This window comes from Rhinopithecus roxellana, chromosome 5, assembly GCF_007565055.1.
Source record: "Rhinopithecus roxellana isolate Shanxi Qingling chromosome 5, ASM756505v1, whole genome shotgun sequence".
Lineage (NCBI taxonomy): Eukaryota > Metazoa > Chordata > Mammalia > Primates > Cercopithecidae > Rhinopithecus > Rhinopithecus roxellana.
In genome coordinates this window covers 173,508,051-173,651,678 of record NC_044553.1, presented here as the reverse complement: position 1 = coordinate 173,651,678, position 143,628 = coordinate 173,508,051, and the positions used below count along the sequence as shown (strand labels likewise).

At 45.4% G+C, this 143,628-nt stretch overlaps 2 protein-coding genes across 11 annotated transcripts in view; both read right to left on the bottom strand.

Moving 5' to 3' along the window:
* The window catches only part of IGDCC4 (immunoglobulin superfamily DCC subclass member 4), a 42,613-nt gene extending 1,650 nt beyond the window's left edge, over window positions 1–40,963 (bottom strand). The window contains exons 1-20 of the mRNA XM_010355522.2: window positions 40,693–40,963; window positions 28,848–29,198; window positions 28,010–28,151; window positions 19,844–19,980; window positions 17,969–18,109; window positions 13,381–13,536; window positions 12,283–12,696; window positions 11,613–11,777; window positions 10,928–11,065; window positions 9,879–10,049; window positions 8,666–8,902; window positions 8,413–8,514; window positions 6,666–6,849; window positions 5,801–5,928; window positions 5,328–5,498; window positions 4,967–5,104; window positions 3,386–3,491; window positions 2,685–2,913; window positions 1,806–1,967; window positions 1–1,282 (exon numbers count right to left, since the gene is read on the bottom strand). The exon at window positions 1–1,282 is cut by the window's left edge and continues 1,650 nt beyond it. Of these exons, the coding sequence (XP_010353824.2) occupies window positions 866–1,282; window positions 1,806–1,967; window positions 2,685–2,913; window positions 3,386–3,491; window positions 4,967–5,104; window positions 5,328–5,498; window positions 5,801–5,928; window positions 6,666–6,849; window positions 8,413–8,514; window positions 8,666–8,902; window positions 9,879–10,049; window positions 10,928–11,065; window positions 11,613–11,777; window positions 12,283–12,696; window positions 13,381–13,536; window positions 17,969–18,109; window positions 19,844–19,980; window positions 28,010–28,151; window positions 28,848–29,198; window positions 40,693–40,762 (3,759 nt within the window). The 5' untranslated portion in view covers window positions 40,763–40,963 and the 3' untranslated portion in view covers window positions 1–865. The remainder of the gene's footprint in view (window positions 1,283–1,805; window positions 1,968–2,684; window positions 2,914–3,385; window positions 3,492–4,966; window positions 5,105–5,327; window positions 5,499–5,800; window positions 5,929–6,665; window positions 6,850–8,412; window positions 8,515–8,665; window positions 8,903–9,878; window positions 10,050–10,927; window positions 11,066–11,612; window positions 11,778–12,282; window positions 12,697–13,380; window positions 13,537–17,968; window positions 18,110–19,843; window positions 19,981–28,009; window positions 28,152–28,847; window positions 29,199–40,692) is intronic.
* Window positions 40,964–63,884: 22,921 nt separating this feature from the next.
* Window positions 63,885–143,212, bottom strand: DPP8 (dipeptidyl peptidase 8). Of its 10 annotated transcripts, none has more exons than XR_004057309.1 (21): window positions 142,984–143,212; window positions 137,714–137,983; window positions 132,621–132,733; window positions 126,747–126,920; window positions 124,012–124,180; window positions 116,281–116,391; window positions 113,174–113,302; window positions 110,184–110,245; window positions 106,038–106,138; window positions 104,428–104,605; window positions 103,415–103,574; window positions 98,493–98,572; window positions 88,553–88,705; window positions 88,160–88,295; window positions 85,574–85,719; window positions 78,867–79,013; window positions 78,278–78,465; window positions 76,880–77,032; window positions 74,269–74,411; window positions 73,305–73,416; window positions 63,885–68,417 (listed from the first exon to the last, which is right to left on the bottom strand). XR_004057309.1 is itself a non-coding variant. In XM_010355506.2 (21 exons), the coding sequence occupies exons 2-21, from the start codon at window positions 141,151–141,153 to the stop codon at window positions 68,295–68,297; spliced, it is 2,676 nt and encodes an 891-aa protein (XP_010353808.1). In that variant the 5' UTR covers window positions 141,154–141,273; window positions 142,984–143,201; the 3' UTR covers window positions 63,885–68,294. The 10 variants fall into 10 exon arrangements, 8 of the variants coding, with proteins under 8 accessions (XP_010353808.1, XP_030786424.1, XP_010353809.1 ...); XM_010355506.2 differs by lacking the exon at window positions 78,278–78,465 and adding an exon at window positions 141,138–141,273 and having other exon boundaries at window positions 142,984–143,201; XM_030930564.1 differs by lacking the exons at window positions 78,278–78,465; window positions 142,984–143,212 and adding exons at window positions 141,138–141,273; window positions 142,713–142,958.
* Between the last annotated feature and the right edge of the window lie 416 nt (window positions 143,213–143,628).

Sequence of the window (143,628 nt, the reverse complement as noted above, 5' to 3'; positions counted from 1 at the left end):
CCTTGAAGCACACATGAGGTAGTCACGTTGTTAGAGAAGGGTGCAGAGTTTGAACCCAGGCAGGAGAACCAGATGACACAGTCTGGGAGAGGTGCGAGAGATAGCAGAGGAAGGAAAACAGGAGGGAGGAAAGGAAAGAGTATCTGGGAGCAAGAGAAGGGCACTGGTGCTGGGAGAGCGAGGTGACTGGGAGACAGACCACTAGAGCAGCCAGGGGCAAGGAAGGAGGGGAAGAGTGAGAGAAAGCGGATTTTCAAAACCAGGCACTTCCCAAATTACAAAATTAAATGTAGAGTTGCTCAGAGGGGAGCCAGGGTCACCCTCTCTATTTGGGCAATAAGAAGCTGGGAGGTAATGCAGCTGAAATGCTAGGCATTCAGAGTCTGCTTGCACTCAACCCAGCCAGACAGGAAAATGGGCTGGGACTGTCTTTGTCAGACAGGCATTGGAGACACTCTCAGAGTGTGTAATAAAAGGCTGGGTGATGGAGGTGGGGGTCCACAGGGCTGGGGACTGACCACTCTGGGGCACCGTCCTGACCTGGAGGACCAATCTGGCTGTAGTGACCACTGCCTGGGCCAAGGTTTCCCAGCTCACCAACCAGTACACATACATGCACTTCACACATGTGCACATCACATGTAGCTGTGTCTCGTATGTCTTTCACATGTCACATGTGTATCACAAAGAGTATGGGGGGAGTGAATAATCCATGTTTTCCTCTCTCCCCAGCCAAAGCACCTTAGGAAGCTCCAAAGGGCTTGATGATGTATCTACAGGCACACATGTGGACATGCATGGCCACAGGTGTTGCATCCTGTGTGACCCATACCTGCCTACCCCAAACCACACCCTCTGGGAGGAGCTAGGCAGAGGAGGAGACCGGGGATCTGGGCAGGCCTGGGCTGGCTCCTAGAGGGCAGGGGGCTTTGAGCTGGCAGCTGTCTCCAGGGTCAGGGGTCTCCTCCAGCACCTTGCCTGGCTGGAGGTCTGGGTAGGAACAGGAAGCACTGGCTGCCTCTGGCAAGCAGGTAAGTCTGTCTGGCCCAGGGGCTGCCAGCTCACACCCTCCCAGCTCCCTGTCCAGCCAGGCTGACCCCTGCCCTGGATCCCCAACACCCGAGATGAGATCAGGAGCCTCCGGAGGCAGGGGGTCCTCAGGCTCCAGGTCTTGGAGATGGAGGTCAGGGTTCCCGTTAGATGCACTGAAGTCAGAGTGGACAATGACTTCAGCCTCCACCTGGTTCCTGCAGGCTGGGGGTGACTTCTTCCTCCCATTGCCCTGATCAGAGCAGAGAACACAAAGTGACCATTTCTGAGAGTAATCATCAGAATGACCAGCGTACATGGGGCAGAGAGACTGACCCTTCATCAGTGTAGGTATCACATGGGAGCTGGTAAAGGATACACAGGAACTGTTCGAACCTATGCGAATGCAGGGAATGATGGAATCTTCCTATTTGCCCTCATCCAGGAGTTTCAGGAGTACCAGACTCAGGGCCTCTGGTGAGAGGAGGAAGGGCTGAGCATACTCAGGCCAGCCACACCCTCAGATCCACAAAACTGCTGTGGCCCACTTAGGTCTGGGTAGAGGAGGGACTGTTTTCAACCCAGGTTGAAACAGGTTCCTGCAAACTGGCCTGCCTTCCCCCTACTCAACCTTTGGAGGTTCCAGGGGTCTTTTGGCTAGACTTCTATCCCCGGGGAAGTTACCACCCAGGGGTCTCCAGAGAACTCATTACTGCCTCTTCACTAGCACAGAGACCCTTTCCTCCTTTCCTGCCCCTTCCTTCCAGGATGCTGACCTTTATGGCGTCGTACACCAGAGCCTGCAGCAACAGCGTCTGCCCAGTTCCAGCAGGGGGCAGCAGGGCCCGGGTCAGAGCCGGCCGGGGGCCTGCCTGGGGCAGCTCACAGCCTGCCCAGGAACCAGCCCAGCTTGGCCCGCTTGGTTGAGCCCAAGAGATCTGCATAGGGGAAAGAAGGGGACACTAAGGGGCGCGACCAGGATTGGCTGGGAGATGGAAGCCCAGGGGAGGGAATTGGGACGGGCCCTGGGAGAGCAGGGTCCAGCCTGTCACCTGCTGCTCTCTCCCACCCCAAGGCTCAGGGGAGGAGCACCGAAAGGGCTGAGAGTCAGCGGGGTAATCTGAGGATGAGTCCTCCTACAGAGGAGCAGAACACCAGACGCTCTGCAAAGCCCACGGTGTCTGAGCCAGGCGGTGAGGGGGTAAGGGAGGACGGGTCGGAGTCGGTTGGGATGTGCCACCCCTGCCAGCATGAAGGGGACCAGCCCTGCGAAGGCCTCACCTTATCCTGGTCCTAGCCCCACTTGGCCACAGTCAAGCTGACTGGCCTCTTCTCCCCACACGGGGATGGCTGGGTCATAGAGGTCTCCCCAGCTCCAGGGATGAGGAGGGAGCTGGGTGTTCTGGCTACCCTGGGTCACCTGCTGGGAGGCCCTCTCCTTTGTGAGAACCAGGCTGACCTATTCTGCCAGCATGTGGAGGCCCATGTGCTTCCCTGACCAGTCAACCATTCCGTGGAAGAGGGAGAGAGGCCCTAGCGTCCGCAGCCGGCTCCCAAGGGGAAGGTAGGGCCCTGCTCACACAGCCACACGTTGTGCTCTGGCGCCCCTTGGTGTCCTACTTAGAAATGAGCCCCAATATGGGGCTCTGACCTACCTTTCTTTTGGAGTGACCCCGGCCTTCAGAAATACCGCCACCCATAAGGCTGTGCACTTCAGCCCTGTCCTCCACGTCTGAGGGTGGCGGGGACCAGTCCTGGGGATGGGGGTGCACAAGGGACTCCAGTTCATGGGCAGCAGGGGGACTCGGGGGGCCAAGCTGAGCTCTGGAGTACAGCGCGGGATTCCCAGGGGTGGCCGTGGAGGACAGGCCTGGGAGGGATTCCCTGGAAGGGAAGACAGAAAACAAGGCACAGTGGTCAGAGTAAGGGGTCGGGTGGGACTGGGATCTGGTCCAGCCTATGTCTCTGGGCAGGTTCCTGCCCATCTCTGGGACTTGCTTTCCTGGTCTGTGCAGTGAGTAAGAAAAACTGCTATTGTTCAAAACAGCCTCCTGCTATAAACAGGGCGGCATCTGGAGATTTGGGCCCCCTCTTTCCAAGATGCTGGCAGCTACAGAGGAAGTGGGAGCGAGGCAGTTCTGTTGGCTTTGCTGAGGGGGGTAGCCAGGGGCTCCCCTAAGTCCACTCCCCCTTCTCATGAAGACATCATCCCTGATTCCTTCATCCCAGAGTCCTAACTTTAACGGGGCTCCTGGGAGTGCCAAGGGCAAGTCATGGCCACTTTCCCTGATGGCCTGTTCTGCAGCCCTTCCTGGCAGTTTCCCTTTCCTGAAGTCAGACTGGCTCCCCTGCTCACCTGTGGGGGCTGCGGCGCAGGCCAGCACACATGCAGGCCAGGAGGCAGAGGAGGCCCAGGCAGACACCCACGATGATGCCCGTGACTGAGTGCATGTCCAGCGAGTCTGGTGGGGGAGAGAGAGGCACAGAGCAGGTCAGGACAGAAGAAGGGCACAGGGCATGGATCAGGACTATCCATGGCTTTCTCAGGAGACACCAGCCGGACCCTCACCCTTCAGATGCTCACAATCTTCTGATACAAGGACAGGAGGTCCCTGTGGCCTCACAGAAACTACTACTACCACTCCCTGTGACTGTCCTCCCCAGAACACACCCAGAAGTTATGGTCTCTCCTCCTCAAACTGGCCTTTGGTGAAACACGTGTTGCCTATCCCCAGGGCTGTTGCATGGGTGTGCAACATGTGCAGGTGTGCAGACCCCATGCTTGGGTGGGCCCCATGCTTGAGTTAATGCTCTGCTGTCACCACCTTACAATTCTAATTTTTTTTTTTTTTTTTTTTTTTTGAGATAGGGTCTTGCTCTGTCACCCAGGCCAGACTGCAGTGGCATGAACACGGCTCGCTGTAGCCTCAACTTCCTGGGCACAAGTGATCCTCCCACCTCAGCCTCCCAAGCAGCTGTGACCACAGGCATAAGCTACCACACCCAGATAATTTTTAAATTTTTTGTGGAGACGGGGTCTCACCATGTTGTCCAGGCCGGTCTTCAACTCCTGGCCTCAAGTGATCCTCCCACCTCAGCCTTCCAAAGTGCATGAGCACTTTGGATTACAATCACGAGCCACCATGCCTGACTTCTAATTTTTAAAATAAGGGATAGCACTTTTTCATTTTGCACTGGGCCCTGGAAATTATGTAGCCAGTCCTGCTGTCCACTTCCACCCCGTAAAGCTCATCGCCTCACCAAGTTAATCCTCCAATAAAGCAATTTCCCAAAGAAACTGGTCTTTAAAGCCAGTCCCAGCTGGGTGCAGTGGCTCATGCCTGTAATCCCAGCACTTTGGGAGGCCAAGGTGGGTGGATCACTTGAGGTAAGGAGTTTGAGATGAGCCTGGCCAATGTGGTGAAAGCCCATCTCTACTAAAAATACAAAAATTGGCCAGGCATGGTGGCTCACGCCTGTAATCCCAGCACTTTAGGGGGCCAAGGTGGGTGGATCATGAGGTCAGGAGTTTGAGACCAGCCTGGTCAACATGGTGAAACCCCGTCTCTACTAAAAATACAAAAATGAGCCAGGCATGGTGGTATGTGCCTATAATCCCAGCTATTTGGGAGGCTGAGGCAGAAGAATCACTTGCACCTGGGAGGCAGAGGTTGCAGGGAGCCGAGATCACGCCATTGCACTCTAGCCTGGGCAACAAGAGTGAAACTCCGTCTTAAAAAAAATAAAAAAGCCAGTTGCCTGTGAACCTGACATCTGAACCAAGTCATCACTGAACCACACCTATTTCCCCTTTACATTTGCTCTGCTCAGGAGGACAGCTGTGCAAAATAATGAAATTATAGTTGTGTCCACAGCCAGGGGGTTGGAAGTCAACTCCAGGGGCCTCTGGGAACCCTGGGCTGCCCTGCAGTCATACCTGACAGCTTCTCCTGGAGCGTGATCACATCCTGCAGGCGGGAGAATGGCCCAGGCCCCACCTCTGTGCGCGCCCCCATCTTGAAGAAGTACCGAGTGTCACTCTCCAGGCCATGGACCTCAGCACTGAAGATGTTTCCTGGGGGTGAGGGAGGCAGGGAGAGCAGGGATGGTGGGACGGAGTGGGTGGATGCAGAGGTGGGCAGGGAGGTGGGACTGGGAAAGTCTGCTCTCTGTGTAGGCAGCAGCTTCTACTGCTTCTCCCAGAAGCACCTGGAACAAACCCCAGCACTGTTCTCACTGCTGGAAGCGGGAGAGGCTGGGAAGCTCTTAGGCAGATGCCCTGGAGCAGGAGCCCTCACCCTCCGTGGTGAGCAAGGTCCACTGGTGCTCAGGCTGCGTGTGGTTGTTGCTGTACAGGATCAGATACTCCACGATCTCCCCGTTGGGCTCTGTGGGGGGGCACCAGTGCAGCCGAACCGTGGACGGTGTCAGGGGGCTGAGTCGCAGGTCGGATGGGGGTGTTGAGGGCCCTGGGGTGCAGGAGAAGAGATGGGGAGAGACATCAGAGCTGGGGACAGAGAGCTTGAGGACATGACCTCCCTTCTTCCTTCTTCATGGAACAAGCCACAAAGCAAAGATGAGGTCTGGTTTCTAGTGGAATTCTAGAAAACAGTGTGTGTGGGTGGAGGGACTTAACATTCCTCCCCTCCCAGAAACCCTTCTGCCCTCAGCTCTGCCCAACCTTGGGGTTCTGAGGGATGTTTCTTGCTGCTGGGGCAAGAAGGAGTTGGGTAAAAGATGGGTTGGTGGCAAGGGGCTGGGAGCCACTCACGGTCAGGCAGGGTGGAGCGCTCCACCACAGAGCCGAAAGGCCCATCCACGTCCACGCCGTGAGACTGCACCGCAAACTCGTATTTGGTGAATGGCTTTAAGCCGCCAATGAGGATGTCTTCTCCAGAACTGCTAAGGCAAGAAACATGACTAGTGCTCTCAGGCACACTCTCCCAGCAGGGCAGACCCCTCCAAATCTACTCCCCTGCTGTCAGTCCCAGCCCCAGGCTCTACCATGGGAAGGGAAGCTGCTCCCTGACCTGGAGGCCACTGCCACCACCCAGGGACCTACAGAGAGGTCTGGATGTATGCTGCTCCAAGTCCAACCTCGAAACCAGGCCCCCTCCTTCAGGAAACCTTCCTGGATTAATCCAAGTTATTCTCCACCTGTGGAATCATCTCTGATGCATCTTTTCTTTGGCTTAATTTTGCCTTCATGGCAATTGTATATATCAGTTGCTTTTTATGCGACTTTCCTCCGCCAAACCTCAGGCTCCTCAGGCTCTGTCTCCCCATCTGACAGGGTGGAGGGAGCAGCTCTGAGACAGGGGCAGGGCTCTCTTCACCATCAGATTGGGAGCCCTCTGAGGCTGGAGAAACAGGTCTGTCCTGTGTCACATTCTCCAGAGTTTGAGAACAAGGCTGTGTTGTGAGGGGATGGGATTGGATGGCCTCCTCGCTACCATCTGGTCAGCAGGCAAGGACGTGGACCCTGTGCAGCTCCTCTGTGTGGCCTCAGTGTAACGGGTGAGCCATGACATGTTCCTGAATCCCAGGGGCCCGTCCCTGATCACTACCTGCTGCCTTCCCACCACCACCCCCACCTGCTCTTCCTTCTTTACATTAGTAAAGGCAGTAGTCCCCACCTGGTGTAATAGGTGACCAGGGAGGCATTCCTGAGCCCCCAGGGGCTGAAGCGCACAGTGTAGTTGACAATCTTGACTGTGGTGAAGTCTGGCTTTTTCCACCGAAGCCAGATGGATGTGGAGCTGTTTGATTCTGCATGGACGTGGGCTGGGGGCAGGGGTGGTCCCCTCTGGATGGGCATGTCTGAAAGGTGAAAACTAGAGCGTGAGGAAGGGAGGGAGGATACTCATCCTTAAATATGTATAGTGGTTTACAGTTCCAAAGGCTGTTTCTTTGACCCTCTCCTTTGATCCTGTGAGTTGAGTAGCATCATTCCTACTTCACATATAAGGCAACTGAGGCTTCCAAGAATTTGATTTTTGACTGTGGAACACTAGTCTGTAAGAACGTAATAAAGAGAGAGGCAGCAAACCACAGCAATGAATAACCATGGAACCAGACTCTGGAACCAGGCTGCCTTGGTTCAAATTCCAGCTCTGACACTTACTAGCTGTGTGACCTTGGAGAAATTACTTACCCTCTCTGGGTCTCCATTCACTATTCTAATGATAGCACCTACCTCATGGGGTTGTTATGAGGATTTAATATTTTAAAAATAGATAGGAAATGTCTGAAATATAATAAACACTATATTTATAAGTGTTTATTATAGAAACATAAAATAAACCCCATGAGAGCAGGAACCTTATTTGTGTTGTCCACCACTAAATTCCCAAAGCAGAGCTGGCACTTAGTAGACACTTAGTGAAATATCTGCTGAATGAAGAAATGAACAAACTGGAATTAGAACTCAGCTGGGTGTGGTGGCTCATACCTGTAATCCCAGCAGGCTGGGAGGCTAAGGTGGGTGGATCACCTGAGGTCGGGAGTTCGAGACTAGCCTGGCCAACAGGTGAAACCCCGTCTCTACTAAAAATACAAAAATTAGCCGGGTGTGGTGGCGCACACCTGTAATCCCAGCTGCTCAGGAGGCTGAGGCACAAGAATTGCTTGAACCAAGAGGTAGAGGTTGCAGTGAACTGAGATCATGCCATTGCACTCCAGCCTGGGCAACAGAATGAGACTCCTCTGTCTCAAAAAAAAAAAAAAAAAAAAAAAAGCCAAAAACCCAGGCTTCACGGCTTCTGGTTGGTTACTCCCTCTGCTAAACCATGTGCCATGTGGCTGGGAAGTTAGGGGTGAGGGAGTGTCATGATGGGTAACTGAGGTGTTCAATACAGGGCCACAAGGCAGTGTAGTGCAGTGGAAAGAGTTTTGCCTGGAAACCAGGAGTCCCGGTTCTAGTCGAGGCTCTGTGCGACCTTGGACAAGTTCCTTTTCCTCTCTGAGCCTCAGTTTCCCGTTAGGTCACATAGGGATACTCACTCTTCTTAGACTTGAGAGATAGTCTGATAGTGTGATGTACACAAATGTGTTTTAAAAAAACTTGTTTTAAGGTCAAACTTGGGGTCAGTAGTTACTGATCAACCATAGGGTTTCCCTCTGTTCGAACTTTGGACATCAGCACTATTCATGGCTAATGAAAATAAGGTGGCAGGCCTAAGACAGTGAACAGACGAGCTTCTCTCCATGACAGAGGCTCTCTGGAGCTAGAAGAGGACCCCTAATCCTAGGAGAATGGGTTTGAGCATGAGCTGAGGCTACTAAAGTGCCTGTTCACTAGGCTGGCCCAAAGGAAAAGAAGAGGAAGCGGCTAGTAGAGCCCTCACCTGAGCCCTCCCTGCCTTCTTCCCCCATGGCCCTCACCTGGTGCGGGCGCCTTCTCCGTCTTGCCCTTCCACACTGCTGCATAGCCGTCCTCATGTTTGTTGAATGCCACGAGCTTCACCTCATACAGCCGGCCAGGGACTGGGGAAGGTTACAGGGCTTAATAGCTAGGGGGACATCTGGGGTCACTCTCCCATCCACAGAAAGCATCCCGTCTCTAACTCCTTCACACAGCTTGCCCGGTCCCCCTTGAAGCTACATCCCTCTCTCCCGCTCCCCCAGCCCTCCTCACCTAGCTGGGTCAGCTCGTACTGCTTCACTTTCTTCTTGAGCCAGACAGGCCCCACATCCCAAGCCTGGTCTCCAAGGCCCCCTGGCGGGCGATCGCCATTGGCCTCCTCCTCAGCCCCCACCTCCCGCCAATATAGTTTGTAGCCAGAGATCTGGGTGGGGTGAGGGGGTGGCTGCCATGACACGACCAGGGACTCCATCCTTGCCTGCACCTTCAACTCTGCAGGGGCAAAAGGGACTGGGGGCAGAGGAGCAGGATGGGAAAATGAAGGAACAGAATGGGGAATGAGGAGAAGGAGGCCAGGGATAGGAGACAGGGAAGAGGCATGAGGAAGAGGCAGTAAGATGGCATTCAGTGAGAGCCTTGCCAGCATTCTCCCAACACATCACCACTCAGCCACCACTCTTAGTGCCAGGCCTGGGCTTGGTCCAGAGGTGAACTCACTATTCTGCAAGCACAGAGTACAGGAAATGCAGGGGTGTCTGCTGGGCATTTGCAAAGGAGTCAGCAAGGAGCACCTCTGGGGCAGGCTGATAGCACCTGGCACAGAATCGGCCTCTGTGAAGTCTTCTGAAGGATCAAATGTTGGGGGCAGTAGGAGTGGTGGTTGCTGAGGCCAGGAAGGAGGGATGCCACCATTACAGTAGGGACACCCACTTGAGAGTGAGGAGCTTACAATGTGTCAAACACACTGTGTATATGCACTTTGTATATGTATTATAACTTTATTCTTACAGCCCTCTAAAATAGTGAAAATATACTACAACCTTCACTTTACAGATAAGAAAACTGAAGCTCAGAGAGTTACGTAATTTACCCAGTATCGCACAGAGAGCACGTAGCCCGGTTTGGTCAGCATTTAATCACTCTTCTATTGGGCCTTTCAACAAAACCATCATCATCATCCTCGAAGCAGCTACAGTTCAATGAGTTTAACTAAGCACTTTACTTACAATACATTATTCAACCTCATGCCACTCCTGGGCAGTAAATGAAGCCTCAGAATGGTTTGTCCAAGGTCACATGGCAAATCAAAGGGACACCAGATCCCAGCCCTTCACCTCTGCACCTGGGCCTCGCTCACCCATCAAGCAGAGGGAGCCATGGAAGGTCTCTGATGGAGGGTGGGGCGGGGGGTGGGGCACTGGGTCCCAAGGACACACGCACACCCACACAGTCACACACACACTCTCCTGTCTCTCTAACCCCATACCGTGGCTCTGGTTGTGCATACTGGGCGTCCTGTGCTGCATCCACTGGGAGGGGGCCCCGAAGCCGGCTGCTGTACCAGCCGAAATCCGTACTCGATACACCTTGTTTGGCTGAAGCAAGTTCAGCGTAAGCTGTGTCTCATTTCCTTGCACTTCAGTAGAGAAAATCTGATCTGCAGGGACAGAAAAGGTGGGCTGTTGGGTAGCCACCTGAGGATCAGGATCCTAAATTCTCCTACACGGCTCTTCCACCTCACATCCTGGTTCCTCCGTGCCCATGGGAGCCTGAGGCATTCTCAGCACTGACCCCTCAGTGCCTGGGCAGACTCTATGGCTCCAGGGTGGACGCTTGAGCCTCCACCTCTGGCTGATGGAGGCCATCAGCCTGGGCTCAGCTGCAGAGAGAATGATGGCAGGCTTTCCCCACTTCCCCAGGAGCTGTCAATGACCATCCCCCGCCAACACATACACGGGATGCAGACACAAGGGGCTGACCATGAAGGCCAGCAAGCACTGCCTGGCTTCCAGAGCCCTGAGGGCCACCATGGCCACTTCCTCACCCTTCCCTCCTTCCTCACCTTTCCCTCCTTCCTCACCCTTCCCTTGGTCCCTCAGCCACCTTCCTTCTCCTTTTATCCTTTTATTTTTTTCTGAGACAGAGCTTTGCTCTGTCACCCAGATGGGAGTACAATGGCATGATCACAGTTCCCTGCAGCCTTGACATCCTGGGGTCAAGTGATCCTCCCATCTCAGCCCCCCATTTCCCAGATAAGGAAACTGAGGCAGGGACTCAGTAGGATTACATACTGCAGCTGTAGAGGGGTTGGGGTGAGAGCCCAGGCCTCCCTCTGCCTTAAGCTAGGCCCCTCTATCTTCCCTTTTCATTCCTGCCCAGACCCCTGTTTTTCAGGTTCACCCTTCCCCAACCCCTCCCTACTCTGTCTGCTTCCTTTCCTCCGACTCCACTACCCTGCTCAGGTCTCCAGCAACCCTGACCACTCTTCACATTGATCATTCCCAGACCTGCCTGCAGCCCACCCGCCCCACTCACCTTCCTTTCCCAAACTGTATTCTATCTTGTACTTCACCACCTGCCCATTGCTCAGGCTGGGGGGCAGGGGCAGCCACGCCACCCTGATGTCCGAGGGGTTGGGGCTGGACAGGGAGAGCTGGGGTGCTGCACTGGGGACTGAGACAGAAGAACATCAGCGTGAGCTCTGCTCCACCGACGTGGAAGGTGAGGCTCAGGAGCGGTCAGAGACTTGCCTGGGTCACACAGCAAGTCAGAAGTAGGCCAGGACCAGGATCTGAGGGAGGAAAGGGAGCTTCTCAGGGGAGCCCCAGGCTGAAGGATGAGGGGACATCTTTCCCACCCTGAAGCTGGAAAAAGTCTTGGAGCACAATCTTCCACATCTAATGGGTTAATGTCACTGACCCCTACCCTAGCTGGATGGCACACAGGTGTCAGGGAGAACTGCATGACACAGGGAATCATCACAAGACCTGGGCTCAAGTCCCAGCTGAACTACTGACCTGGGCAAATCATTCTCATTTTCTGGGTCTCAGTTTCCCCAACTGTAAACTGAGGAGGAGAACCCCTGTCCACTCTCTTATAGGGTACAAAAGATGATAGGAGCAGGTAAAAATGCCTTTACATTAGTAAAGAGAGGGCGAGCTCCCCTCCCCAGGGAATTCTTTTTATCCCAAGCTGCCCATTGCAGGTTCAGAGGCCCTACCGTCATCCAGTGTGTGCACCAGTGCTGGGGTGGAGGTGCGGCTGGCCCCCAGCTGGGAGTAGGCCACCACGTAGAACTCATAATCTGTGTTGGGTTCCAGGTCCCGAACCTGTAGCTCCGTGGTGTCGTTGTTCACTGCAAACTGGTATTCCACATTATCCATGCCTGGTGACACAGGGGACAAAGGGACTGTCATAGTGCCACTCCAGTGCTGGCTAGCTGGAGTTTGTCTAGGAATCCTTCATATTGTCCTGGTGTCTATTTATAGCTAAATCATCCCAGATAATCTGAGCAGGAGTGTATAAACTCCCTCGGCTTCCTGTCTCACTGTATTAATTCCTCCACTGGTTAGGGAGTGCTTCCTGGAAATGACCCACCTCTCCAGTTAGTTTACTGGGGTGGGAGGTGGCTCCAGGAACGTCCTCTCCCTCCTCCCTCAACAAATATGACTGAGGGAAGCAGTGGCCCTTCTAGCGCCAACTGCCTAATCCATACCTACCATACCTATGCGGGTCTCTAATATGGACTCCTACCCCAGTCCATCCTCGCTGCAGAGGTACCCATCAGCAACCCTTCAGTCATCCGACCTGAAACCCTCCCCGCTGCGCCCCGCCGGGGCCTGCGCTGGTGCATCCCGCCCCCTGGTGCATCCCGCCCCTGGCCGACGTACCCCGTGCCTTCTGGTAGTGGAGAGAGAAGCCGATGATCTGCTCGCTGTGCAGCTCGGGCCGCTCCCAGGCCACCAGCACAGCGGAGCTGCTCAGTGGCGTAGCAGTGACCCTCGTGGGGGCGCTGGGCAGCCCCTCACGCACCACCACCGCCAGCGACGCGGCAGCACACGCCATTCCCGCGATGTTCTCAGCCACGCACTGGTAGTAGCCCGCGTCCTGCAGGCCGATCTGTGTGATGACCAGGCTGCCACCGCCGCCCTGGACCTTGACGCGCCCGTTGGGCCGCAGCGGCGCCCCGTTGTGCAGCCAGCGCAGCGCTGGCTGCGGCTCCCCCGACGCGCGGCACACGAAGCGCGCTGTGCTCGCCCGCGTCCGCGACAGCGCCTCGGGCGCCTGAGTGATGGCAGGAGCCGCTGGGGGCGCGAGGGGCGACGCTGAGCGCGGGGGTCCCGCCACTAAGGTCTCTGCCCCTCCCCCCAGGACCCCAACCCTGCGCCCCACCGCCCTCCCCCGCTGCCCTTCCAATCACTCTAACCTCTCCCTGATTCACCCTTTCCAAACTACTTCCGCTCAGCGCAGACTTACCCCTTCTTCTCCCCACTTACCCCAGCCCCACAACGACCATTCTCTTTCTCTTCCAAAACTGTCCCCAGGCCGCCTCAGCCTCCCCTAAATATCGCTCCTCCGGGATTTAACCCCACCTCTAATTTACCTATCTCCTTCCTCCCTGACCTCCGATGTCTCCCACACCTATCAGATCTGTTCTGCCCCCCAGTTTTCTTAGTACCACCCAGATCACTCCACTATCCCCCCAACAACCCCAGTCCCACCTCCCCGCTAATCACCCGCGCCAGGCCCTAATCACCCCTCTCCCTCCATCCCAGCACTCCATCCCAGCACTCCGCCCCGCACTCTGTCCTCCAGTTACCTAGTCCCCATCCCTCGCCCCACCTCCGCCTTACTAAGGACTCCTCCCCTGAGTTCGTTCTCCAGGAGCGCGCCTGAGTCTCCCCAGCACACCCACCTGTCCACCTCCTCCTGCGCTGTTCACCCCAGCCCCAGACAACCCTCTCCCTCCGCCCTTCCGGCCGCCTCACCCAGCACGCGGAGCTCTGCGGCGGCAGTGGCGAAGTCGCGCGTGCGGGGCTTGTTGGCGCGGCAGACGTAGACGCCGGAGTGCCCGGGCTGCGCGCTGGCAATTAGTAGGTTAGTGCGGCCCAGGACGATGACATCTGTGGAAATGGGCTTCCCGTCTGGGGAAGGAGAGGGAGACGCGCTGGAGGGGACGCTAGGGACTGCCCTTCCATTCACTCTCCGGACCTCAGGAACACTCTGCACCCGGGTAAAGTGAACACAACCGTCCCTGGTCCGAATCTCATTTCCTCCTCTTGCCGGGACTCTCTTGAGCCCTTCTGTCTCCATCTGTAAGGGGGAACTAGCCCTTAACTGGCAGGGTTTCCATGAGGGTTGAAAGAATGTGAGAACCCCTGGCACAGTACAGGCATATATTAATAATAGGTGCTCATACACTCGTCAGTTTTCATTACTAAATTCATTTCTCTCAAGAAGGACATGCTCCTTCCCTGGGGTCCCAGCCCAGTACTATGATGAAGCTAGGGCTGGTAAGGTCGTACCAAGACAACGATTTGAATGTGCACAGATTTTTATCTCAATGTGAAATGAAAACCATTTAAAAAGCCCTTGCCTTGGCCGGGCGCGGTGGCTCAAGCCTGTAATCCCAGCACTTTGGGAGGCCGAGACGGGCGGATCATGAGGTCAGGAGATCGAGACCATCCTGGCTAATACGGTGAAACCCCGTCTCTACTAAAAAATACAAAAAACTAGCCGGGCGATGAGGCGGGCGCCTGTAGTCCCAGCTACTCGGGAGGCTGAGACAGGAGAATGGCGTGAACCCGGGAGGCGGAGCTTGCAGTGAGCTGAGATCCGGCCACTGCACTCCAGCCTGGGTGGCAGAGCAAGACTCCGTCTCAAAAAAAAAAAAAAAAAAAAAAAAAAAAAAAAAAAAAAGCCCTTGCCTTGTAGACATGAACAGAAAATCTAGAGAAGCAATGCAAATAGCCAAGAAACACAAACATATTCAACTTCATGTCATCAAAGAAAGGCACTTCATGTCATCAAAGAAAGGCACTGGGCATGGTGGCTCACGTCTGTACTCTCACCACTTTGGGAGACTGAGGTGGGAGGATCACTTGAGACCAGGAGTTCAAGATCAGCCTGGGCAACATAGTGAGACTCCGTCTCTATGAAAAAAAAAAAAAAAAAAGATACTAAAACACAGATGTTAATTTTCACCCATCAACTTGAGAACATTTTTTAAAATAGTAAATTGCAATGCTGGAGAAAGGGCTGTAAAGGAACTTCACCTAGGCCTTGAAGCCAAGGATTCCATTTATGCGTACCTGTCCTAGGAAGATGATCAGAATTACAGGCAAATATTTGTGAACAGAGCAGATCACTGCAGTGTTAACTGTAACAGTGGACAACTGGAAAGGACTTAAAAAATCCAACAGCAGGAACTGGTGAATTATATTATAGCTATATTCAAAGTATGGAATATTAGATAGTCATTACAATTATTTTGAAAATGTTTTAAAGATGGAGAAATGCTTATGATATACTGTTGGATGAAAATAGGACTTGGAACTATAAATGCAGCACATGTTCTCAATTTCAGGGAGAAAACTGTACATATGCATAGAAAAAAACTGAAAGAAGGTATACTGGTACATAAACAATTTTTATCTCTGAGTGGTGGAGTGTTTTCTGCATCTATTTTTTTTCCTAGTTTTCTATGGTGAACATTTACAACATTTGCAGTCAGAAAACAAAACAGCCGGGCGCGGTGGCTCACACCTGTAATCCCAGCACTTTGGGAGGCCGAGGCAGGTGGATCACTTGAGATCAGGAGTTTGAAACCAGCCTGGTTGGCCGGGCGCGGTGGCTCAAGCCTGTAATCCCAGCACTTTGGGAGGCCGAGACGGGCGGATCACGAGGTCAGGAGATCGAGACCATCCTGGCTAACATGGTGAAACCCCGTCTCTACTAAAAAAATACAAAAAACTAGCCGGGCGAGGTGGCGGGCGCCTGTAGTCCCAGCTACTTGGGAGGCTGAGGCAGGAGAATGGCGTAAACCCGGGAGGCGGAGCTTGCAGTGAGCTGAGATCCGGCCACTGCACTCCAGCCCGGGCGACAGAGCGAGACTCCGTCTCAAAAAAAAAAAAGAAACCAGCCTGGCTAATATGGCAAAATCCCATCTCTACTAAAAACACAAATGTGTTTTTAGCCGAATGTGGTGGTGTATGCCTGTAATCCCAGCTACTCGGGACTCTGAGGCAGGAGAATCACTTGAACCCAGGAGGCGGAGGTTGCAGTAAGCCAAGATCATGCCACTGCACTCCAGCCTGGGAAACAGAGCAAAACTCCATCAAAAAAGAAAGAAAGAAAGAAAAGAAAAGAAAAGAAAAGAAAAGAAAAGAGAAAGAAAACGAAATAGCCCGGGTGTTTCACGCCTGGATCACGAGGTCGGATCACGAGGTCAGGAGATCGAGACCATCCTGGCTAACACGGTGAAGCCCAGTCTCTGCTAAAAATACAAAAAATTAGCCAGGTGTGGTGGCAGGCTCCTATAGTCCCAGCTACTTGGGAAGCTGAGGCAGGAGAATCGCTTGAACGGGGAGGCAGAGGTTGCAGTGAGCTGAGGTTGCGCCACTGCACTCCAGCCTGGACAACAGAGCGAGACTCCATCTCAAAAAGCAAAACAAAACAAAACAAAATCAAAAACAAAAACCCATGCTTCCTCCCTGACTTAGTGGAGCAAGTTCCTGGAAAGAAAGCAGTGCTTGGGGTAGGAGTGAAGCTCCTTTCCAGCCCTTCTCTTCCTAGGTGTCAGGATCCTCTGGGACAGCAATTCTCAAATCCGTATAGTGCACACAAATCACAGATGAGCAGGGGACCATGTTAAGATGTAGAGGCCTGAGGCAGGGCCCCAGATTTTGCATTTCTAACTAGTCCTAGGTAGTAGAGCTGAAGAGCACACTTTCAGGTGCAGAACCGGGCGCAGTGACTCACACCTGTAATCCCATCACTTAGGGAGGCCAAAATGGGCGGGTCGCTTGAGCCCAGGAGTTTGAGACCAGCCTGCGCAACATCTAGAAACCCTGTCTCTCCAAAAAGAAAAAAAAAAAAAAAGCATAGTGGCACATGCCTGTAGTCCCAGCTACTCAGGAGGCTGAGGTAGATCACCTGAACCAGCAAAAGGTGGAGGCGACAGTGAACTATGATTGTACCATTGCACTCCAGCCTGGGTGACAGGCAAAGAAAAAAAAAAAAGATTCCTGGATCACGACTCTGGGGTGAAGAGAAAGGAGTCTGCAGTTTTAACAAGTCCCCTGGGTGACCCTGATGCATAATCAGGAATTAAGAAATATTGACATTAGAACTTCTAGGTGATACCACAAGTTTGTCCCAGTAGTACGAGGGTCCTGCTGGCCCCCTAAGTAGGCAAGTGTCACAGGTCCAACGAGGCAGTGCAGGCCAGACAGTTGCAAAAATCCCAGCACTGTTCTATTTTATCAGCTCAGTAGTGAGTACATATTAATAATTGTTCAATTTATTTTCTTTAAACTGTATATATTCATGATATACAATTTTGAGTATGAGATATAAACTTATTTTTTTTTAGAAAAGTATATAGAGTAATAGAATGAGTTGGGGAACGGGGTAAAGAGGACTGAATTTAAAACTTCTGCCATCAATTTGGGACAAGTCACTTTTTAACAACAAATGGAAACAAAAATAACCCTTGCTTTCTTTCTATAGGACTGTAGGAAGTAACATACCAGAAAGAGAACAGACTCAAAAGCTTGGGTCCCGGCTCTTCCACCTGCCTCTCTGAGCCTCAGTTTCCTCATCTGCCCACTGGGAATAATAGTTCTGGCCTCTACTCTCTCCAAAGGGCTCTTGGAGGCTGCCAGGAAAACAGGTGTGAAAGTGCTCAGGAGACTGCATAGTGACATTTGGCCCAGCACTGGCATTACCCTGATGGCATCTCCAGTCACTCAGTGGCACTTCTCAGTTGTAGCCTGATACTGTCAGACCTCTCTTCATAGATGTGTGTTTCCTCTTCCTCACTAGACGATGAGTTCAGAGGGCAGGGTCCCTGCCTCTCTGTATTTTGTTCACTGTGCCCAGCATGATGCCAGTCACACAAAGGCAGCAGTATGCTGGGGTGGTCCCACAGCTGGCCTTATAGTTACACAGACCAGCAGAGGGGTCTGGTTCCACCTGACTCACTGGCTGTGTGGCACCTTCCCAGTTCTCAAGTACTCACTTGTAACACTGTTGTGAGGAACAGAAATACGTAATTACAGTGGAGAACGTAGCTTAGCACCTGGCCTCAGGAGGGCTGCAATAACTGTTCTGTAAGTGGCAGACTGGAAGTGCATTTGTAAAGCACATGCTACACAGAGTGACGAATAAGTCTGTCCAGTTCCCCTCGAAGCTCCGACCTTGTCCACCACACCCAGCCCTGGGAGAGGAGTTCCTGCCACACCAGAAGGTTGGTGACCCCTGGGTCGTCACCCATACATCCCCCTGACTTAGAGGCATGTGAGATGCCACATCCCTCCCTTCCCATGCCCTCCTTCTCCCACCCCCTCCACTCACCTTGTCGGACCCAGGACACAAAAGGGGTGGGGTCAGCTGAGGCCACACATTCCATCACCACACTCTGGCCAGACACCACCGTGGTGTTCTCTGGGGCTGCCACAATGACCACGTCCTGCCCCCTGGTGGACGCCAGGGACCCTGGCAAGAAGACAGACAGAAGGCAGCCTTACCACTAGGGATTTGCCATTCAATACTTCACCTGAGTCGCACAGTAACCTGGTGAGGTGGTACTGGGAGCAGCAGCAATGATTCCATCTGTCAGATGGGGGATGTAGCAATAAAAGTCAGCAGGGCTAGGACTGGACCTCTGAGCTGTTTCTTTTAGAGTCAGAAGAATTGCCTGGGCTTCAACTCAGCACCAGAGAAATGATTAGACAGACCCACATCTACCTCCATTCTTCCCTCCCAAATGCAACCCACCATCTAGGCAGAGAACTGTCAGGGTCATGGGCAAAGCACCAGACTTGGAGTCAACAGTTAATAGTTTCTAGTTCCAGCACTGCCATTAACGCACTGGGTGACCTTAGGCAAATCCCTTCTCCAAAGGGCCTTGGATTCCCCAGTGGAAAAGGCAGACAGTGGAATTGAGTTTCTGCCTGCGCGGCAGCTCCCTAAACCCTGATTTCCTGCCAAGTTCTCTGTGTGACCCTGGCCCCCTGGGTGGAGTGGTGAATATCTGGATTTTCCAGCAGGTGGAGGCAGAGACCCTCAGAACAGAACGGAGAAGACACCAGACTGGGAACAGCCCACCAGCACCAGCTAAGCCCAGAAGGAATAGGATGGGGACAGGGTGGGGGTGTGGAGAGTGGGTGGGAGGTGGGAGCTGGGAGGCATGCATGGCAAAGGGCAGCAGGGGAGGGGCCCCTGGGGGAGGCTTGAAGTGAGATCTGTTGAGCACCTGCCAGGTGCCAGGCACTTTCCATTCTTTTTCATTTTTTATTTTTTGAGACGGAGTCTCGCTCTGTAGCCCAGGCTGGAGTGCAGTGGCTTGATCTTGGCTCACTGCAAGCTCCGCCTCCCGGGTTCACGCCATTCTCCTGCCTCAGCCTCCCAAGTAGCTGGGACTACAGGTGCCCGCCACCACGCCCGGCTAATTTTTTTATATTTTTAGTAGAGACAGGGTTTCACCGTGTTAGCCAGGATGGTCTCGATCTCCTGGCCTTGTGATCCGCCCATCTCGGCCTCCCAAAGTGCTGGGATTACAGGCGTGAGCCACCATGCCCAGCCTGCACTTTCCATTCTTATCTCAAGGACTCTTCGAGCCTCTCTGAGCTGGACATTTGATAAGGAGCCCAGGGTCACACAGATGGTGAGCAGAGAAACCAGGATTCAACCCAGGTCTTTCCAACCCTAAAGCCTGTGCCCTTCCTACTCCATCACACTGGGGCAAGAGCTTTTCAAAGAAACGAGTAAAGGACAAGAGCACTAGGCCACAGGGAGCCAGATTCGCAAGGCACAGAAAGCAGAGAGGGACGAATCCCCCAGTGCCTGAACCCCTCAGTGACTCTAGAAGGGGAGGAGAGAAAGGAGCAGGGACCAGGGCTTCCAGGTGCTGACACGGCCTCAGATGCCTTGCCTCCCCACCTCTGTCCCCAGCCTTCGACACTCCATCCAACCCGAGGGCACAGAGGCTTTGCATGAAGAGAGGAGTCCTGCCCTGGGAGTCTGGGGTCTTGTGTTCCATCCCAGTTCTTTCTTCCCTGGTTTGCTGGGTGGCAGTACCCTCTCTGGACTTCATCGCCTCACCTGTCAATGGGACTAACATTTATCACCTACTTGAAGGCAAGGCCTGGACCTCTTCAGGTCCCTCCCAGCTCTGAGATGGCTGGCTTCAGAAACCCCCAGGTTTCCCCACCCAGCCAGCCCCCTTACCTCTGTGGGCCACACTGAGTAGGGCCTCCTGGCTGAAGCGCTGGCTAGCCAAGTTGGTGGCCACACAGCGGTAGGGGCCTGCATCACTCTCCTGAACATCTAGGATATGAAGGACGCCGTTGGGAAGCGTGATGAGCCTTGGGAAGAGAGGAGCGGGCAACTGTGAGGTGGGCAGGGGGGCCACAGGGAGGGTGGCTCATGGTAAGATAAACACAAATTAAAACTCTGAGATACCAGGCCAGGTGCAGTGGCTCACGCCTGTAATCCCAGCACTTTGGGAGGCTGAGGCGGGCGGATTACCTGAGGTCGGGAGTTCGAGACCAGCCTGACCAACATGGAGAAACCCCGTCTCTACTAAAAATACAAAAGTAGCCAGGCGTGGTGGCGCATGCCTGTAATCCTAGCTACTCGGGAGGCTGAGGCAGGAGAATCGCTTGAACCTGGGAGGTGGGGGTTGCGGTGAGCCAAGATTGCGCCATTGCACTCCAGTCTGGGCAACAAGAGCGAAACTCTGTCTCAAAAAATACTCTAAGACACCATTTTCACCTATTAGATTGGTGAAAATCAGAAGGCTTAATAACACTCCATGTGGATGAGGGAATGGGGGATGGCACTCCTGCCTCGACGGTGGATGAGGGAATGGGGGACGGCACTCCTGCCTCAACAGTGGCCCTGCCCATACACCATCTGTCCAGGGCAAGTTGGTGATATCTCAACATCAAAACTTCTAGGGCTCTATCCCACAGATACTCTCAGACGTGTGCACAAGAGCACATGTTAAACGAGATTCACTCCAGCACCGTCTGTGATAGCAAAAGACTGGAAACAACCCAAGTGTCCATCCGCAGGGTGGGAACTGGCTAAATTGGTTTGGGTACATTCGCACAATGGAATGCTAGGCAGCTGCTAAAAAGGAGGCAGCTCTGTGTCTGCTGACAGAGGGCCATCTCCAAATGTGTTCTGGTACAAAACAGTATGTGTGGGGACATGTAGGCTTCTATGCTTGTGTATACATTGAATGTTCCTGGTAATGGTGGTTGTCTCTGGAGAGGGGACCTGGGATCCAGGGGACTGAGGGTGGAAGGGATTGACTTTTTATTATATATCCTTCTATACAGTTTGAATTTTTTTACCCCTTTCCCGTATTACCTTCTCCCTCCCTTGATAAAATATTCTTTATTCACACTATCTCATGTGACCCTCAAAACAAGCCCAAGACATAGAGGGTCACGACCTCCATTTTACCAGTGAAAAATAGGCTTGGAGGGAAGAGGGTATTTTCCTGAGGTCTCATAGGTTGAGCAGCGTGAAAGCTCGAACCCAAGTCTTCTGGTGCCAAATGTCATATTCATCCTACCTGCGTGTCTCGGCAGTCATTGGATGGCTGAGAATGCCCTTGGAGAGGACGTGGTCTCCAAGCAGACCCAGCCAACACGTATGTTACTTAGACGGGGCATGATGGATGAGGGTGTTCCCTGCCCTCTCGGCTAGAGAAATAGAAAGGTCAGAGACCTTGCTTGAGAAACGATGTAATCTGGGATAGGGAGGTCTCCATGGGGGTTGGGATGTTGGGGACCAGAGTGGGCTCTGAACTAAGGAGGGGGTGAATGGGTCCCTCAGAATCCTCCAACTGGGATCCCTACAGGGTCAGCTCCAGGTTGAGAGTCCTAGTTTATCAACAGAGCAAACGGTACTGGCCTCTGGGATGTAGGCTGGGCCAAGGTCAGAGAGGGAAGAGGGCAGTTGTGCGCTTGGTGGAGATCCCTTAGCTCCTGGGGAAGTGGGGTCTAAAAAAATCTAAGCATGGGACAGGAGAAGTAGCTCAAAGGCTGGGGAGGAAGAATGTTCTAAATAGGGGCCCTACAAACATGCCGTGGTCCAAAGACTTAGAGGACTTAGAAAAAAAAAAAAAACCAGCCAGGCGCGGTGGCTCACGCCTGTAATCCCAGCACTTTGGGAGGCCGAGACGGGTGGATCACGAGGTCAGGAGATCGAGACCACCCTGGCTAACACGGTGAAACTCTGTCTCTACTAAAAATACAAAAAAATACAAAAAACTAGCCGGGCGAGGTGGCGGGCACCTGTAGTCCCAGCTACTCGGGAGGCTGAGGCAGGAGAATGGTGTAAACCCGGGAGGCGGAGCTTGCAGTGAGCTGAGATCCGGCCACTGCACTCCAGCCCAGGGGACAGAGCGAGACTCCGTCTCAAAAAAAAAAGAAAAAAAAAAACCATAAATATGCCCTGCTCTTTCCTGCATGGCACAGGTAAACCCACCTCTGTCCCCAGCCTCTTACCCTCAGTTCCAACAGCTGTCTACATAAGTGCTGGGGCAGAGCGAGAGAAAGGGAGAGAGAGGCAAGTGTGGCTGGAGGAAAATCCTGGGCCAGCACCCAGTCTGCTGCCAGAGAAGAACTGACAGGAAAGGACGAATTGGGGAAGGACAAGAAGGACCCACCTAGAAAACAGGCCCCACCCCCATCCAGCTAATGTGCTCTTCCTCCAGGATTTTTCTTTCTCCTCTTTTCCCCTCGGTCTAGCGAGCTGACTACGCTGCTGGGAACTGCCTACATTTCCTAACCCCAGTGTTTCTAGGTCTTTCCAGGGAAAAGTGTGCTTCAAGTACTCAAGAGCTAGTCTCTCCTTTGGAAAAATAACATTCCCTTAATTATGTGTGTTGAGTGAATGAATGAATGAACAAATGAATGAATGAATGAATTCCTTTCCCCAGATATGGTGCTATTGCTGCAGGTGATAGAGGCAAGGGGGAACCACTTTTAGTGTTCATCTAAAATCTTTTCTGGCCGGGCTTTTTGGGAGACAGAGGCAGGAGGATTACTTGAGGCCAGGAGTTGGAGACCAACCTGAACAACATGGTGAAACCCAGTGTCTACGAAAAAATACAAAAATTAGCCAAGGCATGGTGGAGCACACCTGTAGTTCCAGCTATTCAGGAGGCTGAAGTGGGAAGATTGCTTGAGCCAGGGCGGTAGAGGCTGCAGTGAACCACCGCACTCCAACCTGGGTGGCAGAGTGAGTCCCTGACTCAAAAAAATCTTTTGCTTTGCTAAAATGTGTTTTTAGAAGCTCTGTCCTTGGAAAGATGTTCAAGATATATTAGTTAGTAGGGGGAAAAAGTAAAAAAACAGTGTTTATGAAGAAATTCTACTTTTAGAAAATAGAGAAAAGTTATGTTAGGATATACATAGAAAAAGTCAAAGGTGGCAAAGCTTGTGTGGTTTATGGGGGTTTTCTGTAGGAGTGGGATCGGGGGATTCTTATTTATTGTGCCTGTTAAGAGGGTTTTTTTTTTTTTTTTTTTGCGATTAATATGTATCCATTAGGAAATATAAATTTTTAAAATGTAAATTGCTAATAGTCTGTGCCCTTGTACACTTTGTTTATAACTTGGGCTCTAACACAGAAGCACTGTGACATGGTGGAGAGAACTGGTTTCAATGTATGTGATTTTAGCAAGTGACATTCCATATCTGGGCCACAGTTTTCCCATTTGAAAAATGAGTTAAATAATTCCTGTCCTGCCTGCTTCACAACTCTGACCCTCTTAATGTGTCTTGAGCTCACATTAGATAATGGAAATAAACATATTTATGAATTGCAAGCTCTAAACACATGTTTACAATGGTGTAACCCATATACATATTTCAAAAGACTGCAAGGAAACTCTCAAATTGGTGAAAGCTGTGTTCAGTCAGGAGGTGACTTTTTTCCCCTTTCTGTAAAGTTGGTATACTTTACCATTTTAAAAGAAATTCAAATTTCATATAAAATAAAAGCTACTTATAGAATGAAAAACAATCTCAAATCAAAAGGAAGGGATTATTCTTTTTCCAACCTCAAACCTGAGTCTGCTGCCCCTACCCACAAAAGGCCACTTGGGTCCCAAGGATTAAAGAACACGGAAGAAATGACACAGCTGCTCTGAATTTCCCAAGGGCCAAGGAGCCCCCATCCTAAGCCCTTGAGATCCACCCAGGGCAAGGGGATACTGGCTGGGAGTCACATGAGATTGACAGAAATGGCAACCACTGGGAGAGGGTAGAGTAAGAGCCCATGTTATTTAAGTCCCTTCGTTACATGTTTCTTATGAGTGAATGGCGATAACAAAATTATTTCAAGTGGATCCAGATACATGGCTTTTTATCCTAGAAGTTATATTATTTATTTTTATAGCTATCTTCTATTTATGGCAAGTGTTGCTGGTTTTCCATTTTATTGCAGTGAGATAATGTTCCCTTTTAAAATGTGTTCAAGTTACAAAAGAGCGAGTTGATGTAAAGAAAATTATTAAGTGATTGTGTAAATGGTATAAGTATGGTCACAATTATGAAGGTGGTTTGTGAATGCCTGGGATTTGGGAAACATTGCTCTCATTGATTACTGGTTCCCATGGAAGAAAAATTATCCCCTAGATTATCCCCTATTATTAGAAAATAGTATAAGTCCCAGGGATTTGCCTTGGGCTCTAGTCTTTACCATCAGTTCCAAACGAAGCACATACACCCTGACGCAGTGTGTTTATTAACTGCACATGTGCACACACTACACCAAGGCATATGGTCTCCTTCAAACCACTGGGCTGAGTTTATGAATAGCATATTTGTGCATGCACTATATCTGGGCATGTGTAAAAATACATACCTTGGGCATAATCAAGTTGCTGTTTTAGACATTTCTTTATTCCCCCTACACAATGTGCCGGGACATGCGAGCCCAGCTTATTTATAGATGAGGATCACTTTTCAGAGGACTCGGGGGCAAACACTCCCAGAGTCCAGAAACTGGCAGCTCTGGCCTCCTGGGTTAGGTTTGTGGCTTCACGGGATGACGCCTGAGCTAGATGTTGGGGATGGTGGGGGAGTCTGAAACCCACTGGTTTGCTGAGAAGCTTTGGAGAAGTAACTTATCTGCTCCCAGCCACAGTTGGACTACAGATTTCTAAACCCACCTTTAATTTTTTTAAAAAATTATAGTCGTAATGTGATACAAACTTCTTCAGACCTCACAGGTTCTGCACCCAACCACCAAATGACACCTACCAGAAGCCTGTGTATCCTCCACACAGGGTGCTGGAATCTGACACTCTTGAGTACTAAGCTGTGTGACCTGGGGCAAGTTATTTCTGTCTCTGATCCTCCAATCCCTCATTTAACAATCCAGATAAAAATACCTACCATATTCATATGTACAGACCTGAATGTCCATCAAGTGGTAAGAGAAAAAAAAAATTAAAGTTGCAATATAATCCCATTTTTGTTTTTGAAAAGAAAAGATGATTCAACAAAAACTTAGTATGTACAATAAAATTGATTATTATTATTATTATTTTGAGATGGAGGCTTCCTCTGTCACCCAGGCTGGAGTGCAATGGCGCCATCTTGGCTCACTGCAACCTCTACCTCCTGGGTTTAAGTGATTTTCCTGCCTCAGCCTCCTGAGTAGCTGGGTTTATAGGTGCTGGCCACCATGCCCAGCTAATTTTTGTAATTTTAGTAGAGACAGGGTTTCACCATGTTGACCAGGCTGGTCTTGAACTCCTGACCTCAGATGATCCACCTGCCTCAGCCTCCCAAAGTGCTGGGATTACAGGCGTGAGCCACTGCACCAGGCCTATGTTTTTTTTTTTTTTTTTTAGACAGAGTCTTGCTCTGTCACCCAGGCTGGAGTGAAGTGGTGCTATCTTGGCTCACTGCGACCTCCGCCTCCTGGGTTCAAGTGATTCTCCTGCCTCAGCCTCCTGAGTAGCTGGGATTACAGGCATGTGCCACCACGCCTGGCTAAATTTTGTATTTTTTTTTTTTTTTTGGTAGAGATAGGGTTTCACCAAGTTGGTCAGGCTGGTCTCGAACTCCTGACCTTGTGATCTGCCCACCTCAGCTTCTCAAAGTGCTGGGATTACAGGTGTGAGCCACTGCACCCGGCCTAAGTTTTGTATTTTTTGAGAGATGACGTTTCACCATATTGCCCAGGTTGGTCTCTAACTCCTGAGCTCAAGCGATCCACCCGTCTTGGGTCCCAAAGTGTTGGGAGTACAGGCGTGAGCCACTGCGCCCAGCCATATTGATATGAATTTTAAAAATGCATCTGCTAGGAATATAAATTAAAAGTAAATAGAGGAAAATGTGAAAATGAGAAATACCTACTTTAAAGGATGATTGGAAGGGTTAAGTGAGAAACCATGTAAAAGGCGCAGCACAGTGCCTGGCCCAAGGTACACTCCCATTAAGTGGTTCATGCTGTGACTTTCAACATGGGGAGATTTTGCTGCCCTCTGCTACCTTCTCTGGGGGGCATCAGGAGTAGGCTCTCTCTTGGTTCTCACTTGCCCAGATCATCTGCTCTGGGTTCACAGAACTCCCAGGAGGCAGCCGTCATCACACAGTGGTGAGAGCCTCCACATTTAGAAAGGCACAGAACTGAAAATGTCAGCGTTAGAGAGGCTGAGTCAGCATTTCCCAGGGTTCACCCTGTAGAATGCTCATTCATGGGATGTTAAGGGGCTCCTGGGCAAACGAGCCTGGGAAGTGCTCAATTAAACAAGGTCCACAGATTCTCATTACAGCACTTCTCAGGGTCTTGCCAACTCCAGGAGGGAGATTTACAGGCAGTTTCCTGTTCTTATTTGATCATAGAATACTTCATTCAAGAAACATTTAAAGGGACTAACATTCTATAAAAGCTACACTTTGGGAAAACACAATCTAAATCAACTTTCATTTGTTTTTCCTTTCATGATATAGGTGGGAAGGAGAATAGGCTGGGTGAGAAGTAACTCTCTGAGGACCAGTGGGGCTAACCCATCACCAAAGTCAACAGGATCTCTCTCATTTTTTTTGAGACAGGGTCTCGGTGTGTCACCCGGGCTGGCTGGAATGCAGTGGCATTATCACAGCTCACTGTAGCCTCGATCTCCAAGTGATCTCTCTCAGCCTCCCAAGTAGCAGGGACCACAGGCACCACACTGCCACGTTGGGTTAATTTTTGTATTTTTTATACAGACAGGGTTTCGATATTTTGCATAGGCTGGTCTTGAACTCCTGGGCTCAAGTGATCCTCCTGCTTTGTCCTCCCAAAATGTTGGGATGACAGGTGTGAGTCACCATACCCAACCAGGATCTCTTATGTATGGACCGCTCATCCTCTTCCTCCCTCACAACTGTCTTGTGGCTTTTCTACCTCAAAGTTTCTCCTACAACCCCCAATTTTTTCTACACATGGGCAAAAGTCAGAGGAGCTGGGACAATGCGACACAGGCAAGAGAAGGTTGGTTCCAGAGGAGAAAGGGCAGTGTTTCAGAGCCTGAGGAACCCCACTTCCACCGGGATGGGAGAAGGATCTAGCTGGTAACTACAGCTACGGAGATATAGGGGGAGGACTGCAGGGTGGCTGGGAAAGGCCTTGGAGCCACATTTCCAAAGATATGTAAGAATTTAGCGGGTGATGACTGAGTCATGAGACCAACTCAGAGACCACAGATGGAAATGAGCTTTGTGGTTTCTGGTCACGCTGTATACACATCTGGACCTACCCAGGAAGCCACAAGAGGGACCAAGTCCAGGGCCTAGCCTCTGCTTCCCTTCCGCCCTGGAAACTCTTCCCTGGGATTGCTCTACCCATCCATTGCCTTTACAGAGAGAGGAGAGGGAAAGAGGAAAGACCTCTACAATTCACTTCTCAGAGGGCTGCGCCCCACTGGCTGGAACTGAGAGAGAAGTGATGCATCTAGAGTGGAAACTCCGGAGGAACCCTGAAAAGAGAAAACCTTCCCAGCAGCCTCCAGGAGCCCTCAACAGACAACCAGCTTTCTGCCAATGGCTCACGGCATGGCTTAGGATAAACCACAGCTCCTCTCTGGCCCTCAGTCTCCACAATAAAGCAAGTGGTTGGACTAGATGTGCTGGGAAGGGCTCTACTACGACACCCACCCAGGCTCCACAGCTCAATGGGTGGCTTTCCTCCCAGGGAGCAAAAACTTCTTGTCCAACTTCTCTCTGGGACCAGACATGAGCCAGGAGTCAGGCGGTGGTTGACACTCAAGTCAGCTTAGGTAAATGCAGCTACCTTGACTCTAAGAATCTCAGTTCTGAGCACACCCCAGAGCCCTCTCTACCCCGCCTACCAGGACCCGCTCCTCTACAGGGCACTCACCGAGGCTCCTCAGGCAATGTCACCTGGTCCTTCTCCCAAGTAATGATGGGAGCTGGCAGCCCTTCAATGTGGCACTCAAAGCGAGCTGTCCCGTTCTCCTCCACCGTCTGAGACTCCGGGTGCAGAGAGAAGTCTGCAAGTGCTGGGGACAATGAGACACAGGCAGGGACGGGAGAGGAGTAGGAGAGAGAGGCCACAGCAAGCACAAACAGTGAAACACATCCGCATGGAGACACAGAAACAGAGTCGTAGAAACACAAGCAGAGCCAATTCAGACCGAGGGAGACACAACAAGAAGTGGTGATTAGTGGTCAGATGCTGCCAGCAGAATGAATTCCAAAGCTCCCCTGCCCAACATCATCGTGATGGTCAAACTATACAGTAAGATGCACATTTCTTCTGGCCTGAAAGTTATTTCATGGTGATCTGTGCCTCCTGAGAGCCCCCTAAGGGGTAAGGCTGGAGCGTGGGGTTTGACTCCACATGTTCCACCTGCCTTGCAGGCAGGAGTTCCCTTAGGAGGCAGCTTTGTGCCTCTGACACAAAGGGGGCACTCTGGCAGGCTCCCTGGAGGAAAGCACAAGCCCAGACTCTAGGACTCAAAGGGAAAGAAAGGCAGAAGAAACAGGGGAATGAAGAAGAAGAAGTGGGAAGGTTATGGAATACCCAAGAATGAGGATAGACAATACCAGGAAGAGACCTATTGAGCAGGATGGGAGGCAGGGAAAGGGGGAGTGGGCTCAAGAGAGAGGCATTTGTGTAAGTAACTAACTGCAGATCCCACTTCACACACCCCAAGTCTAGGTTTCAGCCTCAGTCCCCCGATGCAAGCACTTACTGGCAAGCTTGACGACAGCAGCCTGGCTGGCCAGCACTCCGAGGGGGCCGTGGGCCAGGCACGAATAGCTGCCTTCAATGACCCCCACAGCCTCAGGGACTGCCTCGTCACTGCCATTGGGTGCTAGTGGCTGGGACAGCCACAGGGAACCATTAGGCAGCAGTTGTAGGTGGTCGTGCTCCAGCAGGGTGTCCCCATCCTTGCTCCAGGTCACCCTGGTGGGGGGTCCAGTGGCAGCATCCCCCAGGCTACAGTTCAGCACTGCAGCCTGCTCTGGGCCCAGGATCATGTGCAGCGGCCCCACTCCACAGCTCAGCTCCATAGTCGTCTCCTGGGGCAACAGCAGCCTCCCTGCATAGAGGAGGAGCATGGGGCCATCAGTGTGTGTCCCCCCACCTCCCACAGCCTCTGCTCCTGAGTCACCTGAGCAGGGGGGCAAATCAAGGAGAAAGACCTGCATCTGGATCCCGGTTCTCCCCTTACTAACTGACTTTGGGCAAATTGCTGCACTCCTCTGTGCCTGTCTTCCCCTGCTGCTCAATTTCCTCATAGCAGCATTATTCATAATAGCCAAAGAGCGGAAACAACCCAAAAGCCCATCACCTGATAAATGGATAACTGGATTACTCAGCCATCAAAAGGAATGAAGGACTGATGCATGCTACAAGGTAGCATGAAGACTTGACGCTAAGTGAAGGAAGTCAGTCATAAGATGCCACATTTTGCATGATCTCATTTCTATGAAATGCCCAGAGGAGGCAAATCCATAAAGACAGAAAGTGGATTAATGATTGTCAGCGACTAGGGGGAGGAAGGACAGGGATTGACTGCTAATGAGTACAGGGTTTCTTTTGGGGGTGATGAAAATGTTCTAGAATTAGATAGTGGCTGTGGTTGCACAATGTTGTGAATATGAATATACCAAAAACCACTGAGTCGAACACTAAAGGGTGAATTTTGTAGTATGTGAACTGTGTCTCAATGAAAAAAGCATACCAGCCTGGGTAACACAGAGAGACCCCATCTCTACAGATAATGTAAAAAGTTAGCTGTACGTGGAGGCATGCGCCTGTCGTCCCAGCTACTCAGGAGGCTGAAGCAAGGAGGATCGCCTGAGCCTGGAAGTTCAAGGCTACAGTGAGCCACGATCATGCCACTGCACTCCAGCCTGGGTGGCAGAATGAGACCCTGCCTAAAAAAATAAAAAATAAAAATAAAAAAAATAAAAATAAAAAAAGCATAGCAATTCCTTTCTCATAGGGCTGTTGTAAGCATTAAACGAGATGATGTGTGAGAAAAGAATGTAGTGGATGGGCACGGTGGCTCATGCCTGTAATCCTAGCACTTTGGGAGGCTGAGGCAGGTGGATCACGATGTCAGGAGTTCGAGACCAGCCTGACCAACGTGGTGAAACCCCATCTCTACTAAAAATACAAAAACTAGCCAGGTGTGGTGGCACGCACCTATATTCTCAGCTACTCAGGAGGCTGAGGCAGGAGAATCGCTTGAACCCAGGAGGTGGAGGTTGCAGTGAGCCAAGATGGTGCCATTGCACTCCAGCCTGGGTGACAGAATGAGATTCTATCCCCCCCCCCCAAAAAAAAAAGCACAGTTCCTGACACAGAATGGGGGCTCAGTAATGTCATTCCCTACCTTGGAACCTAACAGATCATATTAGTCATTATTACCCAATCAAAAATATGCCACTGGAAGCCAGGCATGGAGGCTCACTCCTGTAACCCCAACACTTTGTGAGGTTGAGGGCCGAGGCAGGAGGATTGCTTAAACCCAGGAGTTACCAGCCTGGGTAACATAGGGAGACTTCATCATTACAAAAAAATTTTTTTTTATTAGCCAATCATGGTGGGAGGATCCCTTGAGCCCAGAAGGTCGAGGCTGAAGTGAGCTGTGATTGTGCCACTGCACTCTAGCCTGGGTAACAGAGTGAGATCCTGTCTAAAATATATACATATGCATATGTAGATCTCTCTCTCGCTCTGTCTCTCTTTATACACAGACACACAGAGGCTAGAAAAATACTGTATCCAAGAAACATTTAAAATGTATTATAAGTGTGAGAAAGTGTGTATGTGTGTGTGTGTGTGTGTGTGTGTGTGTGTGTGTGTGAATGCTATATATTTTGAATGAACAAAACAAAAATAAATCCCAGCTGGTTGGGGGTGCCACCTGGATGAAGGGAAGTCAGACATTTCCCCTTCCCCGACAATGAACTAAGTGAGCAGATCCTGCTGGGAATTAAGTGCCCCAGGTAGGGACTAGACTCAAGCTGGATTCAGAGCCAGCATGAGAGGAGGCTCCCCCATGGCTCATTCCAGGCCCTGGCAGCCTGCAGCCTGGTCTGTCCTGGTGACTGGAGAAGCTTGACACTCCCTGCAGCTAATTTACCCAAGGCCATGCAGGAGGCCAGAGCCAGGATTCAGGTCTCCTGACTCAATCCAGGGTTCTTTTTTCTCCCAAGGCCCCAGAAGAGCCTACAGACCCCAACACTGCCCTTGCCACAAAGAGGAGAGTAGGGAAACAGTAGAGGAAGGGAATGCCATCCCAGGGTCAAGGCAAAAACACACAAAGGCCAATGTTTATTATTGGAACCAATATTCAGCAGGACCCAGCCACCATTATTCACAGAGAAATGGTTGGTTGGTTCTCCCTGTTGTGTCTCCCAACAGTTTGACCTGCTGCCTCCTTGTCTTATAAAAGCTCAGTGGCCCAAGATCCCTTCTTAGGCTCTGATCTGACTCCTTACTTCAAGGCAGAATGGCATGTCTGAGAGGAACCAGGGACAGAGGTTAGGACAATGGCCCATACTCATTACAAGGCAAGTCTGGACTGACAGAGCCACACGGGGACGTGCACAAAACAATGGTGAGGGAACCAGGAGACCCTGGGTTCTAGGTCCAGTTCCATCACAGTCTAGCCATGTGGTTTTGGCCCAGTCTTTTCCCCTTCTGGACCCCAGCTCACTGGAATGTAGCAGGTGACCTCTGAGATTCTATGATTCTATGAATATTCACTGACATGGACACACCTATTTCTGAACAAACATAAAACACCATTGAGACCACACACGAATTGGTAAACATAGCTCTGCACTCCTGAACACATGCACCTTAGTCTCTGCCACACTCTCCAACACCGGGACACACAGGCCAACACTTAGAACCCCTGTGAGTCTCCAGACTCCCTTCCCACCACCTCCAAAGAGGAACGAGAGTGAGGGGAGAAGAGCAGTGATGGCTGCGTGAAATAAGGAGGCCAGGGCCAGGCGCGGTGGCTCAAGCCTGTAATCCCAGCACTTCGGGAGGCCGAGACGGGCGGATCACGAGGTCAGGAGATCGAGACCATCCTGGCGAACACGGTGAAACCCCGTCTCTACTAAAAAATACAAAAAGCTAGCCGGGTGAGGTGGTGGGCGCCTGTAGTCTCAGTTACTCGGGAGGCTGAGGCAGGAGAATGGCGTAAACCCGGGAGGCGGAGCTTGCAGTGAGCTGAGATCCGGCCACTGCACTCCAGCCCGGGCAACAGAGCGAGACTCCGTCTCAAAAAAAAAAAAAGAAAAAAAAAAAGGAGGCCAGGGCAGAAGCCAGGGCTCTGGGATTGCAGTGTGAAGGGCAGACAGAGAGACAGGACCTGACCTGGGCTGCTGCCTTTCTTAATTCATCAGATGGGTTCTGCTGGACACCTCTGGCTACACAACTGGCCTCAGCAGTACTCGTGGGTTCAGCAGGGAGAAGCAGCCCCTGCCCTCACCAAGTTTCCATTCTAATTGGGGAAACCAATGTGGCATTCATGCTACTATGGGCCATGTGCTGTGGTGGAAACAGCTTTTGACCTTGGGGAAGAAGATCAAGGTTTCAACCTTGCTGCTCCACCTACCAGCTCTGTGACAAGCCACTTAACGTTTCTGGGACTCAGTCTCCACATGCATAAAATGAAGATGACACCACTAAGCGTGAAGGAATTAAACAAGACAATGTATGTCAGGGCTACAGCTCAGAGCCTAATAGACATGACTCAAGGAATGGGAGCTTATTCTTTGTTTGTTTGTTCTTTCGACAGTTGTGCTCTGTTGCCCAGGCTGGAGTGCAGTGGCACGATCTGAGCTCACTGCAACCTCCACCTGCTGGGTTCAAGTGATTCTCCTGCCTCAGCCTCCTATGTAGCTGGGATTATAGGCATGCGCCATCACACCTGACTAATATTTGTATTCTTAGTAGGGACAGGGTTTCACCATGTTGGCCAGGCTGGTCTCGAACTGCTGACCTCAAGTGATCTGGCTGCCTTGGCCTCCCAAAGTGCTGGAATTACAGGCATGAGCCACCATGCCCGGTGGGGAGCTTATTCTTTAAAGGCACTTTGTAACTGTAAAGGGCTGTACAAGTGCTATTTGCTGTTCTTATCATCCAGTCCCTTCTATCTCGAAGGCCCTGGATGCCATGATTCAAGTACAGGGTAGGGGGAAGGCAAGCCCGACTCTCAGCCCAGCGGCTTCCAAATACCCATTCCAGCCACTAAGCAGTAGGTTTGGATTTCAGGGGAGAAAACCCCCACAGGACATGAATCCCTGAGCCCTCCGGCAGCCTCCCTGCCCCCTAAAGCATGTCCCGGGCTTGGAAAATCCCCTGCTGCGCTGAACAAACAATGTGAACAGTTGGGGCCCGAGCAGCTGCTGGGTATGTCAGCAGCCTGGGCTCTGGCAAGCAGGACGGCCGCCAGAGGGGCTGGCGGCTGGCTGGGGAGCCCAGAGGAGGCTCCGATTCCCTTCCTGAATATTCATGGATCAGCAGATGTCTGGCTTCCCCACCTCTGAGGAACTCAGCAAGGCAGGAACAGGGAAAGCAACAGGGACGTAGACACAGAGAGAAGAGGGGGTCCTCCTCAGACAGCAGCAGTGCTGTGCCAGCAGCCCAAGACAGCCCATTTTAGTGGAAACGTCTGTGAAGCCTGAGAATCCTCATTCCACAGATGGGGAAACTGAGGCTTGGGGAGGGGTCTCATCTCTCTGGGAGACAGTCTGGGAAAACTGCCCTCTTTGACTTTTTGGGGATGAACCCAGCATTGAGGAGACAACTGCTCCTGAATAAGAGGGTTCTCTCTGCCTCTGTGCCAACCTGATTTCTGTGCCCAGGAAGCGTATCCTTAGGGACTCAGGTGCCAGCCCTTCTATGAGGCTGCTCCTGCCTTCCCAGGTAAAGTTTTTCCTAAGTCTCAAACCGAAAGCCACTTGGAGGTCCCTTCTCTTGCCTAGACAGACAAGGGGGTGTGGTGGGGCAAGCCTGGCCTCAGAGTCCTGGGTTCTAGGTCCAGTCATTTGTTGCATGACCTGGTGTGAGCTACTTTTGTCCTTTCGGCCTCAGTTTCCCCAATCTTAAAATGAGGAGTCTCCAAACTTCTCACACATTTTCATCCAAATCCTCCCAGCAGCAGAGGAACACATATTTACAAGGCTCACCGCCTGCTTAAAATGTTTTGCCTTTTAAACCTCTAGCACATTTTGCAGTCTGCTCCGTAACTCAGCAATATTTGTTTTAATATAATTGTGCTTTCCATACCACCAAATCTTTTCACAAAAGATGCTCTGGGGAGGGGACCCTATTTGTCCAGGAGCTTCATGGCCAGCACTTTCTTGCCACCCCAACCCACTGTCATGGCTGACCCCCAACGTTTTTAGCCCTCCCTCTCAGGGCGGGGGTGGACACATTGCAGGTGCCCAGAGGACACTTGCTGCCCGCCAGCTGTCTTGAGGGGGCCGCCCCTCCCATAATCCCTTCTCCTCAATCTCCTCAGTGAGACCCTGCCACAGACACAGAGCTGCTGCATTTGGAAACCCTAGGGCCACCTCTCAGTCTCCTTTTTCTGACAGATTATTTTACCCACTTACAGGATAAATTGGATTTTATGAGGCCAATTAGAACCCAGACAGAAAGGAGATTCGCTGCTGAGCTCCAGGGCCAGCTCAATGCTGTTTCGTGGGATTAGTGGAGGCCTGGCGTGAGTTCCATTTTTCAGTGAATTCTTAGGGAAGGGGTGTATAGCTGGGGGAGGGGAACAACGAGGCCAAGATGGCTCCTTCATTAAGCCAGGAACTTGCCACAAACATCACATCAGTGCCTCCTCACTTCTGAATTTCAGGGCCCAACAGATTTACTACTTGTTTTCAGCCCAGGAGAAATTCCCCACGACACCATCACCATTCTCCTTTCCCAGGGAACACAAGTCGGTTCCTTCCAGAAACCTCCCTTCCCGCCCCCCACCTTGGCTACCTCCCTTACCACATGCTGAGCCCCTCCCCCCAACAGCTGGAAGGAGAGTTGGGACAGTTGCCTGGGACACAAGGAAGGCCTCAGCTCTCCCTTAATCTGCAATCCTGAGGGGAGAGGCTTAGCCTCAGCCTATCCGACAGCAAAGCCAGGCTCAGCTTGACCTGCCTACCTCCCGCTCCCCTGAGACCCTTTGCCCCTCCACACACAGCGAACCATGGCCAGTTCTCTGAAAACACATCCTGTTCCATGCATTGCTGGTGCTGCTCTCACTCCCTAGAACAGCTGTGATATCTCTGGTTGCATCAGACACCTCTCCTTTTTCTGCCCCGTAGAACGCTGGCACCCCCATCATCGTAGTTGTCACTCCAGATTTTTTTTTGATGGGGGAGATGGAGTCTCACTCTGTCACCCAGGTTGGAGTGCAGTGGCATGATCTCAGCTCACTGCAACCTCTGCCACCCAGGTTCAAGTGATTCTCTTACTTCAGCCTCTTAAGTAGCTGGGACTACAGGTGTGTGCCACCACGCCCACCTAGTTTTTGTATTTTTTGGTAGGAAGGGATTTCACCATGTTGGCCAGGCTGGTCTCAAACTCCTGACCTCAAGGGATCCGCCCACCTCGGCCTCCCAAAGTGCTGAGATTACAGGTGTGAGCCATCACGCCCAGCCTTCACTCTAGGTTTTTGACTTGCCTTTCTCCTCAACTAGGCACCAAAGTCTTGGGGTTATGTCTTAGTCAGCTTTCTAAATCCTCAGTACCCGGAACAGTGCCTAACACACAGCAGGTGCTCAATAAATATTTCTTGAATGGATGAGTGAACCCATGAAAACATCCTCAAAAAGATAAGACACAGAAGACACAGAACCCCCTGTGCTTTTCCAAGCATCAGTTTCCTTATCTGTAAAAACAATAGTAACTCCCTTCAGGGCGGGAGATGTCAGGAAGACATGTGGAAACTGCCTAGCACGCTGTGTGGCATCCAGTCGACACGATACGCTTGAAAAGCAGAGACAGAACAGCAAGTCCACACTGAAAGAAACCCTGTATTTAAACATGACCAGGCTGGGGAGATCACTACCTTGCCTGTCCTCTTGCTGTATGGCTCATATGGTTAAAAAATATATTTCCCTTGTGCCCACCTGTCTCTCCCGGTATGTTCTGCTCACTGGCCAGAACTCTGTCCTGGAAACTATCTAACAAGGTAATGAGCCCCTTATAGAACCATCCAGGAGCCTTGGGTCTGCACCTGAAGGACAGCTTACTGGTCCTTGCTTCCCTGATCCCAAGGACCCCATGGGCCCCCAAATCCAGAGGATACCTCCTCAGCCTCAGCAGTGAGGCAGTAGTAGCTGGCAGCCCAGTTGGCACAGGTAACAGGGTTTGATTTCTCTGCATGTCGGGCCCCAAAACATACTCTCTGGTTTTCCTTCCCTGGCCCCCTAGCTCCTGTCACCCACCTCTGACCAGGCTGGGGTCCTCTCCCTCAGAGCCATGCATACTCCTCCCCCTGCCCCCAAGCCTGCCTGGTAGACATCTGTTCTGCATCTGGAATTCTGTATCAAGTCTGGTTGCTGTACCATGGGAGAGAATAGAAAGAGGTGGGTGGGGGGTAAGTGGAGGAGGGTGGATTCCAGCGCCCAGATAGACCTACTTGAGGGGAGAGCCTAAAGCTGATAATGTCTCATATGGTACAGAGGAGTGCAGAGAGTGGACTTGGGTATCCCTAGAAAGGGTGGTTCCATTTCAGTCCCTCATCATGTAACTTTGGGAAGTCACTCAGTTTTCTCATCTGTAAAACAGGCTCATGCTAAAATTATTTCTTCTTTTTTTTCTCTTTTTTCTTTTGAGACAGAGTCTCACTCTGTTGCACAGGGAGGAGAACAGTGGTACAGTGGTGCGAGCTATCACAGCTTACCACAGTCTTGAACTCCTGGGCTCAAGCAATCCTCCCACTTCGGCCTCCTGAGCAGCAAGGATAACAGTGCACACCAACATGCCTGCCACGCTTTTTTTTTTTTCTTTTTTTTTCGTAGAAATGAGGTTTCAATATGTCTCCCAGTCTGGTCTCAAACTCAGCTCAAGCGATCCTCCTGCCTCAGCCACACAAAGTGCTGGGATTACAGGTATGAGCCACGCATGGCACCTGGACTGAAATTATTTCTAAGTTCCTTTCAGTGCTGACATTCAACGATGCACTAATTGTGAAATTGCTTAACTTGAAAGAGAGAACTTTAGGAGAAAAGAAATGCTAATTTACATGTAAACGTGTGTTTGAGTCATGAAAGCAAACAGAGGATCAATGGAGGTTGAGATACCTTCTGGATAAGATTCATTATTAAAAGAAACTCCCACTGTTTGACCTGGTTCCTAACCTCCAAGATGGGGAGAGAGACCCACCCCAAATGACTGAGATTGGCCTCTGAGCCTCTGGGCTGAGAAAGGGATAGAGGAGGGGGAGAGTTCCCAGGAGAGGAGAAAGCTCTCAAGTTCTTAGAGGCCTCCTATGACTGACCTCTAGGCTCCCCACCCTCCGAATTCTGACTTGAGAAGAAGGGAGAGCCGAGAGCACCACCTTTGTGCATGTGATAAGAACAGAGCTCGGCTTCTTGCCACTCGCTCACACAGGAGTCCCAGTCCCTGACGCAAGAACAGTGTTGGGAGGAGATGGGCAGGCACAGGCATCATCCTAACCCCAATATCAGTCCTTCATTCTGCTTCATGTTTTTGTTTTGTTTTGTTTTTTGAGACGGAGTCTCACTTTGTCGCCCAGGCTAGAGTGCAGTGGCACGATCTCAGCTCACTGCAATCTCCACCTCCCAGGTTCAAACGATTCTCGTGTCTCAGACTCCCAAGTAGCTGGGATTACAGGCATGCACACCACACCTGGTTAATTTGTGTATTTTTAGTAGATATGGGGTTTCACCATGTTGGCCAGGCTGGTGTTGAACTTCTGACTTCATGTGATCTGCCTGCCTCAGCCTCCCAAAGTGCTGGGATTACAGGCGTGAACCACCGCGCCTGGCCTATTTCTTACTTTCCTCTGTCTCACCCCCTACAAATTCAATCTATCCTCAAGTTCTACTGATTCTATTTCCTGAAAACCTCTGGAATGCAGCCACTCCAGCTCAACCCCAACTGCCACTATGCTAGTTGCCAGCATCCTCTCTTCTGGATTGCCACAACAGCTTCTGAGGAGCCCAGGTGTTGGAGCTTCCTGCCTCCAGCCCCACCCAATCCATCCTCCACAATGGCTGGAATGAGATGATGCAAAGCTGATCTTAAATCCTGTCAAGGGCTCACGGCACTCTCAGGCCAGAAACCTTGGTGGGCCCTGGAAAGCCCTTTGTGAGCTGGATCTAGCTCCCCTCTTCGGCCTCCTGTCTTGATACTGCCTGACCTCTTTCCATGCTTCCCCTACCTGCCCCACACCCACCCCTTGTCCCTAAACTCCAGCTAGCTAGGTTTAGTTTAATCCAATGATCTAAACTAAATCACCTCTGAACGTTTGCACATGCTGTTCTCTGGAAAACTGTCCCCATCATCATTCTCCTTCTACAGGGCTAACTCCATGTTGGGCTCTACTACTCATCACTTTCTTCAGAAAGCCTTTGCTGACCTTCCCAGACCGGTGTAAGAGCCCCTCCTCCTTGCCTCTTCCCCGGCACTGTAGGGGACTTGTCAGTTTCCCCCTCCACCGGACTGAAAGCTTTGCACCAGGGACTAGGTCTGCCTCCTTATTGACTATATTCTAGGCACTAGGCACAAGCTAGCTTACAAAAGGTGCTCCATAAATATTTGTTGAATGAATGAATGACCTCGGTACAGATCAGGGTGGCTAGTCATAACTCGACTGGAGTGTCCCCAGGCCTGCTGAGATTTGGAGGACTAGGGCAAGCTGTTGTAGCCGCTCACACTGCAACCAAGAGACGTCGCAACTCGGTCCCTCGCCTACTTTGTGCACTGGGGAGCAGGGAGAGGCCAGGGAAGCTGGGTCCCTCGCAGGAGGTCCTAAAGGCACTGGATAATGCGCCGGTGCGGTTCCCAGCCCCGATGCGGTTTTGCTGGGTGACCCTGAGCTCGTTCCACGAGCCCTAGGAATAGCGGAAGGTGGGGCAGGGGAACTATTCCTTAATCCCCTGAGCTCCGGGAGGACAAACGCCTCTCTGACACTTCTCCGCCCCTTTCACCTGACAAGCCAGGTCCCCCAGCTCCCCTGGCCCAGCAGCCGAAACCCAGCCCCGCAGCGGCCTCCAGCTTAATCCGCGGTTGGGACTGGAAAGGGGCGTGTCTTTGTAGGGACAGAAGGGGTCCGAGCAGTTCCAGGCACTTTCCCACCCGCTGTTTGGTTTTCCTGGAGATGGGCCTGGGGCTGGCCAGGCGAAGGCTCCTTCCCCCGCCTCCCTCCCACGTGGCCTGGCTGAGTCTCTCTGGAAAGCTGCAGCAGCTGGAGAGAAATCCCCCTCCCCACCCCCACCTCCAAGTCCCTCCCCGACTCTCCCCGGACACATCCTCAGCTCCCCCCTCCGCGGGGAAGGCGAGAACTAGACGAACAAAGCGGCCAGCCCATCCCCCTCCCAGTCCTGCCACCTACACTCTCCATGGGCCGCCCCCAAACGCACACGGGACAGGAAGCAACAGAGCTGTGGGTGGAAGCGGGAACCCTAGATACACACCCTGGGGACTCCGCTATCCCCTCCCCAGCCCTTTCTCCAGCTTGGACAACTCTTGACTTACCCCGCACCCACTCCGCACTGGGCTGCGGACTGGATGAGGCCCTGATGACCTCGTCCACGCTTCCCGGGTCGGCCCCTGGAGGGTGGGGCCGGGGTGACACGCGTCCCATCCTGAGAACGAGCGCTGGACATGCCCACGAAAGCAAATGGTTTCCTGCCCCCTCCCCCAGTCCACTGCGGGCCACAGGTTTTGGGGAGCAACACCTCCCCCTACCCCTCCTTAACCGGCCCCAGGAACCACACCCACTGGGCAAAGTTGAGTGTTGTTTTATCACCACCACCCCCAGTCAATCGGCATCCATCGCTCTGTCCCCCACTACGGGCAAGGACACTTCCCAAATGCCAAGGCCAAATATTAGCTCAGCCCCATAAACACAGTTGCACACGCACCCGACCCAAATGGAGGTGCAGACACAACCCCAGTCCCCTCCTCTTTCACACACACTCTCAACCCAAGACACGCGCAGGCAAGGCAGAGCCCGCCCCGCGAAAGCCACCGACACCGCAGCTACCCGCCCCGCCGATGCCACGCCGCGACCGTGGCACGCACTGCGGAACACGGCGGGAGCACTCCCAGCACACACACACACACACACGACTCCAGACTCTGCGAACCAAAGACACACACTCAGTGCGGACAAGCACGCGCCGCAAACGACCCCCGGCCGCAGCTCGCATATCCCCGCGCAGGCACCGCGGGCACCGGGACACGCAGTCCCCGCACTTGCTCGGGACCCAGGCTCGCGCCAGCCCCGCAGCCCGATGCAGCCCAGGGCGCGGGCGCACCCTCACGCCGCAGCCGCTCCCGTCTCTCTGGGCGCCCGCCCTTACCGCGCGCGGCCAGCAGGCAGAAGGTCAGCGCGAGGAGCCCGCGGCCGCGGCCGGCGTCCCCCCGCGCCATGGGGCTGGGCTCCGGCCGCCGCCGCCGCCGCCTCCCCGCGCCTCGGCCGCCGCCGCGGGGGGAGGGCGCGCCGGGCGTCAGTGGCCCGGGGAGGCGCGGCGCCGCGGGCGGGGGCGCGGCCTCGGGGGCCCGGGCCCGAGCTGGGGCCGGCGCGGGGGCCGTGGCCGCTGCCGCCTCGCCCGCCCCTCCATCGCCATATTGGGCGAGCAGCCCGGGCGGGGGCGCCCGGCGAGTGCGGCCGCCCTGGCCCTGCAGGGGACCCTGCGCCCGGGCACCACGGCCCTGAGCCGCGCGGGGCCTCTGCTGGGCCCGGGTCTGCGTCCCGGTGCCTCGCCCTCTCCGGGTCGCCTCGGGTCCCCGTGAGGCCGCCTGTTGCTGGGTCTGTCTCTTAGTCTCCCTGTCTCTGAGTCTCCTTGTCTCTCTGCCTCGGCGTCTCTATTTTTTCTCCCTGTTGCTGCCTCGGGGTCTCCTCCGTCTCCGTTCCAGGCTCAGGGGAGGCAGATTCAGGGCCACGGTCTTTGTCCGAATGGCCCCCTTGCCACCCGAGCCCAGTCCAGTCCAGCACAGGTGCTGGCCTGAATGCTGATTCGCTTCTCCACACGCTGTGCAAGCCGACCCGCAGAGATCATGATAGTTCCTCCTCATCCCCATTTCCAGTGCCATCCCAAACCAAGGGCTTCTCTTGGCCTCATTCCCTTGCTCTGGCAGTAACCAACACAGGCAGGACCCTTTTACGCTACCTTCAAGCACTACCATATTCAGAAGTCGTCGCATGGGGAAACTGAGGCTGGGGGCTGTGAAGTGACTTGCCCAAGGACAGGAGTCTAGGGAGCAGCAGTTGCAGGACCTGAACGTTGGTTTTCTGACTTCAGAAGGTCATCTCCACCCCCTCACCCTGCCTCTGCTGTCCAGTATTTACTGAACTACCCTTTCTCTCATTCTTCAACGGTAGTTTCTCTAACCTACCTAGCCAGACTGCTTGCCTCAGTATCCCGCAAATATTTCTTGTTCTACAGCCAAGGGTTCAATTGTCAGGCTAGGGTGGGGAAAAGAGTACAGATTTCAATGACCTAGTTAAGGTCCTTTCCAACTCCAAGATGCCATAGTTCTTCCCTTCCAAGTGTTCCTGTGTCTTAGAGCCATCTTGTCTCTACACCTATCTGTTGTCAGTTAACCCTCAATAATCTGTGCTGCTTTGCATATCTAACAGGCCTGGCGTTTATTCATTCATTGCCACGCCCCATCTTCACTTGCTCTATCAGCAGCATTTGACTTAGTGGATCACTCCCTCTTCCTTGAAACACTTGCTTCCCTTAGTGATCTCATCTGGTCCTCAAGGCTTTAAAGAGCATCTTTATGCTAATGATGTCCAAATGTATACTTTCAGCCTAGACCATCTTTCCTGAACCCCGGACTTGTGTATCCAGTCATCTATGCCCCAGTTCCTTTAGCTGTCTGGTAGACAAACTTATCCTGATCTTTTCTATCCATCTTTCTCCTCCCACAGTCTTCCTCATCTCAGTTCCTAGCAGCTCCATCTTTTCCTGTTGCCCAGGTCAAAAATGTAGAGGCCAGGCGTGGTAGCTCATGCCTGCAATCCCAGCACTTTGGGAGGCCGAGGTGGGAGGATTGCTTGAGGCCAGGGGTTCAAGACCAACCTGGCCAGCATAGCGAGACCCCCATCTCTGTTTTTAAAAATATAGAGTCATCTCTTACTCTTCCTGTTCGGATCCTTCACCCTCCACTTACTCACTGTGGCCTTAGTCCAAGACCTGTCACCTCTCACCTGGATTGTCCCAGTAAAGTCCTCATTGATCTCTTTCTGTCCTTGTCCTCCTTGAGTGTTTTTCTCAATAGAGCAGCCAGAGTGATCCTGTTAAAATGAGATCATGCCACTTCTCTGCTAGAAACCCACCAGTGGCTCCTACGTCAGAGCAAACGCCAAAGTCCTTATTGTGACTCACAAGGCCTATCTGATCTGTAGGCTTGGTTTTTGTTTTTTTTTTTTTTTTTTTGAGACGGAGTCTCGCTCTGTCGCCCAGGCTGGAGTGAAGTGCCCCGATCTCAGCTCACTGCGAGCTCCGCCTCCCGGTTTATGCCATTCTCCTGCCTCAGCCTCCTGAGCAACCTTGCCCGGCTAGTTTTTTGTATTTTTTAGTAGAGACGGGGTTTCACCGTGTTCGCCAGGATGGCCTCAATCTCCTGACCTCGTGATCCACCCGTCTCGGCCTCCCAAAGTGCTGGGATTACAGGCTTGAGCCACCGCGCCCGGCCCTGTAGGCTTGTTTTACTCTCTGACTTCCCCTTTGACATCACCCCCTCTGCTCACCACCTCTCCAGCCACACCATCCTCCTTGCTGTAACTTGATCGCAGGCAGTCTCCTCCCCTCCAGCTTCAAGACCTTTGTCCTGCCAGTGCAAGTCCAAAGGTCTGTTCCCTCATACTGGATACCCTAAACGCTTTCTCACAACTCCACCAGCAGTCTTCCTATCCCCTTTCCCTGCTGTCTATTCTTGTCTTTAACTGTCCCTTTCTTTTTTGTTTTCTTTTCTTTCTTTTTCTATTTTTTTTTTTTTTTTTTTTTTGAGATAGAGCCTTACTCTATCCCCCAGGCTGGAGGGCAGTGGCTCACTGCAACCTCCGCCCCCTGGGTTCAAGCGATTCTTGGGACTCAGCCTCTCAAGTAGCTAGGACTACAGGCCTGCGCCACCACGCCCAGCTACTTTTTTGTATTTTTAATAGAGACGGGGTTTCATCATTTGGTCAGGCTGGTCTTGAACTCCTGATCTCAAGTGATCCACCTGCCTTGGACTTCCAAAGTGCTGGGATTACAGGTGTGAATCACCACGCCTGGCCAACACTTGTGCCTCCCTCCCTCCCTCCCTCCCTCCCTTCCTTCCTTCCTTTCTTTTTTTTTTTTTTTTTGATGGAGTCTCACTCTGTCGCCCAGGCTGGAGTGCAGTGGTGCGATCTCAGCTGACTGCAACCTCCACCTCCCAGGTTCAAGCAAGTCTCCAGCCTCAGCCTCCCGAATAGCTGTGATTACAGGTGCCTGCCACCATGCCCGACTAATGTTTTGTATTTTTAGTAGAGACAGGGTTTCACCATGTTGGCCAAGCTGGTCTCAAACTCCTGACCTCAGGTGATCCACCCACCTCGACCTCCCAAAGTTCTGGGATTACAGGTATGAGCCACTGCGCACGGCCAACACTTGTAACTTACTAACATGCTCTACATTTTACTTATTTTCAATCTGTTTCCCCACTCCCCACAATCACAATGTGTGCTTCATGAGGATAGGGATTTTAAAAAAATTTTTTTGCTAGGTTCACTGCTGAATGCTAGGCGCTAAACCAGTATCTCACACTGTGTAGGTGCCAGGGAACCCAGATAAAAAATACAAGTCACTACTCACAAGGACAGTAGTGTCCTAAATGGCATGGGATGGCAGGGAGGATGGAACAAAAAGAGGAGGGATTTACCATGTGTGGGGTATGGGGACATGGAGGTTGAGAAAGAATGCTTCACAGAACTATTGATTGTTGCGGATGTTTACCATAGGTCTGGACAATTGAAAAGGCTAGAACTGACAGGGTGGTGGAAGAAACTCCCTCTGCAGAGGCCCTGGGCTGTGAGAGCATAGGGAAGCGTGCTCTTCCTGCCTGGAAATGGCATATCCAGTCATTGATTCAAGGGGCACCTGTTATGGGTTAGGCCCTACTCTGGGCACTGGGAGCAGACTGGTGAGCAAGAGGAATCTTGCCTGAATGGTGCTTAGGCTACTGAGGGAGATGGACAAATGTAATAGTCTGTGATGGGGTACAAGGAGGAGGGGCACTCAGGCCAGACCTGGGGGAAGCAGAGAAGTCTTGTAGGAAAGACAGTGTAAGCAGAGTGCAGGAGGTGTGGACTGGGCAGGACAGCAGGGGCAGGACATGAAGCCAAACAGGGAGACCAGGGCCGGATAGACCGGCCTCATAGGTTATCTAGAAAGCAGTTGATTTAACTGTCAATGGAATGAATGAATGAACAAGGTGTTGCCATATAGAGAGACTAATTCCACCGGCCACATACAAAAATCCAATTAATTTATCTGTATTCATATCTCAGTATACGGACTCTGGGTGGGGAGTAAATGTGAGAGGAGGACGGATGGAGTTACAGGTTCAGGCCAGCCAAGCCCAGCAGAAGGAGTCAGAACCATGGTTCTTGTCCTGCCTTGGTTGCAGACTTGCTGCATGACCTCAGGCAAATTCCATCCTCTCTCTGGGCCTCAGTTTCATCACTGAGACAAAAGGGTTGGGGTATGATGTACATTTCTTTTTTTTTTTTTTTTTTTTTTTTTTTTTTGAGACGGAGTCTCGCTCTGTCGCCCAGGCTGGAGTGCAGTGGCCGGATCTCAGCTCACTGCAAGCTCCGCCTCCCGGGTTTACGCCATTCTCCTGCCTCAGCCTCCCGAGTAGCTGGACTACAGGCGCCCGCCACCTCGCCCGGCTAGTTTTCTGTATTTTTTAGTAGAGACGGGGTTTCACCGTGTTAGCCAGGATGGTCTCGATCTCCTGAGCTCGTGATCCGCCCGTCTCGGCCTCCCAAAGTGCTGGGATTACAGGCTTGAGCCACCGCGCCCGGCCTTATGATGTACATTTCTAACCAGTTCCAGAGTTCACAACATTAAAAGTGGATATAGCACCTGTTTTAATTTCTTTTTAAAAATCAATCAGGCTGAGCGCAGTGGCTCATGCCTGTAATCCCAGCACTTTGGGAGGCCGAGGCGGGTGGATCACCTGAGGTCAGGAGTTGGAGACCAGCCTGCCCAATATGATGAAAGCCCATCTCTACTAAAAATATAAAAATTAGCCAGGCGTGGTGGCACACACCTGTAATCCCCGCTACTCGGGAGGCTGAGACAGGAGAATCGCTTGAACCCGGGAGGCGGAGGCTGCAGTGAGCCGAGATGGCACCATTGCACTCCAGCCTGGGCAACAAGCGCGAAACTCTGTCTCAAAAAACAAAAACAAAAAAAAAAAAAACTCAGTAATAAAATATTCTATTATTTTCCTCTTTCAACTGATAACATGGAAAGCTTCCAAGGGTATATGGGGTGTTGTTCCAGGGTGGCAGTTAGTGGAGGGTGGAGGAATGTGCTCAGATAAACATGGTTCACTGTCATGATTTGTTTTTGTTTTTGTCTTTTTTTTTTTGAGATGGAGTCTTACTCTGTCATCCAGGCTGCAATGCAGTGGCACGATCTCAGCTCACTGCATCCTCCGCCTTCCGGGTTCAAGAGATTCTCCTGCCTCAGCTTCCCAAGTAGCTGGGACTACAGGTGCGTGCCACCACACCCAGCTAATTTTTTATTTTTAGTAGAGACGGGGTTTCACTATGTTGGCCAGGCTGGTCTCGAACTCCTGACCTCAGGTGATCCACCCGCCTCGGCCTCCCAAAGTGCTGGGATTACAGGAGTGAGCCACCGCGCCCCACCCACTGTCATGGTTTTTATCATTAAACAGCTTTAACTTATTTTCATACTTGGTTATTTATACACTGTTTAGTTTATAGCCACATGGGACCATAAAAAATATATGACAGGCTGGGTGTGGTGGCTCACGCCTGTAATCCCAGCCCTTTGGGAGGCCAAGGCAGCCAGGTCGCTTGAACTCAGGAGTTCAAGACCAGCTTGGGCAAAATAGTGAAACCCCATCTCTACAAAAATACAAAAAAATTAGCTGGGTGTGGTGGCGTGTGCCTGTAGTCCCAGCTACTTGGGAGGCTGAGGTAGGAGGATCTCTTGAGCCTGGGAGGCAGAGGTTGCAATGAGTCAAGATTTTACTACTGCACTCCAGCCTGGGTGACAGAATGAGACCCTGTCTCAGAAAAAACAAATAAACAAGCAAAACAAAACAAAACAAAACAAAACTCAATCACTGACAGGTCAAAAACCAATCTTTTTTTCATTAATTTGTTTGAGACAGGGTCTTGCTGTGTTTCCCAGACTGGAGTGTGATGGCATGATCATAGCTCACTGCAGCCTCAACCTCCTGGGCTCTAGTGATCCTCCCACCTCAGCAGCCCCCAAGCAGTGGTATGTGCCACCATGCCTGGCTAATTTTGATTTTTTTTTTTGTAGAAGTGGGGTTTTCTCACATTGCCCAGGCTGGTCCCAAACTCTGGAGCTCAGCAGCAGTCTGCCTGCCTCAGCTTCCCAAAGTGCTAGGATTATAGGAGTGTGCCACTGTACGTGGCCTAAAAAACACTGTTTAAAAAAACAAAATTTAATGACAACTGAATCTAATTTGGCTTGTTGTTTACTGGAAAGACAAATCATCTATATCCACAGTATATTTTTTTGTGGGGAATACTTCCCAATAAATTCTAAAATCTTTTATTTCACATCTCAGAAATAAAACTCAGAAAATTTAAAATATTTAACACAAAATGCAACCATATTATAAAAGCAATTTTTGTCAGTTTTTGATCCTATAACACACTATTATTAATTTCTTTTTCTTTTTCTTTTTCTTTTTTTTTTTTTTTTGAGATGGAGTTTCGCTCTGTCGCCCAGGCTGGAGTGCAATGGAATGATCTCAGCTCACCACAACCTCTGTCTCCCGGGTTCAAGTGGTTCTCCTGCCTCAGCCTCCCAAGTAGCTGGGGTCTACAGGTACATGCCATCACGCCTGGCTAATTTTTGTATTTTTAGTAGAGACAGGGTTTCACTATGTTGGCCAGGCTGGTCTCGAACTCCTGACCTCGTGATCCGCCCACCTTGGCCTCCCAAAGTGCTGGGATTACAGGCGAGAGCCACTGCACCCAGCCCACACTATTATATTTCATTGTATATTTGGTCCTCAAACCACATTTATATATAGTTTTGTTTGTTGACAAATGATGCCTTTCTTTTTCTCTTTTTCTCCTCCTTTCTTTTTTGAGACGGGGTCTTGCTCTGTAGCCCAGGCTGGAGTGCAGTGGCACGATCTTGGTTCACTGCAGCCTCAACCTCCCAGGCTTAGGTGATCCTCCCACCTCAGCCTCCCTAGTAGCTGGAACCACAGGCATGCACCCCCCTACACCCAGCTAGCTTTTGAATTTTTTGTAGAGACGGTGTCTCACTATGTGAGCCTAAGCTGGTCTTGAACTCCTGGGCTCAAGCAATCTGCCTGCTTTGGCCTCCCAAAGTGCTGGGATTACAGGCATGAACCACTGTGCGTGGCCCCTAATTACCTTAAAATCAGTATGCATCATTTATTAAATGAGTAATATGGCTTTTAAAATAATTAAATTTAAATATATTAAAATTACCTTGAATTAATACGTTGTTTAAAAAAACTTTTTTTTTCTTAAAATAACTTCCCTAAGACAGTTCTAGGACTGAAGTGACATCTTGGGAACAGGTCAATGTAGTGGTTAAGAGACTGGGACAGGGCTAGAATTCTTATAGGTTTGACTAGGTGGATAGGATACTACTAAATGAAGGGAACATGGGGGCGGAGCAGAACCTAGGAGAGGGAAGTGAATTGGCCTTTTAAACAAGTTGAGTGTGAGGGCCCTGTATGACATCCAAGTGACAGCATTAAAGTGCTGGAAATGTTGTTTCTTTTTTGTTTTTTTGTTTCTTTTCTTTTCTTTCTCTCTCTTTTTTTTTTTTTTTTGAGATAGAATCTTGCTCTGTCACGCAGGCTGGAGTGCAGTGGCGCACTGCAACCTCTGCCTGGCTTCAAGTGATTCTCACTCGTGTTTCAGCCTCCCACATAGCTGGGACTACAGGCGCCTGCCACCATGCCTAATTTTTGTATTCACCCAGGCTGGAGTGCAGTGGTGCGATCTCGGCTCACTGCATCCTCTGCCTCCCAGGTTCAAGCGATTCTCCTGCCTCAGCCTCCCAAGTAGCTGGTATTACAGGCGCACGCCACCACACCCAGCTAATTTTTGTATTTTTAGTAGAGATGAGGTTTCACCATGTTGGTCAAGCTGTTCTCAAACTCCTCACCTTAAGTGGTCCACCTGCCTCGCTTCCCAAAGTGCTGGGATTACCGGCATGAGCCACTGCGCCTGGCCAATTTTTGTATTCTTTTTTTTTTTTTTTTTTTTTTTTTTTGAGGCGGAGTCTCGCTCTGTCGCCCGGACTGGAGTGCAGTGGCCAGATCTCAGCTCACTGCAAGCTCCGCCTCCTGGGTTTACGCCATTCTCCTGCCTCAGCCTCCTGAGTAGCTGGGACTACAGGCGCCCGCCACCTCGCCCGGCTAGTTTTTGTATTTTTGGTAGAGATGGGGTTTCACCGTGTTAGCCAGGATGGTCTCGATCTCCTGACCTCGTGATCCACCCGTCTCGGCCTCCCAAAGTGCTGGGATTACAGGCTTGAGCCACCGCGCCCGGCCCAATTTTTGTATTCTTTAGTAGAGATGGGGTTCTGCTATGCCAGTCTTGAATTCCTGACTGCAAGGTGATCCACCCGCCTAGGCTTTCCAAAGTGGCTGGGATTGCAGGTGTGAGCCAAAGGCATGAGCCACGGCACCTGGCCTAGAAATGCGGTTTTAATCTGAGCAGAGAGATCAGAACCAGGGAAAGTATTTTGTGAGCTGGTACTTCTCTGATCAGAGCACTGAAGACACTTTATTATCATCTTTTGTTAAATTGTCTGGCTCTACTGCTAGACAGTAACCCCATTGTGGTGGGAACCATGTGTCCTCCCATATCCCTGGCATCTAGCACAGTGCACAGAAGACAGTAAAATCCCAATGAATGTTTTCTGAACAAATGTTTTTTTAAAGTTACTTCTTTATTATAAACCATGCAAAAATGATGAAAAATTCATTTATTGTATTATTTGACTTTTTTGGAGAGACAGAGTCTCCCTTTGCTGCCCACGCTGGAATTTAAACTCCTGGCTTCAAGGGATCCTCCCACCTCGAACCTCCCAAAATGCTAGGATTACAGGCTCCAGATGCCTGGGCCAAAAATGATGAAAATTCTAAATCTCTCAGCAGGGGACAAGATAGCACATTATTGTGAATGGGGTTTGAGCATCAAAAAAATGTTGGGAAGCACTTACCTGAGTCATCTCTAAAATGCCTGTTGGCTCTCTGACTCTAAATCAAGAATATATGGATGACTTGCTCTGTAGACCAGCAGTGGGGGTCCATGGTACTCATATCATTCTAGACTAGATAACAGAATCCACCACTGTGGTGGTTTTAGAATATGTCTACAAATTATTTGACATTCCTCCCTTTAAGAAGTAGAGGCCAGGTGTGGTGGCTCACACCTGTAATCCCAGCACTTTGGGAGGCCAAGGTGGGTGGATTACCTGGGATCAGGAGTTTGAGACCAGCCTGGCCAACATGGTGAAACCCCATCTCTACTAAAAATACACAAATTGGCTGGGCATGGTGGTGTGTGCCTGCGCTGCCAGCTACTCGGGAGGCTGAGGCGGAAGAATTGCTTCAACCTAGGCTTCAGTGAGCCGAGATTTCACTACTGCACTCCAGCCCAGACAACACAGTGAGACTCGATCTCAAAAAAAAGAGAGAAAAAAAAGAACAGAATGTGGCAGAAGTGATACTGCCTGGTTTCTGAAGTCTGTCATAGAAGGGGCTACTGCTCCTGCACTGCTTTCTCTTGGGGAACATGCGCCTTTGGAGCCCTGGGCCACCATGTAAGAAATCTAGCCACTTTGAAGCCATCATAAGAGAGACCATGTGGGGAGACCCCATGGAGGTAGAGGGGCTGGAGGGGCCCCAGCCGTTCCAGCCTCCAGCTGTTTGATACCTTCCAGCCCAGGAACCACATGTGTAAGTGAGGAAGCCTTCTCGACTGCTGTAGCCCAGCCAATGTCTGACTGCAACCACATAGGAGACGCTGAGCCCAGCCAACCCCCAGGACTGTGAGAGATAGTAACAACAAATGACTGTTGTTGTTTTACAGCACTAAGCTTGGGGTGGTTTGATATATGGTAACAGACCTGATCATCAGTACAGCTGCTGGAATCTTTACAGGGTTGGGTTCACTATTAGAACCACTCACTGCCTCCCCCATTTATCCCCTTTGAAGGAAGATACAAAAGATAGGTATGTTTCCAATATCTTCACCCTTCATATTCAAAATTATTATCCTCATTGCTCCCCTGCTTAAGCCCTCTGAGTAGCAGGATGGGTCTCATTTCACCCTGAGATGCCTTTCCACACCTTTCTCATCAAGTCTCTAATCGATTTGTGGAATTATGGGATATTTTTATTTTCTTCTTTGTGCTTTTCTGTTTTTTTGTTTGTTTGTTTCAAACTATCCACATTGAACACTTATTTTTGTAAGGAGAAATAGTAAATGTAACATAGAGAGGAAAAACTACCTATAACCTTCAGTTTGGGATGATGAAAATATTCTGGAGGTAATAGTGATGGCCACACAAGGATGTGAATGTACTTAATGTCACTGAACCGTACACTTACAAATGGCTAAAATGGGCCGGGCACAATGGCTCACACCTGTAATCCCAGCACACTGGGAGGCTGAGGCAGGCAGATTGCTTGAGCTGAGGAGTTCAAGACTACCCTGTGTGACATGGCGGAAACCCATCTCTACAAAAAATACAAAAGTTAGCCAGGCTTGGTGGTGCGTGCCTGTAGTCCCAGCTAGTTGGGAGGCTGAGTTGGGAGGATCTCTTGAGCCTGGGAAATGGAGGTTGCGGTGAGCCGAAATCACACCACTGCACTCCAGCCTGGGTGATAGAGCGAGACCTCGTCTTAAACAAACAAACAAAAAAATAGTAGATAAAATGGTAAATTTTATGTTATGTATATTTTATCGTAATAAAAAACATAGACGCCCTTAAAACTCAACTCGAGTCCACACTGACCTGTCTGTCCCATTCAACAGGTACTAACTAGATTATTTCTCATATGGTGACTTCTTTATGTTTATATTTCTCAGATGACACTGGAAGTTCCTTGAGGACAGAAACTAGCACTGTGCAGGTGGCCATGCCTACCGTAGACTCACACACGAATTGCCTGAAAATCCAAACACATTTCTCTAAAGAGTCAGCACAGCAAATGAGAGCTTCATCTCAGACTAGCCAATCAAAACCATTTTAACTCATTAAATATTTGAAATGTTATATATATTGCAGGGAACCATTGGAAATACTAGCAATTAAGCAAAATAGATAAATCAATGGAAAGTTTGAGGAGCTTGGGATTTAATTAGTAATAAATATATAAGCTAAAAAATAATTATTAACTAGGTAAAACAAAAAGCTATTCATGACTGAAAACAAATTCAAAGTTTAGCAGTGGCTCACGTCTGTAATCCCAGCACTTTGGGAGGCTGAGGCAGGTGGATCACTTGAGGTCAGGAGTTCAAGACCAGCCTGGGCAACATGGTGAAAACCCATCTCTACTAAAAATACAAAAAATTAGCCTAGCATACTGGCATGCACCCGCGGTCCCAGCTACTCCGGAGGTAGAGGTGAGAGGATCGTTTGAGCCCCAGAGTTGGAGGTTGCAGTGAGCCGAGATTGTGCCAGTGCACTCCAGCCTGGGCGACAGAGTGAGACCCTGTCTCAAAAAAAGAAAATATTTGAAGTATATTGTGTGGATTCATCTCTGAATACATTTACATAGTCTTAACGATGTAAAAATGGAATCTAATCTAGTAAAATTACAATAAGACTATACTGAAGGGATGAGGGAGATGGGAACTGTGGGTATTTGGTGGAAATGGAAGGGAAAACAGCTAAATTCTAATCATTCATAGTGGGACGCCGCTAGATAGTACATCAAAATTGAAAAAAAAAGAATAATAATACAAACATGTTACTTGAGACTTATATAACTTGACTTTAAGCTATGTGCCTATGTAACCCTGATACATTTAAAACTTTAAAAAATTCATATAAAAGGTTGTGCAGGTGGACATCCTCCTGCCCTCCTGCTCTCCCTCCTCAGCACTCTAGGCAGACACTGTTCCATCTGCTCATCCCATCAACGGCTACTTCCCGCCTGGAACGGCTGCTCCAGGATGCTCACCTCTGCAAAGCCACCTGCCCCAGCAAGACTGGGGTTCAGATCACTCCTTTTTGGTCCCCTTCTATAAGGCCCTGGCACATCTGGCTTCTGGCACCATGGGCTGAGACCTGCTCTCTCTTGGGGTCTCTCTGGACGCTCTGCCTGCAGCTGGACACACTGATGGTGGCAGGATGGCAGCACTGTCTTCCGCAGCACTGAAAGGCATGCGACACTGTCATATTGTCCATCCCTGTTTGGAAGCTCACCCCCTCCTGCTGGAGTCTGTGTCTTCCCTCAGCTTCTAGGGGCTGGAATCCTCCCCCGAACCTGTTCTACCCAACAGTCCTTTGCTCCGACACTTTCCCTATCAAAGCATGACTATCCCATGACCTGTCCCATCGTTTGTCTCCAGACAAGCTAGGCCGGCTGAGGTGAAGCAAGCAGCAGAGCTGGGGGCAGATGCACAATCTCCTCAGCTTCCATCATGCATGGCCCTTCACACTTCTTCCCTGGCACCCCCAGCTTTTTCTACCATTCTCCCCACAATCAGCTCTCCCAGTGCGCCAGCCCCCACACCCCTTATCCCTTCATCCCTATTCTCCCTGCCTGGAATGACTTCCTTCCACCTGGGGAAGCTTGTTCGTTAGTGCCCAATCCAAATGTTACCTCCTTTGTGCAGCCTTCCCTGACCACCCTCTTTTCCACTGCCCAGAGAACTAATAGCTCGTGTCTGACTGCTACGTGCCAGGCACTAGGAGCTTTGCATGTGTTTTCTCGTATCAAAGCCCACAGCAACTCTGTGAAGTAGAATAATCATTAGCTCCATGTAACCGCTCAATTCATGTTGCTCGCCAATTAAGCTGGTGAAACCAGAATCAGCATTCCGCTTCTGCACTGTGACCTTGGGCAAGGCATACACCTCTCTAAGTTTTTATTTCTTTCCCTGACCAAAAAAAAAAAAAAAAAGTGGGGGAATAATAATATGCCTGACATCCCAGTTTTATTGTGAGGATCAAATTGAATATGATGATGTCATAAGGAAGTACTCTAAGTGGTAGGACACTCACCATACAAACATTAGCAGTTGGTATTCAGAGGGAAATGTGTCACCTGGCTCAAAGGTAAAATATTTTATCCCTAACAAGGGCCTTACAGTTAACGATGCCTTCATTTAAAGGAATGTGGAGGTTGGGCACAGTTGCTCATGCCTGTAATCCCAGCACTTTGGGAGGCTGAGGTGAGCGGATCACTTGAGGTCAGGAGTTGAAGACTAGCCTGGCCAACATGGAGAAACCCTCTCTCTACTAAAAATACAAAAATTAGCTGGGCATGGTGGTGCATGTCTGTAATCCCAACTACTCAGGAGGCTGAGGCCGGAGAATCACTTGAACCCGGGAGGCAAAGGTTGCAGTAAGCCAAGATCACAACACTGCACTCCAGGCTGGGCGACAGAGTGAGTGAGGCTCCGTCTCAGAAGGAAAGAAGAAAGAAAGGAAGAAAGAAAGAAAGAGAGAGGGAGGGAGGGAGAGAGGGAAGGAGGGAGGGAGGGAGAGAAGGAGAGAGAGAGAGAGAGAGAAGGAAAGGAAGGAAGGAAGGAAGGAAGGAAGGAAGGAAGGAAGGAAGGAAGGAAGGAAGGAAGGAAGAAGGAAGGAAGGAAAGAAGGAAGGAAGGAAGGAAGGAAGGAAGAAAGAAAAGAAAAGAAAAGAAAAGAAAAGAAAAGAAAAGAAGAAAAGAAAAGAAAAGAAAAGAAAAGTGCAATACCAGAAGATCAGCCTTTGGGTCAGGTAAGTGGGAGGTATCTGAGGCCAGGGCAGAGTTTAGTCACCCCCATAGGAGGCTTTTGTACCCACCCTTGTTCATGGCCCAGAAGCTGCTGTCCTCCCAAGATCCCTGGGGCTGAGTCATGTTCCTCTCCCCTTCCAGCATCTATCTTCTCCCCAGGGTTTGGGCCTCACAGCTCAAGTCTTGGAGAGCACTCTGCACCCTCTGGCAGGCCTGGATGGGTGGGGTTGGATCAACAGCAGGACAGCCAACTTCGCTGTCATGAATCACTTCCAAACCGCCATCCCATGCCAGTCTGTACTTGACAATTTGGCCTCACAGCAACTCTGTGATGTATTAAAACTCCACTTTAGGGTCCAGGAAACCAAGGGTAGAGAAGCAGAGGTGTTGCTCAAAATCAGAACCGCTGGATCTGAACCCAACTCCATCAGATCCCAAATTCCCTTCTCTTTTTCATGCTCTGTCTTCTTTCTCTGGGCAAGTTCAGGGAGATTCACATCCAAGACCCACCCAGCACACACTTCTTGAGCTCAGCATCAGCTCAGTCCCTGAAGGAACTCAGACTTCAGACAAGTATCATATTTCCTTGATTCTAGGATCATTCTTTTGTGTGTGTGTGTGTGTGTGTGTGTGTGTGTGTATGTGTGTGTGTGTGTGTGTATTTGGTTTGGCTTTTTGTTTTTTGAGACATGGTCTGGCTCTGTCACTTAGGCTGGAGTGCAGTGGTGCAAACACAGCTCACTGCAGCCTCAACCTCCGGGGCTCAAGTGATCCTCCCGCCTCAGGCTCCCAAGAAGGTAGGATGATAGGCACGTACCATCAGGCCTGGCTTTCATATTTTTTGTAGAGATGGGGTCTTGGTATGTTGCCCAGGCTGGTCTTGAACTCCTGGGCTCAAGCAATCCTCCCACCTCAGCCTCCTAAAGTGCTGGCATTACAGGCGTGAGCTACTGCACCTGGTTCTTAGGATAGTCTTTTTTTTTTTTTTTTTTTTTTTTTTGAGACGGAGTCTTGCTCTGTCGCCCAGGCTGGAGTGCAGTGCCCGGATCTCAGCTCACTGCAAGCTCCGCCTCCCGGGTTTAAGCCATTCTCCTGCCTCAGCCTCCCGAGTAGCTGGGACTACAGGCGCCCGCCACCTCGCCCAGCTAGTTTTTTGTATTTTTTAGTAGAGACGAGGTTTCACCGTGTTAGCCAGGAGGGTCTCGATCTCCCGACCTCGTGATCCGCCCGTCTCGGCCTCCCAAAGTGCTGGGATTACAGGCTTGAGCCACCGTGCCCGGCCAGTTTTTTGTATTTTTTAGTAGAGACGGGGTTTCACCGTGTTAGTCAGGATGGTCTCGATCTCCTGACCTTGTGATCCGCCCGTCTCGGCCTCCCAAAGTGCTGGGATTACAGGCTTGAGCCACCGCGCCTGGCCTAGGATAGTCTTAATTCACGTTTTGATGTTTCTAATATTAGGGTCTCACAAATGGTGACCTCTTAGATTTTAGCGAATTTAGTAGGAGTTCTAGATTGACAGTCCTAGATACTGTATTCAGGTGTCCATGTTCAGCTACCAACTAGTTTGTGCCTTTGGGGAAATCACTTTATCTCCTTGTACCTCAGGGAGTTAGTCGGCCTGAGTTTTGGTTCCAATTCTGCCACTGAACAGCTGTTATGGCTTTGTAGTCCTCTCTGGGCCTCAGTTTCCTCATCTGAAAGTGAGGGGAGGGGTCATTGATTTTCTACCTGTTCTTTTTTTTTTTTTTTTTTTTTGAGGCGGAGTCTCGCTCTGTCGCCTGGACTGGAGTGCAATGGCCAGATCTCAGCTCACTGCAAGCTCCGCCTCCCGGGTTTACGCCATTCTCCTGCCTCAGCCTCCCGAGTAGCTGGGACTACAGGCGCCCGCCACCTCGCCCGGCTAGTTTTTGTATTTTTAGTAGAGACGGGGTTTCACCGTGTTAGCCAGGATGGTCTCGATCTCCTGACCTCGTGATCCGCCCGTCTCGGCCTCCCAAAGTGCTGGGATTACAGGCTTGAGCCACCGCGCCCGGCCTTCTACCTGTTCTTTTAAGCTGTGGAACATGTTTTCCCTGATTATACATGAGTAAACAGGTAAGTTGCTGTGGGTGGAACAAGGGGTGGGGACCTCCTCTACTCCCCGTACCTCTGCTGAGGCCACCCTGGCAACAGCCTTGGCACCCTTATTTTGGCAAATTTCTCTGCTTGGGTCTGGCTTGGGAGGACATTGTTTTGGGAGGTGGAGACACAGCTAGAAGCTCCGAGCTTCAGTATGGACTCTGGGCAGCTGGTATGGCCGTGGAGTAATCATTTCCCGGCTTGGCATCAGCTTCTCTTCTGTTAAGTAAAGTGGTAAATTAGATGATTTCTAAAAATACGTTCTGGCTCTAACGTTCTGTGAATAAAATCTTCCATTGCTCTACCTTAGGGACTTTTTTTTTTTTTTTTGAGATGAAGTCTCACTCTGTCACCCAGGCTGGAGTGTAGTGGCATGATCTCGGCTCACTGCAACCTCCGCCTCCGGGATTCAAGCGATTCTCCTGTCTCATTCCCCCGAGTAGCTGGGATTACAGGTGTGTGCCACCACACATGGCTACTTTTTGTATTTTTAGTAGAGATGGGGTTTAACCATGTTGACCATGCTGGTCTCGAAATCCTGACCTCAGGTGATCTGTGGTCCTCAGCCTCCCAAAGTCCTGAGATTACAGGCATGAGCCACCAAGCCCGGCCAGAGACTCTTCACTCTGGTTAAACATTAGGATCACCTAGAGAACTTATTTTTAACACATTAAAAGATGGCAGGACCTCCCCTCCCCGTTTTGATGTAATGGATCCTGGGAGGGACTTATATATGAATGTTTTTAAAAGCTGCCCAGGCAACTATAATAGCAACCAGGGTTGAGAAGGACAATATCTCCTGACCTGAAGCCTCAGTTGGGGATAAAGAATACAAACTACAAGGACATTTTAAAGAAGGAGTTCTAAAAGCTTAAATTTGGGAAGGATTTGGTTTCCTTTTTTTTTTTTTTGAGACGGAGTCTCGCTCTGTCACCCTGACTGGAGTGGAGTGGCCGGATCTCAGCTCACTGCAAGCTCTGCCTCCCGGATTTACGCCATTCTCCTGCCTCAGCCTTCCGAGTAGCTGGGACTACAGGCGCCCAGCCACCTCACCCGGCTAGTTTTTTGTATTTTTTAGTAGAGACGGGGTTTCACCGTGTCAGCCAGGATGGTCTCGATCTCCTAACCTCGTGATCCACCCGTCTCGGCCTCCCAAAGTGCTGGGATTACAGGCTTGAGCCACCGCGCCCTGTAGGATTTGGTTTCTTTTGCAGTTACAAACCAACTGGTAGATGGGTACTTATGAACCTGCAAGCTATCAATCAGACAACCCTAAATGGGGGATGTCAGATGTTTTTATTTGAAAATTTTTTCGGTATTCAAGTATCTCATACATATCTGACCCTGCAGTAGGTATTATGGGTGAGAATTAAACAAGTGTAAAGGTACCACTTTGAGAGTCTGTGATCCAACTGGAGAAACAAAACCGGTAGCAAACAGTATGGTATGAAACTAAATGCTAGGCTGGGTGAGGTGGCTTATGCCTGTAATCCCAGCACTTTGGGGGACCGAAGTGGGCGGATCACTTGAGGTCAGGAGTTCGAGACCAGCCTGGCCAACATGGTAAAACACCGTCTCTACTAAAAATACAAAAAGTAGCACGGCATGGTGGTGCGTACCTGTAATCCCAGCTACTCGGAAGGGTGATGCAGGAGAATCATTTGAACCCAGGAGGCAGAGGTTGCAGTGAGCCGAGATGGCACCACTGCACTCCAGCCTGGGTGACAGAGCGAGACTCTGTCTTAAAAAGAAAAAAAAAAAGAGAAATTAAATGCTAAATTTGAGATAACCTTTATTGAGTTACTGTGTACCAGGCATCATGTGCTTATGTATATTAACTAATCCAATCCTCCACTGAGTTTTTTTTTTTTTTTTTTTTTTGAGACAAGGTCTCACTCTGTTGCCTGGGCTGGAGTGCAGTGGTGCAATCTTGGCTTATTGTGATCTCCACCCCCCAGGTTCAAGCCATTCTCATGCCTCAGCCTCCTGAGTAGCTAGGATTACAGGAGTACACCACGACAAACAGCTAATTTTTGTATTTTTAGTAGAGATGGGGTTTTGCCATGTTGGCCAGGCTGGTCTCGAACCTCTGGCCTCAAGTGATCCTCACACCTCAGCCTCCCAAAGTGCTGTGATTACAGGCGTGTGCCACCCCGCCCGGAGTGTTTTTTGTTTGTTTGTTTTTTAGATAGGGTCTTGCTCTGTTGGCCAGGCTGGAGTGGTGTGGCTCACTGCAGCCTCTGCCTCCTGGGTTCAAGGGATTCTCCTGCCTCAGCCTCCTGAGTAGCTGGGGTTACAGGTGCATGCCACCATACCCAGCTAATTTTTGTATTTTTAGTAGAGACAGGGTTTCACCATATTGGCCGCTGGCCAGGCTTTTATTTTTCATTTTTATTTTTTTTGAGACAGAGACTCGCTCTGTTGCCCAGGATGGAGTGTAGTGGCGTGATCTCAACTCACTGCAACCTCCGCCTCCTGGGTTCAAGCAATTCTCCTGCCTCATCCTCCCTGGGTAGCTGGGATTTACAGGCACATGCCACCACATCCAGCTAATTTGTGTGTGTGTGTGTGTGTGTGTGTGTGTGTGTGTGTGTGTATATGTATATATATATGTATGTATTTTTGAAATGGTATCTCGCTCTGTTGCCAGGCTGGGGTGCGGTGGCGCAATCTCAGCTCACTGCAACCTCCACCTCCCAGGTTCAAGCGATTATCCTGCCTCAGCCTCCGGAGTAGCTGGGATTACAGGTGCATGCCACTATGCCTGGCTAGTTTTTGTGTTTTTAGTAGAGATGTGGTTTCACCATGTTGGCCAGACTGGTCTCGAACTCCTGACCTAAGGTGATTGCCTGCCTCATCCTCCCAAAGTGCTGGGATTACAGGTGTGAGCCACTGCGCCTGGCAGGAGGGTCTTGAATGTCAGACAGAATTTGTATTTGATTAGGGACTAGAGCACCACTTGAAGTTTGGCAGGAAATAATTAGCTTGCCAGGCTGGGCACGGTGGCTAATGCCTATAATCCCAGTACTTTGGGAGGCTGAGGCAGGAGGACTGCTTGAGCCCAGGAGTTCAAGATCAGCCTGGTTGAACAAAGCGGGACCCCCGTCTGTACAAAAAATGAAAAAATTAGCTGGGAGTGGTGGTGTGTGCCTGAAGTCCCAGCTATTTGGGAAGGTGAGGTGGGAGGATCACCTGAGCCTGGGAGGTTGGGGCTGCAGTGGGTGTGTTCATGCCACTGCATTCCTACCTGGGCAACAGAGGGAGATGCTGTCTCAAAGAGAACAACAACAACAAAAAAGCTCCTTTAAAGGAAGTGGCTTCTAGGTGGAAAGTGAAGTTGGTCCTGAGAGCCTACTGAGGGCAAGGACTGTATCCTCTTCAGTTCTGTTTTCTGATGGCCTAGCATAGACCTGGCACATGATTGTTCCTAAATATTTGCTAAATGAAAGATGAGACATGCTTATTTGAAGTCACTTGGAATTCTATTCTTCACCCTGAACTCAGGGTGGACAGAGAGCTGCTGTATTTACCCAGCATTGAGATCATGAGACCTAGACTGGGAGAGGAGCAACAATAGGAAAGAAGAGGAATGGACGTTTGAGACAGCTTAAACAATTAACTGGCACGGCAACACATCAAGTACCCAACTGAACTGCAGACAGTAGTATACACATGCATGCTTAGGGATGCAACTATGACAAGGTATGTGCTCAGTAATTAAGCCAGCACAGAGAGCTCATTTTACAGAGAAGCTTTGTGGTTTCCAGAACCATCCTGGCCAGAGGACTGACCTTCCTGCAAATAACTGTCACTTCTGAGTAGAATGTTAAGCTATGCCACATCTACAGGGTGTTTTTCCAATAAAGATGGGGGAATCCTGGAGCTAGCTAAGGACAACTATCCTGGCTAATTGCTTCCCCAAACTTCTATTTTAAGAACACAGGTTTGGAGTCCAATTTAGAGAGAGCATCTTTTAGTAAGGAGTAAGGAACAAACAGCAGACTAAACAATCTGTGTCTTTCAGAGCTGAAATTACAATGGGAGCTCAAACTCTTCCAGGGTGATAGAACCAGAAGATGAATCCTTAAATCCTAGTAAATCCCCAAACTACACTGAACCCAAAATAAAATTATACTCTGGTTATGAGATTCTTACACTGCAACTGTTTCACTCTACTCCCCACAAAAGCACCAAGGGATCAATATCTGCCCCCTCATATCCATTGGGTGGGGTGGGTGAGGTTAATAGGGCCAAAGGGAAGTCAAAAGGCTTCAAGGCTGTAGCACTTGCTCTGAGTCTGGGGCACTGGAGTTCTACAGCTGGAAGTCTACACCTCCGTCACAGTATATAGGACGCTTATGGCTAGTCTGAAAGCTTTTTTTTTTTTTTTTTGAGACAGGGTCTTGTTGCCCAGGCTGGACTGCAGTGGTATAATCATAGCACACTGCAGCCTCGACCTCCTGTGCTCAAGTGATCCTTTGCCTCAGTCTCCTGAGTAGCTGGCATTACAGGCATGCACTATCATGCTCAGCTAATTTAAAAAGTTTTAGTAGAGACAAGATCTTGCTATGTTGCCCAGGCTGGTCTCAAACTCCTGAGCTCATGCAGTCCTCCCGCCTTGGCCTCTCAAAGTGCTGGGATTACAGGTGTGAGCCACCTCGTCTGGCATGAAAGCTAATTTAAAAAAAAAAAAAATATTTTGAGACAAGGTCTGGCTCTATCACCCAGGCTGGAGTGCAGTAGTGTGATCTCAGCTCACTGCAGCCTCTGCCTCCAAGGCTCAAGAGATCCTCTCACCTCAGCCTCCCGAGTAGCCAGAACTACAGGCACACATCACCACACCCGGGCAGTTTTTTGTATTTTTGTAGAGACAGGGGTTTCACCATGTTGCCCAGGCTGGCCTCAAACTTGTGAGCTCAAGCAATCTGCCCACCTCAGCCTCCCAAAGTGCTAGGACTGCAGGCATGAGCCACTGTGCCAGGTGAAAGCTGATTTTTGATAGGCCAAGGTAATCTATAAAATTTCCCAACCACAGTGTTATAAATAGATCATATGTGTAATGAGGTACTAATTTCTTTTTTTTTTTTTTTGAGACGGAGTCTTGCTCTGTCGCCCAGGCTGGAGTACAGTGGTGCGATCTCGGCTCACTGCAAGCTCCGCCTCCCGGGTTCACGCCATTCTCCTGCCTCAGCCTCCCGAGTAACTGGGACTACAGGCGCCCGCCATATCGCCTGGCTAGTTTTTTTGTATTTTTTTAGTAGAGATGGGGTTTCACCGTGTTAGCCAGGATGGTCTCGATCTCCTGACCTCGTGATCCGCCCATCTCGGCCTCCCAAAGTGCTGAGATTACAGGCTTGAGCCACCGCGCCCGGCCGAGATACTAATTTCTTTAAAGTTGAGGTGGGCCTGGAGAGTCACTTCTGGCTACAAGCAGTCTTAACAGCTTACCCCAGTGTGCATGTTTAGCCTTGTGTCATACGAGTATCTCTTTTTGTGTTACAAGATGAAAAGGTTAGGAAGCACTCATCTATAGCAGTCCCTTACTTTTTATTTTTTTGAGACAGAGTCTCACACTGTTCCCCAGGCTAGAGAGCAGTGGTGTGATCTTGGCTCACTGCAACCTCTGCCTAAGGGGCTCAACTGATTCTGCCTCTGTCTCCCAAGTAGCTGGGATTACAGGCATGCGCCACCATGCCCGGCTAATTTTTGTTTTTAGTATACAAAAATTCATTCACTATGTTGGCTAGGTTGGTCTTGAACTCCTGACTTCAAGTGATCTCCCTGTCTCAGCCTCCCAAAGCGCTAGGATTACAGGCGTGAGCCACCGCACCCGACCTAGTAGTCCCTTATTTTAAACTCATTTTTATTCCTAATAATTTTTGTATACAAAAAAAGTTTAAGACCCTAATACAGCTGTGGTTCTTAACTTTTTTGGGGTCATTATCCCTTTGAATATTTGATAACGCCAAAGAGCCTATCTCCAGAATAATACACTACTACTTTTCATGCAGTATTTCACACACAACTTGAGGGTTACAGAATCCAGATTAAGTATCTGTTCTGGAAGGATTATCACACAAACCCATTTACTTATTTCAGAGGGGTTCATCTGCCTCCTCTCTGCCCTTTCTCTAATAAAACTTCAAAAAAAAAAAAAACAGAATATTATCAGGCCGGGTGTGGTGGCTCACGCCTGTAATCCCAGCACTTTGGGAGGCCAAGGCAGGCACATCATCTGAGTTCATGACGGACTTTGAGAACAGCCTGGCCAACATAGTGAAACCCTGTCTCTACATTTAGCCAGGTGTGGTGGCAGGCGCCTGTAATCCCAGCTACTTGGGAGGCTGGGGCAGGAGAATCGCTTGAACCTGGGCAGGGGAGGTTGCAGTGCGCCAAGATTGCACCACTACACTCCAGCCTGGGTGACAGAACAAGACTCCACCTAAAACAAAAACAAAAACAAAAAAACCCAGAAACCTCTGAAATACATAGTACATTAAACTCCCTCAAAGTTTCCTGGGCAGTAGGGACCAGGCGTGGTGGCTCATGCCTGTAATCCCAGCACTTTGGGAGGCCAAGGCGGGTGGATCACGAGGTCAGACGTCAGGAGATCAAGACCATCTCGGCTAACACAGTGAAACCCCATCTTTACTAAAAATACAAAAAATTAGCCAGGCGTGGTGGTGGGTGCCTGTAGTCCCAGCTACTCGAGAGGCTGAGGCAAGAGAATGGTGTGAACTTGGAAGGCAGAGCTTGCAGTGAGCCAAGATTGTGCCACTGCACTTCTGCCTGGGCGACAGTGCGAGACTGTCTCAAAAAAAAAAAAAAAAAAAAAAATTCCTGGGCAGCATGCAGAAGCCACTATCAACTCTAGGTGGTATTCCCACAAACCCCCAGGTGCTCGGGGGTGGAGATTGGGGTAGGGGGATATGCTCCTCACTGGCTGTAAGCACCATTTACCCATGTAGTATCAACCACTGGTTGTTGGGAACCACTTGCAGATAGAAAGCAGTTCTCTGCACACCTCCCATTAGGCTTGGATGCATTTTGGTTAGTGTTTATACTAAAACCCCCATGTAATCCTTTATACTGCAGTCTCTCTTCTCCACTGCAAGCACATGACCTTGTTCATGTGTATTAGTCACTCCATAGTTGCCACTAATCAAGGCAAGGTTGTACATTTCCCATGGGCAAATGGGAGAAAAAGGAACATTTAAATCAGTTAATTTCAGCAGCATCTTTATTGCAACAAAGAACCTGTAATAAAATGCAACAAAACTAATGTTTCACTTTACATGATTAAAAGCCATATACCTAAAAATGAGAAAACCCATAAGCTTACTGGAGTGAGACATGCAATTCTTTTTATACAAGTCAATGCTTAAAACAGCAGGCACTTTATGTTCTAAAATTAAACACCTGAACTCCAATTTTGCTGAATACAACATAAATTTATTTTGGGGTTACTTAAAAACAAACATACAAACACTACTTTTTCTTTACCTGTAAAGGACTTATGAAATGACTACCTAGAGCCCAGCACCTTGCACTAACTTCTCCATATTTGAGGCTGGAAGATGGATAGGTGAGGCTGGGAAGGTGGGAGTCAAAAAAATTTTCTTTCTCTTTTATATCTGCTGGGAATAGACTACTCACCTTATATAGTTTAGAAATGGCCATGTCTCTTTTCTTACATCAAATAGCTATAAGATGGGCTCCCAGGTGTAAGCAAGCACTCTACTCTATATTCCAATCCTCAAATCCCCCAATATACCAAGGAAGACACATTTAGTGCAATGAGTTTAATTAACTTCAGAATGTCATATACTAATTAGAAGTACTGCTTCATTAATAAGCATGCTTAGCATTTACTTTGGAATGGAAAAATTAACCATTTTTATGTGGTTACCTTTAAAATGTTTTATACGAATATATTAATAAATATTTCTTTAAAAATTTACCTTTTCTATATATCATTTAACTACCATGAGGCAGGACACCTGGCTGGAGTCCAGCACCAACTGGCTACTAACTGGCTGTGGTCACGGGTATATCTCCTCCTCTCTCTCTAGCATGTAGGTTGTTCTTCTAACAAATAAGAATATTAGATTAAATCAAAGATTGATTCCATCTTGGAAAATGCATGATTTAATAATGAGAAATCTCACAGGAATCATTCCACCTGAAGAGAACTATGCTACAGAAAGGCGGGCTATACTATCTGGAAGGAATAAAACAAGTAGTAAAAAAAAAAAAAAGTAAGCATCGGTATCAACATTGCATTTTTTAAAAAGGTAATGCATGCATTGTGACCTAATCCTCTTGCATGAGGCTTTGGAAAAGAACCAGGAATGGCATAAAGAGAAAAACTTTTATTCCAAAATTAATCTCCAGACAAACGGGATAGAAACAAAGTAAACATCTCCTGCGGCTTTCAGAGTGAGAAGGGCCAAACAGTTACCACAGATGAGCAGCTTCATGGACTACTGTTTAGGTTCTTGTGAATCAGTCCAGTGTAAAAAATCACCTATTATTAATCCAACTCCATTCTCTATAGAAGAGTTTCTTAAAGTAGTCCATAGATGACTTACTGTAGGATCGCCTGGAAAGCTTGTTAGAAATGCACATTCCTGGTGTCTACCCAAATCAATGGAATACAAATTTTTATTTATTTATTTATTTTGAGGCAGAGTCTCACTCTGTCGCCCAGACTGGACTACAGTGGCACCATCTCAGCTCACTGCAACTTCCGCCTCCTAGGTTCAAGCGATTCTCCTGCCTCAGTCTCCCGAGTAGGTTCGGGATTATAGGCACATGCCATCATGCCCGGCTAATTTTTTTGTATTTCTAGTAGAGACGGGGTTTCACCATGTTGACCAAGGTGGTCTTGATCTCCTGACTTCAAGTGATTCACCCGCCTTGGTCTCCCAAAGTTCTAGGATTACAGGTGTGAGCCACCATGCCTAGCCTGGGAATACATACTTTTAAGAGTGAGATTCAAAACTCTACATTTCTTTTAGTAAGTATCCCAGATGAATCTTAGATTTTGAGTTCCACTACTCTAAAATGCTCAAGTAACTATCCCTCTTGATGGCTGTTCAAGTGTACACATTTATCAAGTCTTTAAAAACACAGTATGATATTATGTAACCTAGTGCTTTTTGGCTCCCACTAAACTGTTGCTACTTTTATATATTCTTGCCGTTTAAGCTGTTACCCATACTCATGGGGTACAAACTTTTAGTTAGATTTCTACTGATTGCCTCAATTGACTATGATATTTTCCACACTGGTTGCAAAAAGCAAATTCAGTCAAACTGTCTTTCTGCAAGTGAATTCATTCAGGTATTTTTTCCCGCTAAAGCAGCGGAATGGCATTTAAGTGACTGGGAGTGATAATAGAAACATTCTTTGTGATAGGAGGAAAGGAGAAGGCAACATGCAAAAGGAAAACACCGAACCGGTGAATTCAAGAGTACATGAAGTTTTCTAAGTTTGTTTCAGCAAAATAAAAGATACCATTTTGAAGAAACAGCCTTAATGGGTGACAGGTTTCAATGGAGTAGCTGGTTAAAAGCTACTGTATACCATTTCTACTTTATATTGCATATAAGGATAGATCCTTTGAGGCCAATTAGTCCAAACAAAACAAAACAAAACAAAACACCCTCCACAGTCAGATATATACTTAAAGGGGAAAATACTTTCTTGGGGAAGAAAGTTACCCAAATCAATTTAATTTAACATTGAAAATATATATAAACAAATCTTGGCATGGGAAAATATCAAACATGAAAAGCAATACATATACAGATAATAAGAAAAAGTGTGGTATCTATTATACAGTATAAACACAAACAGCAAAACCCAATACCTTTCCCAATGACAGAACCACCATGTCATCCTGCCATTTCTGGGCTTTCCCTACCTCCCGCTTGGTGTCAATGAAGTCCACCTCTTACCAGTAGTCACCAACCTTACTAATGAAGACTGTGCTCTCTATGGGGAAATCTACTCTCTCTGTAGTGATGAGAAAGAAATATAGCAAATTTTCTTGGGAGTGTTGTTTAAAAGTATTGGTAATAACTTTCTAAACACTGAAGTGTGCGATAAAAAGCATCAAACTCATAGATGCCTTCCCTGCCACTGGTGTCAATGTGACCGATCTAGCACCCCAAGACTCTAACAGGGCAGATCTCAATTAGCACCTGAAAGCCTATGAGCTCTCTTCATAGCTAAATCCTAGTGCTAAACCAAGAAAAGTTCATGATCATTCAAGAAAACTGTTTATAGGCTTTAAACACCAAAAAAAAGAGAGCCATGGCTTGCCAGGGATTAGTTTATGGTAAAGAGGTTATCTGTAAACATTTGTATTTTAAGCTTTCAATATCTAAATTATGTTCAAATAATTTTAAAAGGATAAAGTTTAAATGTGTAGGATTTCTAAACCTAAGACGAAAAAAAAAAAAAAAGAATTATAAAAGTAACTCTAAGGAACTCTTCCTCCCCTGAATCATGTTACTCTGTAGCTGTGCTGGCAAGACAGTAATTTATTGATTCTGGTTTCCTTAATATTCTAGTTGTTTAAATTTCAGTTTCCAAACATTTTCCTGAGTCTTTTTGTTAAAACTACTTCTGCTTAGTTTTTAATCAGGCCGTCACCACCTCTTCTCTCTGTCATTTCCCAAACCCAGGACTCCCCACCCCACTGTGATTCCCTTCAATCTCCTTAAAATTCTAGAATATTTTAATAAGGAAATTCCAAATGGAAACTGGCACCACTAAATTTTCTGAAGAATTCTAGTGAATGTGTACTTTTTCCTTTTCTTAAAGGAAAAAAAAAAAAACTTGCCTGCAAATATTTAAGCTCTAATCATTTGATTAAAAATTTTCTGCCTGTAATTATCAGTATCATGACTAATTAAATCCATGCTACATATACAGTTACTAGCCTTTATGCAAAAGGAAAAGCCCACTCCATTAATATCATCAAAGAAAAATGAGTATTATTTATACTAGATACAGATTAAATTGGCTAAAAACTGGTCAGTGCCAAAACAAGTGTCTTTAGGAGGCCACTAAGTTATCCTTGAAAAATCAATAATGAATGACTGGTTAGGTCAAGTTTAATAGTTATTAGTTCATAACATGCTGGATATGCCCAAGCAATGAAGCATAAGCTATTCAATTACATTTAAGTGCTATCAAATCTGTAACTAGTCAGAGATTCTGGAACTGAACCAAACCAATCACTAATACCATATTTTAACAAACTCAAAAGTATACTGTAAAAATACGCTAATTAAGTTCATGAAGTTTATAATACTATTAAAAGTGAAAATAGGGTAGTATGAATACATGGTGTTAATGCTTTTTTTTTTTTTAAGTAATTCTCATGGTATTGCTGGGTCTCTCAGGAATATGTATCATTTGATTTTGAGCATGTGGGGTTAAGGTATTAGATTACTACCACAAACTGTAGACCCCTGCATGGCACCACATTTATTTTCAGGAGTAGATGTTACGTGGCAGGTATCAAAGTGTGATGATCAATTCTGTGTCTTCTATTGATTAAACCTCCTCATTTGGTTAAATAGCCAGTGTATACCAGAGAGTTCTATACAGGTCAAAATTATATCACTTTTAGAGCAGCAATACGTGATCCAAGGTTTTCTTGAAGGTAGTGCAAAAGATGCAGTTCATAATGTTCTCCAGATTCAGGAACTCTTATGCTGTGTCTCTCCTGAGGATAGATCTTACCAACAACAAAAAATAAAGATACAAAAAAAAAAAAAAAAAAAAAAAAAAAAAGAATTTAGTAATACATCCTCTTCCAAAGCTTTCCAGAGATTTTAAACAGGATTAATAATATGAATCACAGCCTCTATGCAATATTGTAGAATAAATCCTATCTAAACGCTCCTCTCCTCATCTTATGATTTCCTTATTAAAATTAGGCTTAATGATGGATTTACCTGTAGACCAATGGTTTGTTCTCTAAGTGTGGTCTATAGAGTTTCAGAGGTCTCTGAAAGCTTTTCAAGGGATACAAACGGTCAAAACTACTTTTAGAACAACACAAAGACACTATTTGCCTTTACTTGTTGTGTCAGCATTTACAGTGATGATGCAAAAGCAAAGGTGAGTAAGCTGGGTAGCATGAATCAATGCACTATCATTAAACTGCACTAGAAGTCACAGTATTCCTCACCACCACACACTTCCAATAAAAAAGAAAAACATCAGTTTCAATTAAGTAGCGGTAAAAATTAGAATTTATTAAGTTACAACCTTTGAGTAGAAGTCTTTCATATTCTGTGTTTATGAAATGGGAATGCATAAAGCACCTGTGCTACAGGATGTCTCAAGGAAAAGTACTAGTGTGAATGAGTCACAAGCTGAACTGCTGCTTTTAAAATGGAACTCCTTTTTTAACTTCAAAGAATGACTGACAACTATGGTTATTTAGGGTATCCAGTAAATATTTTCTCAAAAGTGAATGAGGTGAGCTGGCCACTTCACGGACAACACTGACAGTATTTGTTGCCAATTGGGATTTTGAGTTAGGATTTTGGAAAACTTGCATCTACTACTATTAACTAATGAGTTTATACTTAGACACTTTTCTGATGATATCAGTGGTAATATAACTATATGTGATTTTTAAAATATTGTATAATAAAAGGCGTCAACATTTGAAAGACTGGAATAACACAGTGAGCCACTATTTTCCAGGTGGCTAATGCATGGTAAAAGATCCATTTGAAGTATAAGATCTACACTTTAATGTAACAGAATATGAAGTTTATATATATCACTTCAGATTCCACACTAAAACCTAGCTTTAAGTCAGATGCAGGAGCCCATTCCCTGTAGTCTCAACTACTTGGGAGGCTGAGGTGGGAGGATTGCTTGACCCCAGGAGTTTGAAACTAGCCCAGGAATCATAGTAAGACTTCAATTAAAAAAAAAAAAAATTAAAAAATAACAAAAAATTCATTGGCTGGGCATGGTAGCTCACCTTGCAATCCTAGCACTTTGGGAGGCTGAGGTGGGAGGATCACTTGAGTTTAGGAGTTTGAGATCAGCCTGGGCAACTTAGTGACACCCATCTCTTATTTACTTTAAAAAATATATTTAGGCCAGGCGCAGTGGCTCACGCCTGTAATCCCAGCACTTTGGAAGGCCGAGGCGGGTGGAACACGAGGTCAGAAGATCGAGACCATCCTGGCTAACACAGTGAAACCCCGACTCTACTAAAAATACAAAACATTAGCCAGGCCTGGTGGTGGGCGCCTGCAGTCCCAGATACTCGGGAGGCTGAGGCAGGAGAAAGGCGGGAACCCGGGAGGCGGAGCTTGCAGTGAGCTGAGATTGCGCCACTGCACTCCATCCTGGGAGACAGAGCGAGACTCTGCCTCAAAAAAAAAAAAAAAAAAAAAAAAAAAATATATATATATATATATATATAAAACCTGGGTGTAGTGGCTCACACCTGTAATCCCAACACTTTTGGAGGCCAAGGCCTCAAATCACCTGAGGTCAGCAGTTCAAGACCAGCCTAGCCAACAGGGTGAAACCCCATCTCTACGAAAAGTACAAAAAAATTAGCTGGGCATAGTGGTACAAGCCTGTAGTCCCACGTACTCAGGAGGGTGAGGCACGAGAACTGCTTGAACCTGGGAAGCAGAGGTTGCAGTTAGCCAAGATCACATTACTGCATTCCAGCCTGGGTGACATAGCAAGTCTCCATCTCAAAAAAAAAAAAAAAAAAAATATATATATATATATATAATTAAAAATATATGTATAATAAAAAGTATATATGTTATATATATTTAAAACAACAAAAACAAACAAAATCCCACAACCTTTAAGAAACTACCACTTGTCCAGTTTTGGGACAGTATCAAATAATGGTATCTACAATTAACTGAAAAAGCTAAAATACTCCTCCCATTTTTTTTTTTTTTAAGAGGGAGTCCAGGCCGGGCGCGGTGGCTCAAGCCTGTAATCCCAGCACTTTGGGAGGCCGAGACGGGCGGATCACGAGGTCAGGAGATCGAGACCATCCTGGCTAACACGGTGAAACCCCATCTCTACTAAAAATACAAAAACTAGCCGGGCGAGGTGGCGGGCGCCTGTAGTCCCAGCTACTCCGGAGGCTGAGACAGGAGAATGGCGTAAACCCGGGAGGCGGAGCTTGCAGTGAGCTGAGATCTGGCCACTGCACTCCAGTCCCGGCGACAGAGCGAGACTCCGCCTCAAAAAAAAAAAAAAAAAAAAAAAAAAGAGGGAGTCCAGGCCGGGCGCGGTGGCTCAAGCCTGTAATCCCAGCACTTTGGGAGGCCGAGACGGGCGGATCACGAGGTCAGGAGATCGAGACCATCCTGGCTGGCATGGTGAAACCCCGTCTCTACTAAAAACTACAAAAAAACCAGCCGGGCGAGGTGGCGGCGCCTGTGGTCCCAGCTACCCGGGAGGCTGAGGCGGGAGAGTGGCGTGAACCCGGGAGGCGGAGCTTGCAGTGAGCTGAGATCCGGCCACAGCACTCCAGCCTGGGTGACAGTGCGAGACTCCGTCTCAAAAAAAAAAAAAAAGATGGAGTCCAATGGCCGGGCGCGATGGCTCAAGCCTGTAATCTCAGCACTTTGGGAGGCCGAGACGGGCGGATCACGAAGTCAGGAAATCAAGACCATCCTGGCTAACACAGTGAAACCCCATCTCTACTAAAAAATACAAAAAACTAGCTGGGTGAGGTGGTGGGCACCTGTAGTCCCAGCTACTCGGGAGGCTGAGGCAGGAGAATGGCGGGAACCCGGGAGACGGAGCTTGCAGTGAGCTGAGATCCGGCCACTGCACTCCAGCCTGGGCGAAGAGCGAGACTCAAAAAAAAGAGCGAGACTCAAAAAAAAAAAGATGGAGTCCACTCTGTCACCCAAGCTGGAGTGCAGTGGCACGATCTCGGCTCACTGCAACCTCTGCCTCCCGGGTTCATGCAGTTCTCGTGCCTCAGTCTCCTGAGTAGTTGGGTTTACAGGCATGCACCACCACACCTGGCTAATTTTTGTATTTGTATTTTTATTTTTTTTGGAGACGGAGTCTAACTCTGTCACCCAGGCTGGAGTGCAGTGGTGCAATCTCGGCTCACTGCAAGCTCTGCCTCCCAGGTTCACTCCATTCTCCTGCCTCAGCCTCCCGAGTAGCTGGGACTACAGGTGCCCACCACCACACCAGGCTAATTTTTTATATTTTTAGTAGAGACGGGGTTTCACCGTGTTAGCCAGGATGGTCTCGATCTCCTGACCTCGTGATCTGCCTGCCTCGGCCTCCCAAAGTGTTGGGATTACAGGCGTGAGCCACTGTGCCTGGCCACATTTCATAACTACTCTGTGAGGCCAAATTTTTCTTCACATACTTTAGCCAAAACAACATATCACAACAGACTGAGTACAGAAAGAGACATAAGAATGTAAGTGTCTTCTTTATTATTATGTCAGACATTAAAGGAACTTAGAAAAACGTAAAATATTGCTGTTTTTCTCAGTAAATTATTTTTTTGTTTTGGAATATAGTTTTTCTCTATGAAAAATGTGATTTGTGTTAACATGTAATAGTTTATTATTACCATTTTTGAGATGGAGTTTCACTCTTGTTGCCCAGGCTGCAGTGCAATGGCGCAATCTCGGCTGATCGCAACCTCCGTCTCCCCAGTTCAAGCAATTCTCCTGCCTCAGCCTCCCAAGTATCTGGGATTACAGGCGTGCGCCACCATGCCCGACTAGTTTTTGTATTTTTAGTAGAGACAGGGTTTCTCCATTTTGGTCAGGCTGGTCTTGAACTCCTGACCTCAAGTGATCTGTGCCCACCTTGGCCTCCCAAAGTGCTGGGATTACAGGCGTGAGCCACTGTGCCTGGCTGATAGTTTATTATTTTAAAATATTTAAAAATTTTCTGTTTTAATATCTTGTATGAGAAATATTCATTGATATAATTGACATAAAGTTCTTTGGTAGGTAAAGGTGTCCTGAAACCAAAAAGCTTAAAAATTACTGCTATAAATATCTCATAGTTTAAACATAAATATCAACTGAAATGTTAAAAAGGAAAAAGTGATTTTTTCAATTTTTGTGTGCACATAATCTATTTAAGGAGTAAAACACAGTTTTAAGAAAAACTGGAATAATCATTTATAAATGGAGCAATGGAGGAGGGTAACTTGCTGGTTTCTGCTCCAATGTCAATGTAAAATAAAAGAAAATTAAAAGACCATATAATCAGGCCCTAAGAATCCTTTTACAACCATGAAATCAAAATAGCATATCCTCACCCTTCAAAGCGGAAAAAGAAAAGCAAAGGAGAACAGTGAATGGACTTCCTGTCATCTTTTCCATGCTTCCAAACTGAAAGCAGATACAGACACACAGTCATGTAATCTGATAGGCAGATATGTCAGCCTGACTGCAATAGAATCTTAATTTTTATCCAACTACAGGCACTACTAAATATGCCTCTTACTTTAGTTCTCTTAAGCAGAGGGTGGACACTCTAAAAATCTGGACTTACCCTACAGTTAATAGATTTCAAAGTAATCAATCACTAATCATGACTGCATTTATCCAGAAAATGTAGAATAACTCACCTGTAAATCATATGGCTTTCCAGCTCTCACTAAAAAACTCAGTAATATACTGGTATGTGCAAAATGGACATTCTCATCCAGGAACCCATGTAAGAGCAGTAAACGATTTGGTCTGGAGAAATGGAAGTATTACAGGATTAGGCAAAATAGTGCAGTATTTGGAAAAACGATTTCACTTATTTAATCATACTTAACCATATTAACTTCCTGATACTGTAATGTTAGAATAAGTTCAATATTTTCAATATTAAATTTGTAACATATTAACGAGATACCACATGTAATGAAAGATTAAAAAAAGATCTTGTGTTCAATTTTTTATAATTAAAATATTAAAACACATCTATAATTACAGCATGTCCCCAGAAAAACTATGTGTAAAATATATTCAGGCAGACATAACATTTTTTCCACCTTGAAAGTTGTGTACTTAACTTTTTTCAGCAAAAACAACTGCTTCAAATATAACTTGTAAAAAAACATTATATGAACTGGCCTGTAATTCAGTTTTAAGAAACAGCCATGATATTCTAGTATAACATATTCATCTTGGTTTTTCAGTATTTGAATTTTCCATTAGGATTAAAGACAATTTTTTAAAATACAATTGAAAATTTATAAGCTTCATTTTAAAGCTTGAATTAGGCTGTGCCCGGTGGCTCATGCCTGTAATCCCAGCATGATTGGGAGTTTGAGATGGGCAGATAACTTGAGTCCAGGAGTTTGAGACCACCTTAGGCAACATGGTAAAACTCTGCCTGACTCTACTAAAAATACAAAAAATTAGGTGGGCATGGTGGCACGTGCCTGTAGACTCAGTTACTCGGGGGCTGAGGTGGGAGGATCCTCTGAGCCCAGGAGTTTGACGATGCAGGGAGCCCTGATCATGCCACTGCACTCCAGCCAAAGTGACAGAGTGAGACCCTGTCTCAATTTAAAAAAAAAAAAAAAAGCTTGCACTTACTCAGAGGGGAACTTTTCTGCTTGCATGGCCACAGATCCTAAGTAATAGCCCTGCTCATTCTGGTCAGGGTGACCCATATAACGTTCCGTGTATCCTGTATCATAGAAGATCCACAGAGTGACTGGGGCCCCAGCAATAGCAACCTGCATAAGATGACATTGACAGTCAAGCGTGGTCTGGAAAAAGAGAGTTGCTAGCAGTGAGATCTTACAACTGCAAAATTACACTGTAAAATTATCCTTAAGCTTTAGCCTTATGACTGGGCCATACGTGTCTTAGGCAACTCAGAATACTGAAGTGAAGTGCCAAGGTCAAGAATTTGATACTCTTGTGAGTCAGTTTCATGTTCCATGGGCATTCTACATACCAAACCTTTAACCTGGGCTAGCTGAAATACAAAAGCCAGGCCCGTTGTTAAAAGACAACTGAACTACATCCTGCTACTGAGGAAAAAATGTGCGAGAACTGTCAGTTTTATGTAAAAAAGGAGCCACCTTTTTTTTTTAAGCCTCTGTTGGCAGTACAGAATTTAAAACAATAAATGAAATATACTAAAACTTTGCCTCATTTTAAGGCTCTTATACATACTTTTATATTTAAATACTCTAATTATTTTCTTGATAGCTACAAGCCTGGGAAAATTATGGGAGTAGTCAGAATTTATTTATGGTTATTATGAAGATCATCTAGACATACGTGCAAGAATAAAACCCTTATTTTGTTCTTAAAAATAAAAATTAAGGGTCAGGTGCAATGGCTCACGCCTGTAATCCCAGCACTTTGGGAGGCCGAGGCGAGTGGATCACCCAAGGTCAGGAGTCCGAGACCAGCCTGGCAAACACGGTGAAATCCTATCTCTACTAAAAATACAAAAATTAGCTGGGAATAGTGGTGGGCGCCTTTAATCCCAGACTGAAGCATGAGAATTGCTTGAACCTGAGAGGCGGAGGTTGCAGTGAGCCGAGATCGCACCACTGCACTCCAGCCTGGGTGACAGCAAAACTCTGTCTCAAAAATAAAATAAGGGCCGGGCGCGGTGGCTCAAGCCTGTAATCCCAGCACTTTGGGAGGCCGAGACGGGCGGATCACGAGGTCAGGAGATCGAGACCATCCTGGCTAACATGGTGAAACCCCGTGTCTACTAAAAACTACAAAAAAAACTAGCCGGGTGAGGCAGTGGCGCCTGTAGTCCCAGCTACCCGGGAGGCTGAGGCAGGAGAATGGCATGAACCCGGGAGGCAGAGCTTGCAGTGAGCTGAGATCCGGCCACAGCACTCCAACCTGGGTGACACAGCAAGACTCCGTCTCAAAAAAATAAAAAATAGAAAATAAAATAAAATAAAATAAAATAAAAAATAAAAATTTTAAAAATTACTTTTCACTGTAAAGTAACATCATGTTATTGAAATATTTAAAAAAGAAACACTACTCATAATTCCTATTCTCAACAATTATCATCCTTATGTATTTTCTTCTAGTATATTTTTCCAAGTTTGTTTACAGAATTGTAAGCATTTATACATTTAATAATTCACTCATTCAACTCACTTATTGAGGGCCTACTATGTGCCAAGCATTAGGCTTGACTGCTGAGGATACAGTGGTGTACAGAGCAAAGAGGTCCCTGCCCTCATAGCTTGCAGTCCAACAATTAAGTAATTACAATCCAATAGGTATGCTGTATGTGCTTTACTAATCGTAACCATCTCCTATACTCTTTGGCACGTATCTATAAACAGTCAGTAACTAGTTATCCAGTTGACAGATGTTTAAACATTATATATGTTTAAAAGAAAAATACACACACACACAGACACACATATATACATATAAAACTTGAAGGCTGGGTGCAGTGGTTCACGTCTGTAATCCCAGCACTTTGGGAGGCCAAGGCAGATGGATCACTTGAGGTCAGGAGTTCAAGACCAGCCTAGCAAACATGGTGAAACTCCATCTCTACTAAAAGTACAAAAATTAGTTGGAAATCGTTTGAATCCGGGAGGTGGAGGCTGCAGTGAGCCAAGATCATGTCACTGTGCTCCAGTCTGGGTGAAGAGCGAGACTCTGTCTCAAAACAAAACAAAACAAAACAAACAAACAAAAAAACAAACAAGATATATATACATTTCACATGGCTCTTAAACATACAAACCCTAACATTCTACAATATTGCCAACTCTGGGCCAGGTGCAGTGGCTCATGCCTGTAATCCTAGCACTTTGGGAGGCCAACATGGATGGATCTCTTGAGGTCAGGAGTTTGAGACCAGCCTAGCCAATATGGTGAAATCCCATCTCTACTTTAAAAAAAAAAAAAAAAAAAAATTAGCCAGGTGTGGTGGCGGGCACTTGTAATCCCAGCTATTCAGGAGGCTGAGACATGATAATCGCCTGAACCCAGGGGGCAGAGGTTGCAGTGAGCCAAGATTGTGCCACTGCACTCCAGCCTGGGCGACAGAGCAAGACTTTGTCTCAAACAAAAACAAAAACAAAAACCCAAAAAAACATTGCCAACTCTGTAAACCTTCAGGAAATAGACATTTTTATATATCCTCTATTTACAGAAAAATCTACCCTTATTGCAAAAATGAGTATAATAGGAAGTCACATACCCTGAAGATATCTGACCTCTGCATTAATGCCATCAGGGAGAGGTATCCTCCATAGGACCAGCCGTGGATGCCCACACGATCTAAGTCAATGAAATCATATCGAGAAGCTAGATATTGGAGTCCTTCCACCTGATCATCAATTTCTATTTGACCCTGTCAAAAAAGGGAGAACATTTCACTGATTCTGATGAATAAAAGTCTCATAAGAGTGCTTTTAAAGATGATAAATGCTTTTACTAAAAATACCTGTAGGTCTTTTAATTTTTATTTTATTTATTTTTTGAGATGGAGTCTCACTCTGTTACCCAGGCTGGAGTGCAATGGCACAATCTTGGCTCACTGCAACCTCCGAATCCTGGATTCAAGTGATTCTCCTGCCTCAGCCTCCCAAGTAGCTGGAATTACAGGCATGCGCCACCATGCCCAGCTAATTTTTGTATTTTTTAGTAGAGACGGAGTTTCACTATGGCCAGGTTGGTCTCAAACTCCTGACCTCTCAAGTGATTCGCCCGCCTCGGCCTCCCAAATTGCTGGGATTACAGGTGTGAGCCACCACACCCGGCCCTGTAGGTTTTTTTAGATTAGAATTTACTACCAACTGAGATTCTGTTGCCCCCTCTCCCTCAAATTTTTAAAAAATCTATTTGGAGATAGGGGCCTATAGCTTCTGTTGCTAGCCTGTCCTAGAGTTTAGTTACCACTTAGTCATAAAGCTCCTTCCTATTGCTACTCAAACTGTCCCTTGCTATTTGGGTATTTCCCATTTCCATTTGTTCTGTTGTCTGCTAAGAGGTCGGCATCTTCCTTGTAACAAGCCTTTCTATACCCAAAGACAAAAAATTAGCCCCTTAAGTAATTAATTTTACTTCTCCTTTTTATTTATTTATTTTTTTGGAGACATGGTCTCACTCTGCTGTCCAGGCTGGAGTGCAGTAGTGTGACCATGGATCACTGTAGCTCAACCTCCCAGGCTCAAGTGATCCTCCCACCTCAGCCTCCCACGTAGCTGGGACCCCAGGCATGCGCCACCATGCCCAGCTAATTTTTTAACTTATTTGTAGAGGTGGGGGTCTCATTATGTTGCCCAGGTTGGTCTTGAACTCCTGGGCTCAAGTGATCCTCCTGCCTTGGCCTCCCAAAGTATTGGGATTACAGGTGTGAGCCACTGCACCTGACCTACTTCTCCTTTTTAATTTTTGGTGCAGTAAAGCAGAAGGAATTGCTCTTGAGGCCCTATCTTCTTATTTCCCTATTATGTTATCTCTAGGAACTGAACATACTACTTCTTTAAGGTCCTAATTCCTACCACCACCACCTTGTCTATATTACTAGGCCTGCCAGTGCACGCAAATCTCACTTCACTAAGCCAAAAACAAAAACAAAAACAAAAAAACTTACATGAGAATACAACATAAGGTCAAAGAACTGGCTGTGGGAGAAAATCCCCATGTCTTACTCAGCATGTCCAATAACACTGGCAAACACAGTAACTGCCTTACTGTGCAAAAGGAACATCGGATTCTCATCATTTCCCAAAGCAGCAGAAAGGACATGGGGCATCTCTAAAAGGTAGCATTTAAAGCTTCCTGTAGAGAGAAAGAGGCTTGTCACAAGGAAGGCACTAACCAGTTGGATTCCCTCTTCACAGAGGACAGAACAAATCTCAATTATTCCTCAACAGTGTCCAGGATGCTGAAAGCTAAATGGTGCTAAATTCTACCCAAGTGAACATACAAAATAGAGAGGGTATTTCTATGTACAAGTGGCTCTATCTCAGTTCTCCAAAGTTACATATAGGTACACATGAGCTAGCCTAGTGTACATGAAGTTGCATCTTCTCTCCCACTCCCAAACTCTAACACAGATACACTCTCATTCACTCATTCATAGCCCCTTCCCCCAACTCTCTTTCAAGGGTTTCACACCAAACAATGCACCAGAAAAATGTAAATGTCTGTAAAAGAAAAGTGTTTTTATGCTCACACACCATTTTATATTTAAAGGCGCCTTCAAATTTAAGCCCTCGGTGACAGGATCCCCTGTTGTCTATTACCACAACCACATAACCTAGAGAGGCTAGGGTATTCAAGCGGAAATACTTGACTCCTTTAAACCGATTATTCACCAACTGCACCTGAGGAAGAAACACAACTTCAGTTTATCATATGGAAGCATATAAAAACCCAAGAGTGGCAGGGCATTGCAAGAAATAGAAAGCTTACTGACTTACTCCATGGCCTCCTTATAATAAGTAGAAGTTTTATACATAGATTATTCTCAGCACTGGGCACTGAATTAGGACAGTCCTCATCTCATTGCTTGGCCCTTCAAGCAACCTAGCTAAAAGGTGCTGATATTTTATTTAGTACTGCCAACTTCAAGTGATTCATATATCTTGATTTCTGAACCAAGATATATTTATAGTTCATTTTTGGGTTTTTATACCCAAATAGGATTCCGCATTCCAGCATTAAATCTGCTTCATTTTAGAACTTTTATAAAAGCAACAGCTGGAATATACTCCCAGTTTTAAAATACCTGATTTAAAGCAAGTGGGTTATGCTGAAGTATATAAAGTTTTATATTCTCTCAAAAATTGTATTATCTTTATTTGCCAGATTTTACAAATCTTTTAAGAGGGCTGTAACAGTTGCTGCTAGTATTAGGGTTCCACCAGTATTTAGTTTTCACATCATTCTAATGTATAGTTTCAAGTCTTACTAGACAATCTGAATTCCACTACATTTCTGTTGGCTCCAACATTCCTTTTAGCTTGACCAGTCTAATTTAAAATGTGTTTGTTGGAGGTCATTAATGTTACTTGTACAATGCTGTCACTGTGTGACATCCATATGAATTTTGGTATATATCACATTGCATTCAATCAGCTGTGATTATGCTTAGAAATACTATAGTAACTAGATGCAGTGTGAATTTTTTCCATTAACAATAAGTCAGTGGCTTAAATGTGATTATGGTCCTGCAAGGTGATTCTTGCTAAAATATCTAAACTTTTGTTTTAACTGAATCATTTTTTTTTTAACTTAAAAAGCTGGAAAATATCAAATGCTGTTTTTTTTTTTTTCATTGTCAACAGTGGTGTGTCATTTTATGTATGTTCCTAATGCTTATGGAACTCCTCCAAAATAAAGTTACTCAGAGAGAGCAAAAAAAAAAAAAAGAAATAGAAAGCTTAATTTCACTATTATTTTACCTTTAAAATGCAATTTTTTAAGTCATTTATTTTTAAATTAACTTAAGTCTTTTCATGTTTATGTTGCTTCCTGCTTAACTTCACACTCAAGTTCAGGGCAATTACTGAACAACCGTAGGCTTTAAAATTCTAACTTAGATATTAATTACATACAAGTGAATCAATCCACCCAATATAAAAAGTTACTAAACTGATTATTTCTACCCTGAAGAACTGTGTTATTCGAATGACAGTTACAAGGACAAATAAGAAAAACTTTCCTCCCCATCAGACATCAGACATGACTGCTGCTTGGCTTCCTCCACTGGCTACCATTACCCTTCAGAATAAGTCTACATGGCCCTTGAGATCTTTGGCTACCTCTGACCTCATCTCATACCATTTCCCTCCATGTGCACTGTACTCTAACCTTATTGTCAACACTATCAAGTTGGTTCTAGTCCCAGGAACTTGACATTTACCGTTTTCTGTGTCTGGAATGCTTTTCTTTCATATCTTTTGCATGGCTCATTCCTTGTCAATGTTTGTAACCTCAGGAGAGGTCTTGCCATCCCCTTTCCCAGCAAATCTTCATAGAACTTCCATTATAAAAAGTCATACTTTTAGGCCAGGTGTGGTGGCTCACACCTGTAATCCCAGCACTTTGGGAGGCTGAGGCGGGTGGATCACCTGAGGTCAGGAGTTTGAGACCAGCCTGGCCAACATGGCAAAACCTTGTCTCTACTAAAAACAAAAAATTAGCTGGGCATGGTGGGGAGTGCCTGTGGTCCCAGTTACTCAGGAGGCAGAGGCATAAGAATTGCTTGAACCCAGAAGGCAGAGAGGTTGCAGTGAGTCAAGATCATACCACTGCACTGCAGCCTGGGCAGTAGAGAGAGACTCTGTCTCAAAAAACAAACAAACAAAAATCATACCTTTTTTTTTTTGAAGAGATGGGGTCTCCAGGCTGGAGTGTAGTGGCACAATCATAGCTCAGTGCTGCCTCAAATTCCTGGGCTCAAGTAATCTTCCTGCCTTGGTCTTCAAGTAGCTGGGACTACAGGTGTGCACCACTATGCCTGGTTAATTTTTAAATTTTTTTGTGGAGATGGGGTCTCACCATCATATCTTTTTATGTTTGCTTATTATTTTCCCTTTATGGTCCATGAAGTGGAACATTAGTCTGACATGTTCACTGGGTATCCTCACTGCCTAGAACAGTACCTAGTACATCACAGGAACTTAATACCTGTTTGCTAAATGAGTGAATGAAAAAGAGAAATAGGAGAATGTTTTTTTTTCCATTTCTACCTTGGGAAGAGGGTGTTTGGTGGGTAAAGGTACCTGTATTTATTTATTTACTTAAGAGATGGTGTCTCACTCTGTACCCCAGGCTGGAGTATGGTGGTGCAATCATAGTTCACTACATAGTTCACCTCGAACTCCTGGGCTAAAGCAATCCTTCCACCTCAGCCTCTGAATAGCTGGGATTAATATGTGTGCCACAGCACCTGGCTAAAGATTTGTCTTTAAAGGGAGAGTGCTGAAAGAAGAAATACTAGGCAGAGAAGAACACAAATATGAACATTTAAAGAAAACCACCTCACTTCTTTGTCTGCTACCATGTATAGAAGATGGTCTCAATTGCTTGATATGAACACTTAAATATACTGCCTTTCGGCACTGGCAATCCAAAAGTCTCCTTCAGTATCAATTCTTCAAAACCTGTGTCCTGTTATCATCTAGCCTGATCTCTTTGCATTTTTATTTGCAGAACTGTGTCTGGCACATTCTAGGAAATATTGTAAGTATTTGTTACACAAACTTTTGTTTTTTGATATGTAGTCTTGCTCTGTCACCCAGGCTGGAGTGCAATGGCATGATCTCAGCCCACTGCAACTTCAGCCTCCCAGGTTCAAGCGATTCTCATGCCTCAGTCCCCGAGTAGCTGGGGTTACAGGTGTGCACCACAATGCCCGGCTAATTTTTGTAATTTTAGTAGGGTTGGGTTTCACCATGTTAACCAGGCTGGTCTCAAACTCCTGACCTCAAGTGATCCGTCCACCTCAGCCTCCCAAAGTGCTGGGGTTACAGGCACGAGCCACCTCACCCAGCCTTGTCAAATAAATGCTTAGAAACACAGCTGTTAATAAAGGAGAGTTTAAGGAACTGATCCTTGATAACTTTAGTGGGAAATATCTGTTGTTTTTCTTGTATTTCACTCTTTTCTGACCTATAGAAATTGCTGCCTTTGGTGACAAAGTAATTCACTTCACGTTATGAATTGTGACACTGTTGCTGTTCCAACAGATTTCCACTTAGACGTGAATACACACCAAAGAACAGTTTTGACCACATGAACATCATACTCTTAAAAGATTTAAACAAATTTTACAATGTTATTGAGTGCTATTAAAAAGACCTAGTCCTATATTAGGGAGTCTCTTCATAATTAACCCAAATGAAGTCATCAAACAAGATGAATGATCTTCCAAGAGGTTGAAGGGACAGGGGCACTATATCATGTGAAATCTCATGGGAAAATCTCCCTGCAAATTGAACACCAGATTCTTCTTCTTTTTTTTTTTTTTTTTTTTTTTTCAGATGGGGGTCTTGCCCAGGCTGGTCTCAAACTCCTGGGCTCAAGTAATCCTCCCACCTCAGCCTCCCAAAGTGCTGAGATTACAAGCGTGAGCCACCACACCAGGCCAGATTCTTCTGTTTCTTCCCTTTTGACACATGGTCTCACTCTCTTGTCTAGGCTGGAGTGCAATCACATGATTACAGCTCACTGCAGCTTCAAACTTCCTGGCTCAAGCAATCCTCCTATCTCAGCCTCCCAAGTAGCTGAGACCACAGGTGTTTGCCACCATGCCCAACTAATGTTTTTACTTTTTGTAGAGATGGGGGTCTCCCTATCTTGCCATGCTGGTCTCGAACTCCTGGGCTAAAGTGATCCTCCTGTTTAAGCCTCCCGAAGTGCTAGGATTACAGTCATGAGCCACCGCACCCAGCCCACATTCTTCTCTGGCCTCATCAAATTTGAATTTTTCCCAAGAACATTTTGAGAAAGAAATCAATAAATCATCCTAAGTCACCTATAGCTTTTCAAAAACCACATGGTGAAATTCACTCATAGTCTTTCAAATATGACTGTTCGGTAAGTGCAAAAAAGCATAGCTGTACTGCATAAAGTATTCTAAACAATTAATTTTGTTTTGGCTGGGTGCAGGGGCTCACACCTGTAATCCCAGCACTTTGGGAGGCTGAGGTGGGTGGATCACCTGAGGTCAGGAGTTCAAGACCATCCTGGCTAACATGGTGAAACCCTGTCTCTACTAAAAATATAAAAATTAGCCAGATGTAGTGCTGCGCACCTATAGTCCCAGCTCTCAGGAGGCTGAAGCAAAAGAATTGCTTGAACCTGGGAGGTGGAGGTTGCAGTGAGCCGAGATCGCGACACTGCACTCTAGCCTAGGCAACAGAGCGAGACTCCGTCTCAAAAAAAAAAAAAAAATTGTTTTAATTGAATTGGCTAACCTTTTTTAAATTATGGTAAAATATATATAAAATTTACCATTTCAACCATTTTAAGCATACAATTCAATGACATTAAATACATTCATGCTGTTGTGTAACCATCACCATTATCCATTTCCAGAACTTTTTCATCACCCAAACAGAAATTCTGTACCCATTAATAACTCCCGGCCAGGCACGGTAGTTTACACCTGTAGTCCTAGCACTCTGGGAGGCTGAGGTGGGTTGATCATCTGAGGTCAGGAGTTCGAGACCAGCCTGGCTAACATGGTGAAACCCCGTCTTTACTAAAAATACAAAAAATTAGCCGGGCGTGGTGGTGCACGCCTGTAATCCCAGCTATTAGGGAGGCTGAGGCAGGAGAATTGCTTAAACCCAGGAGGTGGATGAGGCAGTGAGCTGAGATGCTGCCTCTGGAAGACAGAGTGAGACTCTGTCTCAAAAACAAACAAACAAAGAAACAAACAAAGAAACAAAACACTCAAAACACTCCCCATCCTCCTTCCACCTAGTCCCTGACAACTTCTATTCTACTTTCTATCCCTATGAATTTGCCTATTATAGGTACCTCATACAATTTGGTATGTAGATACATTTCCAGATACTAAATAACTGGGTATAATTATTAATTATAAAGGGTATTACTGAGTCTAAGGATTGTATTATGAAAACACTGTAATTATATTTTAATTTCTTCCAAGGCTCAGTGTAGGATATATAATCAAGAATAAACAATTTTAAAATTTAGCAATTAACCAATACACCCATCCAAAATATATATTTTTTGATGGAGTCTCGCTCTGTCACCAGGCTGGAGTGCAGTGGCACTATCTCGGCTCACCGCAACCTCTGACTCCCTAGTTCAAGTGATTCTCCTGCCTCAGCCTCCCAAGTAGCTGGCATTACAGGCACGCACTACCATGCCCAGCTAATTTTTATATTTTTAGTAGCGACAGGGTTTCACCATTGTTGGCCAGGATGGTCTTGATCTCCTGACCTTGTGATCTTCCCACTTCAGGTCCCAAAGTTCTAGGATTACAGGCGTGAGCCACCGTGCCTGGTCAAAACATTTTACTCCAATAGTCAAAGTATTTACTGAACAGTGATTGGCTAATACTTAATCCAGAATAAGGAAAATCAAGGTATAAACTTCTTACTGTGCTAAATAGTAGTATAACAGTTACCATAACTAGCTGATAAAAATATTTTAATTTGCTTGAGAGATACAGCTTTAGAATGAAGAGGAAGAATTTATTAGGCTACCAAGGCTTTCTGAAAATATCCGTTAAGACTGTTTTTATTTACCAAGACATTTAATTATTTCATTTTATTTCCCAAACAAGTTTATCTACATAGAAAGCAACATATTTACCTACTGACATGAATACCCCACTCCTCTACACAGAGTTATAGTCCACACTGCAAATTAAGGAACTGACTTAGTGGCAGGGTGCGGTGGCTCACACCTGTAATCCCAACGCTTTGGGAGGCTGAGGTGGGTGGATCACTTGAGGTCAGGAGTTTGAGACCAGCCTGACCAACATGGTGAAATCCCATCTCTACTAAAAATACAAAAAAAATTAGCTGGGCATGGTGGTGCATGACTGTAATCCCAGCTACTTGGGAGGCTGAGGCAGAAGAATCACTTGAACCTGGGAGGTGGAGGTTGCAGTGAGTCAACACTGCACACAGTACTTCAGCCTGAGCAACAAGAGCAAAACTCCATCTCAAAAAAAAATAATAATAATAATAATTAGTGATTTATAAATTAAACCTCTAACAAAAAGCAGTTTCCTGACCCCCTAAACTGAATAATTAGAATATAAGCTACAGTCAGTCATTAAGAGCAAATGCCCAACAATGCTCAAAATCTTAAACAACAGACTAGACATTTAAAAAACAAAAGATCTAAAATACATATGCATATGGGTGTATGTATATATGTATATAAATATGCCCACCTGAGGACCACCATATATGAACAGCACAGTTGGATATTTCTTTCCAGGCTGTAGATCATGAGGCTTGTACAGCATCCCATACAATGTAAATCCAGTAGTACTTTCAAAAGAGAAAATTTCTGGAGGGGTATAGTCAGGAAGAGGACCTGTGAATAGGTAACATACCACAGTCTACAAAAGAGTTCTTATGGGAGTGCTTCAATCTGGGAACAAGAAAGAAGATATTAAAAGACAGCCCCTCCAACACAAACTAACCACCCCTCTTTCAGATGATAAGCTAGAATTTAAGCAAGAGTATATTCATCTTTAAAAACAAAACTAGGCCAGGCACGGTGGCTCACACCTACAATCCTAGCACTTTGGGAGGCTGAGGTGGGTGGACTGCTTGAGCCCAAGAGTTTGTGACCAGCCTGGGTGACATGGCGAAACTCTGTCTCTACAAAAAAATTAAAAAATTACCCAGGCATGGAGGTGTGCTCCTGCAGTCCCAGCTACTCAGGAGGCTGAGGCAGGAGGATTGATTGAGCCCAGGAGGTTGAGGCTACATTGAGCTGTGACTGCACCACTGCAGTCCAGCCTGGGCGACAGAACAAGACACTGTCTTGACAACAACAAAAACCCACCATATAAAAAGCAACAACAAAACAAACATATCAAATTATTTCAGAAGCAGACACAGAATGTTATCAATAATCCTTGGAGCCTAGGAAACGTCTATGTAAAGAACTATACAAATACTTTATGCTCAATGTAACTTATTGTTGGTTAAACCATCTATCTGGTTAGAAACAAATAAAGCTGGGTAGGGGGTGAGGGAAATTATTAGTCAATTTAATTTTTCATGGTAGGTGACCAAAAACATTTGCTTCTGATCATTAGAAAATAAGCCTAACCAGAACTCAGAAAAAAGTCATCATCAGTTTGGTTCACCAAGGCTATACAGACATCTCCTAAGTGTCTGTGTACAGCGGATAATTTACAGTCTAGGCAGAGATCATCACCATACTACAAATTCAGATTCTGCTTATGGACATTAAAATACACATATTTTTTCGTTCTGTACTAATTTCTCTTTTTTTTTTGAGACAGAGTCTCACTCTGTTGTCCAGGCTGGAGTGCAGTGGTGTGATCTCGGCTCACTGCAACCTCCACCTCCCAGGTTCAAGTGATTCTCCTGCCTCAGCCTCCCAAGTAGCTGGGACTACAGGTACCCACCACCACGCCCAGCTAGTTTTTGTATTTTTAGTAGAAGTGGGGTTTCACCATGTTGGCCAGGTTGCTCTTGAACTCCTGATATCAAATGACCCACCCACCTCAGCCTCCCAAAGTGCTGGGATTATAGGCATGAGCCACCACGCCTGGCCTAATTTCTTAATCCCTTAGCAGAAATAGTGAATTAGTAAAAATACTAGAAAAAAAGATTGGGGATTAAAGTGAATTAGAGGATACATAAAACCAGTCCATTCTTTTTTTTTTTTTTTTTTTTGAGACAGAGTCTTGCTCCATTGCCCAGGCTGGACAGCAGTGGCGCAATTTCAGTTTACCGCAACCTCTGCATCCTGGGTTCAGCAATTCTCTTGCCTCAGCCTCCTGAGTAGCTGCGACTACAGGCGTGTACCACCATGCCCGGCTAATTCTTTGTATTTTTTCAATAGAGACAGGGTTTCACTGTGTTAGCCAGGATGGTCTCGATCTCCTGACCTTGTTATCCGCCCACCTCGGCCTCCCAAAATGCTGGGATTATCGGTGTGAGCCACCACGCCCAGCCTAGTCCATTCTTTATGTTTAAGAAATCAAACATTTTAAACAGATAATTCAGTGTTTCTCTCATTCCAGAGAGAGCAAGTGTTCTTTTATTAAGATGGCCATTACAAGTGCTTCAAAAGTTTAAGAAAGCTATCAGCTGGTTATTCTCCAAAGCTGCAGCTTCCTTGCTCAAAAAGTCTTACCAGTTCAGAATACTATTATCTTCAAGTTCATTTGTTTACCTGAGAAATCATCAAAATTTGTGAATAAACTGTTTCCTAGCTGATACCTTGACTATTTTAATCTTATTTTCTTCTTTTTTTTGAGACAACGTCTTGCTTTGTCACCCAGGCTGCAGTTCAGTGGTGTTAGCTCACTGCAACCTCCGCCTCCCGGCTTCAGGTGATTTTCATGCCTCAGTCTCCCGAGTAGCTGGGACAACAGGCACACAGCACCACGCCCAGCTATTTTTTGTATTTTTAGTGGAGACGGGGTTTTACTGTGTTGGCCAGGCTGGTACAGAACTCCTGACCTCAAGTGATCCACCCTCCTCGGTCTCCCAAAATGTAGGGATTACAGGCGTGAGTCACTGCACCTGGCCTTAATCTTATTTTCAAAAAGGCCTTCCAGACTTGCTCCTGCTTGGAGTGAGAAGTAACCCATCTTATTCAGTAGTTAACAGAACAGGAGAAGTGGGATCTATCAGGAACTCAGCAGCTCAGGGACAGGAAGTGGTGAGAGATGGGAAGACTTGTTCAGGAAATGTGAAAATATGACACAAGTTTAGTGTACTAACATATTCATCCTACTTAACGTCAGGATCGGGGAAAAAAAGAATACCTGCTGAATCCAAAATGGTGGCCCAAAATTCCTTTGTTTTGCAAGCTGGATCATCTTCAGGACTTGATAGCTTGTAAAGGGACACACAGTGTGGATTCTTCTGGTTACTATACTTACTTATAAAGAAGTCACAATGCTAGAGAAGGAAGAAACAATCATATTTTTCCTCAGGGAGGCAGAAAAGGTTATCTGCTGTTACATCTACACTAATGATATAGCAGGAGTATTGTAAGAGACTATTTATATACATAAACAATGTTGAAGTTAAGCTTTTTAAAGCTTTTCCTTAGAGAATTAGGCTTTTGCAGGCCAATTTCACATCATTCAAAAGGAGTATTACATAAGCAGAGAGTTTTAATATGACACAAAACCCTTTTTAAACAAACTTAATACCTGACTGATGCAGCAAGAATGTGAATAGCCACGGTCAGTCAGCCTTGTCACCTCTCCAGGATTTACGTAACTGACTACGTACAGATGATGCTCTAAAGGGGAGTCTTTGGTACCTTCAAAATATACCAGGCTTCTGACTTCATCAACTTGGATCTGACAAGATAACAACAATAACAAAATCAGGGCTAACATGACCTTGGCAAAGCTAACCCCCAATTTTATTTAGAATCACTTGAGTCACTTCCTGACTTACGCCTTTTTTTTTTTTTTTTTTTTGCTGCCACTATTAATAAACCTGAGTTAATTTTGCTTATTATTTATTTATTTTTTAAAGAGTTGAGGTCTCACCTCTGCTACCCAGGCTGGAATGCAATGATGCGATCACGGCTCACTGCAGCTTCAAAATCCGAGGCTGAAGCTATACTCTCACCCCAGCCTCCTGAGTAGCTACAAGCATACACTACCATGCCTGGCTAAGTTTCTAAATGTTTTTAAAGAGATGGGGCCTCACTATGTTGCCCAAGCTGGTCTTAAACCCATGGCCTCAAGCAATCCTCCTGCCTCCGTCTCCCAAAGTGTTGGGATTACAGACATGAGCCACCATGCCTGGTTGTTCATGACTTATAGCTAAGAATAGGTCCTGCCCTGAAGGAAAAAGGACACCTGAGTTACACACCGTATAGTTTCCCATCTGGTCAGAATGTTTGTTTTTCTTAAAATACAAGAATTATTTCCTTAAAATAACACTCTTTATAGGGGAAAAAATACTCTGCTATATTGCAGCTATAGCTATAACAAGATTATAACTAATCTTGTTAAACAGATTACTAAGCCCCACCAACAAAGTTTGATTCAGGATGTCAGAGGTGGGCCCAAGAATGTGCATTTCTTTCTTTCTTTCTTTTTTTTTTTTGAAACCAAGTTTCGCTCTTGTTGCCCAGGCTGGAGTGCAGTGGCGCGATCTCGGCTCACTGCAACCTCTGCCTCCCGGGTTCAAGCGATTCTCCTGCCTCAGCCTACCAAGTAGCTATAGCTGTAATATAGGTCAATCATTCATACATACTTGAAAGTCTAATTTTACTATCTTGTACATTTATTAGTCACTGTTATATTATTTTAGGCTGTACTTTTTTGGTCTTTTGCACAATTTGCAAAAGTGTTTTTTCTACTGGGTTGTGGAATAATGGAACTAAATCACAGTTTCAATACTGGTGTAGTTTACAAATAAACATGGATAAGATCTTTTAAGTCTTCATTCAGAACTAAAAAAAAACGCAAGTAAACTCAATAGCTGAATTCACTTAATATTCTTCTCAAATTACAATATGATTTCAACAAATGGCTTTCTTTTATTGTTCCTGTAAATCTTCTACCAGCCAACTCAAACAATGTTTAAGAAAATTTTTGGCCAGGCACGGTGGCTCAAGCCTGTAATCCCAGCACTTTGGGAGGCCAAGACGGGTGGATCACGAGGTCAGGAGATCGAGACCATCCTGGCTAACACGGTGAAACCCTGTCTCTACTAAAAAATACAAAAATCTAGCCAGGCAAAGTGGCGGGCGCCTGTAGTCCCAGCTACTCGGGAGGCTGAGGCAGGAGAATGGCGTGAACCTGGGAGGCGGAGCTTGCAGTGAGCTGAGATCCGGCCACTGCACTCCAGCCCGGGAGACAGAGCGAGACTCCGTCTCAAAAAAAAAAAAAAAAAAAAAGAAAAGAAAAGAAAAGAAAATTTTTGGCCAGATGTGGTGGCTTGCACCTGTAATCCCAGCACTTTGGGAGGCTGAAGTGAGAGGATCTTTTGAGCTTAGGAGTTTGAGACCAGTTTAGGCAAAATAGGGAGACCCCAATTCTACAAAAAATGAAAAAATTAGCTGGGCATGGTGATGCATCCCTGTAGTCCCAGCTACTTTGCAGGCTGAAGTGGAAGGACCACTTGAGCCCAGAATTTGAAGCTGCAGCGAGCCATGATCATGCCAATCCACTCCAGCCTGGGCAACAGAACAAGACCCTATCTCAAAAAAAAAAAAAAAAAAAAAAAAAAAGCAAATTTTTTACACAGCAATGAAAACACATATATATTTCTAAAAGCAAGTTATTTTTAAATGTCTTTCCCCCCCCGCAGGAAGCTGTCTCTTCATCACTAAACATATTTTTAGCATGCATAAACAGAAATCAACACAGTTGGGATTAAGTAGGCCCATATGACATATACAGAAAGCATACAAATGATAGGAAACAAATATTCATGAAACTTTACAAGTATGTGTTAATCTTTGCAAAAGATCAGGACTCGTTCTGTTTTGACCTAGCAGATGGGAGTCAGGCCTTTCAAAACTAAAAAAATAACCAGTCCATTCCTCACCACCATCGACAGTGGTTTTCCTGTTTCCTGTAACTACTTAACATCCAACGGAAGTATCATAATCGGGTTGGGGGCTTGTTCAACAGATTACTAAGCCCCACCAACAAAGTTTGATTCAGGATGTCAGAGGTGGGCCCAAGAATGTGCATTTCTTTCTTTCTTTCTTTTTTTTTTTTGAAACCAAGTTTCGCTCTTGTTGCCCAGGCTGGAGTGCAGTGGCGCGATCTCGGCTCACTGCAACCTCTGCCTCCCGGGTTCAAGCGATTCTCCTGCCTCAGCCTACCAAGTAGCTATAGCTGTAATATAGGTCAATCATTCATACATACTTGAAAGTCTAATTTTACTATCTTGTACATTTATTAGTCACTGTTATATTATTTTAGGCTGTACTTTTTTGGTCTTTTGCACAATTTGCAAAAGTGTTTTTTCTACTGGGTTGTGGAATAATGGAACTAAATCACAGTTTCAATACTGGTGTAGTTTACAAATAAACATGGATAAGATCTTTTAAGTCTTCATTCAGAACTAAAAAAAACCGCAAGTAAACTCAATAGCTGAATTCACTTAATATTCTTCTCAAATTACAATATGATTTCAACAAATGGCTTTCTTTTATTGTTCCTGTAAATCTTCTACCAGCCAACTCAAACAATGTTTAAGAAAATTTTTGGCCAGGCACGGTGGCTCAAGCCTGTAATCCCAGCACTTTGGGAGGCCAAGACGGGTGGATCACGAGGTCAGGAGATCGAGACCATCCTGGCTAACACGGTGAAACCCTGTCTCTACTAAAAAATACAAAAATCTAGCCAGGCAAAGTGGCGGGCGCCTGTAGTCCCAGCTACTCGGGAGGCTGAGGCAGGAGAATGGCGTGAACCTGGGAGGCGGAGCTTGCAGTGAGCTGAGATCCGGCCACTGCACTCCAGCCCGGGAGACAGAGCGAGACTCCGTCTCAAAAAAAAAAAAAAAAAAAAAAGAAAAGAAAAGAAAAGAAAATTTTTGGCCAGATGTGGTGGCTTGCACCTGTAATCCCAGCACTTTGGGAGGCTGAAGTGAGAGGATCTTTTGAGCTTAGGAGTTTGAGACCAGTTTAGGCAAAATAGGGAGACCCCAATTCTACAAAAAATGAAAAAATTAGCTGGGCATGGTGATGCATCCCTGTAGTCCCAGCTACTTTGCAGGCTGAAGTGGAAGGACCACTTGAGCCCAGAATTTGAAGCTGCAGCGAGCCATGATCATGCCAATCCACTCCAGCCTGGGCAACAGAACAAGACCCTATCTCAAAAAAAAAAAAAAAAAAAAAAAAAAAGCAAATTTTTTACACAGCAATGAAAACACATATATATTTCTAAAAGCAAGTTATTTTTAAATGTCTTTCCCCCCCCGCAGGAAGCTGTCTCTTCATCACTAAACATATTTTTAGCATGCATAAACAGAAATCAACACAGTTGGGATTAAGTAGGCCCATATGACATATACAGAAAGCATACAAATGATAGGAAACAAATATTCATGAAACTTTACAAGTATGTGTTAATCTTTGCAAAAGATCAGGACTCGTTCTGTTTTGACCTAGCAGATGGGAGTCAGGCCTTTCAAAACTAAAAAAATAACCAGTCCATTCCTCACCACCATCGACAGTGGTTTTCCTGTTTCCTGTAACTACTTAACATCCAACGGAAGTATCATAATCGGGTTGGGGGCTTGTTCAACAGATTACTAAGCCCCACCAACAAAGTTTGATTCAGGATGTCAGAGGTGGGCCCAAGAATGTGCATTTCTTTCTTTCTTTCTTTTTTTTTTTGAGACCAAGTTTTGCTCTTGTTGCCCAGGCTGGAGTGCAGTGGCGCCATCTTGGCTCACTGCAACCTCTGCCTCCTGGGTTCAAGCGATTCTCCTGCCTCAGCCTCCCAAGTAGCTGGGATTACAGGCATATGTGCCACCACACACGGCTAATTTTATATTTTCAGTAGAGACGGGGTTTCACCATGTTGGCCAGGCTGGTCTCGAACTCCTGACCTCAGATGATCTGCCCACCTTGGCCTCCCAAAGTGCTGGGATTACAGGTATAAACCACTGTGCCTAGCCAAGAATGTGCATTTCTTTTTTTTTTTTTTTTTTTTGAGGCGGAGTCTCGCTCTGTCGCCCGGACTGGAGTGCAGTGGCCAGATCTCAGCTCACTGCAAGCTCCGCCTCCCGGGTTTACGCCATTCTCCTGCCTCAGCCTCCCGAGTAGCTGGGGACTACAGGCGCCCGCCACCTCGCCCGGCTAGTTTTTTTTGTATTTTTAGTAGAGACGGGGTTTCACCGTGTTAGCCAGGATGGTCTCGATCTCCTGACCTCGTGATCCGCCCGTCTCGGCCTCCCAAAGTGCTGGGATTACAGGCTTGAGCCACCGCGCCCGGCAAGAATGTGCATTTCTAATAAGGTCCCAGGTGATGCTGACGCTTTGCACTGGTCCAGCACTTTGAGAACCACCCTCAACAATAAAAAACTCACAGGTGGCTGGGCGCAGTGGCCCATGCCTGTAATCCCAAAACTTTGGGAGGTGGAGGCAGCAGGTCACTTGAGGTCAAGAGTTCGAGACCAGCCTAGCTAACATAGTGAAACCCTGTCTCTACTAAAAATACAAAAAGTAGCTGGGCATGGTGGCATGCACCTGTAATCCCAGCTACTCAGGAGGCTGAGACAGGAGAATCGCTTGAACCCAGGAGGCAGAGGTTGCAGTGAGCCAAGATTGCACCGTTGCACTCCAGCCTGGGCAACAAGAGCAAAACTCCGTCTCAAAAAAAAAAAAAAAAAAAAATTACAAAAATTAGCCAAGTGTGGTGGCAGGTGCCCATAATCCCAGCTACTCAGGAGGCTGAGGCATGAGAATTCCTTGAACCCAGGAGGTGGATGTTGCAGTGGGCTGAGATCACACCACTGTACTCCAGCCTGGGTGACAGAGTGAGACTCCATCTCAAAAAAGAAAAAGAAGCTCATAGCCTTAAAAGTCTTAAAGCTTTACCCAATTACTGCCATTAGAAATCTTTGGGTGGGTGGCCAGATGCGGTGGCTCACACCTGTAATCCCAGCACTTTGGGAGGCCAAGGCAAGAGGATCCCCTGAGGTCAGGAGTTCGAGACCAGCTTGGCCAACATGGCAAAACCCTGTCTCTACTAAAAATACAAAAATTAGCTGGGCATAGTGGTGGGTGCCTGTAATACCAGCAACTCAAGAGACTGAAGCAGGAGAATCACCTGAACCTAGGAGGCGGAGGTTACAATGAGCTGAGATCGTACTACTGCACTCCAGCCTGTGCAACAGAGTGAGATTCCGTCTCAAAAAAAAAAAAAAAAAAAAAAAACTTTGGGTGGGAACAGTCTTGTAAAAGCAGAGAAGGAAAAAGGTAACTTAAGTCAAAAAACAAATCAAGAATAGAGGGAAAGGGCTAGGCACGGTGGCTCACGCCTGTAATCCCAGTACTTTGGGAGGATGAGGTGGGCAGATTGCTTGAGCTCACAAGTTTGAGGCCAGCCTGGCTAACATGGTGAAACCCCGTCTCTACTAAAAATACAAAAATTAGCCCGGCATGGTGGCAGATGCCTGTAATCCCAGCTAGTCAGGGGGCTGAGGCAGGAGAATCGCTTGAACCTGGGAGGTGGAGATTGCCATGAGCTGACTTCGCACCACCGCACTCTAGCCTGGAGGACAAGAGTGAGACTTGTCTCCAAATAAAGAAACACAAAAAAAGAATAGAAGGAAGGAAAGGCCAGGTGCAGTGGCTCACGCCTGAAATCTTGGCACTCTGGGAGGTCAAAGTGGGTGGATCACCTGAGGTCAGGGGTTCAAGACCATCCTGGCCAACATGACGAAACCCTCTCTACTAAAAATACAAAAATTAGCCGGGCATGGTGGTGTATGCCTGTAATCCCAGCTACTTGGGAGGCTGAAGCAGAAATGCTTGAACCCAGGAGGCAGAAGTTGCAGTAAGCCGAGATCATGTCACTATACCAACCTGGGCGACAGAGTGAGATTCCATCCCCACCCCCAAAAAAGAGGGAAAATAGAGAAGAGAGAAAAACAGACCTAACGTATCAACATATCACAAGTAAACATGACATGAAAGAAAACTGATAAACGTAGTGGCGAGTAGTAGATGTTTAAGTGGCTCAAATAAGGATCAGATGTATGCAATTACAATTATTGGGGTTCCCTCAGCATTATGTAATGACTCTTATCCTTCAACCATCACATAGCATGAAATTTACATCAGTGTAGCTTTCTGTTTTCAGAACCTAGAATTCCACAGTAAGAGTTTTTTCTCAGGTGACAGTAACATCCAAGGTCCTTCAACAGAAAAAAATATTTGAAAACAAAAATAAAACCCAAAAATTTATTTTGATATATAACAAGAAGGCCACGTGAGGATCTCAGTGGAAATGAGACTTTAAAGGTCCATCTTGATACCCTAAAGTGTTTGTTGTTGCTGCTGTTTTGAGGCGGGTATCATTCTGACACCCAGGCTATAGTACAGTATTGTGATCACAGCTCAATGCAGCCTCAACCTCCCGGGCTAAAGCGATCCTCCCCACTCAGCCTCCTTAGTTACTGGGACTACAGGCATGCACCACCATAACCAGCCTGCTTTTTTTTTTTTTTTGGTAGAGATGGAGTCTGCCTATGTTACCCAGGCTGACCTCAAACTCCGGGGCTAAAGCCATCCTCTTGCCTTGGCCTCCCAAAGTGCTGCAATTACAGGTATGCCCCACCACGCCTGTCTAATTTAAAAATTTTATTTGCAGAGACAGAGTCTCACTATGTTGTCCAGGCTGGTATCAAATTCCTGGGCATAAGTGATCCCCCAACACTGGCCTCCCAAAGTGTTGGGACTACAAGTTTGAGCTACCATGCCCAGCAGACACTCTAAAGTTTTTACTAACAAAAACAAACCTGGGGTCTGGATCTTCATTATGTCTCCTTAATCACTTTAGAAACTACAAGTGATTTTTACAGTAGTCAGTAAACATAACCCTTCAATAAATATTCCTGTCAATTTGAGGAAACCACACTTAGGCCTTCACTAAATCCTGGCAGCATACCTCAACTGTATGTGTCACACACATACAGGATGGAGTCCCTAGGGATCTCATATGATCATCCAAGTGACAGCTGCAACAAATGCAAGGTACTTCAAAGAGGCAATTTTTTTTTCTTTAAAGAATTCACTGAATTGGTACTGAGAATAAAACAGAGGGTAGACTTCCTTCCTTTTCCCTATCAATCTAAGTAAGCTCTGTATAAATGCCCATCACTCTTTGCAGGTGGTGGATTAAAGTTTAAATTTGTGGGGTAAGATAAACAGATGAATGAAAGACAATCACTACTTCAGAAGTAAATGCAATCTATTTATTTATTTATGAGACAGAGTATCACTCAGCCAGGCTGTAGTGCAGTGATATGATCATAATTCATTTGCAGCCTGGACTTCCTGCACTCAAGCAATTCTCCTGCCTCAGCCTCCCAACTAGCTAGGACTACAGGTGTGCATCACCATGCCCAACTAATTTATTTTTATTTTTATTTTTGGCAGAGACAGGGTCTTATATGTTGCCCAAACTATTACTGAACTCTTGGCCTCAAGCGATTCTCCAGCCTTCATCTCCCAAAGGGCTGGATTACAGGTGTGAGCCACGTGCCCAGGCAGTAAATGCAATTTATAATGTAGATACAAGTAGTCTGTAATAGATTTTAAACTCACTTTTCAAACCATACGCTAACTTACAACTTTTGCTAGGCTCTGAAACTATGAATATGCCCCTTTCTCATCAAGGAGCAATAATACATTTTAAAATGGTGGGCTTGGCCAGGCGTGGTGGTTCACACCTGTAACCTCAGCACTTTGGGAGGCCGAGGCAGGTGAAATGCTTTAGTTCATGAGTTTGAGACCAGCCTGGGCAACATGGCGGAACCCTCTCTACAAAAAATACAAAAATTAGCTGGGTGTGGTGGTGTGTGCCTGTAGTCTCAGCTACTTGGGAGGCTGAGGTGGGAGGATGGCTTGAGCCCAGGAAGCAGAGGTTGTAGTGAGCCAAGATTGTGCCACTGCACTCCAGCCTAGGCAACAAAGTCAGACCCTGTCTCAAAAAAGAAAAGAAAATGGTGAGCAGGACACGGTGGCTCACGCTTGGGAGGTGGCAAGGTGGGAGGATCCTTTGAGCCTAGGAGTTCAAGACCAGCATGGCCAACATGGCGAAATCCTGTCTCTCCTAAAAATATAAAAATTAGCCGGGCATGGTGGTGTATGCCTGTAATCCCAGCTATTCGGGAGGCTGAAGCAGGAGAATTGCTTGAACCAAGGAGGTGGAAGTTGCAATAAGCCAAGATCATGACACTGCACTCCAAACTGGGCTACAAAGTGAGACTCCATTTAAAAAAAAAAAAGAAAAAGAAAATAGAGAAGAGAGAAAGACTAACGTATCACAAGTACACATGACATGAAAGAAAACTGATAAATGTAGGGGCAAGTAGTAGATGTTTAGATGTAGTAGATGTTTAGGTTTGAGACCAGCCCAGTCAATATATATGAGACCCTATCTCTACCAAAAATTTAAAAATTAGCTTGTGGTGGTGTACAGCCGTAGTCCCAGCTACTCCAGGGGCTGAAGTGGGTGGATTGTCTGAGCCTGGAAGGTTGAGACTGCAGTGAGCCATGATTGTGCCCTGCACTACAGCCAGGGTGACAGAGCAAGACCCTGTCTCACAAAAAAGAAAAGAAAATAACCTTTAGGAACACATCTATAAAAGGGCTATAAAATAAACGAGATTTATAATTTAAACTAAGATTATTTCTTTTCAACAACGTAATTTTAGGCCCTAACTTAGTATTTTAAAAATACTGGGGTTGGGCCGGGCGCGGTGGCTCAAGCCTGTAATCCCAGCACTTTGGGAAGCCGAGACGGGTGGATCGCGAGGTCAGGAGATCGAGACCAACCTAGCTAACACGGCGAAACCCCGTCTCTACTAAAAAATACAAAAAACTAGCCGGGCGAGTTGGCGGGCGCCTGTAGTCCCAGCTACTTGGGAGGCTGAGGCAGGAGAATGGCGTAAACCCAGGAGGCGGAGCTTGCAGTGAGCTGAGATCCGGCCATTGCACTCCAGCCTGGGCGACAGAGCGAGACTCAGTCTCAAAAAAAAAAAAAAAAAAAAAAAAAATACTGGGGTTGGCTGGGCGCAGTGGCTCACACCCTGTAAAGTGAGGCCGAGGGGGGCAGGTCACGAGGTCAGGAGTTTGAGACCAGCCTGGCCAACATGGTGAAACTCCGTCTCTACTAAAAATACAAAAAAATTAGCCGGGTGTGGTGGCACCTGCCTGTAATCCCAGCTACTTGGGAGGCAGAGGCAGGATAACTGCTTGAACCCGGGAGGCGGAAGTTGCAGTGAGCCAACATCACCCCATTGCACTCCAGCTCTGGGCGACACAGCAAGACTCTGTCTCGAAAAAAAATATACCGGGGTCATATTAAATTACACTCATTTTTAGCACTGCATTCACACAGTAATACTGACCAAACATATCAGTAGAATAAAATAACATACATTAGATCCATGCCGGCCAAGAACTTCCCATTCACCACTGGTAATTGCTATCTCCTCTTTGATAGGACACTTGAAATCACCTGAAGATAAATATAATTATAATTCAGTACATTATACCAGACTATTAGCAAATGAAACAATTAAGAACAGTACTCTAAGCTCTTTTTTCCAAAAAGTTATGTTTGGAGTAATAAAAATGTTTTTGAACTAGACAGAGGTTGCACAGCATTGTGAATGTACTAAATGCCACTGCATTGCTTATTTTTATTTTTTATTTTTTGGAGACAGAGTCTCACTCTGTTGCTGAGGCTGGAGTGCAGCAGCATGATCACAGCTCACCACAGCCTTCACCTCTTAGGCTCAAGCTTTTCTCCTACCTCAGCCTAGACACCACTAAACCCAGCAAATTATTATTTTTGGTAGCAATGAGGTCTCACTATATTGCCTACGCTGGTCTTGAACTGCTGGCCTAAAGCCCTCCCGCCTTGGCCTCTCAAAATACTGGGATTACAGGCATGGGCCTGAATTGTTTATTTTTATATGGCTAACTTAATGTTTTATGAATTTCACTTCAATAAAAAAAACTCTACAGTTAAAAAAAAATTCAAGTTATGAGTCTTTACAATACTCCGGAATAATAATGGAATGATCTATTTAGATAATGCAAAAACAGCAAAAGAGATTTTTTGGAAAAGCCAGAAGAAAACTCAAAAGCACCTGTATTCTTGAACCTTTGGTTAGACAAACGAAGAAGTCTAATGGATTGACAAAGCATTTCTTTTCTTTTTGTTTTTTTTCCATAACTTGTTTCTGTTGATTTCTTTTTTTCTTTTTGTAAAACTTTCCCAAGATATTTTCAGATTTAAAAATAAATAAAGTCAGTGTTAAAGGTGCTGGTCAGCCTTCTTTCTTGTACCCTTGTACCTTAGACACTGGGGTAAAGAAGGAGGTCCAGGGCAATGCAGTGATATTTCTGCCAGGATACTCCCCCCCACCCCAAACTCAGTAGTTAGTTGAAAGTAAGACATTTACAGGCTAGAGAAACCCAAATACCTCTATTCCACTCCAGTGCTAGGTGGAAGTTGGGTCGGCTGCTGCCCCAAGCCAGCTTTATCTTCTGAGTGTGGGCTTTGGAGGAACAGGAGAACTGGCTCTTGGCCACTGTGAGGGGTACAGCTTTGCCACTCAAATATACGTTATTATGGCATTCAGGGAGCCAGGGTCCAGAGCTGCAGGGCTGGGGTCCCTGTCTCACTCCCACAAAGACCATCACATGACCTGCCATAAAGGCATTAAAACCAGGCTCGTGCAATCCATCCCCAGGCACTGAGTTAGGACTGGCTTGACTCCCCGGCACTTCTGAGGCAGCCATATCAGCTATTTCAATAAGGCATTTCTTCTAAAAGTGCAACAAACTACTTTAAAACCCACAAAAGAAAATGTTTAATACAATTGTTCTTCATTTGCCAAACAATTACCCAGGTAAGTGTTTACCATAGTAAATGTCAACATGTCCCATTCGTTTTGTTTTTGTTTTCTTCCTGTTCTGCTCTGTCGCCCAGGCTACAGTGCAGTGGCACGATCACAGCTCATCGCAGCCTTGACTTCCCCAGGCTCAGGTGATCCTCCCACCTCAACCTCCCAAGTAGCTGGGACTACAGGCTCATGCCACCACACTTGGTTAATTTTTTTTTTTTTTTGGTCTTTTTTTGTAGAGACAGGGTTTTGCCATGTTGCCTAGGCTAGTCTCAAACTCCTGGACTCAATCTGCCTGCCTCAGCCTCCCAAAGTGTTGAGATTATAGGCGTGAGCCACCACACCCAGCCCTCATTTGTTTTTATGAGCGTTTGTCTTGACAAGGCTCTCTCAGTGGCCTATAGGAACAGCTTAAAAAGGGAAAATCATTTCTGTTTTCCTCACTGCTTGTATCTATTGCTGTGGGGAGTGACAGCTGATGACAGGCCTAGGAGGAGAGATGGTACTAGTGACTTTCCTAGGCTTTCACGTAAGTGTTTAAAAAAATTTTAAACTCAAAGAGCACAAACAAATTAAAAAATCAATTTAGTACTTTAAATACTATAGACAGAAATTATAAGATTAACATAGATAAATACTAACTGTTTTACATTACAGCTCTTAAGAAAGCAAAGAGGAGGAAGAAGGAAATGAAGTAGATATGAAGGTAAAGGAGGATGACTTGGAGCAAGAAAGACTAAGATAGCTATTATTCAAAAAGCAGAATATAAAAAGTATCATCCAGAATGTAGACAAATTAAAACCCTGTGCACTGTTAGTGGGAATGTAAAATGGGGCAGCGGTAGCCACGACCATTGGTGTTTCAATGATGTAGCTCCTATGGATAACAGTATGGTAGCCCCTCAAAAAACTGAAAATAGAATTACCATATGATCCAGAAATTCCACTTTTGAGTACATACCCAAAAGAACTGAAAGCAGGGACAGGAACAGATACTTGTACACCCATGTCCACAGCAGCATTATTCACAATAGCCAAAAGGTAGAACCAATCCCCCAGTGCCGATGAACAGATAAACAAAATGTGGTACAACGAAATCTTACTCAGCCCTAAAAAGGAAGGAAATCCTGACATGCACTACAAAATGGATGAAACTTGAGGGTATTATGCTAAGTAAGTAAGCCAGTCAAAAAAAGGACAAAAACTGTATGACTCCACTTAAATAAGACATCTAGAGTAATTACATTCACAGAGACAGAAAGTGGGTGCCAGAGGCTGGGGAAAGGGGGTAATAGAAAGCGACTGTTTAATGGGTAGTTTCAGTTTTGGAAGATGAAAAAAATTCTGGAGACCGATGGTGGTGATGGTTGCACAATATGAACATAATCAGCTGGGTGCTGTGGCTCACGCTTGTAATCCCAGCATTTTGGGAGGCCAAGGCTGGTGAATCACATGAGGTCAGGAGTTCAAGACCAGCCCGGCCAACATAGTGAAACCCCGTCTCTACTAAAAATACAAAAATTAGCTGGGTATGGTGGTGCACGCCTGTAATTCCAGCTACTCGGGAGGCTGAGGTAGAAGAATTGCTTGAACCTGGGAGGCTGAGGTTGCAGTGAGCTGAGATAGCACCACTGCACTCCAGCCTAGGTGACAGAGTGAGACTCTGTCTCAAAAAAATAAATTAATTAATTAATTAAAAAAATATATAAATATACTCAATGTCACTAAATTACACCCTTAAAAATGGAAAAATGGTCACAATGCTAAATCTTATGTACATTTTTCCACAATTTTTTTTTTTTTTTTTTGAGAGGGAGTCTCCTGCTGTCACCAAGGCTGGTGTACAGTGGCGCGATCTCTGCTCACTGCAAGCTCTGCCTCCCAGGTTCACCCCGTTCTCCTGCCGCAGCCTCCCGAGTAGCCGGGACTATAGGCGCCTGCCACCATGTCCACCTATTTTTTTCTTTTTGTATTTTTAGTAGACACGGGGTTTCACCGTGTTAGCCAGGATGGTCTCGATCTCCTGACCTTGTGATCCACCCGCCTTGGCCTCCCAAAGTGCTGAGATTACAGGCGTGAGCCACCACGCTTGGCCCTTTTCCACAATTTTTAAAAAGGGCCATGCTAAATCCGTTAAGTTACAAATGGAGTTAAGCATACAACATAACTTACCATAAAGTGCTTCCTATTCTAAAACAAACTATATTATTAAAGTTGAGAACTGTAACTCAGTTTTAGGAAAACCCAGGAAAAGTGTTCTATGTACCCATTCACTTTTTCTACGCTTATGCATCCATTCTGTATCATATTTTCCAGAAGAAAAACCACCACTTAAGGAAAACCACTTTTTTTTTTTTTTTTTGAGACGGAGTCTAGCTCTGTCGCCCGGGCTAGACTGCAGTGGCGCGATCTCGGCTCACTACAAGCTCCGCCTCCCAGGTTCACGCCATTCTGCTGCCTAAGCTTCCCAAGTATCTGGGACTACAGGCGCCCGACACCGCACCTGGCTAATGTTTTGTATTTTTAGTAGAGACGGGATTTCACCATGTTAGCCAGGATGGTCTGGATCTCCTGACCTAGTGATCCGTCCGCCTCAGTCTCCCAAAGTGCTGGGATTACAGGCGTGAACCACTGCGCTCGACAGGAAAACCACTTTTTAAAGAAAAATTAACTTCAGCTGATATATTTAATTTTACTTTGGGCAACATAATTATATCAATCCAAAGACCTATAACTATAAATTAACTCCAGTGTATATGTGCACAGTATAGCAAACACCTAGTGTGTAAAAATATCTAATAATTACATAACATTTAAAAAATAGTGTTGTCTTTTTTTCTTTTGAGATGGAGTCTTGCTCTGTCGCCAGACTGGAGTGCGGTGGCGTGATCTTGGCTCACTGAAACCTCCGCCTCCTGGGTTCAAGCGATTCTTCTGCTTCAGCTTCTCGAGTAAGCTGGGACTACAGGTGCACACTACCACGCCCGGTTCATTTTTGCATTTTTTAGTAGAGATGGTGTTTCGCCATGTTGGCCAGGCTGGTCTCAAACTCCTGACCTCAGGTGATCCGCCTGCCTCGGCCTCCCAAAGTGCTGGGATTACAGGTGTGAGCCACTGCACCCAGCCAAAAATAGTTTTTTCTAAATGGGCTCACTTTAAACAAATTAAAAATTGCAGTCAAGGCAAAGGTAGAAAGTAAAAATCAGTAATCCTGCTACTTAGAGATTATTCACTATTAATACTTTATAATATGTGTCAATCCATTAAGAACTTTGTCCTGTGTTTTTTACACGTACATGTATTTATATTTTCGTTTAACTTACATATTAAGTTTAATGAAGCAAGTATTTGATGCTTACAAAGCATGCAAAAGATACATTCCCCTGTCCCTCCCACCTTCTGCTTCCAACATTTTTTCTTTTTTTAAAATAAAATGGATTTCTTACTTGGAGCAGGCAGCCCACCACTGGATCGTTTATATTTGCTTTCCTTTAAAACAGACGTAATTTTGTATAAATGACGGAAACCTGTTTTGCATTCAGAGGCAAAAATAAACTCAATTTCCTCTTCGTGACTTTGGGGAAAAACATGAAAGATGTCATGGATCTGTAAAATGAATAGCTAAATTTACTATACAGATTATGAAAATACTACATAATTCAATTAGGCTATAGGAAAAATTACTTGATAAATATACGTTGAAATATAAATAACCATCAGTGCCACAGGGAATGCTGTATTTATAGTAATAAATTTTGCTTGGGGCTTTCAGATTTATTTTACTTTAGTCAAAGACTTCATCCACTGAGAAGTAAATGTTTTCAAATGGAGTAAAAAAGAAAAATATGACCAAAAGTTTTTTCTTATTCAACATCTCTATAATCCTTGAAACACGGCACAAGGTTTAATAAAAATACAGAAAGATGAAGTAAAATTTTTTTTTACTTTTGTTTTCCGAAGATAATTTTTCTAATAGTTCAGGGGAAAACAGGTATTTATAGGCGAATCATATGAAGCTTAAACTTATATTCAGCTAGGAAGTAAAATGGCTTTATTTATTTTGTATCTTATTTAAACTTTTCTGCTAAATTGGAAAATTCAAAATTCAATTAAAAATTGGTACATTTTGGTACAGTCTGCCAACATAAAAGAGAAAGTCTTTTCTAGACCAGACTCATGAAGTCCTCTCAGAAGCACTGATGAGACTGTGTATTTAATATCTGTTATCTCCAGGAACAAATCTGAGGCCAAGGAGATGTCATTTCAATGGCACCTACTTTCTATTAAATACAAACCATTCCATTCTGGAACCATCACTTGAATTGGAATTATTCATACTAAAGAAATAACATGGTCCCTTTAAAATAAAAAAAAAAGCATTTTGATAGTTTGCTATATAACTTCATTTGCTTTAGCATTCTGAGAAAATATTCAAACAAGTACAGGAAAAAATGCATACATTTATCCAGATGTCTGTTGTTTCTTCATAGATAATTAGTGGCGTCACAGAGTCAGGCACTGACTCAATGAGTCTCTGCCTTTCCATAACATCATCTTCTACTGGGATAAATAATTCAGGTGAGATCAACACTATTTGCAGGTGAGTTTGGGAGCGATCTAGTAGGATGGACCAAGCACTATTTAAATAAATAAAAGAGAAGAACCAGAAATAAAGCAAGCTATCAGAAAAAGAATCCTCTATATCTCATTTGGCACCTATCAATTATATCTATAATCACAATGAAAGAACTGCTTTAGTGTATATTAAATTATCACTTACAAATAGTTAATTAAAAATATACTTTGGCCGGGCGCGGTGGCTCAAGCCTGTAATCCCAGCACTTTGGGAGGCCGAGATGGGCGGATCACGAGGTCAGGAGATCGAGACCATCCTGGCTAACACGGTGAAACCCCGTCTCTACTAAAAAATACAAAAAAAACTAGCCGGGCGAGGTGGCGGGCGCCTGTAGTCCCAGCTACTCGGGAGGCTGAGGCAGGAGAATGGCGTAAACCCGGGAGGCGGAGCTTGCAGTGAGCTGAGATCTGGCCACTGCACTCCAGTCCGGGCGACAGAGCGAGACTCCGCCTCAAAAAAAAAAAAAAAAAAAAAAAAAAAATATACTTTAAGCTTGAATAGAATTTATAAAAAGTGGTTTTCTTGAAATGTCCAAAACCACAGTTGGCCAGTGAAAGTGTTTTATCCCTGTAGGCTGGCATGAGCCTATAATCCCAGCACTTTGGGAGGTCAAGGTGAGAGGCCTGCTTGAGGCCAGGATTTCAAGATTACAGTAAGCTATGATCATGCCACTGCACTACAGTCTGGGTGACGCAGAGAGAGACCCTGTCTATATAAACAAAAATTCTGCCAAGTGCAGTGATTCACACCTGTAATCTCAGCACTTTGGGAGGCTGAAACAAGAGGATCACTGGAGCCCACGAGTTTTGAGACCAACCTGGCAACATAGTGAGACATCGTCTCTATAAAAAATAAAAAAAATTAGCTGGACATAGTGGCATGTCCCTGTAGTCCCAGCTACTCAGGAGGATAGCTTTAGCCGGGGACATTGAGGCTGCAGTGAGCCATGACTGCACCACTGTACTCCAGCCTGGGTGACAGAGTGAGACCCTGACTCAAAAAAAAAGTTTTCTCCCTTTAGTATCAATGTCAACAAATGCCAGTCTTGTGAAACTCCTGCTGTCTGCTGTCAACCTTAGACACAGAAACTATTTATTTGTAATAATCCTCATATAAAGCTCTACAATTATACAATTTTAAAAAATATACATTTATGTGTGAGCCTTCAAGTCATATAATTTAATCACAAATAACACTGTGAACCATAACTGGCTGAGTATACAGACAGAATTAAACTGCAGTGCACCTATGCTTACAGGGTTACAAATGCACAAATCCACTTAATTCAAGAAAAATGCCTTGTGCGGTAATAACTGTACTGCAAATTTACATGTGAAGGCAGCTCCAACAACAAGGCAAACCTAACAGCACAAATATTCCAAAGCTCTGGATCCTAAATTAGTTATAAAGAAGTAACAATTTAACATACGCACTATTTTCCCTCGGGAGTCCATCCAGCTCTGGCAATATATTCAACTCCTTCAAACAGAATCTCAAAAGGTTGAATTAGTTCCTTATCTATGACATCCATAATCTATTAAAAAAGAAAAAAAAAAAAGAATCTAGTTATAGAAGATTTAGATAAATAATTAGCTTGCTAGTCTACTTTAACAATTATCTAAAAAGCAGGAAATTTTTCCAGAGTCAGGTATTAAAAAGGCACAAAGGATATAACAAAACCAGGAGTAAATTCTGGGTTACCTATACTGGTACTTACTTTTTGTGCCTAAAAAAGTTCTAAGCACTTTTAACACATCCTAAAAGTCTATTTCTTTGAGTTGATACTAACAGAACACTTGATAATAACTGGTAAAATCAAGTTTTAATCACCTTAAACTCGAGTATCCAGAAAAATAATAGTCCCTAATTCCCTATATTTCACCTAGAAATATATATATATATACACACACAGTAATCATATTTTATTTATATATATATGTGTGTGTGTGCATATATATATATTTGAGACAAGGTCAAATTTTGTTGTCCAGGCTGGAATGTAGTGGCCTGATCACAGCTTACTGCCTTCGCAATTTCCCAGGCTCAAGTGATCCTCCTGCCTCAGCCTCCTGAGTAGCTGAGACTACAGGTAAGGTGTGTGCTTGTAATGAAATTAAATAAAATATAAATTTTTAAATTTTTTGTAGAGATGGAGTCTCCCTATGTTGCCCAGGCTAGTCTCAAACTCCTGGGTTCAAGTGATCCTCCTGCCTTGGCCTCCCAAAATGCTAGGATTACAGGCATGAGCCAGTGTGCCCAGCCTAAAATATATTTGTATAATATATATATTTGTAATTATGTATATATGGTGGGTTTTTTTTGTTTTTTTGAGATAGAGTCTCACTCTGTTGCCCAGGCTATATAGTGCAGTGACACCATCTCAACTCACTGCAACCTCTCTCTCCCGGGTTTAAGTGATTCTCCTGCCTCAGCCTCTCGAGTAGCTGGGATTACAAGCATGTGCCACTGCGCCCAGCTAGTTTTTGTATTTTTAGTAGAGACAGGGTTTTCTCATGTTGGCCAGGCTGGCCTCGAACTCCTGACCTGAGTGATCTGCCTGTCTCCCAAATAGTTGGGATTACAGGCATAAGCCACCGTGCTTGGCCCATTTGTGTAATATATTAAAGAAATAGCCCCGGATAAGCAAACTTTTTTCCTTTAAAAGTCTAGCAAACACACAGTAAAAAATAAATAATTTTTAAAAACTGCAAAGGATCTGAATAGACAGTCTTCCACAGAAAATATATACATGGTTAATAAACACAGAAAATGATTCCCAACATCGTTAGCCATCAGAGAAATATGAATCAAAACCACAATGAGATACCACTTAAAACACAATAGTGGCCAGGCGCGGTGGCTCACGCCTGTAATCCCAGCACTTTGGGAGGCCGAGGCAGGCAAATCACGATGTCAAGAGATCAAGACCATCTTGGCTAATAACGTGAAACCCCATCTCTACTAAAAATATAAAAAAATTAGCTGGATGTGAGACCATCTTGGCTAATAACGTGAAACCCCATCTCTACTAAAAATATAAAAAAATTAGCTGGATGTGGTGGTGGGCGCCTGTAGTCCCAGCTGCTTGGGAGGCTGACGCAGGAGAATGGCATGAACTCGGGAGGTGGAGCTTGCAGTGAGCAGAGATCGTACCACTGCACTCCAGCCTGGGCGACAGAGTGAGACTCCATCTCAAAAAAAAAAAACCCACAATCGAATGGCTATAATAAATATAATGGACAACAAGAAGTGTTGGTGATAATGTAGAGAAACTGGAAATCTCACACAGGCTGAAGCAGGAGAATCACGTGAACCCAGAAGGCAGAGGGTGAAGTGAGCCGAGAATCACACCATTGCACTGCAGCCCGGGTAACAGTGCGAAACTCCGTCTCAAAAAAAAAAAAAAAAGGTTGCCTAGTGCTGAGGGATATGAGGAGGTTGGAATATAAAATAGTGCATGCTGAGTGTGGTGACTCACACCTGTAATCCTAGCACTTCACGAGGCTGAAGTGAGAGGATCACGTGGGCCCAGGAGTTCAAGACCAGCCTGGGCAACACAGGGAAATCCTGTCGCTACAAAAAATAAAACTAGCTGGGCATGGTAGTGTGTGCCTGTAGTCCCAGCTACTTAGAAGACAGAGGCAGGAGGATCACTTGAGCCTGACAGGTTGAGGCTGGGCTGAGTGGGACTGTGTCACTGTACTCCAGGTTGGGTGACAAAGTGAGACCTTTCTCTTTTTTTGTATTTTTAGTAGAGAGGGGTTTTACCATATTAGGCAGGCTGGAGACTTTCTTCAAAAAATAAAATAAAATAAAATAAAATAGTGCAGCCACTTTGGAAAAACACTTTAGTTCCACAAAAGGTTAAAAAAAAAGTCATCAAATGACTCAACAATTCTACTCGTAGGTATATACTCCAGAGAGTAAGCCCACACAAAAACTGCTACATACATACTCATGGCAGCATTATTCTTAATAGCCATAAAACGGAAACAATCGAAATGTTCATCACCTGATAAATACAACATGGTATATCCATATAAAGGTATTATTCATCAATTAAAAATAAATGAAGTATTGATACATAGTACAACATGGATGGACCTTGAAAACAATCTAAGTCAAGGAGACCAAAATACATATTGTATGATTCCACTTATATGAAATGTCCAGAATAGGCAAATTTATAGAGATAGAAAGTAGATTAATGGTTGTCTAGGCTGGGCGCGGTGGCTCATGCCTGTAATCCCAGCACTTTGGAAGGCCAAGGTGGGCGGATCATGAGGTCAGGAGTTTGAGACCAATCTGGTCAACATAGTGAAACCCCATCTCTACTAAAAATACATAAAATTAGCTGAGTGTGGTGGTGTGTGCCTGTAATTCCAACTACCCGGGAGGCTGAAGCAGGAGAATCACGTGAACCTAGAAGGCAGAGGTTGAAGGGAGCCGAGAATTGCACCATTGCATTCCAGCCCGGGTGACAGTGCGAAACTCCATTTCAAAAAAAAAAAAAAGTTGCCTAGTGCTGGGGGATATGAGGAGGTTGGAGGATGATGGCTCAGAAGTATAGGGTATCTTTTTGAGGTAATAACAATGTTCTAAAACTGCCTGTGGTGATGGTTGCAAAACTCTGTGAATACACCAACAGCCACTGAATTTTAAACTTTAAATAAATCGTATTACATGTGAGTTATATATCTCAGTAAAGCTGTTTTTAAAAAAGTCTAGAAGAAGAAGACTGACTCGGGAGCCTCTCTCTCTGCAGGAGAGAAAGCTATCCTCTTTTCTCTTTCTTTCGCCTGTTAAACCTCCACTCTTAAACTCAAAAAAACCCCAAAAAAGTCTAGAAGAGAAGACTGTTTTTTAGCTAGTCTTGTGTGCATGCAGCTTATAAGCATGTGGCTGTTGAAATGGAAAGCTGTAGTACAAGTCAACTGTGGGATTTTTTTTTTTTTTTGGAGACAGAGTCTCGCTCTGTCGCCCAGGCTGGAGTGCAGTGGCCGGATCTCGGCTCACTGCAAGCTCCGCCTCCCAGGTTTACGCCATTCTCCTGCCTCAGCCTCCCGAGTAGCTGGGACTACAGGCGCCCGCCAACTCGCCCGGCTAGTTTTTTTTTGCATTTTTTAGTAGAGACGGGGTTTCACCGTGTTAGCCAGGATGGTCTCGATCTCCTGACCGAGTGATCCACCTGTCTTGGCCTCCCAAAGTGCTGGGATTACAGGCTTGAGCCACTGTGCCCGGCCACTGTGGGATGTTTAATGCACCACAGACATCTACCCACCACAAAAGGTAACCAGTAAATAACTACCTTTTTTTTTCTTTTAACATTAATCTGGAGAATAAAGGCAAACAGAAAAACTATTGGAAAGGAGTGGTTAATATGCATATCCCCATATTCCCATCTTATAAACCAGCAGGATGATTTGTAAGTAAAAAATTAGGTCAGTCTAAAATCATGATCCACAGATATCTCAGCAAGTTCAACAAGTCCAAAAATAAAAAAGTGTATCAAAGAACCCTACTGGGCTGAATAGATTAGTCAAATGACACAGAAGGTCAACTCAGCATTTTATACTTACCCTTCCTTCGGTATCAATCATTATTTCTGACATCTTAAAAGTGACTTTAGGATTTGCTGTACCTTTAGAAAGAGACATAAATGAATAGTAATGTTTATCCAAAATTGCTCAAATTAATTTTGCCAGATCAATCCTCTTTACACTTTAGTTAAGTCAAGAATAATGTATAGGTTGGGCATGGTGGCTCACGCCTGTAATCCCAGTACTTTGGCAGGGTGAGGCAGGTGGATCACCTGAGGTCAGGAGTTTGAGACCACCTTGGCCAACATGGTGAAACTCCATCTCTACTAAAAATACAAAAATTAGCCAGGCATGGTGGTGTGCATCTGTAATCCCATCTACTTGGGAGGCTGAGGCAGGAGAATCACTTGAACCTGGGAGGCAGAGGTTGCAGTGAGCTGCCATTGCACCACTGCCCTCTAGCCTGGGTAACAAGAGCGAGACTCTGTCTCAAAAAAAAAAAAAGAAAGAGACATAAATGAATAGTAATGCTTATCCAAAATGACTCAAATTAATTTTGCCAGATCAATTCTCTTTATACTTTAGTTAAGTCAAGAGTAAAGTATATGCCAGGCACAGTATCTCACGCCTGTAATCCCAGCACTTTGAAGAGGCCAAGGCAGGCGGATCACTTGAGCTCAGGAATTCAAGACAAGCCTGGCTCACATGGTAAAACCCCATCTCTACAAACTATACAAAAATTAGGCAGGGCGCAGTGGCTCACGCCTGTAATCCCAGCACTCTGGGAGGTCGAGGCAGGTGGATCACCTGAGGTCAGTTTGAGACCAGCCTGACCAACATGGTGAAACTCCATCTCTACCAAAAATACAAAAATTCGCCAGGTGTGGTGGCATGCACCTGTAATCCTAGCTACTCAGGGGGCTGAGGCAGGACAATTGCTTGAACTTGGGAGGCGGAGGCTGCAGTGAGCTGAGATCGCGCCACTGCACTCCAGCCTGGGCAACAGAGCGAGACTCTGTCTCAAAAAAACAAACAACACGAAAAGAACAGCTGGGTGTGGTGACTCACACCTGTAATCCCAACACTTTGGGAGGCTGAGGCAGGTGGATCACAAGATCAGAAGTTCGAGACCAGCCTGGCCAACATGGTGAAACCCTGTCTCTACTAAAAATACAAAAATTAGCCAGGCATGGTGGCAGGCACCTGTAATTGCAGCTACTCGGGAGGCTGAGGCAGGAGAATCGCTTGAACCTGGGAAGCGGGGGTTATAGTGAGCTGAGATCACGCCATTGCACTCCAGCCTGGATGACAGAGCAAAAAAAAAAAAAAATACAAACAAAAACAAAAAAGCAAAAAAACAAAAAACAAAAATTAGCCAAGTGCAGTGGTACACACTGCACCAGGCTGGTCGAGCTACTTAGGAGGCTAAGGTGGGAAAATGGCCTGAGCTCAGGAGGTGGAGGTATAGTGAGCCAAGATCACACCACTGCATTCCAGCCTTGGCAACAGAGAGAGACTGTCTCAAGAAAAAAATGAAAAAGAATAATGTAGATGGTCAGAGCTTTACTGCACAAGAATCTCAGAGCCCCATCTCAAATTCATACATTTTGAATATCAAAAAATAAGGGGTTCGGCCAGGTGCAGCGGCTCATACCTGTAATGCCAGCACTTTGGGAGGCCGAGGTGATCCCTTCAGGTCAGGAGTGGTGAAACACCATCTCTACTAAAAATACAAAAATCATCCGGGCTTGGTGGTAGGCACCTGTAATCCCAGCTACTCAGGAGGCTGAGGGAGGATAATCATTTGAACCCTGGAGGCAGAGGCTTCAGTGAGCCAAGATCACGCCACTGCACTCCAGCCTGGATGACAGAGCAAAACACTGTCTTAAAAAAGTAAAATAAAAATAAGGGGCTTGCCCATCAACCAACAAGTGGATTAAAAAAATGTAGTATATATACAACATGGAATACTACTCAACCACAAAAAGGAACAAAATAATGGCATTCACAGCAACCTGGATGGAGCTGGAGACGATTATTCTAAGTGAAGTAACTCAAGAATGGAAAAACCAAATATCATTGTTCTCAATGATAAGTGGGAGCTAAGCTATGACGACACAAAGGCATAAGAATGATATAATGGACTCTGGGGACTCCAGAGGAAGGGTGGGAGGCGGGTAAGTAATAAAAGACTACACATTGGGTACAGTGTACACTGCTCGGGTGATGGGTGCACCAAAATCTCAGAAATCACCACTAAAGAATTTATCCATGTAACCAAAAACCACCTGTTCCCCAAAAACTATTGAAATAAAAATTTTAAAAGAATAAAAAAAAAAAAAAAAAAAACCAGGCTGAAAAGAGTCCAAATGAAATAAAGTGAAAATATGTATTATTTTCACAATTGAAATGCTGTAAGAAGCAAAATGGAAAAAAAAAATCACTTATTATGAACAGTATCACTTAAAAATCTGTATTTGCTAGCAAAGACACCGTCTCCTTTTTCTTTTTTTTTGAGACAGACTCTTGTTGCCCAGGCTGGAATGCAATGGCGTGATCTCGGCTCACTATAACCTCTGCCTCCTGGGTTCAAGCAATTATTCTGCGTCAGCCTCCCAATTGGCTGGGATTACAGGCATGCACCAAAAAACCTGGCTAATTCTGCATTTTTAGTAAAGATGGGGTTTCACCATGTTGTTCAGGCTGGTCTCAAACTCCTGACCTCAAATGATCCACCTGCCTCAGCCTCCCAAAGTGCTGGGATTATAGACATGAGCTACCACGCCTGGCACAAAGATACCCTCTAATTCATTCCTTGAGGAAATCAATTGTGTGGACATCCCTACCTTTGAAAAGAATAAAAAACGATCACCCTTTAATTCAAAATCTATTTTTGTGATACTCAGTGAACAACCCATCATAAATAAGGCCAGAAATGACCAATGTCATTGACTACACCTTTGGATGACTACAGAATCTTATTTGGAAAGAGGAAATAAGTGAATATAAATGCCAGTGGAGTACAGTACCTGTTTTAGGATAACGGAATGAATCTGCCCTCCTTGTTTCCAGCATAGGGGATGTAACATGAATAATTTCCACCTCAGATTCATCATTTTCTTCATATAGAATTCTAAGAATTTTACCACCACTGGGAGCTTAAAAGAAATTTAGATATTGAAAATTTAGAATAATTATTCCAGAAAGTAGTCATAACCAACCGTTCCTTCTAGTATCAGATTTCTTATAGTGAAGAATAACTTATGTATAAAATACGCTACCTTTTTTGTAGGAAAATATCACTAGTCTTTGTAGCAGCAAGGTGAGTTATTGTTAAGCCACTTCTTTTGGAGGCAAAACAACTGGAGATGATATGTATACATATTTTCAAAACAAGGAAAAACATTTTTGAAGGACTTCATTCTTACATACCATAAAATGCATTCTTTGTTGAAAAATGAAATATTTAATTACATTTATAATATTTCCCATTAAAAACATAAATACTAAATACAGTTCAGTTATTTTGAATAGTTTCTCTATTCATGTCAAAATCATGTTCTAACAAATACAACAATACATTTCACATCTTAAAATAAAATGTCCAAATCCAAGACATGGCTTACAAGTATTTTTCAGGGTCTCTTAGAGAAGCATTCAGACTGCTAGCTCCAAACCATGAGTAGGTCATGAAATCTATTAATGGGTCATAACCAGTATTTTAAAAAATATGACACACAAACCACACCCTGGGCAACATGGCAATACTCCATCTCTACAAAAAAATATAAAAATTAGCTGTGTGTAGTGGCTTGCGCCTGTAGTCCCAGGTACTTGGGAGGCTGAGGTGAGAGGATTGCTTGAGCCCGGGAGGCAGAGTTTGCAGTGAGCTGAGACTGCACCACTGCACTCTAGCCTGGGCAACAGAGACCTCGCCTAAAAAAAAAAAGAAAAAAAAACCCCAATAACAAAAAAACCCAACATAAAAGTATCAGGGAGTATTACACATAAGAATAAGTATTGCGGGCCGGGCGCGGTGGCTCAAGCCTGTAATCCCAGCACTTTGGGAGGCCGAGACGGGCGGATCACGAGGTCAGGAGATCGAGACCATCCTGGCTAACACGGTGAAACCCCGTCTCTACTAAAAATACAAAAACTAGCCGGGCGAGGTGGCGGGCGCCTGTGGTCCCAGCTACTCGGGAGGCTGAGGCAGGAGAATGGCGTAAACCCAGGAGGCGGAGCTTGCAGTGAGCTGAGATCTGGCCACTGCACTCCAGTCCGGGCGACAGAGCGAGACTCCGCCTCAAAAAAAAAAAAAAAAAAAAAGAATAAGTATTGCGGCCAGGCCCGGTGGCTCACGCCTGTAATCCCAGCACTTTGGGAGGCCGAGGCGGGTGGATCATGAGGTCAGGAGATTGAGACCATCTTGGCTAACTCGGTGAAACCCCGTCTCTACTAAAAATACAAAAAATTAGCCGGGTGCAGTGGCAGGCGCCTGTAGTCCCAGCTACTTGGGAGGCTGAGAGGCAGGAGAATGGCTTGAACTGGGAGGCGGAGCTTGCAGTGAGCTGAGATTGCGCCACTGCACTCCAGCCTGGGCGACAAGAGAGAGACTACGTCTCAAAAAAAAAAAAAAAAAGAGTAAGTATTACTTCTTGAAATTTGTTTTCAGTTTTATCTATACAGTATATGTATTAGGCCATAATACAAGTACACTTCTAACTGGATCATGGTCAAAAAGTTTGAAAGCCAAGCTTTAGTGAGCTATTTCTTAGAGTGAGATATTTGTGAATTTGCCCCAAGAAAGGGAGGAATCTGTTCCCTTTTATCCTATCCATTCATACACTGATTTGGTCATCTGTTTAATAGACTCTCTAGTCAATCACACATTTTTATAGCAACACATTAAGGTGTGTTTTTTTGTTTTTGAGACTGAGTCTCGCTCTGTCACCAGGCTGGAACGCAGTGGCATGATCTCGGCTCACTGCAATCTCCACCTCCCAGGTTCAATTGATTCTTCTGCCTCAGCCTCCCGAGTAGCTGGGACTACAGGTGTGCACCACCACACCCAGCTAATTCTTTGTATTTTAGTAGAGATGAGGTTTCACCATGTTGGCCAGGATAGTCTCGATCTCCTGACCTCATGATCCGCCCACCTCAGCCTCCCAAAGTGCTGGGATTACATGTGTGAGTCACTGCGCCCGGCCAAGGTGTGGTATTTTTTATTTTGCCACCAATGCTGCCAGCATTACCAAGACCAGCCTCTAGGAGAAAAACTGGCAAAGAGAATTGAGGGGCCAGAGGCATTAAACCACAATACAATTGTTTTTACTAGACTTCATTATGATGAAATATAATCTACATTTTTTTTTTTTTTTTTTTGAGACGCAGTCTCACTGTGTCGCCCAGGCTGGAGTGCAGAGGCACAATCTTGGCTCACTGCAAGCTCCGCCTCCCAGGTTCATGTCATTCTCCTGTCTCAACCTCCCTGTAGCTGGGACTACAGGCACCCGCCACCACACTCAGCTAAATTTGTTTTTAATTTTTAGTAGAGACGGGGTTTCACTGTGTTAGCCAGGATGGTCTTGATCTCCTGACCTCATGATCCACCCGCCTCGGCCTCCCAAAGTGCTGGGATTACAGGCATTGAGTCACTGTGCCTGGTCATAATCTACAGATTTTTGAGACAGAGTTTCGCTCTCAGTGCCCAAGATGGAGTGCAATAGTGCGATCTCGGCTCACTGCAACCTCCGTCTCCTAGGTTCAAGCGATTCTCCTGCTTCAGCCTCTCGCGTAGCTGGGATTACAAGCGCGTGCCACCACGCCTGGCTAATTTTTTGTATTTTTATTAGAAACGGGGTTTCACCATGTTAGCCAGGCTGGTTTTGAACTCCTGACCTCAGGTGATCCGACTGCCTCAGTCTCCCAAAGTGCTGGGATTACAGGTGTTAGCCACTGCGCCTGGCCTAAAGTATATATTTTAAGTAACTACTGGCATGAATCAATCATCACCACTTTGGAATCTATTATCCACTTTCGAATCTATTAACCAAGATTTAGAATCTGTGCACTTAACTGACAGTTGAATCTTACAATACTTTAAATGATCCATACTATATTATTTGAATCCCCTTACTTGTTTCAGCTTTTGGACACCACCAATAGCCAGAATATCTATCAAATTCTTCTTGGAGAACAAAGGTAGCGACTCCAGCTGATCTGGCATCTTCTTCCATGTTGGCTAGCTCTAGACAAATATAAAAGGCAAAATTACCACGGAAAGCTATCTTTTCATACGTACAAAGCAAAATGATTCAGTTTATTTGGAAAGGTAGCTGGAGTACAGTGGTAAACTCTGGAGCTAAATGGACTGAGTTCAAATCTGGGGTCCATCATTTACGTACTGTCTGACTTTGGGCAAATCATTCAATCTTATTCCACTGCATTATCCCATTTGTAAATGAGAATAAAAGGCTACCTTGTGAGGCTGATATGAAGATTAAATTAATTAATTCACATAAAGCACTCAGAACAAAGCCTGGACCACAGTACATGCTCCAAATGTTATTATTTTCCCAATTAGCAGGATCATGGAAAAAAAATTACATGTAAAGGAGCAGAGTATAGGGGACACTTGCAACTCTCCTACACAGAGAAGTATATCTTAGACCTAGAGTGAATCTTATAGGTCATATAATTCAACCATTCTTCTTTCATCTCATTCAGTTGGAGCAGCTCAGCTTTCATCTGTTTTACACTTAGGTTTCCAGCAAATAGTTTGAAGGGGATTCTTGTTTTAAAAGAAAACCACAAAGCCATAATTATATAAGATTTTGAGGCCAGGCGTGGTAGCTCACGCCTGTAATCCCAGCACTTTGGGAGGCCGAGGGGAACAGATCACAAGGTCAGGAGCTTGAAATCAGCCTGGCCAATATGGTGAAACCCCGTCTTTACTAAAAACACAAAACTTAGCAGGGCATGCTCCTACTTGGGAGGCTGAGGCAGAAGAGTCGCTTGAACCCGGGAGGTGGAGGTTGCAGTGAGCCAAGATCACAACACCACTGCCCTCCAGCCTGGGTGACAGAACAAGACTCCGTCTCAAAAAAAAAAAAAAAAAATTTGTGTCATGAGGACATGTTTACAATATACTTGAATAAAACAAATCAGTTTATTGAATAGCATTTACACTGTGATTCATTTATAAAAATGTTATAAAAATGCATTTTTAAAAAGTGCTGATATAAGCTGAAATATGGTTATCTCCAAGTAGTAAGATTTCGAGGTTTTTAAAAATTGCTTTATAATTTACGAATTCTTAAATGTACTGTTTATTTTTGAAAAATACATATACTTGTATGACCACACTCCTATCACCACTTACACTTCCAGTACCCAAGGATGTTTTCTCATGCTCCTTCCCAGTCAAGGCCCAGCCCCGACCCAGAAACAATCACTGATCTGATTTCTATCACCAGAGGTTAGGTTTGCATATTCTAGAATTTCATGTAAATGAAATCATACAGTATATATATACTTGTGTTTGGATTCTTTTGAGTTTCATCAATATTGTTACATGTGTCAATAGTTAATTCCTGTTTATTGCTGAGTTGTATTCCATTGCATACCATAGTTTTTATCTGTTAATGGATATCTTGCCTGTTTCCAGTTTCTGGCTATTATGAATAAAAATGCTATGAACATTATTACCGTGTAAAAATTTTTGTGGGCCAGGCGTGGTGGCTCACACCTGTAATCCCAACATTTTGGGAGGCTGAGGAGGGCGGATTGCTTGAGCTCAGGAGTTTGAGACCAGCCTTGGCAACACAGCAAAACCCCGCCTCTATAAAAAATACAAAAATTAGCCAGGTGTGATGGCAGGTGCCTATGGTCCCAGCTACTCGGGAGGCTGAAGTAGGAGAATCGCTTGAGTTCGGGAGGAGGAGGATGCAGTGAGCCAATATCACGCCACTGAACTCCAGCCTGGGGGACAGACTGAGATCATGTCTCAAAAAAGAAAAAAAAAAAAGGGAATTTTTGAGAACATGTGTTTTTGTTTCTTCTAAGTAAATACCTACGAGTAATATGGCTGGTTAGTGTGGTTAAGTGTCAGTTATCCAAAGTATTTCTATTATTTTACACTCTTACTATCAAAGTATGAAAGTTCTTCTCCAGCATTTGGTGTTCTCAATATTTCTCACTTTAGCCAGTCTAGTAGGCATTACATATACCATAGGGACTTTAATTTTTATTTTATTTTTGAGACAGGGTCTTGCTTTCACCAAGGGTAGAGTGCAGGGGTGAGATCTCAGGTCACTGCAGCCTTCATCTCCTGGGTTCAAGTAATCCTCCTGTCTCAGCCTCCCAAGTAGCTGGGACACAGGCATGTGTCACTAAGCCCAGCTAATTTTTAAAAAACATTTTGTAGAGATGAAGTCTCATTATGTTTCCCAGGCTGGTCTCAAACCCCTGAGCTCAAGTAATCCTCTCACCTTGGCCTCCCAAAGTGCTAGGATTACAGGTATGAGCCACTGCACCTGGCCTGATTCTAATTTTACAGGCAAGTTTTATTATTTTTGTTTATCTATATTTTCTATATAGTCTGACATCATGTACAGTACAAACCAATGATTTTTTTATCCAAAAAGTTTGAATCCAAAAAGAAATATTTGGAATTCAGAATCTGGGAGATCTTTCTTTTCTTTCATTTTCTTTCTTTCTCTCTCTCTCTTCCCTCCCTCCCTCCCTCTTCTTTTTTTTTTTTTAGACAGAGTTTCACTCTTGTTGCCCATGCTGGAGTGCAATGGTGCCATCTCGGCTCACCGCAACCTCCACCTCCTGGGTTCAAGCGATTCTCCAACCTAAGCCTCCCGAGTAGCTGGGATGACAGGCATGCGCCACCACCCCAGGTTATTTTGTATTTTTAGTAGAAGCGGGGTTTCTCCATGTTGGTCAGGCTGGTCTTGAACTCCCAACCTTAGGTGATCCACCCGCCTCAGCCTCCCAAAGTGCTAGGATTACAGGCATGAGCCACCGTGCCTGGCCAAGATTTTTCATATATTGTACATCTACCATAATACATTATGTAGTATCTGCAGCAGGGTAACCAAATACCTTGTAATCAAATACACTAATATTCCTGCAGCAAACTTACGAATAGGCACACTATGTAGGTGAGCATATTAAGTTTATAAATATCCTCAGGTCACTTCAGGTCAGGTGTTACTGCTAAATGAGTTTTAGTAACAACCTAATGAAAACTAAGCTCAGTTTTCAAAGTGTTTTGAATTTTGGAATTAATGATACAGCCAATACTATGAAGATAAGTAACCCTCATTTGTATCTTCTTACTGTTTATTATAGACTTCCATTATTATTTATTAAATGAATAAATAGTATCATCTCATCCTCTCAGTAAGTCATTTGAGAGCAGAAACTAGGATTTTATTACTTTTAAATTCCTCTATCACCAAGTAAAGAATAAACACATGTACATACTGATTGACCAAATCCATCTCAAGTGGACTTTCACTTAGAAACCTATTGTGAGTGGAATAAGCTGATGACATTAACTCCCTACCTACTTTCTATCTAAGCACATACTTACACAACACTTACTATGTTTCAGGCACTATCCTAAATACTTCATATATATTAACTCACTAAAGCCTCATAACAACCCTATGTTGATGTGCTATTAACATCTGTTTTTATAGATATGGAAGCAAAGAGATGGGTTAAATAACCAAGGCCGCACAGTTAATAAGTGGTAGACTTGAAATTCAAACTAGTTCTACATTCTTTTTTTTTTTTTTTTTTTTTTAGAGACAGGGTCTCTCTCTTTCATCTGCCACCAAGGCTGGAGTGCAGTGGTGCAATTACAGCTTACTCCAAGGCTGGAGAGCAGTGGTGTAACTGAGCCTGACTTCCCAGGCTCAAGTGATCCTCCCACCTCGGCTCCCAGAGTAGCTGAGAAACAGGCCCATGACACCATGCCTGGGTCATTTTTATTATTTTGTAGAGACAGGGTCTCCCCCTACGTTGCCCAGACTGGTCTTGAACTCCTGGACTCAAGTGATCTTCCCACCTTGGCTTCCCAAAGTGCTGGGATTACAGACATGAGCCACTTCACCAGGCTCGACCTGTATTCTTAACTACTCTATTAATCCTGAAAATATACTGCATACCTACATACAACATGATAAAGAATAAAAACACTAGTATAATGTCCTGCAGGATTCCAGTGCTTTCCATTTTAAATTCTGCCAATCTTCACAAATCCTGTGGAAAACAATTTTACAGAAGAAAAAAAATTACTAAAAATGCCTTAACTCTGACAGTTACATGACAGCTTTGCAGTCTCAGCCTCAAGTACAATAACTGGTACATAGCAAGTGTCCGGTGTTTGCTGAAACATGAAAAACTGGGCTGGGTTTGTTGGCTCATGCCTATAATCCCAGCAATTTAGGAGGCTGAGGTGAGAGAATCACTTGAGCCGAGGAGTTCAAGACCAGCCTTGACAACACAGGGAGACCTTGTCTCTACAAAAAAAGCTAAAAATTAGGCAGGCATGGTGGCACACACCTGTAGTCTCAGCTATTCAGGGGTGCTGAGATGGGAGGATTGCTGGAGCCCTGTCAAGACTGCAGTGAGCCAACAGGAGAGCCTGTCTCAAAAAAATGGAAAAAAAAAAAGCATGAAAAAATGGCTTGGATTTCCAGAACAGATTTATTAACTACCAGCCTAATCTTTCTACTGCCATTGGTAGTAGAACAGCTGTTCTGATTTCCTGACTTCAAAGGGGGACCTATTAAACACCAAAATCTGTACTTTTAACTTAAGGTTTTCCCTACTCCATCCCTTTGTCTCTATCCTATGCTCTAGATTTAGGCCATATAACTTGGATAACTGCAACAGTCAAGCTTTGGTGTTCCTGTTTCTACCCATGTTTCTTGAATTTAACTTCCACAAAGTACCCAGAGCAACTTATGGACAACATGATGATTATGATCACACAACTGTTAAAAACTTTTCCATGGACCCTCATATCACGATAAAGTCCATGTTCATTTACAGAAGATATGGTCTACCCTTGTCCTGGCCCTTATCTGCCAGTCTTTTGCTACTTCTTGACTCAGAACTTATGCTTCAGGACCTTCACACTGCTTCTACCTCCTCACAAACACCATGATGTCTTTTGCATCAAGACCTTTCTCATGTAGTCCCTTTGTCAGGAGTGTACTAGATAATATATAGACATTATTTAGGATCAGTTTAGGTGTCATCTTTTCTGGAAAGCCTTCCCTGACCACTTTCCCACATTGGTGCTCTTATAAAACCCCATGTCTGGCCAGGTGCCGTGCCTCACGCCTGTTCTCAGCACTTTGGGAGGCGGAGGTGGGCGGATCACTTGAGGTCAGGAGTTCAACACCAGCCTGGCCAACATGGTGAAACCCCGTCTCTACTAAAAATACAAAAATTAACCAGGTGTGGTGGCATGCACCTGTAATCCCAGCTACTCATGAGGCTGAGGGATGAGAATCACTTGAACCCAGGAGGCGGATGTTACAGTGAGCTAACGCCACTGCACTCCAGCCTGGGCAATAGAGCGAGACTTTGCTACAAAAAACAAACAGGCTGAGCACAGTGGCTCATGCCTGTAATCCCAGCACTCTGGGAGGCTGAGGTGGGTGCATCACAGGGTCAGAAGATTGAGACCACCCTGGCCAACATGGTGAAACTGTCTGTACTAAAAATACAAAAAAAAAATTAGCCAGTAATCCCAGCTACTCGGGAGGCTGAGGCAGGGGAATCAACTGAACCCGAGAGGCGGAGGTTGCAGTGAGCAGAGATCGCACCATTGCACGCCAGCCTGGGTGACAGAGTGAGACTTTGTCTCAAAAAAAAAAAAGAACAACAACAACAAAAAAAAAAAACTTGAGAGAGTATGTATCATTTTGTTTTCCTACCTGTAACATATCTGTTAACAATGACTTTCTTTTTTTTTTTTTTTTTTGAGAAGGAGTCTTGCTCTGTCACCCAGGCTGGAGTACAGTGGCACGATCTCAGCTCACTGCAAGCTCCGCTTCCCAGGTTCACACCATTCTCCTGCCTCAGCCTCCCGAGTAGCTGGGACTACAGGCGCCCGCCACCACGCCCGGCTAATTTTCTGTATTTTTAGTAGAGACAGGGTTTCACCGTGTTAGCCAGGATGGTCTCGATCTCTTGACCTCGTGATCGCCTGCCTCGGCCTCCCAAAGTGCTGGGATTACAGGTGTGAGCCACCACACCTGGTCTGTAATTAATTTTAACTAATGATTGATGATGATGAGGCGATAATGATTAAGAAAGATGACAATCAGCTTTGTGAACATAAGATTAAGCAAAAGTTAGACAAAAGAATTTTCAGTCTTCATCTTCATTATGGTACTTAATCCTAAACTGTTTCACGTGTTCAAAGAAAAAGCAATACACTATTTCCCATCTTTCATTTGTATGAAACCTTTAGAGGAAACCACAGCTTTCTGTGCTTTGAATAGTGCTTAGTATTATCATAGCCACTTCAATAAAACTTAATTAAATATTCCCACAATATATATAGTTCTACAAAGTTCTATTTTTCCTATTATGACGATAACTAAGTAGGCTCTCCGAAACTGAAGGATAAATTTTTTTTGAGACAGGGTCTCACTCTGTCACCCAGGCTGGAGTGCAGTGGTGCAACCATGTCTCACTTTAGCCTCAACCTCCTAGGCTTGAGTGATCTGCCTGCCTCAGCCTCCTGAATAGCTGGGATTACAGGCATGTGCCACCACATCCAGCTAATTTTTTTTTTTTTTTTTGGTAGAGACAAGGTCTTACTATGTTGCCCAGGCTTCCCCCCGTCTCAGTCTCAAGTAGTTTTATTTTATTTTATTTATTTTGAGACAAAGTCTTGTTCTCTTGCCCAGGCTGGAGTGCAGTGGTGCCATCTCAGCCACTGCCACCTCCGCCTCCCAGGTTCAAGTAATTCTACCGTCTCAACCTCCCTAGTAGCTGGGATTTACAGGCATGCACCACCATGCCCGGCTAATTTTTGTATTTTTAGTAGAGACAGGGTTTCACCATGTTGGCCAGACTGTCTAGAACTCCTGACCTCAGGTGATCCACCTGCCTTGGCCTCCCAAAGTGCTGGGACTACAGGCATGAGCCACCATGCCTGGCCTCAAGTAGTTTCTTAGAGTGTGTAATTGGTTTTTCTATCTGTTTCTCAAAAACAAAACTTACTTATTTATTTATTATTATTTTTATTATTTTTGAGACAGAGTCTCACTCTGTCGCCCAGGCTGGAGTGCAATGGTGCAATCATGGCTCACCACAGCCTCGACCTCCTGGACTCAAGTGATCCTCCTACCTCAGTCTCCCAGGTAGTTAGAATTACACATGCCACTATGCTCAGCTACTTTTTTGTATTTTTTTGGAAAACGGGGTGTCACCATGTTGCCCATCCTGGTCTTGAACTTCTGGGCTCAAACAATCTACCTGCCTCAGCCTCCCAGAGTCCTAGGAGCCACCACGCCCAGCCTAAAATTTTATTTTAATAACAAGAGTTCTATGAAAATTCTGGCAGTCTTATTAGGCTAAAAGAACAATCATGTCAGAGGTTCTTTTGTTGCACTGTTTGAAAATGAACATTAAGAGAAAGCAGTATTATACATGTGGTACATACCAGTTATTCTCTGTACTTCTCTCTATTTTTAAAAAATTTTAAAGACTTGAATTTCAAATGCAAAGATCACCCAGCTTGGTGATCTAATGTCAAAATGCAAGAAGCAAATTATACTTCAAAAAATACTGTTCAGAAAAGTAAATTTGAAGAACTATGCCTTACCATTGTGCACATAAGTGAGTCTCCTTTCTTCTCTGGTTACGATGTTAGATATCCAAATATCATTGCTATGTATAAAAGCAATCCAGTCTGGATCAGCAGGGCATAATTTTGGATCCATCCGTATGTTGGGACAACTAGTTTCCACTAAATTGGGCCTTAAAGGTTGTTGCTAGAAAAGTAAACAACATTTTAAGGTAAATATCAGGCTGACACATACATGTTCCAGCACGCTTCCTATATGAAGAAGAATATTTCTAGGTAAAATGTCAACAATGAGGTCGGGTGTGGTGGCTCACACCTGTAATCCCAGCATTTTGGGAGGCCAACGCAGGCGGATCACCTGATGTCAGGAGTTCGAGACCAGCCTGACCAACATAGTGAAACTGCATCTCTACCAAAAATACAAAAATTAGCTGGGCACCATGGTGGGCACCTATAGTCCCAGCTACTTGGGAGGCTGAGGCAGGAGAATCGCTTGAACCCAGGAGGTGGCTGTTGCAGTGAGCCAAGATAGTGCCACTGCACTCCAGCCTGGGTGACAGAGAGACTCAGTCTCAGGAAAAAAAAAAAAAGTCAACAATGATCATTGCTTCCCAGAAAAATAAACTTTCCATTGCCTTAACTTACCAGAAAGGACTCATTTTTTTACTTTGAATGAAAAAGCTAAGAGTTAATAGGAGAGGACATAAAGACAATAAAACAGTACTTCATAAATTTTGTTGCCCCAACCTGCCCCAATACCTAAGAGTATTTACTGTTCATTAAACATTGTTATTGAACACTTATTCACTGAATATTTTATTAAATATTTTAAAATTATTTTTACCAATATAAAATAGTTTGCTCATAAAAATGTAATAGAAGCCAGGATCATCACAATTCTCTTAAAAGAAGAGTTCCTAAAGCTCATAATGAATTGCCTAGAATAAAACCAAACATAAGACACTTGAGAGGCTGAGGCAAGAGGATCACTTGAGCCTAAAGTCCAAGACAAGCTGGGGCAATATAGTGGGACCCTCATCTCTAAAAAGAATTTTTTTTAATTAGTTGGGTGTGGTGGCACATATCTATAGTCCCAGCTACTCAACGAGGCTGAGGTGGGAGGATTGCTTGAGCCCAGGAGTTTGAGGCTGCAGTGAGCCATGATCTCGCCACTGTACTCCAGCCTGGGTGACAGAGCAAGACTCTCTCCAAAGAAAAAAAAAACTGTGTGTGTATATATATAATTTATTAAGATGAATTAGCTTTCAAGGGAAACAAAAAATTGCCTTGTGATAACGATCTTCCAAAATCTTCCTCGGTGCTTACACAGGAAGTGGGAACTAATGCCCTTTACCTTTCTTTTTTTTTTCTCTCTCTTTCTTTTAGGTAGTCTCACTCTGTCGCCCAGGATGGAGGGCAGTGGAATGATCTCGGCTCACTGCAACCTCGATCCAACTCCCGGATTCAAGTAATTCTCGTGCTTCAGCCTCCCGAGTAGCTGGGACTACAGGTGCGCCTAGCTAATTTTTGTATTTTTAGTACAGACAGGGTTTCACCATGTTGGCCAGGCTGTTCTCAAACTCCTGACCTCAAGTGATCCACCCGCCTCAGCCTCCCTAAGTGCTGGGATTACAGGCGTAAGCCACTACCCATGGCCTACTCTATCTTTCTATACAGCAAGTATTTTTACCACTTTAAAATTTGTATCTTTTTTTTTTTTTTTGGAGACAGGGTCTCACTCTGTCATCCACGCTAAAGTGCAGCGGCACAGTCTCGGTGCACTACAACCTCTACCTCCCAGGCTCAAATGATCCTCCTACCTCAGCTTCCTGAGTAGCTGGGACTACAGGCGCATGCTATCTTGCCTGGCTAATTTTTGCATTTTTTTGTAGAGATGGGGTTTTGCCATGTTTTCCACACTGGTCTGGAACTCCTGGGCTCAAATGATCTGCCCACATCGGCCTCCCAAAGTGCTGGAATTATGGGCGTGAGCCACCGTGTCTGGCCTAAAAATGGTATCTTAAAGTAACTAGAAAGATTATTAACTCTTTTGTTTTGAGATAAGGTCTTAGTCTGTCATCTAGGCTGGAGTGCAGTGGCACAATCACAGTTCACTGCAGCTTGACCTCTAGGCTCAAGCGATCCTCCCACCTCAGACTCCTGAGTAGCTGGGATTAAAGGTGTGCACCACCATGCCCAGCTAAGTTTTTATAATTTTTTTGTAGAGACACGGGTCTCTCTGTTGCCTGAGCTGGTTAAAGAAAATTAGCTCCTAAGGCCGGGTGTAGTGGCTCACGCCTGTAATCCCAGCACTTTGGGAGGCCGAGACACGCAGATAACCTAAGGTCGGGAGTTCGAGACCAGCCTGACTAACATGGAGAAACCCCATCACTACTAAAAATACAAAATTAGCCGGGGGCTGTGGTGCATGCCTGTAATCCCAGCTACGTGGGAGGATGACGCAGGAGAATCGCTTGAAGCCAGGAGGCAGAGGTTGCGGTGGGCCGAGATGGTACCATTGCACTGCAGCCTGGGCAACAAGAGTGAAACTCTGCCTCAAAAAAAAAAAAAAAAAAAAATTAGCTCTTAAAATTGGAAACTAATCTCCATGTTTCTTGTTTTCACTGCTATTAAATGTCTTTGTTGGTGGGTAAACTGAAGTTTCTGGTTTGTTTATTAATTACCTTTCTGATTTGGGTGCAAATAACCTTTTGGATCCAAACCAGATTTAACCACTAGCAACTCCAACTTACCGTGAATCCTTGTGGCCCTCCATCTTTTATGTGATAAATTCCACTACCAGCTTGAAACAGAAATGTTCCACTTTCTTGGTGATAATCGTAAGAAGCAATTCCGACTGTTCCAATGCGTTTTCTTTCTCTTAATAGTTCTTCTTCTCGAGAATACATTCCATAGTCCAGTGTTGCCTAATGTGAAAGGAAAAACCCTCTTTTGCTTTCAGCACTGAAATCCTAGAATCTCCAACATTATTGACTCTACATTTTTTTTTTCAGCCTTCTAATTCACCGAGCACAGTTAAGTGACCCCAAAATTTGCTGGCAACTTTAAGCAGATTAACTTTAGGAAATCTGCTGAAAGATTTCCTAGTAAAGGGTCTTTAGATGATTACTGTATACATTAGAGAACAAGAATAAAGTCTAATCATGTTGGCATTCAAGACTTTCTACAACTTAACTGTAACTTAGTAGCCAGCACATAGTTAAGAGCACAGACTTCTAAGTCAAGTGGTTTGAATCCAAGCTTTGACCCTTCACTAGAAGTCTAACCTTGAGAAAGTAGCTTAATTTATTCAAAAGTAATTTTCTTCATTTTCAAAATAGTAATAAATCATCTACATCAGCTTTGTGAAGATTTAGATAAAATATGTACAATGTTTAGCACAATGACTGACACAGAATAAGCTCTCAAATGTGTCAGCTGTTATTAATACCTTTCCCCTATACTAGCAATACTCCTCTTAATAAAACCTTAGAGGTCAAGCTGGTCACATCACTGATCTAAATAAAACTCAATGAGTGGTTTTCTGTCTCCTGGTCTTTGTGTGTTCTACCCCTCTTCCCTTGACTCTTGGAAGAATACTTTTCTTTCTACCTATCCCAGTTTACTTATACCCCAAAACCTTGCTTGAATTCTCAGCTAGCAAAGTTTTCCAATTCACTATTTCACAGTGATTTCTTTTTTTTTTTTTGAAACAAAACTCTCAGTCTGTTGCCCAGGCTGGACTGCCGTGGCGTGATCTCAGCTCACTACAACCAGGTGATTCTTGTGCCTCAGCCTCCTGAGTAGGTGGGATTGCATAAATGTACCACCATGCCCAGCTAATATTTTGTATTTTTAGTAGAAATGGAGTTTCGCCATGTTGGCCTGGCTGGTCTCAAACTCCTGGTCTCAAGTGATCTGTCCACCTCCGCCTCCCAGCGCTGGGAAAGAAGTGATTTCTTTCATTTATGTCCTAAATTATTAATAGGAGTTACTGTCTGTTACTTATTTAACGATGGTATTGTTTTTCGCTTTTTCAGGATATTTGCTAAGTAAATGGAAAACAAAAAAACTTCAGAGCAAAATCTCTGTGGTTTTCTTTTCCTACTTAAAACATATTTGTTATAATGTCTCTCAAAGAAAGTTTGTAGCTGGGCGTGGTGGCTCATGCCTGTAATCCCAGTACCTTGGGAGGTCGAGGCAGGTGGATCACCCAAGGTCAGGAGTTCAAGTCCAGCCTGACCAACACAGTGAAACCCCGCCTCTATTAAAAATACAAAAATTAGCCGAGCATGGTGGTGCGCATCTGTAGTCCCGGCTACTAGGGAGGCTGAGGCAGGAGAATCGCTTGAACCTGGGAGGCGGAGGTTGCAGTGAGCCAAGATCATGCCACCTCACTCCAGCCTGGGTCACAGAGCAAGAATCTGTCTCAAAAATAAAAGAATGAAAATTATACTTTAAATGTTATTAAAAAAAATAGGCTGACCTAATAGTAGTGGGTTATCAGAACTTATTAACATTAGTGTCACTAAAGTTGGTATACAACTCCTAACTGCTAAATTTGACTGACATTAAAATAAAAAAAGAAAACAAAAATACTTAGTAGTAAATTTAACTAGAGAAGAGCAAGATGTGTATAAGGGAAACTGTTAAACACTGTTCAAAGAAAGTAAAGATCTAAATAAATAGAAAGACATCACGTATGCATGGATTGGAATACAGTGTAAATGCCTATCAAAATTCCAAAAGCCTTTTTTCCAGATATAGACAAGCTGACCCTAATAATATTCACATAGAATTGCATGAGACACAGAATACTCAAAGCAATCTTGAAACACAATGAAGATTTTTTTGTTTGTTTGTTTGTTTTTTTATGAGACGGAGCCTTGCTCTGTTGCCCAGGTTGGAGTGCAATGGTGTGATCTCGGCTTACCGCAACCTCTGCCTCCCGGGTTCAAGAGATTCTCCTGTGTCAGCCTTCCAAGTATCTGGGATTACAGGCATGTGCCACCATGCCCGGCTAATTTTGTATTTTTATTAGAGAGGGGGTTTCTCCATGTTGATGAGGCTGGTCTCGAGCTCCTGATCTCAGGTGATCCACCCGCCTCAGCCTCCCAAAGTGCTGGGATTACAGGCGTGAGCCACCGTGCCCAGCCTGAAGTATTTCTTTATTTATTATTGATTACTTTTTTTTTTTTTTTTTTCTGGAGACAGTCTCTCCCTCGGTCACCCTAGCTGGAGTGCAGCGGTGCCATCTCAGCTCACTGCAACCCCTGCCTCCCTGGTCACGCGATTCTCCTGCCTCAGCCTCACAAGCAGCTGGGACTACAGGCACCCGCCCCACCACACCTGGCTAATTTTCATTTATTATTATTATTATTATTATTATTATTATTATTATTATTATTATTTGAGATGGAGTCTTGCTCTGTCGCTCAGGGTGGAGTGCAGTGACACAATTTAAGCTCACTGCAACCTCTGCCTCCCGGGTTCAACCGATTCTCCCATATCAGCCTCCCGAGTAGCTAGGATTACAGGCAACTGCCAACATGCCTGGCTTTTTAAAAGTATTTTTAGTAGAGATGGGGTTTCACCATGTTGGCTGGGGTGGTCTTGAACTCCTGACTTCAGGTGATCCACCCGCCTCGGCCTCCCAAAGTGCTGAGATTATAGGCATGAGCGACTGCACCCGGCCTGTTCTATATTTTTTTAGTAGAGATAGGGTTTCATCACGTTGGTCAGGCTGGTCTTGAACTCCTGGCCTCAAGTGATCCACCGTCCTTGGCTTCCCAAAGTGCTGTGATTACAGGCATCAGCCACTGTGCCTGGGCCGTTTTAAAAAAAATTGTGGGCCAGGTGCAGTGGCTCACGCCTATAATCCCAGCACTCTGGGAGGCCGAGGTGGGAGGATCACCTGAGGTCAGAAGTTTGAGACTAGCCTGACCAACATGGAGAAACCCCTTCTCTACTAAAAAATACAAAATTAGCCGGGTATGGTGGCGCATGCCTGTAATTCCAGCTACTTGTAAGGCTGGGGCAGGAGAATCGCTTGAACCCGGGAGGCAGAGGTTGCAGTGAGCCGAGATGGTGCCATTGCACTCAGGCCTGGGCGACAAGAGTGAAACTCCATTAAAAAAAAAAAAAAAAATTGCAGTAGGGCCAGGCGCGGTGGCTCATGCTTGTAACCCCAGCACTTTGGGAGGCTGAGGTCGCGGACTACAAGGTCAAGAGATCGAGACCATCCTGGCCAACATGGTGAAACCCTGTCTCTACTAAAAATACAAAAATTAGCTAGGAGTGATGGCGCACACTGTAGTCCCGGCTACTCGGGAGGCTGAGGCAGGAGAATCGCTTGAACCCGGGAAGCAGGGGTTACGGTGAGCTGAGATTGTGTCACTGCACTCCAGCTTGAGCTCAGGAAGTTAAGGCTGCAGTGAGCTGTGATCACACACCACTGGACTCCAATTTGGGTGAGAGTGAAATGTTGTCTCAATTAAAAAAAAAAACTGGTATCCTTTAGAGATACATACTGATGTATTTCAGGAATGACATATCTGGTATCTTCTTTAATATCGTCTGAGCAGGGCCAGGCGCGGTGGCTCACACCTGTAATCCCAGCACTTTGGGAGGCCAAGGCAGGTAGATCACGAGGTCAGAAGATTGAAACCATCCTGGCTAACACAGTGAAACCCCGTCTCTACCAAAAATACAAAAAATTAGCTGGGCATGGTGGCAGGCGCCTGTAGTCCCAGCTACTAGGTAGGCTGAAGCAGGAGAATGGTGTGAACCCAGGAGGCAGAGCTTGCAGTAAGCAGCGATGGCACCACTGCACTCCAGCCTGGGCGACAGTGAGACTCTCTCAAAACAAACAAACAAAAAATCTGAGCAGTAGGGGTGGGGGGTTGTGAGGGGAAGTTAGTAGGGCTACAATCAACGCTGATGCCTAAGATTTAATCCTTGTTGAAAATATTTCACATTATTCTACTTTTGTATGCTTTAAAAATTTCCATTATAAAAGTTTAAAACACTTTTGCCAATTTTTCTATGAGAAAATTATCATTATTTCAGTTAAAGACACTGGTCTTAGAATAAGAAATTTTTTCTGTTTTAAAGAAAAGTCACATGCCTATGTAAAAGGCAAATGTTCATGATAAATAGTTGCAGTGAAAATGATTAGTTGTGGCCAGGTGCAGTGGCTCACACCTGTAATCCCAGTACTTTGGGAAGCTGAGGCGGTGGATCACTTGAGGCCAAGAGTTCGACATCAGCCTGGGCGACATGGTGAAACCCTGTCTCTACTGAAAATACAAAAATTAGCCATGCATGGTGGTGTGCACCTATAATTCCACCTACTTGGGAGGCTGAGGCAGGAGAATCACTTGAACCTGGGAGGCAGAGGTTACAGTGAGCCGAGATGGTGCCACTGCACTCAGCCTGGGTTACAGAGTGAGACTGTGTCTCAAAAAAAAAGAGATTGGTTGTTATAAAAGTTTTTTTGTTTTAAATTTCTATGAGAAATAGCACATTCATGTTATTCAATTAACAAATACTTGGCCCAGGCCAGGTGCAGTGGCTCACGACTATAATCCCAGCACTTCAGGAGGCCGAGGTGGGCGGATCACAAGGCCAGGAGATCGAGACCATCCTGGCTAACACGGTGAAACCCCAGCTCTACTAAAAATACAAAATTAGCTGCGCGTGGTGGTGCATGCCTGTAATCCCAGCTACTTGGGAGTCTGAGGCAGGAGAATTGCTTGAACTCGAGACGTGGAGGTTATAGTGAGCTGAGATTACGTCACTGAACTCCAGCCTGGGCAATAAGAGCAAAACTCCATCTCAAAAAAAAAAATGATAATAATAAATGAATACTCACTGTAAAAATAATAATGAGAACCAGAGAAGAAAACGATTGTACCAAAACATTATATTTGGGATATTTTCAACAATGCACTTTCTTATCTAAAGATAAAATCAGTCAGGTAAGGTGGCTCACTCCTGTAATTCCAGCAGTGTGGAAACCTGAGGCAGGCAGATTGCTTGAATCCAGGAGTTTGAGACCAGCCTGGACAACATAGCAAGACCCCATCTTATTAAACATATATATATATGTTTAAAAACTATTTTATATTTATATAAAATAGTTTTTAAAAACAAAAAATAAAGATAAAATATTGGGGGAAATAAAACCCCAACCTTTGATTTTACATAAATGGAATTATATTATTTAGAAGGTAAAACTGAACTTTGTACCTTTATTTTAGTGCTGTTACTGAGCTTTAAAACTACAAAATCAATTAAAAATATATAAATAAGCCTTTCTGGAAATATTTATCAGTTCTTTTCTGTGAACAACTCCTTTAAAAAATGTGAGAACTACATAAGTACAAGTTTATGAAAGGGAAATGCAGTTAAACAGGGAGAAAGCAGTTTAAAAAATTGAATTTTATTATCTCTTAGTTTCAGATATCAAGAATTAAATGGAATTTCAGGGTCACACATACAAAAACATAAAAATGTTTTAATTTTTTTAATTTACATCTACTTTAAATATAAAATCCCAACTTCTAAATAAATGCAGTATCTGAATACATACACCAAATCATAGGAATAACAACATTTAATCCTACCTGAAAAAGATCCAAAAGAGGCTTCCAAGAGAGCATTAGGACTGCTGCTCTATTGATAGTTTTGGGAATTTCAGAATAAAACAGCGTATTTTCTCTGTTCTCACCAGACATGGCTATAGGAGAAAGCAATCATTTATTATTATTTTTTCGAATAGCATTCTTATGACAGTCACAGTTGCAACTATATAATGCCTTCTATACACTGCAATATTTTGCACTCTATGGGATTTATAATGAATGTTAATAAGTAGAATGTGCTTATGCCATACACCATAAAAATTTTCAATAAAATCAAGGCTAGCTTGGCCCAGTACACATGCCTATAATCCCAGCTACTTGGGAGGCTAAGGTGAGAGGATCACTTGAACCCAGGAGTTCAAGACAAGCCTAGGCAACATAGCAAGATCCCATCTTAAAACAACAACAACAAAAAGAAACCTGAGACTTTAAAGAAAAATGCTCAGGTTTCATTCTGGTAATTAGACCTTAGTCCCTCTCAAAATAAACATAAAAGTATGTAAGTTGCTATGTAAAGAAAAGTTAAGTACCATTTTCAGAATTTTAAAAAAATTGTGAGTCCTTTACCAGGTGGCAACAGGCTCATGAGATTCCAATGTAACAACTTCAGATTACTGTTTCTTCTGTTTCTGAAACATTTAAAGTGCTTACTTGGAAACACATAGATCTAATTGAATTCTAGTTTTTATTCATTATAAAAGTTCTGTAGGCTAGGCGTGGTGGCTCAGGCCTATAATCCCAGCACTTTGGGACACCAAGGCAGGCAGATCATTTGAGATCAGGACTTCAAGACCAGCCTGGCCAACATGGTGAAACCCTGTATCTACGAAAAATACAAAAAAATAAGTTGGGTGTGGTGGCATGTTCCTGTAATCCCAGTTACTTAGGTGGACGAGGCAGAAGAATTACTTGAACCCAGAAGACAGAGATTGCAATAAGCCGAGATCATACCACTGCACTCTGGCCTGGGCAACAGAGCAAGACTCCATCTCAAAAAAAAAAAAAAAAAAGTTCTGTAACTATAATCGTTAATAAGACCTTTAGGGTTTCCAATAAAAGTATGCTAATATTAAAACAACACAGAATCTGGCATCTGATCTGCTGAAAATCTCTTTGTCCTTTATTGGGGAAGGGCGAAGGAAAAAGGTCTAAATTAAGCAGAAGTCAAATCAATTCTGTGAAATCATGTGATAACTAGATGGGAAGATAACAGTAGTGTAGAGTTACATATAAAAGTTACATATAAAAGACTGACAGAAACACTATGGTTATGAAGATGTGAATCAAAGAAAACATAAGGTAAAACAAAGCCTTTCTACTCTAAAAAGGTATTATTGGCCAGGCGCAGTGGCTCACGCCTGTAATCCCAGCACTTTGGGAGGCTGAGGTGGGTGGATCACCTGAAGTTGGGAGCTCGACACCAGTCTGACCAACACGGAGAAACCTTGTCTCTACTAAAAATACAAAATTAGCCAGGCGTGGTGGCACATGCCTGTAATCCCAGCTACTCAGGAGACTGAGGCAGGAGAATCACTTGAACCCGGGAGGCAGAAGGTGCAGTAAGCCGAGATCACTCCACTGCACTCTAGCCTGGGCAAGAATGGCAAAACTCCATCTCAAAAAAAAAAAAAAGGTATTGCTTCCAAAAAGCTGGAGGAGTGAAGGAAGGAAAAAATAAATCACACAGAAATAACAAGAAATCTCCTGGGTGAAAGAGACCCTTGACCTGTGTTTCTGAATTATTAATGCCAGCAGAAGGTAGTCTAGGGAAAGGTGTGGTTAACTTCCATGCTAACCCTCATGAGGATGAGCCCCCAAATAACCACATATTTTTTTAATCCTCTTATTTTTCTAATTAGTTTACATTGCCTTTGGAGTAAAAAGTTATATATCCACTGACATTTACTTCAGCACTCAATTTTGTGTAAAATGTACTTTGTAGATTCCCAAGTTGCTTTGTTATAGAATTCTTAAGACTGTGGTCACCCCTCAATACCATTCACAATTTTACAAAATGCGATCATATCCTCTTTAATCATTCTCTTTCTAAGAGCCTTCAGTCTTAAAATATTAAAAGAAAAATTGGTTTTCTTCTCTCCTCAGTAACAGCCATTCCCCACAATCATTTCATTTGCCCCTCCCTATATGCTCCTAGTTCCATCTAGGAGCTTTATCCATCACCAGTAAAAATTTCCCCAGTACATTCTACGTTCTGACATAAGCACAAAATGGGCTTTTCTCATTCTTTCCTAATGGTATTTATCGGTCTTTAGAGCTACAGCAGTCAATTTGGTCCCATGTCTTCAGGCAACAGTATCAATGAGTCCTGTTTTTCTTTAGGATAGCATGACAAAGAACAAGAGGCAAAATTAAGCATGCGATAAAGTAAAACGCTAATGTAACAAAATGCTTGTTACTCAATAATAGAGCTTCTTCTAAGCATACCACATTTGGAATAAGGGCTCTCAAAAACGTATAATTTCTTATAAAAGATTTCTGGCCAGGTGTAGTGGCTCACGTCTGCAATTCCAGCACTCTGGGAGGCTGAGGTAGGCAGATAGCTTGAGCTCAGGAGTTGGAGACAAGCCTGAGCAACATGGTGAAACTCCATCTCTACCAAAAATACAAAAATTAGCTGGGCATAGTGGTGTGTGCCTATAGTCCCAACTACTTGGGAGGCTGAGATGGGAGGATGGCTTAAGCCTGGGAGATGGAGGTCGCAGTTAGCCAAATCACACCACTGCACTCCAGCCTAGGCAACAGAGTGAGACCCCATTTCAGAAAAGGAAAAAAAAAAAAAAAAAAAAGGCCGGGTTCGGTGGCTCATGCCTGTAATCCTGGCTGAGGCAGGTAGATTGCTTGAGCTCAGGAGTTCCAGATCAGCCTGAACAACATGGCAAAACCCCTGTCTCTATGAAAAAAAAAAACAAAAACATAAATTAGCTGGACATGGTGGCACGCGCCTGTAGGTCCAGCTACTTGGGAGATTGAGGCGGGAGTATCACTTCAGCCTGAGAGGTCAAGGATGCAGTGAGCGAAGATCATGCCACTGCACTCCAGTCTAGATGACAGAGACCCTGTCTCAAAAAATAATAATAATAATTAATAATTAATTAATTTAAAAATAAACTTGGGACAATTCTACAAAGGATTAATTCACTTATTATATAAAAGGCTTCAAATCATTAAGAAAAAGAAACCCTCTTCAGGGGTTGGGTGGAAAAAGAAAAGAACTTTAAAAAAGAAAAAAAACCCAACCCAATTAAAAAATCAAATATTATAGACTGTGACTGCACAGAAAAGAAACACAAATGGCTTTTTTTTTCTTTACTTGAAACAAAGTCTCGCTCTGTTGTCCAGGCTGGAGTGCAGTGGCACCATCTCAGCTCACTGCAACCTCCACCTCCCAGGTTCAAGCAATTCTCCTGCCTCAGCCTCCCAAGTAGCTGAGATTACAAGTGCTGTGCTACTACACCTGGCTAATTTTTGCATTTTTAGTAGAGACGCGGTTTCACCATGTTGGCCAGGCTGGTCTCAAACTCCTGACCTCAAGTGATCGGCCAGCCTCAGCCTCCCAAAGTGCTGGGAATATAGGCGTGAGCCACTGCGCCCAGCCACAAATGGCTTTTTAAGCATGTGAAACAATGCTTAACCTCACTCATAAGAGAAATAAAATAAAAACAATGAGAAACTGCCGTTCGCTAATCAGACTGGGAAAGTTAAAAAAGTTTAATTACTCACTATTGGTGTATGCATGGAGAAATAGATAATCTGAGATAATGTTGATGGCAGTATAAACTCTTTGAAAGGGGAGCTCAGTAATATCAATCAAAATTCAAAACATATATACCCTTTTTCCCAGCAATTCCACTCTCAGGAATTAGTTCTACAGGTATATTCATGCATGTGCAAAATGATCTAATATAGTGACATTCACTTCCTCTTCTTTTGTAACAACAGATCAGAAAAACCTAAATGCCATTACTGGAGGTCTGGTTAAGTAAACTATGGCACAGTTATATAATGGAATATTGAGTTGTTAAAAAAGAATGAATCCCAGCCTGAGCAACATGGTAAAACTCCGTCTCTACAAAAAAATTAAATAAAGTAGCTGGTTATGGCAGCATGTGAACATTATTAGAGGTCTGGTTAAGTAGAATATGGCACAATTATATAATGGAATATTCTGAAGTTATTTAAAAAAAAAAATGAATCCCAGCTTGAGCAACATAGCAAAACTCCATCTCTATAAAAAAAAAAAAATTCAAAAAATTAGCTGGCCGTGGTGGCATGCACCTGTAGTCCCAGCTACCAGGGAGGCTGGGGTGGAAGGATTGTTTGAGCCTGGGAGGTCAAGGCTGCAGTGAGCCATCAGTGTGCCACTGCACTCCAACCCGGGTGACAGAGTGAGACCCTGTCTCAAAAAAAAAAAAAAATCTAAAATTATGACATGAATTCATGCAGACATCTTTAATATCTCTATACACATATACATACACACACACCGCACATGCACACAAATAAATAAAACACATATATGCACACATTCATATAAACGAATAAAACTTATATTGGAAAAATTCTGGAGGAAGGGAAGGAACCTATCTTTAAAATTTTAACAAACAAGATAGTAAACCAGTAGATTAACATATTTAATTTAGGCAGACATTAAATCTGGAGTGACTGGACTCGGGAAGAAGAGACCAAAAACAACCCTGGATTAAAAAAAAAAGCAGTAGTTGTTGAGTGGGAACAAACTAATGGTTTTATTGTTTGTTTTCCTAATCAGACCATCTAAAGAAAGGCATTTCAAGCTAGCTTTAGGAAGAAGCAATTTCTGGCATCTTTGATTTTGAAAAATGATCATGATCAATTCATGGTTTGTTACCTACAAGTAAAAATAAAGTTAATGCAATACAACAAAATCGAATTCTTCAAATTAAAAGGTTTTTTCCTTTAATGGAACCAAAAGTCGCTAATTTATTTATTCATCAAACTTTGAGTGTCAATTATATCTAGAGTTAAGTTTGACTTAAGAGATCATTTTCTCTCAGAAACTATGACTTTGTACTCACCAAGGTAATAGATTCTGTCTGAATGAGGCCCATCTGGATCATTCCTCTTCACAAACATGAAATCATGTGGTGCCTTAGCCATCATGTAGCCATGATATTTTCTGGTATCAGCAAGCAGCTTTTTAAGCTGACTCCAGGAATACCGCTCAACATAAAACGGCTCCAATTTAGGCCGATCCTGTGATTCAATATTCTCCTCACAGTCTGCAGTTTCAAATATCTCAACACCCAGCTGTTCTGTTTCCATTGCTGCTGCCATGTTGCATTTTCCTAGAAAAACAAGGCACATGAAGCTGTTCACAGGTCTGTCTTCTATTATCAGAATTATTCTCTAAAGCAGGGGGAGTGGGGAAGGCAAGAAAAAAATGCTTTTTAGCACAGCTGCAATGAAACCTAGTAAGAAAAGCAATAGCTCTCCCTTCCGTGTTCAGTTTAAAAATGAAATTAAAAAAAAAATTGAGGTCAGGTCTACTTCGCAGTGCCTATAAATCCCTTTGGTAACTTTTATAAAAGGCTCTCCTTAGGTATTTCTTGCCAAAACTCCCTTTTCTTTCCCACACTGGAAGGAAACAGGCCATTTGCCAGTTGGCTGCTATGCTCCACCCAAGAGCATGTCAATAGCGAAGCTAACTCTGCCAAGGAAGCTAAGTGTTTTGCATTTTAAAAAGTAACACATTTGGTAAGTGTGGATTTTTTTCAGCTAACAGAAATAACCACAACAAATGAGAACGGTAATAAAACTGTCAAAAATAACGTGCATGTAATAACCTTCCTAGGATACCTCTCCAAGATAATATATCGTTTCCTTTTAAACGGAAAGCCAAACAAAACACTTGACTGGCTGGCACATTTTTGAGTCTTCTGCTCTTGCCTATACATCACTATCATCATCATTTGTGGTGACTCTATTTTTTTTTTTTTGAGACGCAGTCTTGCTCTGTTATCCAGACTGGGGTGCAGTGGGACCATCTTGGCTCATGGCAAGCTCCACCTCCCAGGTTCACGCCATTCTCCTGCCTCAGCCTCCCAAGTAGCTGGGACTACAGGCGCCTGCCACCACGCCTGGCCACTTTTTTGTATTTTTAGTAGAGATGGGGTTTCACTGTGTTAGCCAGGATGGTCTCAATCTCCTGACCTCGTGATCCGCCCACCTCAGCCTCCCAAAGTGCTGGGATTACAGGCATGAGCCACTGCACTCAGCCTGGTGACTCTATATTTTAAGGAAACTTACATGACTATTCTTACCAATCATACAACATATACTGATTAAATGGCAGAAAAAAAGATACTATCTTAAAGTGGCTTTAATTAGCTGAAGTTGTTGATACAGAAAGCATTTAATATTTGTACCAACAGTATTTTGATAAAAGCATAAACCGAGGTTTACCAGTTCAACCCCTAGTGTTTGTTAATATTTCATCTGCTAATAATGTTTATTCTCATTTCACAAATCCAGAAGTTGCATTTCTCCTTTATCTTTTCCAACATTTAACACGAGCAAAGTATCAAATAACAAAAAGTATTATCATAAACCAGTGGGTATTCTAACATATATTATTCATGACACTACCAAAAAGAAAGAACATAAAAATTCTGGGCAATCTGCTCTTTTTGAACTAACAAATGTCAAAGACATGTGGACTTGGGAGATAAACTAAATTGCATTTATGTAACCAAACTTAACATATTAACTACTTCTATAATAATAAATACAAGGCTGTACATTTAATATATCTTTTTTAAAGCCCAAATTTGAAGGTTAACATCAATTCATAGTAACTATCACAGACTAAAAGTTATTAGCAGGTATGGACTGTGAATTAGTCCATTAAGCACACATTAGTGGCATGCCAAATAACTGAATGAACTATGTGTGCAGCTTATTTTGTCTTTTTTCATGCTGTAGTTACCTATGTTACCATTTTCAATATAACAGTAATGAAGTGGCCAGAAAACCTATTAGACAGTTACATCAGGTATGCCTGTAATACTGTAACAAGTGAGCATTCACTTTCAATGACTAAAATCCAAAGCAGCTTGGCAGGGAATTAAAGTCATTTAGTTCAATGAGTATCCAGCACACTGATATTTACTGACAGTATAAGACTGTGGTGGTTATATTCTATCATACGTTTACTTGCCCTACTAAAAGCTAGCTAGTGGAGGCCTACTTTCCACCAAATGTCAATGGACCCAGTTTTTCCTTTTTTCTTTTTTTTTTTTTTTTGAGGCAGTCTTGCTGTGTCACCCAGGCTAGAGGGCAGTGGCACAATCTCAGCTCACTGCAACTCCGCCTCCCGGGTTCAAGCAATTCTCCTGCCTCAGCCTCCATAGTAGTTGTGATTACAGGGCCCATCACCACACCCAGCTAATTTTTCTATTTTTTAGTAGAGACGGGGATTTCACCACCTTGGCCAGGCTGGTCTTGAACTCCTGACCTCATGATCCACCCACCTTGGCCTCCCAAAGGGCTGGGATTACAGGCGTGAGCCACCATGCCTGGCCAGTGGACCCAGTTTTATATCTAATGGACTGAGGGACAAATGAGAAAAGAACCTATACAAATTGGGCTCATTTTTCTCAACTTCTCTTGTGTTATGTTTGGAAGTTCATCTCCAAACCAGTGCTTGCAAGAATAGGGCTGGTGAACAGAACAGGGAAGCTCAACAGAAAGACCTCCTCCGAAGCCTTACCGTCCAGTTTATTTTTTTTAGACAAGTCTCACTGTTGCCCAAGCTGCTTTTAGATAAGTCTCACTGTTGCCCAAGCTGCAGTGCAGTGGTACAGCCTTGAACTCCTGGAGTCAGAGGATCCTCACGCCTCAGCCTCCTGAGTAGCTAAGACCACAGGAATGCATCACCATGCCTGGCTAATTTTTTAAAACTTTTTTGTAGAGATAGGGGTCTCACTATGTTGTCCAGGCTGGTCTTGAACTCCTGGCCTCAAGCTATCTTCCTGCCTTGGCCCAAAGTGCAGGATTACAGGCGTGAGTCACCACACCTGGCCATGCCCAGCTTCTTATCATTCGCGTCACATTTTTTCTATGTAAAAGGTACATTAGCTTACATTTAAATTATCTGGTATTCCTGAATTGCAGTAAGCCCTGGACACTTGATGCATATACATGCATACGTGTGTGTACATGTACAAACACCGTACAGTCCAAGTGACAGTCTGCTATTCTGTATGTTCACAGCAAATGTAAATCCTGCATTTCTAAAATATATCCGATATTATACAATATTGGTAATCTGTGCAGACGTTTGGTAAATGACTTAGTTCCAGATTACATACAAATACATTCTCAAAGTAGGTGATCTGAATTTTCTAACATCAAAAACAGGAAAATAGGGTCAGTGTACCTTCTCAGCACAGTGCGTATATCTCACTGCCCCACCTACCTCGTCACTTAAGTGGTGCCTACCTGATTTTATTTTCATCTGCTCAGATCTCTTGCACACTCAAAGAGATCTTTTTCAAGTGACTCAACTTCAAGCACAGACTCCCTCTGCTCATCCTGCTCTTCTCACAGGAATCTTTCCTTTTCTCACCATCCAAGCCTGCTCACCAGGATAATGAAATAAGATAATAAGACTCTGATCATTAAGATGGACCATATGTGGTCAAAAAGGGAAGCTCCAAAACAATAGTTAAAACTGATACCGAAATACTACTTTTTGGGACAATACATAATGCCTAGATTATTTTGTATCTGCATTTTATGTTATCAAAATCCAATAATTATTTTATTTCAGAGATGTGTAGCCCAATATAGTCAAAAGAATATCTAACATAGTAAACCTTGGTGTCCAGACATACATTAAAAGGAAAATCATGGAAAAGCTTTTTAAAAAGTTACAAAAGGCATACAGATGTGAAGTTACTCAGTGACTACTGCAAATCATCAAAAACGGCAGATGATTAATAAAATTTATTGTTATGTGCCTATTCCTGTTCCTGTTTTACATAATAACGTCATATCAAGCTAGTTGGGGATAAAATCAACTCAGGAGGATAGCCAATAAGAGTTACAGGCCATTTTTGCAGAAAAGGAATTAACTTGAATTTAATAACTTAAGACTTTTCACGAGATAAACAATTTTCTATTCATCTTAAGTACATTCCATTTTTGCTTTTTTTCTTGCTGCATTACTCTGAGAATAAATAGGTAACTTTTCTGGAAAAAGAAGCATTAAAGTTGTTGAAATTCTGGCTTGGGGGGGGAAAAAAGGAAGGTCTGCTATTATATCTGTTACTCTATCAGTTTTAATTTTGGGCTCCCACAGCCCAAGTAGGTGATCAACGGATGGGGTGGGGAAAGCTAAGTGGCAAGTGTAGGAAAACCAGCAAGGTTATGCCAGCACAGCAACAATGGACTAAAATGTCAAGACACACCATAGCACTAAGTCCCTCACTCAGAAATAGAGCATGCTGACTCAGAAAATAGCTTTAGGACTCTTGAGCTTGGATCCACTCAAGTGAAATTCCTTAATTTTTAACTCGAGGGCCAAACAGCCGTCCACTTAAACACGTAAAGCCTTACTGAAGCCTATCTCTCTTTGGGGTCCACACCTAGTTGAGAGGTTCATTAGCACAGAGGGAGCAAAGATCTTGAAAAACTATGAATGAGGAAGAAGAGGAGAGGCATAGCAGAGAATATGAGAAGGAAGATGGGAGGGATGCCAAGTCTTAGAAAAAAAGTGTGTGAGAAGAGAGGTGTGGCAGGAAAGTGTCCTGCTGCAAGTGGGTGGAACAGAATGGGAGGGGGCAGTGAGCAGGGAGGGAATCGATCTAGCATGAGGCAGGTGAGAAAAAAAGACCACCAGCTGTGAAACCAGAAAATCTGAATGGGAAACCAGAAAATCTGAGTCCAGAGCCCATCTGCCAAGTCGGACTTAAGGAAAACTCCTTGGCCTTTGTGGGCTTCCGTTTCCTTATCTGTAAGCGCTGACAATACCCGGCCTCCCAACCCCAGCGAGACTCAATTAAGATAACGGACGTGGAAGTCAGGAGACCAGCGCCCAGAGCTCAGGGGGCGCCCAGTGAACGGTGGTTGACACGGAATCTCAGAGCCTCGGCTTCCTCTTCCGGCAAGTAGGGGGGGCCCGCCACCGGCTCTGCCCAGGACAGGGGTGCGCGTCGGGTAAACCGCAAAGCGCGCTGACCCTGAGAACGTGCCGAGCAGTCCCTCCGTGAGGCGGAGAGGGCCTGGTGAGCCGTCGCTCAAGCCTCGCCGACGCAGGGGAAGGAGAGGGGGGCGGATACTGCACCTTCCCCCCCGGCCCCGCCCGGACCGTCCCGACGTGCGCTATGGAGCGGGCCTGCGCCGCTTCATGCTGCGGCGCCTCCACTCCAGTCCTGGTTGCAGTGGCTTCCTCAGCGGCGGCGCCGGCGACAACACAGGCGGCGAACGCGGCACTCAGAAGCAGCGGCGGCAGTAGCAGCGGCCTTGGCCTCAGAGACTTTAGCACTTCCGGTTCTTCGCGATCCGCTGTCCGACTGGCGAAGGCGCAGCCGGGCCAAGAAGGGCGCCACTGTCTGCTGGGTGGGGTCCGACACCACAGCGCAGTCTAGTGGCTGGAGGAGCCAAGGAGGCGTGGGGTGGAGGCTGGGCGGAGCAGGGGATAGAGATGAAATCCAGAAAGGAACAGCGACTTGCTGAAAGTCACAGGGCAGATTGTGGCGCATCTGTAGTCAGTGAATATGTATTGAGTGCATGCTCAAAATAGACAACATTCCTGTCCATGTGCCAGGCAGAGAGAGCCTTAGACGCTGGGAGCAAACCGGGGTAAATCCCTGCCCTTTCAACGAGATGATATTGAGAGGAAAGGGACTAGGGCCTTGGAGATCTAAGCGCCTCATTGTTGTGGTGGAAAGAAATCTGAACCTGGAGTCCGAAACTTGGCTCTAATATT

Bases quoted from the DNA above. Each gene is read 5' to 3' on its own strand.
- DPP8 (XM_010355506.2), bottom strand. The intron at 104,606-106,037 runs GTGCGTATGTTA...TTATTTAAATAG, and splicing joins TGGACTCCCGAGGGAAAATA to TGCTTGGTCCATCCTACTAG. The intron at 85,720-88,159 runs GTATTCTTTTTT...ACCTATTCACAG, and splicing joins CACCATTTTGGATTCAGCAG to GTCCTCTTCCTGACTATACC.